At 39.8% G+C, this 132,791-nt stretch overlaps 6 protein-coding genes and 1 non-coding gene across 9 annotated transcripts; 5 read left to right on the top strand and 2 right to left on the bottom strand.

The window, feature by feature from the left end:
* The first annotated feature begins 29,274 nt into the window (after positions 1–29,274).
* Positions 29,275–29,347, top strand: trnav-uac (transfer RNA valine (anticodon UAC)). Its single transcript has one exon. It is a non-coding gene; the product is annotated as a tRNA-Val (tRNA).
* A 5,664-nt stretch (positions 29,348–35,011) lies between these two features.
* On the top strand, positions 35,012–44,562 carry creb1b (cAMP responsive element binding protein 1b). Of its 2 annotated transcripts, none has more exons than XM_015000049.2 (8): positions 35,012–35,235; positions 37,293–37,405; positions 37,577–37,723; positions 37,819–37,919; positions 38,155–38,309; positions 39,110–39,298; positions 39,458–39,611; positions 40,407–44,562. In XM_015000049.2, exons 2-8 carry the CDS (start codon positions 37,301–37,303, stop codon positions 40,549–40,551), a joined length of 996 nt encoding a protein of 331 aa, XP_014855535.1. In that variant the 5' UTR covers positions 35,012–35,235; positions 37,293–37,300; the 3' UTR covers positions 40,552–44,562. The 2 variants fall into 2 exon arrangements, with proteins under 2 accessions (XP_014855535.1, XP_087866839.1); XM_088010713.1 differs by lacking the exon at positions 35,012–35,235 and adding an exon at positions 35,254–36,073.
* A 1,132-nt stretch (positions 44,563–45,694) lies between these two features.
* Positions 45,695–57,449, top strand: ccnyl1 (cyclin Y-like 1). The gene is made up of 10 exons (XM_015000048.2): positions 45,695–46,669; positions 48,933–49,007; positions 49,353–49,396; positions 49,814–49,914; positions 50,202–50,237; positions 50,324–50,375; positions 51,793–51,912; positions 52,241–52,407; positions 54,261–54,423; positions 55,198–57,449. The coding sequence occupies exons 1-10, from the start codon at positions 46,510–46,512 to the stop codon at positions 55,312–55,314; spliced, it is 1,035 nt and encodes a 344-aa protein (XP_014855534.1). The 5' UTR covers positions 45,695–46,509; the 3' UTR covers positions 55,315–57,449.
* A 1,371-nt stretch (positions 57,450–58,820) lies between these two features.
* On the bottom strand, positions 58,821–62,186 carry fzd5 (frizzled class receptor 5). The gene has a single exon (XM_015000047.2). It carries the CDS (start codon positions 61,221–61,223, stop codon positions 59,496–59,498), a length of 1,728 nt encoding a protein of 575 aa, XP_014855533.2. The 5' UTR covers positions 61,224–62,186; the 3' UTR covers positions 58,821–59,495.
* A 7,177-nt stretch (positions 62,187–69,363) lies between these two features.
* On the bottom strand, positions 69,364–110,024 carry plekhm3 (pleckstrin homology domain containing M3). Its single transcript, XM_015000046.2, has 8 exons — positions 109,778–110,024; positions 105,726–106,633; positions 100,251–101,351; positions 90,891–91,036; positions 90,437–90,630; positions 85,212–85,275; positions 75,370–75,527; positions 69,364–73,870 (listed from the first exon to the last, which is right to left on the bottom strand). The coding sequence occupies exons 2-8, from the start codon at positions 106,354–106,356 to the stop codon at positions 73,708–73,710; spliced, it is 2,457 nt and encodes an 818-aa protein (XP_014855532.2). The 5' UTR covers positions 106,357–106,633; positions 109,778–110,024; the 3' UTR covers positions 69,364–73,707.
* Positions 110,025–118,972: 8,948 nt separating this feature from the next.
* On the top strand, positions 118,973–123,050 carry LOC106925604 (CD209 antigen-like protein C). The gene is made up of 6 exons (XM_088003876.1): positions 118,973–119,096; positions 119,174–119,275; positions 120,020–120,142; positions 120,819–120,958; positions 121,702–121,805; positions 122,416–123,050. Exons 1-6 carry the CDS (start codon positions 119,003–119,005, stop codon positions 122,570–122,572), a joined length of 720 nt encoding a protein of 239 aa, XP_087860002.1. The 5' UTR covers positions 118,973–119,002; the 3' UTR covers positions 122,573–123,050.
* An 893-nt stretch (positions 123,051–123,943) lies between these two features.
* LOC106925605 (C-type lectin domain family 10 member A-like) lies at positions 123,944–128,903 on the top strand. 2 transcript variants are annotated; one of them, XM_015000052.2, is made up of 6 exons: positions 123,944–124,250; positions 124,339–124,440; positions 124,953–125,111; positions 127,065–127,207; positions 128,174–128,277; positions 128,433–128,903. In XM_015000052.2, exons 1-6 carry the CDS (start codon positions 124,181–124,183, stop codon positions 128,593–128,595), a joined length of 741 nt encoding a protein of 246 aa, XP_014855538.2. In that variant the 5' UTR covers positions 123,944–124,180; the 3' UTR covers positions 128,596–128,903. The 2 variants fall into 2 exon arrangements, with proteins under 2 accessions (XP_014855538.2, XP_087866812.1); XM_088010686.1 differs by lacking the exon at positions 124,339–124,440 and having other exon boundaries at positions 123,947–124,250.
* The last annotated feature ends 3,888 nt before the right edge of the window (positions 128,904–132,791 follow it).

The following is a 132,791-nucleotide window of genomic DNA, read 5'->3' as shown; positions in this document are numbered from 1 at the left end:
TTGCTATTTAAATTTGCTTTATGGTCTGAAACACCCGAGTGTGAAAAAGAAGAAGAAATCTATTAGGAGGCAAAAACATTTTCACAGCTCTGGATGTGGAATTGGTTTTATTAACCTCAATGTAGCATCGCATTGGGACTCTTTTTTTCTTCTTTTTTTGCAACTTTTGCTTTTATTCACATTTGCATTTGGGTTGAGACATCTTTACTTTCATCATTAATCAGTGTTTGGTTAAATGTAGCCAGAAAAAAACACAACATTGTAAGGAAATGACGACTCGGTACTCCACAAAATAACCTTCTTGTTCATCACGCTTTCCTATAAATTTACCTGAACATCATGCTGCTGCAGTAGTTGAACAAGCAGCAATTAAAGTCTCTAAATAAATCAGACACGCACAATATCCTCGGGGATGGGATTCCTCTTTGTTCGTCTCAGTGTGCTTTCTAAACAGTCACAGTCTTAACAACTCCAAATTGGATTTAAACAAGGAAGGAAAACCCATTACTTTCCTAAAAATCCAATTAGACTTTTTTTGAGTGCACGTTTTGGATAATTTACCTCCACTTTAAAATATGGCTTTTGCTCTGCACAGTTTTAGATTTTCATCTTTTAAACGAAAAAAAAAAAAGTTCATGTCCTTGTGAGAGACGACAAAATCAGCCCATGGTTAAAAAAATAAAATCAAATCTTCTGGATCAGGACTGAAATCACCGTTGTGTGGTCAACCAGAGGTAATAATGAGTTGGACGGGGTTCTGATTGCTCCTCAGTTCCGGCCGTTTACGGCAGATGGATCCGTCCTGTCCGCCAGAAGGCGAAGAGCGCAGCCACGTACTGTGGGGAGAAGCCGCTTCACACGAGAGCAGGTCATATTCTCCACACTGGTGGTAAATTATGTCTTTATTACAAATTAATCCGGCCTCATGAATATATATGGCTCCCCCCTCCCTCGAAAATGGCTTCGCAGTCTTTAATTAGCGCTTACTTGTCATTCAGCGAGTTGACACACAAACCAGTGTCACGCAGACTAGATGAGACAATCAAATAACTGATGGCTAATTGGGGATCAATTAAGCAGATGATGGGAGCTCATATATAGTTTATGGTCTGTAAGTTTGTTCTCGTATGGGAGAAAAAAAAAAAAGCTAATTAATTAATTTAAAGAGGCAGAACTGTTTTTATCTGGAAGGACGGAACTGATAGCCTGATTTAGTAGGCCTGTGTGAAGCCTGTCTGTAAATTCTAACTTAGCATCTTTTTTTTTTTATATATACATTTGCTTATGTTTTCTTTGCTTACCAGGCATTTTAAGATGAAGACATCTCAGCAAAGCCAGCACAGAGGATTATTATCGTTTCCCCAGCAGCGGGTTGCATTGGCTCGACGACGACGGAAACCCACAAAGCTGGTTAGTGCAGCCTCGTGGAAGTTTGCACACTTATTCAGCGGCAGAAAGGCAGGCGAGTGAGCTCTTTATAATCTTATTCGGCAAGCATTAGTGTGTGGCGTTGTTGGCGAGTGTTTACGGGAAAGTGGCAGCCATCAGCTTTCTTTAACAGCACGACAAAACAGAAGCGCGGCGCATGTTCCCCCCCACCGACGCTTATCTCCGAGAAGGACCACATCAGCTAATTGTGAGATGTGGTCTGCATAATCGCATTGTGGCGCGAAAGGGAAAACTATCCCGACGACATCTGGTCAAAAAGCAGATGCAGCTCTAAAGTTGTTCCTGATGGCGGGGGGGAGGAGGAGAGGAAATCAGCACAGTGTAGCTAATTTAATGTAAATTAAAAGCTGCTGATGTTTTGCTTACTTTTGTCCTGAGAAGTACATTTAAAGCACGGGCTGTTTTTATCCTCAAACAGCACGGCCGTGGTCCTTTTGATGTAATTTTGCATACAAAGCTCATGTTGCAGCCATGGTTCACTGAGTTCATTTTTGATCCGAGTATCCAGATCAAAATGTTTTTTTTTTACGCTTTGAAAAGTAATTTCTCCCATCTATTGAAGCAGAAAATGAGAAAGCCTTAAGTTGTTAATTTTCAAGAGATCCCCAGACATTTAGTCTAGTTTCTTGTCATTTCCTGGAGAAATCTTTTCTTTTGTAAAGTCGCAAACCTACCAAGACGTGGTTGTCGACTGAAAATGACGAGTCGAGAAAGGAAAACGTTAATCAGAGACGCAGCCAGGGTACTCCATGATAATATTGCCAGTCTTCATGGAAGATTGACAATAATACTAATAAAAAAAAAAAAAAAGCATAAAAAAGTCTTATTTGAGGTTGCCAGAAGCCAGCAGTCGTGTGGAAGGAAGTATGTGTTCTGGTCAGGTGAGACAAAAATTTAAGTTTTTGGTCAACAATGAAAAATGTTATTTAAGTAGGACAAACAATACTTTAGTTTTCTCTTTCCCAATCACATCCTGTTTTGTGTTCATCTTCCACATACGACTGTAGTTTGTGGCGTAGTGTAACAAAATGAGAGTAAACTTAAAGGCAGTCAGTTTGATTTGATATTTTCATCTTTCATGCGATTGTCTAGCTCTCTATTAAAAGCAGAAACCTTTTTTTATTGTGATTTCAAAATATTTTAGAATTACCATGAGATGGCAAGTTTTTCAAAAATATTTAAACTAAGAAAATATTGTAAGAAAAGTGAGTTATTTCAAGATAAATAAGTGTTCATCTTGGGATAATGTCTTGGAAATACATTTTCCCCTAACTGGTTTGTTCAAATTGTTTATAAATGGGATTAAAGTGACTACTGATTGCCTGTTTTTGTTGCTACATGGAGTTGTTATGATCTAAAATAGACATTAAGTCGATCCTTAATGTGATCTGTAGGACTTTTGCGAAGTTCCTCATCAGTTTAAGTTCTGTAAATACGCCGAGCCGTCCTCTGGGACTCTTACCTACCACACTGATCTAAAAATAACAAACCTACAACTGTCTTCCTTTCGCTTTCTTCTGCCCTGATGTACTGCAGCAACAAGCACGTCCCAGGAGGCAGCGGTCATGTTTCTATTGCTCATTACCTGCTTGTCTTCCTAAATATCGCTCTAGCCGTGAACTTCATATCTTCTTTGTCTTACATATCCAATCACGACAAGAATCGGCCGGGCGTGAAATTTAACAGAGCGGACGTGTGGGTGGGTATGGTGGGAGGTAAGATGCGTCTTATCGGTTTTAATCTGCCTATTCAGGAGCCTATTTTTTCTTCCTCTCACTGGAAATCAATGGACTGTTTTACCATTTGTTATAAAAGAAAAGCAGCTGTAATTGTGGAAAGTAATCTTGGTGAGATGGTGTGAAGTCAAACTCATTTTGATTCCCTTGACTCAGAGGATAAGTTAGCCTAAAATAGCCTAAAATCAAGTTTTAAAGAAACTCAAAACCTCTTGGAAAAAACAAACCTTTTTACAGCCGTGATCATGGTGATGATGCAATAAAACGGGAAATGGCGTTAAACAAGGGAGTACAGTATGGAACACAATACAAATCGATGAAGACTACAGATGGCATAATCAGATATTTTGGAGTGAAAAAAAAATTAGGCATCGCTTCCCCACTTTTAAATATTAACAGTGTTTGGATTTCTAACCAATTAATGACGGTTGTTAAAAAAAACAACACAAGAAAAAGATTTTCCCTTTTGGTGTGTCACAAACAAGCTGAAAGATTGTGACACTGAAGCAGCGAGCAAAGAAAACAGATTTAAAGAATTATATAAAACAGGCTTTTATTACGTGAATCCATCATAACCCAAGGCACAAACTCAAGTGTTACTTCCTGTCTTACTTCAAAATAAGGCCTAGTTCATTAGGATTTTTTTTTTTTTTTTAAAATGGGAATGATTGAAAGTGATGTTTTAGGGGACCCTAAACTTTTTTCTTTTTTTCTCTCTTTTTATGAAACGGGTTCCTGAGTGTAAATCTTGTCCTTGCATATTCATGTGAACAGTAAAAGCGCTGACGTTTTATCCCGAATGCTAACCTGACCTATAGCCTCAAACGCATCATACTTAAAAACAATGGCAGACATAACTGGTGACGCCATCTTATAGTTTATTAATCTTAAAATCCAATGAGCAGAAGCTCGACTTTGTCGTCACTCCACTCAAAACACTCCAGTTGTGCTTTGTTGTTTGGCATTATTGTTGTGTTTACTGCTAAACATGAACCATACTTCATGTTTAGCACCACTTACAGGTCTGGAGGTGTAAAAACTTGTGTTTTAGGCTGTTCTCGGTGCTTCCACTTGGAGAAAAACATTTCTCAATGCAGTTATTTTTGAAAGCGACAAAAACCTTACATTGTGAGTCTCGACTTCTCAGCTCTTGTAAAGGACCGATAATATCCTTGGCATTATTCAGCCAAGGATGCTACAACGCTACTTATGAGGTGCCAACCCGAAAGGGGGCTCGTAATAGCTTAGACAGAAACTAGAACCCCTCTCTCTTGAGAAAAGCTTCACTTTGAGGAGAAAATAGTGGCATCTTCAGGTTTCGAGATCTCATGGAACACCTCAAGCATGCTTTAGCAGTTACACTCCAGGTGAAAATGCAATAAATAAACCACAAAGAACACACTGTCAACAGCAGCCGCAGCGCTCAAGATCCCCCTTAATAAGCTCAGAGTGAACAGACAACCCAGAGATCAATGAGGACAGTCTGAATGTGTTATTACATACCGTTTTTAATCCGTGTAAAGAAGCTCGTCTTTGTGTTCTTTTTTATTCTCATTATTACAGTGAAAAATCAGAGCCGCTTTGAAGCCTGCAGAGGAGTGTGAGGCCCTTATTTTTTTGATGTGTTTGCAGGATATAAATGAAGCAGGAGCTCCCGCCGAGTTGCTCTTGGGCAGTCGTGTTTCTCTACCACCGGCTTCCTGGTGCTCTGCTTCGTTTCAGGCTGCCAAACTCAATACAGCTCCTGCCAGCTGCTGAAGGTGGGAACCCTGATTAGCTGTGACTCTGTCTTCCTGAGTTTAAAACACGAGCTTCACCACAGTGTCAGTATTGACGCTTGGTATTGGCGTTTAACTGCTCGTCTGCTGACTTTATTCATTCAAAACTGGTCTCGGCAGCCGCGCGGTTGTTTAGCGTGCGCCGTACAGTACGAGTGGAGAGAAATTTAAAAGCCGGCCCCCGATAATTGCGTGGAGATTACTGGTCAAGAGTCCGCACTCCGATGGGGGGTGCGGGGGTCACCGGAGCAGAGAGAAGTGGTTTGTGTAAAGTCTATCTTTACATGTTCTGATAAATGAACTAATTACAGCGAGAGTCTGCAGAGGGCAACAGACAATCAAGTCTTTAGCTTATCTGCTGTTTACAGCCACTGAGGAGGTCAAACACATGTTAGCCTGCTATCAGAGTTAATCTCTGTTTCCCTGTCAGCCTCTCTTACCTCACGGACCTCATCTTAGCAGTTTTGGCTTGTACCTGCACAGAAAGCATATAGCTTTTATTTGTAAAAAATGAAACTAGTTAGCTTTTGGGTGTCTGTCTGTCCATTCATCTATCAATTATCTAAATCCTTTTGGTGTTGCCAGCAGCCTCTCAGACCAGTTTCAGGCATTTATTTTGGAGTTGATGTAATGTCCCTGTGTTTCCTCAAGTTACTGGTGACTGTCACAACACACACATGTCGCGGATGTTCTCTTCAGACCCTTTTCCTGACAAATAGCAGTGCACAATGGTAATCCTCCCGATGTTTTGCAACCGTCCTGAAAACTTGAGCTTAGCTGAATGATTCAAATGAGCAAATGCCTAGAAAATTCAGACAAGTGGACTATATTTCAGACGACTCGTCGTACTCACCCTAAAAAGTATGAAGCTAGAACAGAATGAAAAGGTGATTAACGGAGTATTATCACCTGTTCAGATGTTTGGTATTTGCGGTTTCGCCTATTTGCAGATATTTTGGCAGAAAGTGACTCCAAATTATTCAAGGGTAAACCGCCTGTTCACAGATTCTTTTGTAGAGGAGATCTACAATCAAGCTGATAGACTGGGGTTCTCACTTCTGTCAACCTGCTGTAAGGCAGCTGTGGCTACCATGTAGCGAACCATCGTCAGTATGGGAATGGGTGAATGACTGAATGTAGTGTAGAACACTTCGGAGTCCTTGGACTTGATAAAGTGCTATTACATTTACATTTTACCTAGTTGCAATTGTATTTGACATGCTATTGGCTGGTATTTGCAAAGTAGCCAATGTAGGAGCACAATTTATTTTCCTTGGAACTGATTGGTTGTATCCCCAAGAGCAGAAATACAGAAGACCGTAGATGTCAGTAGAACCGATATGGTGTCCACTTTGCATATAAATTGATATTCAGGTATGTTTTTTTGGTGTTTGAACTATTAAGATAGGTGACTGTTTGTTTTTAGAGGAGGGTTTCAAGTATTAACTATTAGCGGACGTTTGTGGTCACTAAATCCCTTGAATACCAAGGGTCCACTGTAAGAATCCCAGCCAGGCTGTCATTTTCTTTACTTTTATCAGACTTTTTTTGTTTTTATGCTAAATTATTATTCTTAACACATTAAGCATATCTTTTATTTTTCTTCTCAGATTGGGATTAGTGTACAAACCTTCAAATTATGACAAACGGTTGACAAGAAATGGCTACTACTATTTAACCTCGTACATCAAAATGCAAATGATGCTCAGAATGGTCTAGGAAGTATTACCGCAAAGTCGTCCATGAGAAACTAGGGGGGCATTCACAGCAACATCCTCTCTAAGACAATAGTAGATGTTGTGCAGGAAAATTGCCTTTTCTGGCAAACAAATCTTGTGAAAATCTCCCACTTTGGCAGAATATGAGCATAGTGTGTCCCTCTCATCACCGAGAGTCAAATATTGAATGAGGGTATTTCCATCCTCTCCTCCTGTCTCTGTTGGAGCTTCTGCTGTTTGCTTGACTTTATCACCGGCTGTACTGTACAACCCCTTAAATTATTTAGACCCTGCTCAGATTTAGAGAAAAACAGGACCAAGGGAGGGGAGAGATATTGTCTTAGACAGCAACCTCTATTTTCTCTACTTCTGTCTCGCTGCACATCAGTTCAGTGTTAACCAGAGCAAAGTCTGTCCTCCTTTCTCGCTGCGTTCTTGTAGAGACTTTGTCGCCAACAAACAGATAAATTGCTGCATGAAGGCTTTAGCTTTATTCAACAAAACCACAATTAACTCACTACAGGATCCGGAAGTTCACATGCTCACCTAAAATTAACACACACGACTTTCAGTTCACACACCGACTCAAACCTTTTCTTTCGAGTCAAGCTCTTGTGTTGTTGCTGCAGCGTTTGCTTCAATAGACCTGAAACAAGAAGTAACACAAGACTCAATATAATACAGAAATACAGCCATTTGTTTTGGCAGTCGCTGCCAAAGAGGAATGAGCATTGCACGGACAGACACATAATGCCAGTGGCCTTAAAGGCACATCAGGGGTAAAATATGAATGTAAAATCTTCAACAAGCAGAGAGTGGTCAAAATATGTTGGCCATGTTTGTGTCTCACATTCTACAAGCCAGAGGAACATCTGGTCAAATTCTTAAGAAAAAGTTAAGTCATCATCAGTTTCTATGAAACAAATCAGAAACCTTCGTATCATTTATGTTGTATGTGATTGAGGGTAAATTTCCCACTTTGCCAATTTGTTCCCCCCCATTTCTTGCCCTCTTCATACCATTTTACACCCCCGTATCTCAACTTTTGCATGTCATTGTACTTCTCTAGGTAGTCTTTTTATTAGTGTGATTATTCGCTTTCAGTTGAAGCCTGATGCACTTTGTGCAGCAGGACAGACAAAAATGGGAACATCCTTGTTGAAAGTCTGGACTTAAACTGATTGAAATGATGTGGCACGACCTTAAACAGAACCTGCATGCTTGAAAACCATCCAAAAGGCTTGAATTTTAAAAAAACTCTGCAAAGAAGAGGGGCAAAACTGGAAATGTCTGGCAGTTGTTGCCACTGCGACAGGCACAACCAGTTCATGGGTTTGGGAGGCAATTATATTTTCACATAATGTGACAGCATTATGTGACAGGTTTGGATGACGATTTCCCTTTGAAACTTTAAATCATCTTTTGAAAACAGATTTTTTTTTGAGGGGGTTCATTTGTGTTTTCTTCTGAAATAGGGTTTCGTGATCTAAAACCTTTACACGACTGAAGAAAGAAAAAACCTGTTGAACTACATAAAGAGGGAAATACTTTTCACAGCACTGTATGCGATCATATTTAGTGTTAGTCGACTTGGGTCGCAGGGCGAAGGTTAAGATGTTGAAGTGGCACATTGAATCTATAGGCTATACTTTACTAAAGCGAAGATTGTCGTGAGTGGAGCCATGCCTTTAACAGGAGCACATCAAGTTAGCACCAAGAATTTGACTCAAAAGACGAAACATTTATGCTTTTGACCTGGTAAGGCCTCAGAAGAAAGAATGCCAGTGGCTAAGCTTTGAAAGGGAAAACGGTTGAATAACATTTCATCTTAAAGGTCAGGATCCAGCGACATGAAAGACTCGAGACCGAGTCATGAACGTTTGAGATGCAACGTGAGTTGAATGGAAAAATCCTCGGTGGCAGACGAATCGCAACCCAGGGAGTTAATTCATCGATCGTCTCGAGATATCCGCCTAATGTGGTGTCAGCAATCAGGAACGAGACTCGGAGAAGTGCGGAAGAGGGACCGAGGTGGAGGGTGGGTGTCGGCCCGTCCGTGCCGTTGTCCAGCGGTGACAGCGGAAAGCTTTGGTCCTGTCACTGCTCATCGCTGCTCCGCATCCGCAGCGCTCACAACATGTCAGTGTTCCTGTTCCACATGGAGGGCATCGGGGCATCATTACCATCTGGCTATAAGGCTACACCGATGTCACAGACAGGCCACCGAACACACACAAACGCGCGCACGCACGTACAGACGCTTACACACTGATCATCCAGACTGTTTGTGCTTGGAGAGCAACAGGGGGAAGGAGGCGACACGGACATGAGTCTAGCTGCTGTGACAGTCCGTCCAAATTTACCGCCAGCACTCTGGTGGCAGTTGGCCTGGTTCCTCCTCGCCGCTCTGTTACATTCCCTCAGTCAGCTCTCGATAACACACACATGCTCTCTCCACACACACATAGACCAGTATCCTCCAGCGGCCCTCATTGTCTCACTAGACTATCCATATGAGTCGTTCCTTCCCTACAGTAAAACAAACACAGACAACCTAATGCAGCCTTTTCTTTCCAGCTATGGGTCAAATAAAGAGTTTTTTATCTTTTTTTTTTTTTGCCTTCATTCTCTTTGTACTGAATGAGTTTTGCTGCTGTGAACTTTTTCAGAATACTTTCTACACTCTGCTCTCATTTATTTTCTGTATTGCCCTGACCTCCACGGTTGCAAATGGATTCATTCACTTAAAGACAAATAAAGTGTTTCCCCCCTAATCTGAAAAGTTACACCTCATTTGTTACAGCAATTTAAACTTTGCCAGCCTGTCCTCTGGAATGGATGTCCCAGCTTCACAAGTAAAACTATGTTTTAAGTGAGTAAAGAGAGAAAAGTTATCCAACCCAACATGACCCTGTGTAAAAAAAAAAAAAATAGAAATCCCCCCTCGTCTTCTTAAATTTGGACTCGACTGTAATTAACCACGATTTTGTTGTTTTTGTTCACGATCCACAACCAGGTCTCAAAACGGTTTTATGCATAGAATCAAGAAGTCACCTAAACAGGACCTGACAACATGAAGTAAAGCTATAGATCTCAGAAAGCGACACATCGCGCCCCAATCTAGCAAAGTCATTGACCTCTTATCAGTCTGCAAAAGCTACAAATCCATTTTTAAGGTTTTGGGACTCCAGGGAACCATAGAGGGAGCCATTATCCTCTAATGGAGAAAACAGGGGGCAGAGGAGAACATTCCCAGGCAGGCAGCCTAACAACATTACAAGAGTTTTATCAGCAGTCAAACATGGTAGCTTTACTATGATGTGTCGGTCTGATTTGCTGATTCAGGAAATGGACAACTTGCTGTAATTGATGGAAACCATTGATTTTACTCACTAGCAGTTCTTCAACGTGTCGTTCATACTTGCATGCAGCAATTCAGCACAGAAGAGTTGGCCGAAGTTGTTCCTAAGCAGTATGAAAGACACTTTGGCAGTTATTGCAAATACTTTAATGTTGCCAATTTATCTTTGACTGATAATGAAATCTGTTTGGCAAAAAAGCAGACAATCGCTTCCTCACAGCACTGAGTAAGCAATGAAACTATGCTGTTGTAAAAGAATAAATTAGTAACCGAGTACACTATCGATTATTTTTACAGTTAATTGAGTAATTGGAAGATCTCTCTTCCTGTCTCTCGTATAAATACACCAGCAGCGCTCTTCACACCGTTTGCCTTGAAACGTTCACTGCACAGCTCCAGGACGACAAAGACTGTCGTACTCCAAGCTTCGCGCCACTCAGTTAAAGAACACTTATTGGCCCCCCAAAAAACAACAAAAACCTGGAAAGTTGTATGTTACGATGCTAGCATTTAGCAACAACTCATGGGGGGAAGTGAGAGCGCTGCCCAACACAAGTACCGATTAATTCACTCCGGTGTGACCTTATTCATATTTAAATTAAGACTTTCCTTAATTTGCTGTGCGGTTGGCTGGCCCCGTTTCCTTATATCGGGGTTTCTCATTTCTCACATCTGTACATAATGCCACGTCTGACTAGGCCACACTGCAACACACTGATTGGTCAGCCGCCGAATACCCTGAAGATAAAGCTGGGAGCCAAGATCAAGTCAGCCGTGCGTGACGTCTGCAGGAAAAGATTAATAAATTAACTTGTGTCACCAATCTTCATTCAGCGTGGCAAACTGCTGCCAATTATGTTTGTTTTTAACTTTTGATTTTTGACAAAATACGATTTAATAAATGTTGAATATGGAAATTGTTTTTGTATCAAAAAAAGAAGTCCTGCAGGAAATGATTGCTTAAACAATATGGGATTAATTGCAAATAAAATCACAGTAAAATATACAAATATTGTGTTTTACGATGACTTTATGTAACAGACCAATACAATATTGGCACATAATGTTGAAATGGAAGCAAAATCGTACATGGCCAGCAAGATTTTCACGAAAGAGCTTGAGCTGTTTTGTAAATAGGGAAAAATATCAGTCTATGAAAGTGTAAAGCTGATAAACAGTGAAAATGTGGCCAAAAGGTAGCTGTACGTCCAGATAAAGGTGATCTTTAATACATTAATTGTCACAAATGTGTGAAATATTACTAAAACCTTTTATGCTGTGATAATCTCTTAAAAAACATCAATCCATTTCTTTGTATTTCCAAATTGTGCACCATTTGTTGTTGCTCTGTCACTTAAAAAACAGACTTGAAACAATAATTTTAGAGGTTGAACAAGTAAAAAAATGACTAAATATGCACATTACAGTGTTTTACCTTGGCAGGTCACTGTATGAGGCATTCACAATGAAGTGGGCCAGCAAACTCAAAATATTTAATGTAGCACTTTGTTCATTGCATTTAAAGATGATTGACACGTTCCAGAGAAATCAGTCAAGAGCCTCACTTTTAGTTTGCATTAGCAGCATCTGACTTGCTAAAAGACTTTTCTTGAATACAAACAGAAACGGGTTTTGCTCACGGTTCATATATATATGAATCAAAGCTGCATGACTGTTGTTTTGAATGCTGATGAATCTACAACACTTCTCCCCGCTGAGTTTCACCTTGTCCGGTGCTCTTCTGAGAGCTTTTGGTCTCATTAATCTAATTTTCTCCCTCCTGCCTGCTTTCCTCTCCATTTTTTCCTCCCTCATCCTTCGTTTCTCCTCCCTCCTTTACAGACAGTGATCCAATTAGCTCCTAGCTGCCATGGCACCAGTTGCCTGCAGATGTCTGAGTGTGTACATGGAGGGTGTGTGTGTGTGTGTTTGTGTTAGTGTTATTACTGCACCGATACTGACTGCGTCTCAGTAACCTTGTGGTGTATTCTGACTCCCTGCCTTACTCTGACGGAGAGTTCTGCTGTTTAAAGGGTAAAACGGAGCCGTGTAATTCCCTGATCACTTTGATAAGTTATAGGGGAAAGTGGGGCGGCAGGCGTGTCGGATTGACATTCGAGACCGTTTGTCCCTTTCCTGCCGCTGTTGTTTTTGTCATCTCTGATCGGTTGGGTTCAGGCATTGCAGTCGCCGCCTTTCACCGTGGCACCGCAGCTGCTTGGTTAAGTTTAAAACTCCCGCGGGTGACGGAACAACGTCCTCCCAGTAATTCACTTGAAAAATAAAGTCCAGGAGCGCAACTTTCTCAAATAAATGCATGGAAAGCATGAAGCAAGGTAAACAACGAAGAGTAAATACTTTACAGCAAATTACAGCATGAACTGGCCCTGACACGACTTTTTTGTGATATTTTAGAAATATTTAGAAAACGTGTATTAACTAAAAGAACCTTTTCTGAAATGAGCCCAAATCGGTAACACTTTATTCAAAGGGGTGTGCATAAGACTGATATGACACTGTAATAAACATGATATAACACTGTCACAAACATGACAACGTGTTATGTCATGTTTGTGACAGTGTCATGTCAGTCTTATGCAGACCTCTTCAAATAAAGTGGGGCCATTATTTACCCATTTCCACTTTATCTTGTAGGGTTAAAGTAATTATTAGGGTAGAGACCTGAGCCAAAAGGTGGCCCTAGTACAGTGGGGCTGTCTTAAGATATTTCTTTTTTATTTATTTAACCAGGTAAATTGATTGAGAACTCAAATCATTGCTGGAGAGCACATAATTGTTTAATTTTATTTCTGCTGTGATTTTGGACTTTGAACATTCTGGACCAACACCATCGTGTTGCACAGCTCCTAAACTTCACACTGGATCTCAACTAACTTCCGTTCTGCGTTTCTCCTCTTTATCTTCAGACTCTTGAAATTTGATTCGAAAAAGATGTGCAACATTTACTTCCAGCTGAAAAGAGGGCATTGGACCACTGCTGAAGGTAAATCCGGTCCTTCCTTTTACAGACAGGATTGGCTTGACACCTGGGTGCCCAAATCCATAGCAATTTTTGAAACTATTTTTCAATCAAAATTATGTTAGTTTGTTGGTGTTGTTTAATATTGATTGTAATTTTCTAAGAAATCCATTAACTTTTGGGTTTTCATCACCTCTCGGTCATAATAAAGAAAAGTTTCTGAACTGAACCTCTGAGATTAAAATGTACTTTTGTTGGAAGAGCCTGTAAGTACATTATGCTTCTTATGCGGACAGAAATCCTGATAGTTTATTACAGACCGTTAAGGATTTTTATTTTTTTATTCAACAGCGATTGCTTTTAAGAGAACGCAACTCTCCCCCCTCTCCTTTTTCTTTTCTGCTCTTACCTTCCCACTCTGACAGCTTTGCCTTCGACAATTAATTCTTTTCTATGATTTCCAAAGAGGGACTCTAAAACGTGTTGCCCAGACTACGCTGAAAGGCAAGGCCAGCATTCTCCAGGTAATCAACGTGACGAGCACTTTTTTTTGAAAAGATGAGCGTGAAATCTTTCGGCTGAGGGTTCAAACAAGAGAGATAAGAATGCTTTAAAAGGATCCGTGTTGTTGCGCGCGCAAGGTCACGGTTTTATGTTTGCGTGGTTTGAAGGTAAACTGCTGACGTATTATCGGCGTCTTTTCTCCTCTCTCTTTTTCTCTCTCTTTCTGCTGTTTGTTCGGGAAGCTAGAAATTCAATTAGTGTGGGTGATGATGAATGAAAAGCCCCATGTTTTTATAAAATATGTCCGTAAATTTAAGACGTTTGACATCCTCCCTGCACAAAGCTCCACCTCAAAGGTTCAGGGTAATATAAAATGTGCTTCCTCCCTGCAGAAGATCCCTGAAGTGGAAATGTGCCTGGGGTCTCTGTTATCAGGCCTGAGTTTGACTTCTCGTATTTATTTATTTTTCTATCTCTTCATTGTCAATTTACCACTCAAATATCAAGAAATGAGCACAGGGAGATTTCATACGAGCTCAGTGAGAGAGTGTGTCTTGAATGTACCAGCAGAGAAATATTAGCATTGAACTATGAACCCAGATAGGGTCACGACATTTGGACTGGTAGAAAGTGTGCAGGTATTGGTTTTAGTATGAGGTAGCAGAAACTTCACTGGGATACAAAAATATTAGATCTAGGATGTTAACATGGAATAACTCGAATTAATACCACAATTTTTAAATAAGCATCTGCTCGTAAGTCGCGTTTATTTTTTCCTCCTCCTGTATGCAAATAACTGCATCTGCATGCACAGGTGCATTTTCTCATGTCCACTAACTGTGTGTGTGTGTGCGTGTGTGTGTGTGTGTGTGGATGAGTGTTAGTGGGCGGATGGTTACCCGGTGTGGATCATGAAAGATAAGGGAAAAAAACAGATGGCTAAAATCTCCAGAGTCTTTCACATGCACATGCATAAACAGTCACACGCAGAAGAAACACTGCAGTGGAAAATACTGGAAATCAAGGAATACTTTAACTTCTCTAGTGATTGTTGTTGCTGTTAAAGATAATGCAACATATTTTTATTCTGAATCCCTAGGAGATAGCAAAGGTCAAAAACCATTTATTACATCTGAACGCCCTGGAAAGTAATTTGTTACAGTTAGGGTAAGAGTTAAAACAGAAGGTTTTGCTCCACCGCACCAGAATGAACTGGTAACATGTTGAGGATGTAGTTAAACATTGTGACTCAGGTGTGTTGGAACTAAAATGCATCTAAATGTTACAGGACCATAGCTTTTATGAACTAGAGTTAGAGCTAAGAGAGCTTGACAAATGTGGGTACATTTCTAGTTTATTTTTCTAAAAATGATTGAAAAACTCCATTGCTTCTTTTACTGCCACCTAGCGAATCATTGCTATACTATGCTGACTTGTAAAAACATCTATAGTTTACTTTTGACATTTTTTTTTTATTAAAAAAGATTCTTCAGATCATCTCAAAGTAGTAGAAATAAAGATTTTGGGACTACAATCACATTAAAAATCCTTCAGATTGTTTTTTGTTTCATTTTTTCCCTACTAGTTGTCAGTATTCTTAGACAGAAAGACTAAGAAATGAAAAAACACTAGGTACGAAAAGCGATGTTTAATGTTTTGTGATAATTAATTGGCTTCTTTACCAGCTTGTGTTAAGCGACGGGTTTTGTAGCTGTGGATTTTGCTATAAACCTTGCATTTCTTCTGAGGTAAACCTTCTTTAACTCACTCATGAAACACCAAGATTCTTCCTTCAAACAAAATGATGTAAAATATATTTATAAATTCAAACGTATGCTGTTAAAATAGGAAGTATTTAAAAGAGAATTGATGTGCACTGTCCTGAATGTTCTATATTTTCCCCTCTGAATGTTTTGGTATGTTCTCCTGTACTCCTTTACTGTACACGTTAAGATAATTAGAAACTGTAAATTGTCCTTTCGTGTGAGTGTTTGCAGGCGCGGTCGTCTAGCTTCTATGCCACCATGTTGCCCTGTGATAGACTGACAAGCGGTCCGGGGTGTATCCTGCCTAATTCCCAAAATACCGCCGGAGAAAAAGACACAAGGCCCCATGCATGGATAAGATGTCCTTTCACTGCTTTGATCATTGAGATTCCTTCCAGTTCAATCTGACAATCAGCCCTTAGGAATGCCTGCGCTATCCGTCAAATGTCTTTCCTTTTTCCCTTAGTTTTTGGTACGCAGTTGGAAAATCCAATAAAAAATCTCAGGCATTCAACGTGAGGGATCTAGATTGGGTCAATCTGTCGGCCAGATTGACTTTTAAAGAAACAACAATGCAGCCAATAAATATTAACAAATGGTATTCTCTTAATTTCATGTGTACTATTGTTACAGAGAGATTGCAAATATCTAGCCAAATACAACAAACGGAGCAATACCACAGATAATCTTGTGCATAGAGCGTCGCAGTATTGTTTTTTTACAAACAGCGAAATGAACAAAGAAGACGACGACGACTTGATCAAAGTTTTACACCCATGTACTGTGATGCTTTTGGCTCTTGCGGTGTGTCTGATTATGTCATGTTCTATGAATGTACATCTTGGAAATTTCCTGACTTCTCTTTACGTTTCTCTAAATTCGGAAACTAACTCAGATCTGCTCTCTAGTGGCCACATTTCCTGATGACTTTGCCCTCTTAAAGATGCTGAAAGTGTCAATGGCATGGGTGTCCTAATTTAAGTGCATAAAAAAAACATAAGATGAAGAACAGCAACATAGTTTTTATAACTTAACACCTGAATAACCAAAATAGCAGAAACCAAACAAAATAAACCCAAAAGGAAAATAGCTATTGATTTGTTTTGTTGGTCCAAACCAGCAGCCTTTGTTGGAAGAAGTGAATTTGCTGCGTTTCCATTTCAAATGTGCTCAGAACTTCAGAAAAAACAAAACACAATTTTGTTTCCATTGAATAAGAAACACAATTAAAATCAGACGTTAATATGTTTTATTCACGCAATAAGTCATTAAAAAATATACTGTGGTACAGTCCTCTGACTACTTCATGTTGTCTTCTTTACGTTTGCACAAGTGGCAACATCTAAAAATTGTTTCCACTGTAATCTTTCAAAATAAACTAATTTCTATACGGCCGAAAAACCACCTCATACTAGCCCCAAAACTTTTAATCGTAATACCAGAGTTTTTTTTTTTATTTTTTTGCTTCTTTTTTTTAAAAATTGGCAATTTATTTTCCGAAAAGTCAAATTGCTCAATTATATGGTCAATGGAAACGCAGCTGCAGAACTCCAGAAATCCGATTGATCTATTAAGGACATTCAAAGGGCACCAACTCTACACAATAAAAAAAAAAACAAAGAAAAAAAATATTTTTTTGTTTCATTTTTTTAAGTGACGTATCACTGCCAGATTTTGCTCTCGACAGTCAGATGCAGTTGTGCAGGTGTAGCTCAAACTGACATTTGGCTGCAGCCCTTTTCCTGTAGATTTTTTCGTATTTCTCCAGACACGGCAGATGCGAGGCTCCGCAGCAGCGAGGCCGGTTGTCACTGCTCATTCTTAACGTTGCCTCGGCGTACGAGGGGCACAAAGTCTTTAATTAACATATCTGCGTGACAGTGCGTGTTGTGTGTTTGTGTGCTAGGTGCGCGTGCTGGCAGATGACTGTGAAATTGGCTAATTAACATGACCTCCCTTTGATCCGGGGAGAACACACATGCTACATCTGATTTCATGGGGGTGGGGGTAAGCCGGAGGAATGGGAGGATTCCTGGAAAATTATAGTCTCCGAGTGTCTGTACGTGTGTGTCTGCCTAAAAAAAAACAAAAAAACCGATACAATTCCAAAGCGGGAGGACGTGAAAATCGGTCCAGATGTTCCCAGATGTATCGGGACGTCAACGTCACCGCGATGATAAATCAAAACCCTCAAGCTCAGCATAAAGAAACGTGGTGCAAATGATTGCATATTTCAAATCTGTGTAAATATCAAGGAGCGAGGCTACATTAAGTAAAGTGGAGCGGTGAATTAGCTGTTCTGTAAGCACATAGCTACAACAGATGGAGTTAAACAGAAGACAGATGGACAATGAACTGCTTCATCGCACTAATATGTAAGAACCATATTTACTGCTGCAATGTTTTCCTTCCTGCAAAGATGTTGGGAGTACTGAGTGTGACAGCACTAATTTCCAGTAAAACGCTTAAAACTCATTATTAGTCATATTATTATTGTCTTGTTGCTGTTGGAGCTGGATGTGACATGTTACGGAGGAGAGATCCAAAGGTATTCTCCTGTTGTTTGTATTTAGTTTTTTAGTTCTGTTATTTTAACTCATTGCTGCTGCAAAAACAAACAAAAAAAACGTTTCAAACCCTGGGCTGAAGTTTCACCTTTCCAGTAGAACTACAATCATCCGATCTTTAAGGACTTGAGCTGTGAAGATTCTGCATGAAGATGTGTAAAGTTAGTAGACTCGTACAATTTCTCGTGTCTAAACGTTGGACTTTTTCAGGTTCCAGTTTTTAAGTTTTGCACATTTTTAAGTTTAGAGAAATTTGTTGCCACATACGGTGTGCGTCTTCGTCTCCCTCTTGATCTCTGTCTCTGATTGACCGTCTGCGACTTGTCTCCACGTCACAGCTACGTCATGAGAGCTTCGCAGCCTCTTAGCACCTCATTTTTAATGTTTCTTTTCTGTTTCTAACCCTTTCTTCCTTCCTTACGCCCCCTCCTCGCTCTTCATCCGTCTTCATCATCTTTCTCTCTGATTCGTTTTTTTTCCCCTTCATCACCTCCTGGGTAATGACGGGGGGACAGGTGGAGACCAGACCACTGCTACCACCAGTCTCTGTGTGTTCGCCTGAGTCACACACGCACGCGCGCACACACACACCCACACACACACACACAGATGGTGGACAGGGGTCCCTGCCGGCCAGCCTGTCTGTCTGGTGATGGGGTGTTGTTGTTTTTGAGTGCATTCAGCCACACATGATTAGCTAGACAAACACACACTCACACACGCATATGCGGACCCTTCTACGTGGCACATATGGGGCTCAGCACCAAAACAAGTCACCTGCTATTTCTGTTACACACACACACACACACACACACACACACGCACGCAGATGCACAAACCCAGGCCAGAACTACGATCAGAGGGGTTGTGAGACTGTCACTGCTGATTATACGTCTTTTTTTTTTTTCTTTAAAGGTTTTGGTTTGCCAGTGAAAGTAAATGTTGTTGCACATGGTTGTGGTTTTCTTCTATGGGAAACTTTGAAACAGAAATGGAAAAAGTATATCTCTGCTGATTTATATTTTAAAAACAAAACATGTCATTTAGCCTCTCCCAATACGCTAGTGTCTGAAATCAACTAATATAACTCAGTTTCACAGTCTCCGTTTGCATTCATTTAGTAAGCCAGGTCAAAGTCAGTCTTGTGTCGTTAATGTCAACAAAGTAAAAAAAACAGAACTTCAGTATTGGATGATCGACTCCACTGCGTCTTCCTAGACCGGTATCACCGTCACAGACGAGCAGCTGCAAAACAGCTGTTAGACGCTCAACTGTACGTGTCACCTTGACATCAAACTGTTGTCATTATTCACATTGTATACAGCTCCCAGTGGAGCCCTAAAGGTTGGAGAGCTGAAGGTGCCTTTAAGAAATAAAAATAAAATAAAAAAAAGCTCTCTTTTGTGACTTTTTTTTTTTTTCATCAAATTTTCATCCTTACTACAAACAAATGCTCCTCCCCCAAAAGAGGAAGTAATCCCAGGGGCGTCTGAGAGTGTCTGCCTGTCTACATGAATCTGTTTACTCACTTCCAGCTCCTTTCAGCTGAGCTGTAAACTTATACAGCTACAACTTTTTAAATTTAATCTCTTTTTTTTTTTTTTTTTTTAAATTGTGATTCTTTTTTGAGTACTTATTAGTCACCTGAGTCTTTTTTCTTTGTTTGCTTGCGTGGAAATGTTTGAGTTTAACATTAAAGCACAGTTTGAACCAATAGGCATCCGTCACATCTCCTGACGCAGGAACGGCTTTCTCCTCTGCCACCAGAGTCTGCTCACAAATCCATTTCAGGCACAAAACAATCTATCCTGTTATCGTCTGACAGAACATTAAGTAGGAACGGACAAGGGGGCGGCAGCAGGAAAAACCTGTGCTCTGAGTTGACTTTCCCTGGTGAACGGCTCTGTTGTCCAGTCGATTTGTTTCCGGTCGCTTCATTTAGTCCTGGTATGATAAACGATTGCAGACAGCAATCATTCTTGGCTCATTTGTAGCCAAGCGGACAGAGTTCAGGAGCGTGCTGCAGACGTCTCCAGGAGACTCCATGCTGCTTGTTTACGTTAGCAGGCGTCATTAAAAATGATAAATTAATATAATCATGAAGTATCAAAGCATAAAAATGCATAAAATGAATGTATCTGCGTATCACGTCTCTTATGAGAGCTAAAGTTACAACAAATGACACTAGCAAACTTTGCTGGACGATAAATTGTCCCAGAACGTGTTGCGATGAACAACAATATTGTTGTTTTGAGAACATTTTCAAGTAATACAATAGTAATAATGGCATAAAAGTGCAAGAACACGAACATTTAAACACTAAAACTGGAAGACATTTGGAATATCCAAAATAAATCAAGAAAACAATAATTAAAATAAATTATGAAGCCTCTGTAAACAAAATTCTTTCAAAACAATAAAAGGGATAGTTGAGACCAAAACACCAGACTGAAGACTTTTATCATTCAGTTTTTGGTAAAAAGAGAGAAAAACAATAAATAAAGCAAATGAAAATTATTGAGTTTCTTCTACTTTATCATTCGATTGGTTTATTGTTTATTGCGACAGGCCTAGGTGTCACAACATGTTAAAGAGCAGAGCGGGTGTCGGCTGCTCGGTCAGCTTAATGTTTCTAGTTTGTGGTTCATACATTTACCATTACATGCCCTCATCTGTCTGTATTCTCATCGTACGTCTTCTCCTGTTCTATCACATCAGGGTCTTAAGCTGCCATGTTTACAGCTGTATTGTCTTCAACTCGCTATGCTGCCCCCTGGCTGCGACCTCAGGTTAGTGTTTGGTTATTTCAAGATCCAGGACCTATTTTTGTTCTGTTTTTTCCCACAACCGGTTCTCTTAATATCAACAGTTTCTTTTCTTGGCTGAAACACAACAAACATTGCAGACAGGCACATGGCGACAGGATAAGGCCTTTAACTATACTGCACACATTGTGTCTCTTGTAAATCACATTGCTGTAATAAATAAACTAGATTGGACTGAATTTAGAGAAGTTGCATCTTACGCTGGTTACTTTACACTCCGAAGGCCGTTGCTTGCAACAGAGTCACGTCATCTGCTAAAAGACGATGTGATGAAACCAAACTCTCCTCTTTTCATGAATGCACTTTGAGATGATGTCCATGAACGCTATCTCAAAATCAGAGACAAGGAGCTGAAGAGCAGCTAGCAATGATAAAAGACCAGAAAGACTTTCAAAGTGCTAAATCAGGTTTGTTCAAGTGGAAAAACACCTTAAAAAAAAAAAAACCCACACCAACAACCTCTACTGGAAACTTCCTTCGTCAATTTATACGCGAATGCACTCTGGGTGTTGTTAAAACTGGACTCTAACTGCCTTTTTGTTTTGTTTTGTTTGTTTGTTTTTTACTGTTTTGTGGTGCAGAACCACTTAAGCGAGAAGCGAGTCTGGTCTGTTTCCATTTCACCGGCTTTATGCCATCAGATGGTCCGCTTCCACCATTACCTCCTTGTCCTGACCTCCATTTGCTCCGCAGCTCATTAGCTTACCACTTCTCCAGAAGAGTCCAGCTCAAGTGGCACTGCTGAATGACATTTCAGTGCAGTAGCCAAAATCTTCGAGTGGAAAATTAAAGGAGAAAAAAAAACAAACAATGCAAAAGGGAAACACAGTAAATTGTTGTACTTGAATAAGTACAGCTGTGCTGAACGGGAGCCGGCCCTCGTCGTTGTTGATGATTTATGGTCTTATCTCCTGTCCTGTGGGTCTGGACTGTTGCATGTGGAATACGACGCCATCAGTGCACCTGGCAGAGGGTAAGTGGGTGATTAATCTCCAACTTAATGAGGCAGTTCCTTAATTTTTATAAGTGGTGATAAACCAGGAAAATATGCATATATATTGTTTTTTCTTCTCATGCACTCTGTCAAATTTATCCTAACAGTCTTTCTCTGCATCTTGCCTAGTTACAATTTCTGGAGGTGATTATTATTATTATTTTTTTTTTTTTTTACGTGAAACTGTAGAATCGTGTCACTACGTCCCGCAAAGACATCTTCACTCTCCTCTCGCCTGCATTCGCGCCCCGGACATAAATCGGTAGAGCAGGAGAGACGAAGAGGTTGAGACTGAAGAGGAGACAGAGGGGAGATAAACAGAGGTAGAGGTATGTGATCTATCTGCGGCTGATGGGCTGCTGGACGGGCCGCTGCTGCTTCGACAACCCTAATCTGACGGGCCCGGCGCGATGCCGATCCGACAGCTGCTGCTAACGTATGGCTGAGGGATCAGATAGGAGCTGCGCTAACTCACGTATACCTTTGTTTCTTCCATTTCTGTTTCAGTCTCAGGTTCTGGATCGCTGGATTTTACTTTAGTGCGCTTCATTGGTGAACTAGTTGCTGCTGTGCAAATACAACAGTGTCTCTGAATTATTTGTCAGCAACTAATAATACTAATGGGTACAATTACAATTTCAGAATATTGAAATATTCTGAAATTCATTGAAATATTCTGATGTTCATTACTCAGAACATCAAAGTTCACCCTAAAGCGAAGAAAGTCTTAAAAGCCAAAGATACATTTAGTGTCTCTGGTAAAGAAGCGTAACAATCTCAACTTGAATTATTTATTGCAGTAGAATTAGATCTTTAATCTTTATTCAGTAGGAACAAAATCTCACATTAAGACACAATTTGCTGCTTGTCCCATTGACACAATTTAAGGGTGTGTTTATAATCCAGTTATGCATTTAATTCCACATTGCAACTTGTTGAACATATAACAGCGGGCTCATGTGTCGCCTGCATGATGGCTGTGCTGACATGTCAGGTAACCGAGGCAACATTTGCAGAATATGACGTTTGCCAGAGGGGAAACACGCACTGAAAACAATCCAACAAAAATCTTAAAGCAGGAATTTAAACACATTCACACTGGCTTAAATCCTGGAAACCATCTTCATCGCGTTACTTACGTGGCGTCCCGACTTAGCATGCATCATGACCTGTGGATTGTCTGAGTCATGCTGTGACTCAGACATATGAGTCTGAGCTGTGTGCAGCTGGGACGCTCCGTCTGCACAGCGTTCAAAACATCTGTCTTTCTGGACGGAAATGGCTTTTGTTGCATGTTGGAATCTACTCAAAGTTACTGCTCTGACGTAGCATTTACAAAAACAAACTGGAAACCCACTTTTTTTTGTGTGTGTGTGTGTGTGTGTGTGTGTGTGTGTGTGTGTGTGAGCTTTCATTTACTTTTATTTCCATTCATCCGGATGCAGAAAGACACTCTGTTGTTTATTTAGCTTTTTTTTTCTCTCTCTTTCCACATTTTTTTGTGAAAACCTACATCGAATATGTACATTTACAAATGAGAGAGTAGACGATACGGACTTCAAGTTTTTTCACATTTTGCGGTGACATTGTGATAAACATAAAAGTGATAGGAATGATTTACTTCATGTGTTTGTAACTATGTGGAAAAGAAGAAGTTTGATTTGTATTACTAAGTCACTGCATTTAATCACATATTCAAATTGACTGACGTTTATTGATAATGTCATTGAAGAAACAGTGGAGAAAATAGCAAAAACTAACAATTCTCAACAATATGGACAGTTTTTAAATATCATTAATGGGAAATTTATTGTGACGATAAATCAAAATTCTTATGACAAAACATTGATCACAATACAATATGATAAATGCTCAGCCTATATATATATATATATATATATATATATATATATATATATATATGTATGTATAAAGCTGTAAAAGGGTTTTCTTCAAAGTAAAGTTCCTGTATCTGATTAGTACAATGGGCTCCTTCATATAAAGTACAAACATGCATGTGGAGGCAGAGAAGCGTGTCCCAGTCGCCGTCCATCCTCCTCCACCAGGTCCATGAATAATGCAGAACTCCCATTTTCATGCCACTTCGCATCCCGTTTTCTCCTCCTCCCTCCCTCCTCCTCCTGTGCTGTCGTAAAAATAGAACCGTAGACCTGCAAGCTTTCACTCTGGTGTTTACACCATCATGACCCTCCCCGCTGCTTTTTCTCCTGACAGTGGGATTATTAGTCTCATTCATCTCAGCCTGCTCCCCTTCTCTATCCTCCACAGGACCCAGCGAGCAGAGACGAGGCAGACGGGTTTTTGCCGGGCCAGGCCGAGAGAGGAGGAGAGGAGGTCCTCAGGTAGCATATAGATGCTTCATCTCCATATCTTTATTGCCGCGTCTCACAAAAATAGCCCTGCGAAGGCCTCTTGTTCTCGCTTCCTCGAGCCTCCCACTCCTCCTCTGCATGCACTCAGGCTCAGCTCGGGGGGGGGGGGGTGATGAGGAGCTCTCCTTCAAGACGCTAAATGTACAAACGAGGACACAGGCAGTGAAATGAGATGCCTGCACCTTCCCTGCAGGTGCAAAGCAGCAACGATGTCCCGAATCGCAACATGAATGGGAAAACGATGGCAGATGGGAGATGTGATTCCAGTTGCATAAAGTTTTATTTAGTGAACAGAAGGTTTTTTTTTTTTGTTTTTTTACTTATTAATTTAGTATGTGTTTTAAACATCTACTGCCTGTATTTTTGAGCAGAAACATTAAAAGCCTAGACTGTACAGGTGACAGTAAAAGACCTGGGCCAGGCTTTAGAATGGTCTTAAAGGGGCAGTAACCCAGGGCCCCGAATTTTGGGGATGACGCAAAAAAATTGTTTTTATATGTAGTGTTTATGTTCTACAAACATTGCGCCTCATATTAGGGTCATATTGTTAGATTCTTATTAAAAGTAGTGCAGATAGGGCCATAGCCACAAGCCTTGTGCAGGTTCCCAGAAACAAATCTATTTTTTTTTTAAATAATCATATAGTGATCGACAACAAGGCTCAGCAGCTTCAAATGCAGAACAACCAGATTCCACAACAGCTGCATCCCTCATGGATGCTAAAGTCCCATTAGTTTAATCTTTTATTATGTATATTTACACTGATACTTTTATTACTTATGTATTTATTATTACTGGAGACTTGCAACGACATTTCTTTCAGTTCGTACCTTTTTTTAAATGTCCATTTGAATGACAATAAACTCTGTCTATGTTTGTTTCTCTGCAGCCCGTTGCTTAGTGATGCCTGTACCATTTCCGGCTCTCGGTCCAGTGGTTGGGGACCCGATGACCCCAGGTTCCTCAATGCTGATGTGTTCAGGTCACACATATTCTGTTGATCATGCATCGTTTATCTGCAAATTCATCTTCATCTGCATTCATCTTTTTTTTCACCTGCCGGTTTATTCAGGAAGGAGTCAGAACTGAAATGAAATGTGCACGCTTTAGTCTCTGGTCTCTTTTTTTCTTTTTCTTTTTTCAAAACAGACAGCACAAAGCAGGGAGAGCATGAGGAATGGACATATGGTGTTATTTGAAAGGATGACAGAACAAAATCAAACCGTGTGAGACGAAATTAGCTGAAACGTGCTGATACAAGTGTTGCAGGGGAATCAAAGCGCTGCTTTTTGAATATGAAGCATATCGCAGACGCTCTGCGCGACTGTTTTTTGTGACGCTTTCTTTTTTTTAACTAACCCTCCCTCCCTCCACCTCGCCCCTCCATCCCCCCTGAGTTCCCTGCTGTCTCTAAAGCTTTTCAAAAAGCTTTTAGTTTGGCATTTGATTCTCTGCTCTCCTTTTTTCTTTTTCCCCCCACCCTGAATGTGTCGGGCTGTTTTTTTTTTTTTATAATTTTTTTTTTCCCTTTTCTTCTCTTTCATGCAGAGCACCTTGGCCACTGAAAGGGAGTGTTGGAGGGGTCCGTGGTTATTGAATGTGAAGGCGGATGACATGGAGAAGAGAGGACATGCAATGAAAATGAAACAAGCAGACATGAGGAGACAGGGAAAGCAAAGGTAAGAGGCAGAAGATGGAAAGGGACAAAAAGAGAAGATGAAAGACACAGGGGAGAGAGAAAAACGGTGGAGATGAGAGGAGAAAGAAGAAGGTGAGAGAAAAAGAAAAGAGACAACAGAGAGAGGAAAAAAGAAGAGACATGATGAAATAAAAACACAGAAAAAAAAAAAAAACAAGACCAGAGGACAAAAGGACATTAGACAGGAAGTAGGAGAACGTGCGGCTTGGAAAAACGAACTGATAGGTACAAGGTGATGGGATAACAGGGAGACGAAAAAGATGAGTTCAAGGAGGAGAACATAAAAGGGGGAGGAGGAAAAAAAACAAAACCCAGAAACATGCCTGTGAAAAGTGAGAAGAGTGTATACCAGACCAGAATGGGGTGGTGGGTGGAGGGGGGAGGAAGCAATGGATGGGGTGGGGGAGAGGAGAAGAAGAAGAAGAAAAGAGAGAGGACAGGAGGAGGATGAGAAACCAGTCGTTCTTTACCCAGGGGGAGGCACAGCGGGGGATGGAGGGGGCGTGCGGGGGGAGATGGGCTCCTCATCCCTCTCTCCCCCAACGGAGCCTCCTTCTTCAAGGTCAGACACACACACACACACACAGAGGCAAGCAGTTCTGGCAGACATGGTACACACCAGTACACACACACACACACACACATAGTGGAGCTCAAGTAGAAAAGACGCCTTCTGCCTGCCTTTTTCTCTCTGACTCTGTGTACCAAGCAGCCAAGTCTCAGTCAACCATCTGGAGATAAAAAACATTCCTCCCATACACACACGCACGCACGCACACACACATATGAAGTGTGTGTTTATGATAATAGCCCAAATGCCTCTATTGATTCTTTCTCTTCCTGCGTCTCTCTGCATCTGTGTGTGCGCGTGAAATCAGTTCTTATCACTTCTACATGTAGAACACTTTTCCTTGCTAACCTTAAAGTATATATTTGCCACTAAGCTCCCAGTTGGAGCTATGAACAGTTTGACATCCCAAATATGCTGTGAAAATGTATCGCGGTTATCAATATTATCACGATCTTAATTATATTAATTGAAATTATGCCAAATGTTATCCATATCGTCACTGCAGTTGTGACTACTCTAAGGAGTAGTAATTGCAAGAGTAGTACTGATGTTATACAGTTATACTAGTAAAATATGTCACTTTAAAACGGCAATGTCACATAAGTATTCCTCCATCTTTTTTTCGTTTTGCTTTTTTTTATTTTTATTTTTTTCAAAGTTGGTTACTGACTGGTGAAACACTTTTATTCTGAACAGAAAAATGATTCAAACACATAGAAAACCTGGCCAGACAGGTAAAGTCGTTGCTTGTCCTTGTTTTCCTGTGAACGTGTCACCACACCTCATGTGTTGCCGAAACCGAGCAGCAGCTGGGGCTTTAAAAAGGAGTGAAAATTGAAACATGGCACAAAACAAACAAAAACAGAGACTGCTCCCAGAAAATGCCAAACGCGGACATGATGTAAGTATCAGGCTGGACGTTTTTTTCCCCTTCAACCCAAAAAAATCACTCACTCATTTCTCACTCACTTCAGTTTTTATCTCTATCTGACCTGAATGCCTTCTTGCACATGTTCCCTACAAGGTTTGTGCCAAACTTCTAATGGAAGTTTTTTTTTTTTTTTTTTTTTTTGTGGCTTTCTTTCTTTTCTTGACCTTCCCATCCCTGTTTTCCAAAAAGATCTGGGGTTTTTTTTGGACATCAAGATGTCCAAAAAAACCCCCATGAGTTTGGCCTTGAGTTTGACCCCCATGTGTCAAACTCAAGGCCCGCGGGCCATGTGTGGCCCGCCATGTCATTTTATGTGGCCCGCCCCAGCATTTTATAGGCCGATGATTGAGTTAAAATAGGTTTTGAGCACAAATTGACTACAAACTACATCTCCCATAATGCATTCCAATTACCAGCCAACATTACGGCTTCTCGCCACTAGAGAGCAGCAGAGTCACCTCAAGCTGCTTATTGATTTTCCCTGCGAATAAAACTGAGACATCGACAAGCTAACATCAAAACGTCCAAGAAAAGAAAAATCGATTTACAAGAAAGACTGTGAATGAAGATGTGTGTGAGTTGGTGTCAGGTCGCGCTAGACTTCTTTTGTTATCTGTTATTTAGCCAAGTCTCTGTAGAACCATTTGTCTCTGCTAATGACATCTTCAATACATTTTTTGATCCCAGGCTTAGTTTATGGACTGAACAGACAGAAACAGTTACCATTATACAGTTTGAATGGTTGATTTTATTTTTGAACCATTTTTAATTTTGAGATGTTGATTTTATTTTTGAACCCTTATTTATTTTGAAGTGTTGATTGTCTGAAAGACCTTACACACATGAATTGCCCTGTATGGGTTTGAACTGATGACCTCAGCATTACCAGCACAGTGCTCCAACCTGCTGAGCTAACCTGCCTTACAAACTGTTGAGTTTCCATAGATTTGAAAACTTACATAATCTTACCACAATGAAGATTTGATAAAAGTGCTTATATTCTAATGTTTTTCAAAACAACATACATAATATTTTATTTTGAAGTGTTGATTTTATTTTTGAACCCTTATTTATATGTAAAGTGTAGATTTTATTTTTGAAACCTTATTTATTGTAAAGTGTAGATTTTATATTTGAACCCTTATTTATATGTAAAGTGTAGATTTTATTTTTGAAACCTTATTTATTTTGAAGTGTTGATTTTATTTTTGAAACCTTATTTATTTTGAAGTGTTGATTTTATTTTTGAAACCCCTTATTTATTGTAAAGTGTAGATTTTATTTTTGAACCCTTATTTATATGTAAAGTGTAGATTTTATTTTTGAAACCTTATTTATTGTAAAGTGTTGATTGTCAGAAAGACCTTAGACATGAATTGCCTCATACGGGGATTGAACCAATGACCTCAGCATTACCAGCACCGTGCTCTAACCTGCTGAGCTAACCTACCTTACAAACTGTTGAGTTTCCATGGATTTAAGAAGAACTTACATGATCTTACCACAATGAAGATTTGATAAAAGTGCTTATATTCTAATGTTTTTCAAAACAACATACATAATATTTTATTTTCCAGAGATTTTGTATTTTTAAGTGTTGATTGTATTTTTGAACCATTATTTATTTTGAAGTGTTGATATTATTTTTGAACCATTTTTAATTTTCAAGTGTTGATTGTATTTCACAGATATTTTTTTATTTTAATGTGTTAATTGTATTTTTGAACCATTTTTTTTTTGTAAGTATTGATTTTATTTTATAGCCATTTAGTCTCTGTAGAACCATTTGTCTCTGCTAATGACATCTTCAATACAATTTTTTGATCCCAGGCTTAGTTTATGGACTGTAATGTGAAATTAGGCACAAGTCTGACAGTTTGTTCACCAAGTTACTGTGCTCTCTGAGAGGATCTGTAAGTATTTGACATTGTTCCATGCCCATTGTTGACGTTAGTCTCTAACAAAATGTGGATCATCTACCAGGAACACTGCAAAGAGCTGAGTTTCTGTAGTGTAGTGGTTATCATGTTTGCTTTACACGCAAAAGGTCTCTGGTTCGAAACCAGACAGAAACAGATTTTGCATGTTCTATTCATCACAGGTGTTTACTAAAGGTCAACAAGGGTTCTGTGGTGTCATGGTCTGTACTCAGAATCCAGGCATCTGAGTGCAAACCTCAGATGAAATTTTCATGTTGCATCTCACATCATCAACTTTGGAACCTCAAACTGAAACAAAGCAGAGAAGTTCAGTTCCTGTAGTGTAGTGGTTATCATGTTTGCTTTACATGCAAAAGGTCTTTGGTTCGAAACCAGACAGAAACTGTTTTTGTAGGTTATACATCTCTTGGGGTGCAGTGAGACAACAAGAGCCTTCCTCTTTTGTGATGGTTCATTTGCCAATCGACTTCAATGTAGGCTTCTTTGAAATCCAAGCTACTTTACTTCAATTACCAATTGGCAGTTCTATGGCGTAATGCACATGTGTCAAACTCAAGGCCCGCCGGCCACATGTGGCCCCCCAGCATTTTATAGGCCATGGAAACTCAAATGTAATATTTAAAACTTCAATACATAAAATCAGTTATTTAACAATATGAGGTGGTGTTTAATTTATTTATTTTTAACATTGTATTTTTATACATTTATGCTGGGGGTGCCCAAGTCTAGTTTTCCAGAGCTACCATCTGCAGCTTTAGATGCATTCCTTCTCTAACACACCTGGACCATTGACTCATTACAAACCTCTACAGAACTGAATGAGGGAAGTCAACCTTTTGTCTGGGGTGTGTTTTAGCAGGGATGCACTCCTAATTTATACCGTCAATGTGGCCCATTGAGGGTGGCCAATATGCTGAAGTGGCCCTGGGTGAAATTGAGTTTGACACCCCTGAGTTAGGGGTTGGTAACATATATCGGCGTTTTCACAAAAGAGACGTTCTTCACTGTCCATGTGAATACATTCACTCTGGAATGTTTTGGCTCCCCTAAAACGGCGCCTTCATGTGGATGTGGGGCAGAAACGGCTAAATGTTTTTGTTGTGTACTTATGCAGCATGTTATCTAATCCAGAGGACTCCAAAGCACTTTACGTCGTTCATCCATTTGTGGTAACCACTCAGATGAGCTGTGGCTCTCTGCAGTTCCTCCAAAGTTGCCCTGGGCCTCTCAGCTGTTTTTTTCAGAGTAAGGCTCTCCTAAATGTGAAAGCTGTGGCTAACTTTCCTTCCACTTCCTTCAGTGAGGTTTGTATGTTTTGACAAAACATGAAAAAACGTAACATAAAGTGCGTCCTGTTTCGTCTCACATGTCCTGCAGAAAGACGCGGTTCTACCTGAGAAGCCTCCCGGGTCGTAGTTCCTCTGGAGGCTAAAAGAGGGGAAGTGGAAGCTTGGACTCCAGCTCATTTGGCTTCATTAATCACTAACTGCATGGCGAGCAGCGCAGAGGGAAGACGAAGGCCCCGGAGCTACTGGATGCAACAGCAAACCGTGTGCAGCCATGTTCACCTTTGGAAGTCCACAGGCATGGCAACATGGATCAGGACACGCTGACAGTGATAGTGCTGCCAACGACCATCTTGTGTTAAAGACGCAGCGGACTTAAACGTGACCAAAGATTTAACTTTCTAACATAAACTCAAAACAGTTTTTACAGGCCAGTCAGATGCTAACACACTTCAAATACGACAATCAGACTGGCGTTTTGGTTGTTACTTTACCATCGGATCATGGTATTGTAACATGTATAAAATCCTGCAGAACTTTTTTTTTCTTTACTATCTCTCATGAAATCACATTAAACTTTTTCTGTTACACATAAGTTAGTACTCACCCCCCAAAAAATTATCTAATAACTTTATGGCTTTACGTGTCTGAAAGTTTAGTTCACAATATTTGAATTAAGTGGAGGCAGGCCTGCGGATGTATTTTATAAGTCAACACTTCAGGCATGCTGCTTCTCTGAATTACATCATGGAGAAATCAGCCTAGATATCAGGAGGAGATAGATGGACCTTCACATGTTTGGTTGATCCCTGGGAGCAATTTCCACCTACCTACCGCGTTCATCTAAAATACACCAGTTCTGTAGGAGGAATAGGCCAAAATTCCAACAAACTGTGTGGAAATCATTCAAGGCGTACAGCTTAAAAGGCAATCCTGCCAAATATTACAGAAATCTGACTTTGCAGGGACATTACGCAATTTATCTTTGAAAATCCTTTCTTATGGAATCTGGCATTTAGCAGCTAGAAATACTTCTTGTTATCTTTTACGGTCCTAAAACAGGAGAAGTTTAATCTGATAATGTGAGACGATGAGAATTTTTTTAATTTTTTTTGCATGCCTTAATATCTGATTTCAACTGTATTTCTAGACATGAGACGTTATGTTTTAGCATTAGAACATAGCTTTTACAAATACAGCTATTATATTAAGATATTGTCGAGCAGGAGGAAAAATTCCAAAGTGTTAAAAAGCTTTAATCCGAGAGCTTCCTCTAACACATCCAGCCTCTCCTCCTCAGACTAAAATTGTCTCCTGCACCCCCTCCACCCTCCTTTTACTCCATGTTTTTTTTTTTCCCGACCCCCACCCCCACCTCCTTCTTTTATAACTGACTACAAATTTACTGCTGGTCATTACAGAGGCAGGGTCAATTCCCCAAACAATGTGTTTGGTGCCACCATAAAAAGGGTGTTTTTTACGGCATGTAGCAGTAAAATGCTATTAAACAGATAAAACACCTGCAACGAGCATCAGGAGGATTATAAAAAGAATTGCCTTGATAAACTCCACGTATCTGCGAGATGGCACAGCAGCAGTTCTGGCCGGGGGATGGAGGGGGATTGCATGTGCTGCTGAACACATGGAAGAAGACGGGCCTGCATGACTCTGCAGCGCCACCATGTGAGCAGACGTGGAGGACCAGGCTGAGAAGGAATATATCGAAACGGGAGGCGAGATGTGTCAAAAAGGGGGCAATGTTAAAGATAAATCCAGTGGCATGTTCTTGAACACTAAATGTACACTGACAGAGAAAATATGGTGTAGTATTTAAATATGTCCAAAAGTGGACAATAAAAAAATATTGGCTAATAAGGTTAATGACGTCACAAGAGCTAAACCCCCCACATAGAAATCACTATATAGACATATCTATGTTAGATGTTACATACATGTCACATGTGAACACACAGGAAAGGACGGACCGAATATGTGTTAGACATATATACCACAAGTTATATGAAATCTATAAATCTTACAATAATGCAGGAAAACACAATGAAACGAAACAAATTTGATTTTGTAATGTTGCGTGCATCAATCTGTTGTCACTTCTGCTTCAGCTGTGGATTTTTAAAAAAATGCATGGTAAACATGAACACAGAACATATTCGTTACAGTGGAAGCAACTCGCATTTTTATATGAAGTGTCCAAACACTGGATGCCATCAGACGCAAAGCTGAGATCTTTGTTTTCTTTTTTTTTTTTTTGTCACTGAATAACCACAGACCGTCCAAACTCAGAACCTTCCCATTCCACTTTCGTGTGTCTTCATGTTTACAAAAACGTCTCAAAATCCACGGATAATTCTAATATTCTGCTCAAATTTATACAGCCGTACAACTGAACACCTTCGAGAAAGGACCTGGATTCAAACCTTTTAAGTAAAGAGGGAAATGATATATACAAACTTAAGTAATGATCTGTTGCCAAATGCATTTTATGATGTCACCATGTGTGAGAGGAAGCTTTTGGGGAGTTTTGATCTTGCTTAAATAGCAACTTGAAACAAAACCGAACCTGGCATGTCGACAAAATTATATAAGATGAGTTCTATTGATTTCCCGAAAAGGTTGGCGTGTGGCTTTAATAATGGCTGATTCTCTGGTGTCCACTAAAGGCGAAATAAAACGAACCATAAACATAGCTTCAGGCTAACTCGCTCAGTATTTCACAGAAGTATCGGCTGAAAAGTATCCCCATATCCTCTGCAGCACATTCATTCATCACTCGCTCATTTTGCATGAATTACTGCATCGTTGGAGAGCTGCGGCCCTGCTGAGTTGTTAAAGAAGCTTGGCCTGCCTTTAAGGGAGCCCTCAGGTTGTCTGCATCGGAGGCGCTGGTGTCTCTATAGGGATTACATCATGTGAGATTGCTAACCAATCAAATACGTTGATGCGATAGTCACTGAATCAGAGGTGCTAAGATATCCTTGAAAATGAAATTGACTCGACAAACCTTGTGAGCTGAGGGGAGTGCTCTATAAAATGTGCCACATCAGCCTTCTTAGCTTCTGTGTGTCTTCATTCTTCTCTCCCAAACTGCTTTGCCTCACCTTTCAATTCTGTGGTGAACCCTTTTGCTTTTGTACCTTTTTTATTTGCCAATTGACTTTCCCAGAATAAACTTTACTACAGCACTCGTTAGAGAACATTCTCCTTTCATGGCGTAGCATAGCATTTATGCATATTTTTTTGTGTTCTTCAGTTTCTGAAAAAACAACAACTGAATTTTGGATTTTCATTAGCCAAATAGATTTCAATGTAATCTATATCTGTCAAAATGAAGAGAAATAAACAATTAAAAGACATTGCAATGTGTGTATTTAGTCCATATAAAATATGACTCATTTTTTGAATTTATCTACTGAGACATATTAACTTTTTGATGACATTCTAACTTAAAAAAAAAAGTGAAGCAGGAAATCTATTCATATACATATGTTTGCAAGTTATTGAATTAATTCTGGCTGAAATTTTCAAAACTGATCCAGACTGATTCTGTTTTTCATAAAAACCTGCAACTTGTTGAAGTACGTTGGTCTTATGCTGCCACCTAGTGGAAACAGTTATGGTTGCACAAAGTGTTCCATTTCACAGAAATGAGGTTGATATCGTCACCTACCTAAAATAAAAGTCTGTCATTTTGTGCCAAAGGTGACTTTTGCAAAATAAATAGATAAGAACCCGCATTTCCAAAAGATTATTCAGGCAAATTAAAAAAAGAAAAAACATGAGCAGAATGTTGTTTTGTCTCAAAGCAGAATATATAATGTTTTTATCCTGATCTGCTGTTATAAATGTGATCTCTTGTGTGAATAAAACATGTCTACCACATTTTTGTATTAATCAGGGAGAACGTAAAAGATCTTTGAACATTTTAGGTGAATAGCTTCAAAAAATGGATTGCTTAGGATCACAACCATCAGCATGTGTGTTTAAGGAACACAAATAAACCCACAATTTCACAATTTTTAACTGGTTGTAATAATGATTATTTTGAATGTAATATCCATGATCTTCTTGGTAATATCAGAATTTTACTTTATGGCTTTTTTTCGATTGCATGTATTTTTTGATGACACAACTCTTGAAATGTTGCTAGCATGCCTAAAAATCACTGACAGCAGTAGTCTTCCTCGAACTCTAAAATAATAATAATAATATGAACTAATATTATTATTGTTATTATAATAATATTACGTTATTACAATTATTATTATTATTATTATTATTATTATTATTATTATTATTATTATTATTATTATTTATAATAATAATAATAATAATAATAATAATAATAATAATAATAACTTAACTTCACCGTGATTTATGTGTTTTTTTTTAGATACACATGTATATGATTTTGTGTGTGTGTGTGTGTGTGTGTGTTTTTCCTCCATGTTAAACTAAAATCAAAAATATTCCTGACGCGCCATCCAGGCGGCGAGTGTCGTCATGATCCGGATGTCCTCGGGATTTCCCGGGCTTCTTCGTCGATGCTTCGTTTGTTTCCGGTCAGCGTCGCCATCTGCTTTCTCGTCCTTCTCCAATCTCCGTGTTGTTGTTCCCGGTGACGCGGCGGAGGTGTAGCCTGACGCGGGCTCTTACGTGTCGGCCAGAATAAAAGTGGAGCTCCGGAGACCCGGGAGTGACGAAAGGGTGTCTGTATCGGTAAGGAGGAAGGGACGTCCGGGGTTCAGAGGGACGGGAGGTGGCCGCTGAAAGTGTCGGTTTGGTCGGGTTCGGTCCGAAGGAAACAAAGAGATCATGGCGCCGCGGTGTGTTTGTAGCAGGATGGAGGGAGGGGAGGCTGCGGCTGTTTGGGAGAATCTGAGGACCCGAGCCGCGTTGACAGTGAAGCAAGGCGGCCACTTTGTTTGTTAACACATTATAAACTGTTAATGCGTCATTATCGCGCTCAACTGCCAAAGGCTGCTACAGTGTAAACGCCGCTACATGCGCAAATTTTTGCGCCGTTTTCTAAAAAGGTGCAATGAAAATCACTCGATATACTCAGTTTGTTTCCTCCAACTTTTAACCGTTTATTTTATTGCCCTCTAAAACGTTTTCACCACGCCCCGTCTTCAAACAGCTCTGTTATTATTCTTTTTCCATCCATGAAGTTTTCTCCGTTAGAGCCCTCCTGTTTGGCCGACTCTAAAAACATGAAGATTTTTTTTCTTTTCTTTGTAGCGCTTAATCATTTTCTCTGTCGCACAGCGTTTTCATTTTGTTTTGGGGGGGAAAAAACATCTCCTGGGACGTAAACCTTTCGCCTTGGGTGGGGGGCGTTGCCCGGCCATGTGGCTGGGCTGTCACTCGCAGAGCGTCCAAGTGATTTTTGAAAAGCAGAGGGAGAAATGTGTAAAGCCAATCATGCGGCGGAGAGACGCTACGCACAGTGTGAGATCACCGAGAACAGGGAACAACACGTTCCAGATCAGCAGCGGCCTCAGCACACCTACTGATCACCGGAGTCAGATTTACATCGACAGGCTGCTTCTGATTGGTATTATTTCAAAACGCAGGCCTCGGATCTGGCTCAGCTTGTCAGAGCGTTCTTATATTTTACATTTCAGTTCCTAATTTACAAAAAATAAATAAATAAAAACAGAGTCCATATGTGGATAATTTAATTTCTGATGTGTAAATGTTTGTCATTTGTATGTCCTTTTATGTTACTTTACTAATAAAAAGACCTACTAGGCAGTCATATTCAATTCCAAAAATCTGAATTGCCTGTTTTTGTTTGTTTGTTTGTTTGTTTGTTTGTTTTTTAAACCATAATCCTGGATGACAGGGGTGTCACTAAGCCTATTTTAGGGGGGCTGAAGCCCTCCAAAATAGTGTGGTGTTTCTTTTTTTTTTCCCCCCTTCTAGTTTTTTCCCCCCATTATTTCACAAAGCTGTCAATACACTTTGAGACAACACAGTGCTCTGGTTATATGCTATGGTTGCTTAAAACATGTACATTGTAAAGTATCTCTGTTAAATCTTTCCTCAAAAGTGAAAAGCTGAGGGCTAAGCCCCCCTTGTCCTTAAAAGAGCAGTATTATGCATTTTCCAGACACATAGTGCCATTTCATTAGCACAATCAAGTAACTATTTTACCTTCAGTTGTTATAAAATTGTGACATAACAAAACAATATATATAAATATGATATAAAAGAGATTTTACTTCCTGAATTAATTAGTTGAAATTGCACCTCTGTCTCTTTAAAAACTCTTGCTCTTTCTGTAAAGCTCAACAAAGTAAATTTCACTTGATATTGCCTCTTTAAAGCCTAGTGACGCCCCTGATGAATGCGCTTAATTTTTTTATTTTTTTTTTCGATTAAAACCATCCCCAAAGGGTGAAGAAATGGAAAAGCACCTTAAAATAAATTAGTCTTTTGGCTCATTATGTGTCTGAAAAACCCAACGATGGGCCGATCTATGAATTATCCACGAAGGTAACAAGGTTGCATCACAGATCCTACACCATACTACACAAACTGGTGTAGTATTTAAAGGTCTCTTGACACTTTGATCATATTAAAGTGGATTTGCCTCACAAATACTTATTTGAAAGAATAGTGAAATTTTGGGAAAGGAAAAAAAAACCCAAAGTAATATTTCTTAACTTGAACATTTTTCCCCCAAGGATGCCAATAAATGTAGATAGACCAAGAGATTCTCCTCAAAAGCTCAGTTTTCACCCACTTCGGCTCTGATTTCCCGTCCTCAGCTTCGCCAATGAAGATGGAGCCAGCAGCCGAGACTCAGCAGGCGGCGGACACTGCTGTGACTGAGACAGAGAGCCAGCAGATCACCCCGGCACAGATCGCCACTTTAGCACAGGTAACACGAGACAGTCGGACGCTTTCTGCTGTTTGGAGCGCAGAGTCTGTGCTCCTTAAGGCTGGATTATGTATCGAGTGACAGGAGGTGTTGACTGACACTAATTTGGACTTCTGCAAATTTCACGCCGGCTCCCATCGAACAGAATGCTGTCACACCTCTGCGTTTAAGGTATCCATGACAGCAGGACACGCCTCGGCAACGGGTCCCACCGTAACGCTGGTGCAGCTTCCAAATGGACAGACGGTCCAGGTTCATGGAGTCATTCAGGCCGCACAGCCGTCCGTCATCCAGTCCCCCCAGGTCCAGGCTGTGCAGGTAAAACATGCTTTGAGTTGAAGTGGGGCAATAATGTCCAGGACGTTGAGTTTAATCCATGCACCATGTTTTGTTTATTTATTTGTTGAATTTAGATCTCCACTATAGCTGAAAGTGAAGACTCTCAGGAGTCAGTCGACAGCGTGACGGACTCCCAGAAGCGCAGAGAGATTCTATCGCGGCGTCCATCATACAGGTAACCCAGAATGGCCAGGAGGACTCAGAATAATGCCAGATGATGCTAATGTTTTTGCATAAATTCATGTTTTCCAGGACTGGCTCAGGTTTAGCTTTTTACTCCCTTTACTATTTAGCTTCGTGTATTGGTCAGTGAATTTGCTGCAATAACTCTAGCTTACCTCTTATTGTGTTTAATCTGTACCAAGAAACCTGCGGTTGTGAATTCTCACAACTGTTTCCTGTCTCAAAAGGAAAATCCTGAACGACCTTTCGTCCGACGCGCCAGCGGTCCCTCGAATCGAGGAGGAAAAGGCCGAGGAGGACTCGTCTGCTGCCGCAGCTACGCCCGCCATCACCACCGTTACCGTGCCGACACCCATCTACCAGACCAGCAGTGGACAGTACAGTAAGTGTCAGCTGGCTTGGTGTGTGTACAGTTTGTCTCTAAATAGGAAACGGGAAAGCAAATCGTCTTTTTTGCCAAAATAGACTGTCGCACGTAGGCGTGCACGATATATCGGCACTAATGTCGGTATCGGCCGATATTAGTAATTTTTTTAAATTATCGGGTTTGGCCTGATATTGACAACCAATATAAATTTTTTATCTTGTTTCCTTTTTTTTTCTGTAGGAGGACCTAGAGGGGTTGTGAAATGTACATAATATCTGCAAATATCGGTTATTGGCCATAGCAGCGATATTATCAGATATCAAAATCAGTCCACATTTTTTATATCGCTGCATCTAAAATCACGTCAAATGTTACTGCTGCATCCTTTCTTTGCCTTTTAAAGCCGTGAACTTCTGCAATCTCCATTACCTGATGTACTTTAGGTTTCATTTCTGTTAGAACAAAGATTATCATCTGCCTGGATAAAGAATACGCCATTAAGCATACACAAGAGAATTAAGTGGAAAAAAAAAATTACTTCCAGAAGGTGACTAAGGTAAAAAAAAAAAAAAAAAAGTTGTGAATGAAATGAAAGACTGACATTCTCTTTTACTTGCCAATATTATTTACAAAAAATAAAAGTAGAAATAAAAAATAAAGTAAAACTAGAGATAAACAGAAATAATAATAAAAATAAAATCAGAATCAAAATTACCAGACCACAGTACAGACTTGTACTGAGATAGAAATACCTGTTCTTGTTTCTCATTTGCTCTTTATGTTTTCTTATGTCATCTGTCCCTCCAACCGTACAGTTGCGATCACGCAGGGCGGAGCCATTCAGCTGGCCAATAACGGCACAGATGGAGTTCAGGGCCTTCAGACTCTGACCATGACCAACGCTGCTGCAGCGGCCGCCCAGCCGGGAACCACCATCCTGCAGTACGCACAGACCAGCGACGGCCAGCAGATACTGGTTCCCAGTAACCAGGTGGTGGTCCAAGGTGAGTGCTGGATCCTTTGTCTTATTATTATTATTTATTTTTTTATTAATTCCTGAGGAACCTTTGATATTTTCTGTTGTTAGATTCCAGTTATCCTTAAGCGGATTTATTACAAAATAAGGTTTAAAACGCTTTTTCTTTTTAACTCAACACATACAGCCACCTCAGGCGATGTTCAGGCCTATCAAATCCGAGCGGCTCCAGCCAACACCATCACCTCTGGCGTTGTCATGGCGTCCTCTCCCGCCCTCCCGACACAAGGAGCCACAGAAGAAGTCACCAGAAAACGGGAAGTCCGACTCATGAAGAACAGGTATGAGCAGCGGACGGACGGCCATCTTTGCGTTGGAGTAATGCCTTAAAGCAGGAGTATTATGTAGAATCGATTTTTTTGAGCTTTACATCATGTTATGATGTTATTCGCTCATCACATTCATACCTGGAGGGTGTCCTTGATTATTTCATGCATATTTGAGAAATCCTTTAATCTCCTGTGTCAATCGTTCAGCTGTACAAATCGCCTGGTTGCACGTAGCACCGTTTTTGAGACCCAGCTCCAAGCTTCCACCTCACAGAGCATTCAGCTCCTTCAGACTAGCCAGCAGCAATTAGCAAACACCTGGTGGACCTGTTCATCAGCCGGGCTCAGTATATGAGCCACGTCTCAATGCAACGCTGGTAAAAACGTTGCTAAATGGTTAATAGAGGACGGAGTTTTGGAAAGACCCAAAATTCTTAAAGCGACAGAGGCCCATTTTAAATTACAAAGTCAAATTTCTTCCAAGTCGTATTTGATATGTACAGAATTTTTTTTAAACAACTGAAGTTAACATAGCTACTTGATAGTGCCATGTTTTAGCACTATGTGCCTGGATAACACGTGATACTGCCCCTTTAAGAAAAAACCCAGAGTTGTTTTAACTGGAAAATGGGCCACAATAGTAAACAGGATGACTAGTGTGCTAGCTTTATAACAGGCTCTCGATTAAGATTCACTGCAGATTTAAAAATGGGTCCCGTCTTTATTGTTGCTGTCATCCCGTCAAGCCCTTTTCGCACAGACTAGCCAGTATGAAAAAAACAAACCTGTGTCTCGTCCTTCCTACAGAGAGGCAGCCCGGGAATGTCGCAGGAAGAAGAAGGAGTATGTTAAATGTCTGGAGAACAGAGTCGCCGTCCTGGAGAACCAAAACAAGACGCTAATCGAAGAACTGAAAGCACTTAAGGATCTTTACTGTCATAAATCCGAGTAGCTCGTGTCCTGAGCACAGAGCCGGGCCAAGTAGTTTTCTGGTTTCCTTCAAATGCTCTGACTGTTTGATTCTGGCCTTCCAATCTACTCATGGCTGGCCTGTTTTGTTTTTGCGTTTGTTTGTTTCTTTGTTGTTGTTTTTTACCCAATAAGGTCCACCCTTATGACCTTTTCTTCAACAGTACTATACATTTTGACAACATAAAGTAGTGTGCTGTCATTGGGATCACTAGGGAAAGCATGAGAGAAGTGCCATCTAAGACGTGGCACTCTAAACTAATAGCCAGAATCCTGTTGAACATTATTTAATTTGGTGCTGGATGCTGCTGAGATCAGCATGCCGTCGTGGTTTCAAGCCACCGCCCACATTCGTTTGTGCGTCGTTGCGTTTGTGCTCTTTGTTGTGATTCTTCTTCTGTCGTGTTGAAAAAAGGTGCCTGAGTCAAACGATGCCATGGAAATACAAGCTGTAGATTTTGTTTTCGACGTAGGCGCTTGATTTCTACGCTTTGCCGTAGCTCGGGGGGTTAGATCCTGGGACGGACCGCGCATTTCAGATCATGTCTTCTAAACGTTTCTGAGCTGTTCATCATCACTTGGCCTCACTGGACTCGAGGAAAGTTTGTGTTTACTGTGCAAGCAATAATGTCTTTTGAAGTTTATCGCTGTTTAGCCCAACATAGTTAGAAACGCCTCCAAGACGCCGCCTTTTTATTCAGCTGGAAAATATATTTATGATTTATATATTTTTTTTTCTTTATCAACATTTTATGACATATGAAACGGCCCCAATGTAAAATGTTTTACTGGTTGGGGTGTATCTAAGCTGGGACTCTAACCTTGACGAGAATTATGCCTTACAGATCAGTCTCCAACTAAATGGGGAAAACTAATTGAGATTTGCTACCAACACCCAATACTGTAGGACAGTTGTGGTGTAACAAAACAAGTGTCTGCTCTGTTGTGTATTGTATATATTTATTAACCTCCCTACCTGTAAGTACTAGGAATATGCCAGTGAAGGTTTTTTTTTTTGCCTGCAAAACTGATCTGAGTCATTTAAATACAGGCATTTGGCAATATTTACACACCATTCGAAACTTAACATGAATCAACGCCGTGTGCGGTAAAATAAAGCACTACATTTCATAAGAATTACATCGTCCACATCATTGCTTGAGCAGCATTCAACTGACAAACGATGCTCATGTTGACAGATTTTCTTTCTCTCTCTCTCTTTTTTTTTTTTTTTTTTTTTTTTGCCAACTGGAGAAACTAGCAAGCCTCAATATGCTCCTCCAACCAGTTAGCTAGGTTTGGAAAGCTAATGTAATGTTCTAAAACTGCACCACTGAAACATGCATAACTTTATCGTTTGTTTATAAACATATGTCTTCGTAAACAGCCTCATAAGCCCACACATTTCTTCTGCTGACAGTGTTTTCATGAGGTGCGGTTTGCTAATGGTGGCATTTTCTATGTGACTTGTTGAATCTGGTGGTGAACGATATCAGCGTGGTTCCAAATAATCAGGTGCGGACAAAATGTTGTGCATCATAACATTTAATGAGTAGTGTTTCAACTGCTCTCTCTCTCCCAGGACGGCTTTACTCCCTTTTTAGCTTTCGCCGTCGTTGTCGTACGCCGTGGTGGGAGTGCTGGCTAGAAGATTGAGGAAAAGGTACAGAAAACACAAGTATCCTGAGTTTAGTTGTGAGATAGAAGGTGTTAGATTAACAATCATTTGGGAAATAATATAAAAATAATATTTTTGTTCAATTTTTGCCTATTTTTCGCACGAAAAATAGAAAACTGAATAATAGTCCATTTGGACTGCTAGTTGGTAATCGGAACCCAAACAAAATTTCCGGGGATATTTTTTTGTGATCTTATGGTTGAAGTGGCTGTTTCTTCATGTTAACCTCTTATGTTACTTGTTACATCTCCAGATATATATATAAAAAAAAAAAAAAAGTGTGAAACGATGCCTTTTAAAGCAGAACAGCACAACCTAGAACAGTTTCAAAAAAATAGGTTTGAAATGTAAATTTGAAATCTATAACCTGTTGTTATTTCAGATAACTGTACAAAATTATTTTATAAATTCCTCTTTGTTTTTCTCACTTTTGTATTATTTTGACTTTTTTTTATTTCAGTCAAATAGTCATGTAAATGTAATAAATTGCTGTTATTTTATTTTGTAGCAAATTGAATCTAGAAATGCAATTTGTTACAATTTCTTGAAAATAACACAAGTTGTATATTACATCCTATTGGAATGAGAACCCTTGTGTGTGTGTGTGCGTGCGTGTGTGTGTGCGTGCGCGCGTGTGTGTGTGTGTGCGCGCGTTGAGAAGAAACTCGTATGTGATTGTCTATATTTTATATTACTGTACATAAACTCTACAGCATGTGTAGACCTCATATATTTCAGTTTATTTGACAAATGTTTTTATGACTTGTACGGAGAGACAAAAAAAAAGCAAAATAAGAGAAAACTTTGCATATTTGTAATATACATTAGTATATAATTCAAAGCAATGTATTATTGTATGTGTGCATTGACATGTCCCTCCTGGCCAACCAGCGTAATGGCAGCTAGTGAATGAGGAACGGCCTGTGTTGGAGGTGTTTGATTTTCTTTTTGGATCAGCTGTGTTTGTAGAAAAAGAGTAAATGTGTTTGAAAGACGTCTGGCCACAACACAGAAGTCAATCGGATCTACTCTTGTCAATCTGTGAATGTTTCTGTTTCGAGCTTTATATATAAATCTTTTACGTGTAAACTGCTCCAACGCCAAATCTTTTTATATATGGATTAGAAACTTATCAAATGAAAGCACAACGCTCCGCCCCAAACGCCAACCCCTTGAGTCTTTATTTTTTTCTTAATTCGATTTTATCTGCGTTTATTTCGGTTAATTTTGTCATTGGTTTTGTTTGCACTTGAATGGAAAATGACTGGAATATCACTCCATCCACAAACCAACTCGGTGAACGAGGTGAAAATAACAAAAAAACATTTAGATTTTTAGTTTGGTCTAAAAACATCACAGCATTATAAAGTTAAGTCTCAACCTTCTGTGTTGACCTAAAAAAAGTTTGACCATTTAAAATTATTTGTTTATAAAAATAACCTCAGTTTTGACAAACAGACATTGTGGTTTGATTTGAAATTACCCAACAATGGTACCTGAGTCCTGTGACAACGTAGAAATAAAATAATTCAGCCAAGTGACTTTTTTTTCTTTTTTTTTACCTATTACTTCTCAATGTTAAATCATCTTTCTTTACTGTAAATTTTTCTCAAATTAGTTTCAAGGCATTAAAAAAGGTTTTGGACAAGTGAAAGCACTAATAGTAACTTTAATCATCAGATTAGCATGTAATATAGCTTTTACATCCCGTTTTGCTTTACAGTGTGGCGTAATGGATCAATGTAAAGACGAGACATATTCATTAAGTTTACTGTCCTTTTTGGATCGATGGGAATGAGGTGAACTTTATATATACGAGTTTTGATAATTCACACAGAGTGTCAAAATCAGTATCACAATATGTACGTTGTGTTCAGGGCTTCTTTTCACTGAATGATATTTGAGTTACTCTAAAATGTGTACTTTTGAAGGAAAAATAAAAATAATTGCCACCCCCCTTTGTGATTCACACATCCAGTGCTGGTGCTAAATAAGACCTTGTGGCATGATTATGTGTTATTTTTACTTACAGACTTACATTGTGTGAAACTCGGTGCCAGACTTGTTTATACCTATTTGCCATATAAATATGAAATGCATCATTTTTATTGTGATCAATGTAATGATCTGAACATACATCTCATTTGTTGTACAGCCTCCGCTAAAGACAAGGTTACAAAATGTCACTTTTCATGTAGTTTGTTTTAACACAGACACGTTATAACATCGTACCTGCCCAAAATTTCAAAGTGCTGTTACTCTGATATACATCACTCTTTTGTAAACAACTGCGTCTTAATAAACTGCTCAAAAATAGTCCATTGTATTTTTTTTTATTTTTGTATTTATTCCATGGCAGTGAACAACTGCACATTACCACAGATATAATTATTTTTGATTAACTGGATTATGTTGCAATATTAGTCTACACTGAAAAAAAAACCATCTCCAACACTCACTGTTAAAACGACTTTACAACCTGATAAAGAAGGCTGGTTATGTTCTGGGTACGACTGGGGAATCTCTGGAGATTGTGGTGTGTAGAAAGATTCATCATGCACAACTCGAGAATCCTCTTCATAAGACTGTCAACAATGGAGTGTCTTCTTCAGAGCCAACTGATATAGTTGATATAGTATCTGCTCTGTTCCTCACTGGGTGGGACGTGAACAGCAGCAGCTATGGCAAACTCTCTACTGACCTGCAGTGAACAGTCGACCACAGCCTCAAGGCACATTCAACAATGAGAACCTTGACGTTCTGGTTCTGATAAACCCAAATATTTAATTTTGACTAACAGAAATTAAGTAATTTGACTCCACTGCGCCCCATCAGCTATATCTCCTCACTGCATCAGTCGATCTCCACCAGATTTTTGGTGCGTCGAACGCATCGGTACATATCGATGTACGCATATACATATCGATATGGTGGACGAGTGCTGGAACTGCGCAAGAACGTCAGCAATGGCTGGCGGGCGGCGACGCCGGAGCTCCCGTGGTCGCCAACGGGCCGGAACGGACAGGGCCGTTTGAGGCTGCTTGCAGCTTTAATTTTAAATACTTTAACATAAGCAGCACTAGTAAGAGGAATTTACTTTTCAAAAGTGTTGATAATTAGTTTTTTATTATTTTGTCGGCTCAGAAAGACGTGAGTTAAAAATATAAAATGCATTAATTACAAGAAATGTATCTATGTGAAGACTAATATTGATTTAAATTACAGAGGCGATTCCGGTTTCACTGTCGATAAAGGGTGAGGATCAGTGACGCTACAAAAATAGTAGCATCGTAAATGCAGTTCGGTGATTTAAACCACCTTTCAGTGACAGCTCGTTTGACCAATGAGTAGTTCCCAAAAGTCATTGTTTTGATTCATCACAGCCAATAGGAGTGAAGAGAATTCCAAGGTAGGCGGGACTACTAAATCCCGGTGCCAAGTAGTATCATTGTGAGCTTCAGCAACAGATGGCGACGGCAGGAGCGTTTAGCCGCGGTTCAAATCTGTCCGGGTGGAGGTTCTGATGGCAGAGTCCCGACCTACTTCCTGACTTTTGGTTTCTAATGTTGGATTTTGAAAATAACCAAGACATCCGATTTTTACATATTATTTCCTCTTTATAGTTGTTTTTTTAAATTTGGTTTGAGTTTAGATTTCTGCTGGAGGCCCCAATAGCCTCGGACTAGATTTGGCGATCCAAGGAGCCCGGCGTAAGGAGACGTCTGCCGTATTGCTCGCTCGCAAAGTTTCCTAAAATGTGTTTGACCATTTGTGTTGTTTTTAGGTATTACGGTTTCGCTTTATAAAGTTGATTGTGTTCGCGTCACAGCAAAAGGTGGAATTAATGCGGGGTAAATTTAAGTTAAGGAGACAAGCTAACTGCTTAGCTACATAGCAACGAACTGGATGAATGAATGAAGCAGCTCGCAACTGCCTGGATTTAAAAGGAGAAACTGAGTCCATTATCACTACAAGTTTATGTCACGTATTCCTACAAGGCGGCACTGATTTTCTCTACTCAGGAGAACATTTATGAGCAAGTGTTCCTCGACTGTTTCACCGGTTTTCCCACAAATGAACAGGAATGCTTTGCTTGGGAGTGGATGGGCAGCGGCAGTTTAGCACGCGAAGATAGCGCTGTGTCGGTGCTACGTCTCCTAATGTTTATTAGGAAGGGCGAGGTCAGCTTTAGCTAGCTACAGATATATATGCACTACTCGGACTCGTCAGCGATAAGTGTGAAGCTTACGCCCAGAGTTTGGAATGGGGAACACGGTGTCATGCTGCGTCTCTCCGGAGTCGAGTCCCAAACTCCCTTCGAGACAACCCGCGGAGCGGCTGGAGGAGTTCACCAGCACCGAAGTGAGCGACGACAACACCGGGCCCTATCTGCAGCACATAAGCGACAGGGAGGTCCCTGATGGTAGGTGCTTACCCCGATTATTACTCACAAACTTGTGACATCTTGTGATAATTTGTAATTCCCAGCGTTTTTTTTTTTCTTTTCTTACCCAACTAAGAAGTGACTTAAATGGAAGAAAAATATTCACCCCACATACGAACACCAAGATGTTCCACCATAATAGTGAAAGTATTCAGATAGAGATTACTGGCCAAGTTGCTCTAAGTGCTTTTTTGCCAACCCACTGGCAAGATGAAAGCATTCTTGGCATCGCTTAGATACCCACTGCATCATATTGATCCCACTGGCGTCAAATTATAGAGTTAAACATTAAAAACAAATTCTTAGATTTTATTAAAGAAAATACAATGCTTTGTAAAAACAAGAAAAAAAAGAAAAAGTATTTATATTCCTTACAGCTTTTCACATTTTGTCACATTACTACAACTATCAACTTTTATATGAAGGAGTTTTATATGATACACCAACAAAAAGTAGTGCATGATTGTGAATTGAAAGAAATTTGATATAGCATCATAACAAAAAAAAAAAAAACAACAACAACCAAGGAACAAATTGGACAGGTCAGCGATATGGTTGTGGAGAAGTTATAGAACAATATCCCAAGCTTTGAACATCACACACTTAAAAAATGAAAAAAGTGTGGCACAATTAGAAAACTTCCAGGACAGTTTGACACAAACCAAGAGACGTGGCAAGGAGGACGTTAATCAGAGAAGCGGTCGAACTTCCTGTGGTAGCTTCGGAGGAGCTGCAGAGATCTGAAGCTTAGGTAGGAGCGACGGCTCTGGACTTCATCAATCTTGCCAGAATGAAAGAGTATCAACAGGTCTGGGACAGGAAGCCATGAGAAATCCTGTTTGCTACAGGCCATGTGGACGAGGGTGCTCTGGTCAAAGGAGATTCAAATTCCCACATTTGCCCATCACTGAAAGACGGTTGTGTCGGCATCAAGCTTTTGGGGGTTTAACTATTTTCTGCAGTGAATGGAAAGTTTGTGAGAGTTGATAGGAGGATGAACGGATGGACCTACATCCAGGAGAATCCTAGAAGAAAACAAAAGACTTGAGACTGGGGCAGATGTCCACCGTCCAGCAGGACAGCTGTCCTAAGTATACAAGCAGAGCTGCAGTGGAATTGTTTAGATCAAAGCTGATTTGTGTTTTTAGGATGGCCTAGTCAAAGTTCAAACCTAAATTCCACTGAAAGTTTATCTCAGCAAATTCTCTCTGTCCAATCAGGCTGAGCTTTAGCTATTTTTGCAAAGATCTGGAAAAAACTGTAGTAGATAAATAAAACTAAAATCGTCACACGGTGATTCTGCAATGTATTCTCTGACTCACTGTACTAACTCACACTTTTTTATTTTTTTGTCTCTACAGTGTTGCACTACTTTACTGGTCCAACGTATAGAAAACACAATAAAATACATCGATGTTTGTAGTTTAACGTGACAAAATAGGAAGTTTAAGGTCTCGTAAGGCGCCATATAACTTGTGACATGTAACCTCCAGCTTCAACACATTAACATTTTATACTCCTGTTTACGTAAACTATTGCAAATAAGTCTTTCAGCATCTACATAAAAGAAAACATCTTAAATCTTGTATGTTTGTTGCTCTATATCTGCTGTTAGGAGTGTCGAAATTGCAAAAATCGATGTTCAAAAGTTCCAGCCGAAGTTTTTTTTTTTTTTTTTTTCCCCACCATTGTCCTGCAGACCCCTGACCAGTTAAGGCATCTCAAATATTTGTCTGTAGTTGCCGTCCGAGCTAACTTTCGCGGCATCAGCACTTGTCTCCCCTCTTCGCCCTGATTTCCAGACACGCAAAGTATCCGTGGCATTCGTGTTAACCGTGCGGACGGTCCGGAGACACCAGCTGTCGGTCAGACGAGGGTCAAAATCCGTCCAGCGGGCCTTCATGCATTCCTCCCAGTCCTCGCTTCACAAACACCCCCCCCCCCCCCATATCCTAATCCCCTCTCTTTTATGTAACGTGCCTTCTGCAGGGATTTGGAGAAAGAAGACCGTCCTGTCATCCTCGTAGAGGGATTTTTTAACATTTATTTATTTATTTATTTATGTTGTTATTTTGGGATTTAGCCACGATTCACAGAAGCAGATAGCTGAATCAGGAGGATATTGTTTTGCAGAGTGTCTGTTTATTCATGGCCCTAGTTGTGCGCGCTGCGCCGGGCTCATCTCTGCCCACAAACGAGAAGCAAACAGACACTCCCAGTGACACGCTTAATGTTTTCACAGAGCTGGCCTTGGAATCTAATCCATCGGACCACGCCCGAGCGAGCACCATCTTCCTCAGCAAGTCCCAGACAGACGGTCAGTGGTCCTGGCATATCACACTGATGCATATATACACACACACACACAGAAAAGCTGCATTAAATCTCATTTTATGTGAACAGTCAGCATGTCTGAAACAGTCTTCACTGGGATCTTTTTTTTTTTGTTTTGTTTTTAAATGTGTACTTGGAAGTCGCCCTGCTCTTCTGCGTCAGATTTAAGTTCTTTGAAATGAAGAGTGCATATATGTTTATGGATTAATAATGTAGCTTTTTTTGTTGTTTGTTTTTTTTCAAGTAAATGGTGCGAGTTTAACTGTTTGGTTGTGGGTTCCGTTTCCTGTTTTAAAAGTTTCTTTTTTAAAATTTTTTATCTTCGCAGTGCGCGACAAGAGAAAAAGCAACCACATAAACCATCTCAATCGTGTAAGTGTTTTATTTTCTGCTCCGGTTCTTAGAAAAGGTGCTCAAGTTTCCGAGTCTGCCTCGTCTACATGTAGTTTGGATCGAGTATGATTCTGACCCTCTTAGGTTACGGTTTGTAATTGAGTAATCATTTTGATCAGGCAATTTTTTTTATACTTTATAATAAGCCTAATGAATGACGCTGTAGACTGTGGTGGAATTAAAAATGCATTTAAAAGATGAAATCTACGAGGTCTATTCAGTCTGCACGGTACGCCATCGACTTATTTTGTAAAGAGAAGCGGGTCTGGATGTCAAATAAGATTGACCGTAAGCCAGACGACATCATTTTAACCTTTAATGAATAAATGAATGTTGTTTTATTCGGTTAAAGGCGTTTTATTTTGAGTTTGCGTGAACTTGGACTTCTGTCTCCAGGTTTCTCCTGGTCCGCCGTTGAAGAAGTACAGCTCCTGTTCTACCATCTTCATAGACGACAGCACCGTGAGCCAGCCAAACCTCAAAAGCACAATTAAATGGTGAGACTTCTCACACACACACACACACACACACACTCGTACTCATTGATGCGCTGCTGGGAAAACCCTTATTCCTCATGAGAACATCGTGTTACATCACGCTGCGGTAATCCTGGCAGATGTTTGACTCAAACAGATGTCATCTTGCCTCATTTCACCTCATGTTGATGTTGTGACATTGTTTCAGTGATGAGTTTAATCCTGTTGACTTAAACATTTTGTCACTCTAAGCTCAATAAATAGTACAATTAACAAAAAAATAAATACCTTTGTTGTCTTGTCCACAGTGTCACTTTAGCAATATACTACCACATCAAAAACAGGTCAGTTTGAAGCTCGACTTGTGTCATTATTTTACAGGTGAGTCGGTTGTGTCGCAGTGACGGATGTTCTGCTTGATTTTTTTCAGGGACTCTGACAGGTCACTGGACATCTTTGATGAGAAGTTGCACCCTTTATCAGTAAGTGTGTGTCTGGATATTCCTAAGCAACCGTTAACTTTCAGACGGGATCCAAATGCCAGTTCTCTCGTTTGTTTTGCTTTTGTCACCTTTAAACTTTTAGGGATTAGAAACGCCCGATGAAATGCTTTGGTTTTGCAATCCGAAACTCAGCTTTGTGTTGCAGCGGGTCCCACCCAGTCGCCTGGCTTTTTAGTTCAAATGCATGTGAAACGCAGTGAGAGGAAAGTCCTTCTGTTATGCAAATACCATATTACTTAAACGCCGTAAAGCAATTCTGCATAGTATTGCTTCTTAACTAAATGATTGGATGCATCTGCATTGCAGAGAGTTTGAAACTGGTTTTCATTGAAACTTGCAGGAAGGCCTGATTAGACAAAAAGATTTTTTCTTGGTATTTTTATCTTTTGGTGGTGGAACTAACCAACTCTGGTCTTTTTTTAAAAAAAAAAAGTGAAAATCAAACTTTGTTTCCATGTTGCACAACCAACAGTAAACAGATCAGCGTTTCCAGCTTGAAAGCACAGAGAGTTTCATTGACCAACATGGAGGAAGACGTGTATTTCCTCAGTGTTTCCTGATGTGAGAGAGGCGTCGCCTTAAATCAAGACGGGCCGGTCAGAGTTTCAGTATAATAGACCCACTGCAACTTAATATCACAGGAACCTGCTCCACTATGTCCTTCTGGTTGGCCAAAAAGAGGGGAGTGGGAATCTCAGAAAATCCACAAAGTGAACTGAAGCGGTTGAAATGCTGAGAAGTTGTCTACAGATCTTCAATAAAATAGAAAACTGATTTCTAGCAGCTAATACAACTCTAAATTTTGAGGTCTTTATGCATTTGTGGGGTTTTCTTTACACCAATTAACTTTATAATTTGTAAGAAGACCGTCTTACATTTTGTTTTACTGTTTTTAAAGAAAGGGGACTTCATTGTTTTGGGAAGGTTTAGTTTTTACTTGATTTGCTTGAGGAAAAAAAAAACACAATCAACCTCATAAAACATCCTAGACGTACTGAAAGTTGACCTTTTTTATCTGTCTGGTTGAGTTGGGCAGACGGGAAAAACTCTCACCACTATTATAAAGTTCGCCCTAAAACAGTTTGATGACTACTTATTTTGAAGGTTCTTCTTAAAGTTAACATAATGGCAAATAGCAAAGCATTACCTTAAATCTGTATCATTTATGTCGTGTCATGTACCTCACTGATAAAGGAACTGGGTTTTTCTTGGATTTTTCCTTTATTTCTGACCGGCGGCGTATTTGTGGTTTTAAACGGTGCTTCACGCTTCAAACAGAAATGCGTATGCTGCCGCCCTCCAGCTGTTTTCACCACCAACCTCTCTCCGGACCAGAACCACGTTCACATCCTGCTTCCTCCCTTCAGTCATGTGCGAACCTTTCCGTCCCACACAGAAAGAGCCGGTCCCAGACGACTACGCGTACGTCGACCCAGAACACAAACTCATCTATCGCTTTGTCAGGACGCTCTTCAGCGCCGCACAGCTCACCGCTGAATGTGCCATCGTCACACTCGTAAGTCGCTAGCGTGCACAGTAGCAAATTTGTGCTGCTTTATGTTTTTTGGGCACATTAGTTTTCAGCTGCAGCTCCTTATTTAGCCACCAGAGGGCAGTAAAGTCCAGCAACAAGACATACTTCACATCAAAAAGTGCAGGATGGACCTGCAATATGAAAAAGAAATGTAATGGCAGGAAAAAAATATTTTTTGGTTATTTTAAGTAATGATTTTTGCTAAATAAAGTATTGATTGTGTTCAGTGTATAATAAAAGACAGAAGGGGATGCTAAACTATTGTCAATTTTTCCAAATAATACTTCTTGATGTTGTTTTTTTCGTGCAGGTCTACTTGGAACGTTTGCTGACGTACGCGGAGCTGGACATTTGTCCGGCCAACTGGAAGCGGATTGTCCTGGGAGCCATCCTGCTGGCCTCCAAAGTCTGGGACGACCAGGCGGTGTGGAATGTCGACTACTGCCAGATTCTTAAAGACATCACCGTGGAGGACATGTAAGTGGCCTGCTGCAATGGATGCAGTTTTATCCCACATTCAGCCTGAACGGATGGGGAATTTAAGGAAAGGAAGCAACTCTTCCTGTTGGAAGAGGAGTTCCTGAATAACCCCAAATCGATCTGAACCTAAAGTGTGTTCTTGTTTCTAGAGTATTAGAGGATGTGGGGCTACTGCAAAATGAAACATGCTAGAGTTGTATATATCTGTTTTCTTGAGGTGGAAGAGCAAACCTAGACAAAATAGTTGTTTTCTTTTATTGATAAATTCTATAAAGTTTTCATACAAAGTCTTTAATTGTCTTGGTAACTCTGAGCTCCACTACAGACTGTTGGATCAGTTTCATGTCCGGAGGCTTTTTGTTCTCAATGCGGCCGCCTTGACTTGACTCCCAACACCAGGACCTTTACTGCAGTTTCTTACCAATTTGTGATGCATTTATTTATTTATTTATTTTAAACAGCCAAATCAAGACAAACGTACGAAGTTAATGACTCAAATGTGGATAAATGATTCTTGTCGAAATGTTTCTCTGGAAATTTTTTCTTTGGTTTTTTTATTCTGTCTCTCCATGTAAAACTGGGACTATCATAGATCTCATTCTTTCCTTCTTTTGTTTCCTTCTTTTTTCCAGTTTCCTCACTGCCTTCACTTTGCAAACATTTCGGCCACAGATTCATAGCAAACATTAGGATCTTAAATTGAAAGTGTAAGACATCAAGTTCATATCGCTGTGAACTTTTTTGTGACACACGTAGACAAAACGAGTCTTTTGTTCAAGGAAAAGGTAGAAGTGAGTCATCCTCATAATTGTGCTTTAAAAAAAAAAAAAAATCCAGCAGCTGAAAATAGAACAACCATCTGACAAAAACACAAACCGATTCAGTTTTTGACCCAAAACATTCAGTTAAATCGGCGTCGGGTTTCCGTTCAGTTTGTTCCTCAACGCCGCAGTTTTTTGTTTGTTTTTGCTTTCTCGGTGCCACATGAGTTAGATTCACACTGAAAGCCACAAACATGCTTGCCCCTCTAATAAAAGCAATCTAATAAGATGCACTTAAAGCTGGCAGGGAAAAAAAAAAAAAAAAGTGCTGGAATAAATGGAAGCTGCAGCATCTCTGCCGTCTGGCTGCGAGCCGCTGAGGAGGCCAGGGGGGCTGCACTCGGAGTGCCACGGCTTTATTTCCTGCAATTGCTTTTCCCCGTGTCTGTGTGTAAAAGAGGTTGAGAGTGCTGGCTTGTTTTTTATGATTTGGTCAGAAGCGCTCTCTCTCCGCCCGCATGTGTGTGTTTGCTGCCCGCGTCCCCTCCCGCTCCTCCTCCCCGTCCCCTCCTCTCTCCGTTCCCCCCTCGCGTCCGTCTGACCCACACGCTCTCTGCTCTGTTTTCATTGCTGCCACTGAAGTGTCTTTGTGAGCTGGTCGGAGTCTGGGCCGAGGGATGGGAAGAATAGGAGAGAGGGAAACAGAGAAAAATGGAAGGGAGGGTCTCAAGTGCTCTCACTGCTTCTACATAATGGCCCCGGCTCTCGTCCGCTCCATTAGTTGCCCCGGGAAACCAGACATCACACACACACACACACACACACACACACACACACACTCGTTCGTATGTACTCTCGCCACCTTTTGCTGACCAACAAAGCCTCCTGGATGTTGTCTCCTTGGAGACCACCTCCCTTAGGTTTACTCGTGACTGTGATGATGAGGAGCCATGTCTGTCTGGAAGTGAATGAAAACAAATATCAAATCTCTAACTTGACTCCCTCCACCAAAGTAGTTCTTGTGTTTTCCTGCAAATAATTAAACCATTCACCCTCTGGTTGACCCTCGGGCGTCTCCTTCCCCTCCAGGAACGAAATGGAGCGCCAGTTCCTGGAACTTCTCCAGTTTAACATCAACGTGCCAGCCAGTGTTTACGCCAAGTATTACTTTGACCTGCGGCAGCTGGCCGACGACAACAATCTCAACTTCCCGCTGGAGCCCCTCGACAACCAGCGCGCTCAGAAACTAGAGGTGGGTCGACCTCTAAACACCTTTTTAAAAAAGCGCATTTGTGTTGTTTGTTCATGTCTCATTAACGATGTAGTTGAGCTGCATCTTTAGAGAGTGTTAAAAAAAAACCCAAGAGTTGAGATGCTTTAATGTAAGAGAATCTTGCTCTTCACCAAGGCTGTCACACTTCCTGTTGAATAATCTGTGAAAACATTCACATCTGCAACAATTTTAATAATTTGAAGATTTATGTAGATTCTTAACATTAAAAATGTGTCTAATTACTTATATATATATATATACATGCACACACACATATATAGTTGCTGATTTTCTAAAGGGGATTTTTCTGCTTGAGATTTATGACAGTAGCTGTATTTCTATTAACTGTAGAATTGCACAAATTAAAATTACGTAAATAAATTTAGCCAATTTAAAAAAAAACTCAGTTTTTTGGTAAAAAGTCTGTGGTGGTCTCTCAGCCATGTCGTAACAGATGTATTTCGCAGAACTATGTGAACTACAACACTTTTTTCGTATCACACGGGTCTATACCTGGATGTTACTACTGGCAAAAACCACAAAGAAGACGACAGGAAGTGTTCTTCTCTGTGGTTTGTAGTTTGTTTTTTGTTTTTGGACAAGGTGCAGCTGGCTCCACCAGAGCTCTTGCAGCATCGCACAGTTCATAAAAAGTTATTCAAGCATGTCGACTCCACAGCCCTTCATGCACATCTGTAACAGGAACCTACAGTTGACCTTCTGTAACTCCTTTTTGTGCGATTGTTTGCTCAGGCCATTTCAAGACTGTGTGAAGACAAGTACAAGGATCTGAGTAAAGCAGCGATGAGACGCTCCATCAGCGTAGACAACCTGATAGGTGTGCGGCACTCAAACGCCGTACTCTCGTAGGCCCGCCCCCTCCAGACCCTCCAGCCGCAGCACAGCCGACGCCGGACAAACCCACAGAGTCTCCGCAGCCGCATCAGACGGGGTTCTGCCCGCAAACGCCTCAGCATGGTGGTGGTTCACAGCTGCGTTGCCGATGAAGCTGAAATTATGGCTCCAGAGTAAACCGTGAGCCGTCCTTTTCACAGATCTATTATTTATTTCTCAACAAAACTCAATTTTCCCCAGAAATGGTGTTTATATAAAAAAAAAAAAAACGGAAGGAGCACTAGATTTTTAATTTGTCTCAAAAACGGCATCGAGAGAAAACAAAAAATTTCAGTCTGTTCTGTCTCGACAGACGAGGTTTTTGGTTGCATTTTAGTATTTTGGTTTCTGTGAACAAAAGTCTAGAAGGTATTTGTACCTGCTTAGGTCAACTGATGAGGTCATTCAGCCTTCAGAAAACTTATATCCACAACAGTAAAGTCTGTACAACAAACCCTGTAATATCTCAACAGGAGACCAGGTGACTAAGAAAACCCCATCTCTTTATCTTTTATTTTATTTTACAGCCTACTTTTTTTCAGAATCACATCAAATTAGTGTTGGAAATGTTTTCTTTTTGGTTTGTTACTCCGTTTTTACAAACAGATTCTCCCTGTTTGGCACCACTTTGAAGGTAAAATTCATATCTTCATTGTATCCAAATATATTCACAGACTATTTATTGTATCGTTGATCCTCAGGTATGGGTATTGAGAATAGCTGCACAGCACTGAGAAATATCAAATCTGAATGTTTTTTGGAACAATTTGATGTTAGTTTTAACTTTTTCTGACAATGCTCATTTTATCACTTTAATTGGGATAGCTAAATATGTATTTTGTATTATACAGTACCTGTAAAAAAGTGTTGAATTATCCATAATTAATATTTTATGTATTTGTATCTTTTGGTGGTCGTGATCAAAAGTTCTCCTGGCTTTCTAAAGGCCTTGACATTTTCAGTCCTCTGTTAGAAGAGTAGCAGGATTTCATTTCTTAAGCCACTTAATAACCTTAAAGTAGAAAGAGCTTAAGGGAACTTGATAAGTTCTCCGAATAGTTTACTGGTCAGCTGGATGAGTTACTAGTATCAAGGTGTGTCTAGGTTTTCAAAAGGTAACGACTTCCAAATTACTGAAGTAGTCGGGTCATTCTTAGATACATCTCTTGTTCACAAGGTTTTTTTTTCTTTCAGTTTTTCACTTCTGAGCACATCTGCTTGGAAGTGTAATCGTAAACCTTTCAAAACATTCTTCTTTAAATGTATTTGACCACTTTTAGGGAACTGAAGAGGTTAGAAATCCATCCAGCTAGCTAGAATGTTAGCTAGACAGCTGAAGGCCTTAACTAGTTAACTTAAAATACTAAATAGCTAACACAAGATAAACTAGCCACCTAGCTAGAAAGATAACATGATAGCTAGCGTACTAGTTATCTTTCTAGCGAATTTCTAGTTAGAAAGATGCCAATTTCTTGGACTAAAGCAAAACGTCCGAAATACTGTAAGGCTTTCAGAAAGACCAATGAACTGTGATCAAGACCACTTTAAAATCATTCTCAAAGACAAATATAAAACACAGAGCTATTAGGGATAACTCAAGACTATTGCGCAGTGCGGTATATTTGAGCTGAAATTTTAAATGTTTTAGGTAATCTGAAGTGAGCGTGTCTTATGACAGGATCTTACTGGTAACAGTCCACTCCAGATGGTCGGAGTGATCAGAGCTCCAGTCAGCTGCTGTGCGTCAGAAATCAGGAGTGCCAATTGTGGGATTTGTTGTAATGCCATCTATACATGTGTACCTTTTTGGTTGATCAAATGCTACTGATTATAGATCAGTACTGCTACTGACTGGAGGGGGGTGGGGGATTTCCCCTTCCTCACCCCCAATCCAGCTTTTGTTTTAAAGCCCTCAGATCTCGCCATCGACAGAAACCTCCCAACCCTTTGTTCAAAAACACGACATAGATACAGAGGGAACAAAAGACTGATGGACAACCCTCTCCTTTTTGCTTACTATGTAGGCTACTAGCTGTGAAATTATTCTTTTTAATGGAAAGAAGAATTTGCAAATGGAGTATTTTAAATAAACACTAATCATGTGACAAATACATGCTGTGCTGGTTATTTTTACTCTAAGATGTCAAAAAAAAAAAAAGAAATGTAAAGTTTAACTGGTATAAAACCTCTGGTTCCAGTCACGACGACAGCAGAGCTGGTATGTTCTTTGCTCTTGCAAATGTAATAATCTCAGAAAAAAAATCACACAATGTGGCAAAACTCAAAGCCAACCGTTTTTAAATCCACAGATCTACAGTTAAGTTTATCATTTCCTTAGAAAATATCTGATATTTAAAGCGGAGGTACATTGAGCTAACTGAACCCAAACACCTGCTGCCCTCCATTCGCATCGCGCTCGTTCACACAGCAGACGTGTGAACAGCGGCGTCGCACAGCAGGCTGTGAAACGTAACAAGTCATAAAGACTTCAAAACAGCCAACAAAAAGACATTAAGCAATTTTATCCACACTAAATGTTTCTTTTTTCCTTTTAAATTCCTTTTAGTACTTCACTTCATGGACTTGGAGCACTCGAAAAAGATTTAGTGGTTCTTGATCAGTGTGAGTTTAACTGGTATAAAACATGTGATTGACGTGAGGAACATTTACAAACTGAAATTTATCAGCTGAGTAATATTACAGCATCAGCTCTGTTAATGGTGTGCAAGTATTTCATACATTTTTAAACTGGCTTCTCTCAAATCAATGAGATTTCCGTTAAACATATTGAGTGGTTTACAGTGCTTGAATTTTAGCAAATCCAGAACAAAATAGCAAAGATTTTGCCAATGTTAGGGGAGTGCAGTTGTCATTTTTCTATGCTTGCTGTCTTATTAAAAATAAATCGGTGTTAAAGAGGTTGTTGATTTGGCAGCAGGAAAAAAAAGTCCAAAAAATGTAAATATTCAGCTCAAGCCCAATTTATTCACACCCCTGATGGATTTTACCAACTTGTTGAACAATTGTAGGAACATTTTAATGCATTGTTTAAAAGTGTGAATATATATATATATATATATATATATATATATAAATTTTTTTTATATGAAATAAACCAGGGTTTTTTTTTTTTTAAAACTGATTTGTTTCATTATCTGAAACAAAATACTCAGTTGAATTAAAAGTACAATGTAAACACCACATCTACCACGTGTATGAATGCTTTTGAGCTTTATTGCAAATTGCAGACTTGTGTTTAAAATTTTAACACGTCTTGTTAACTCACTGCAAGCGTGACGGTGAAAGCGGCAGGTTGCGGAGGTTTGAAGTTCATCTGCCGAGTGTTCCTCCTAGAGAAAACACAAAGCGAGCAGCTCCATTGTGAACCAGTAGGGGGGGCTAAAGACTGAGTTCCTTTTTTTTTATCTCGTTGCCTTTGATCATTATTGTGCGTTTCTTCACACAACACAGACAGAACTGGCTCTCCTTTCACAAAGATACTTTAATGAGTTCACAGAACTAAAGAGGTCGTGTTAGAGCGCACTATACAGACGAAACAAAGGAAGTTCCTAGTCACAGTAATGAATTTCCAAGAGCACATTCAGTTTGGATTCACACAGAGCACCACCACTCAAACATCGAGCTACAACATCACATTTATGGACAATTACTTTGTTTCTGTGGTCTCTTATACATAGCTTGGCAGTATGTTTTTTTTTAAACAGAAACATTACGTTGTTTTTTTTCCCTTTACAACAAATATTTGCAGTATGTACAACAATAAATATATATTTTTATTTTTTTCCAGTGCTCAGGAATATCCGATTACCTCAGGGGAGGATTGCTTGTTTTAAGTGAGAGTCAGATTTGGTCAAGTGTCTCAGCTGCAGTGCAAAAAAAATAAAATAAAATCACTTATAGAGATTTTTGTCGAGATTCAGAGTCTCAAAAGTATGTTTTGCTTTTGTTTTAACTATTATTTCCCATACTGTACGCTTATATAGATATATACTTTTTACCTTTTTTTTACACTGAATCTTTTCATTCAGTATTTACTGTTTATAGTTTATATTTAGGGTAAAATGACACAAACTTATAGTTCTGGTTTCTTGTCCACAATCACAGGTTGTCTAAAATGTTTCGTGTTGCCACACAGTTCATATATGGGACGGAGGGGCTTTCTGATAGATCCCCGATGACAACCCAGTTCGAGTGTGCCCCGTCAAGGCTGTGCTCGCTTCGCTGTACATGGAAGGCGGTGTAGTGACCTTCTGTGGCCAGCAGGGGCAGCATCTGGCCACGAATCTCCTCCAGGACTCCAGAGTTTTTCCCGACCAAATCCAAACTCCGGATGTGATGCCCACCACCAAGCACATGAAGTACTTGAGCATGAAGATGGCGTAGTCCGGGCCCGAGCGCTGGCGCTCCGACGGGCAGGAGCAGGCCAGGGCTCGCTCCCAGCCGGGTCGGTGGTGCTGCTCGTAGACCAGGCATGCCACCACGATTGTGGCGGGGACTGTGTACAGCACTGTGAAAAGCCCAATTCGGATCATCAGCCGCTCCAGTTTGTCCGTCTTGGTGCCACCTTGTTTGATGATGCTCCTGATGCGGAACAAAGAGACAAACCCAGCCAGTAAGAACAGCGAGCCTGTGAAGAGGTAGACCACAAGAGGGGCCAGCACAAATCCCCTCAGATTCTCCAGGCTCTGGTTCCCGACGTAGCAGATTCCAGCCACGGGATCCCCGTCCACGGAACTGAGAGCGAGGACAACGATGGACTTGACACTCGGGATGAGCCACGCAGCCAGGTGAAAGTACTGCGAGTATCCAGCAATGGCCTCGCTGCCCCACTTCATTCCCGCCGCGAGAAACCACGTGAAGGACAACACCACCCACCAGATGGAGCTGGCCATCCCGAAGAAGTACACCAGCAGGAAGACGAGGGTGCAGAGAGCAGGGCCGGAAGCGTCATACAGGATGTGCAGTTGGCTTCCGCCGAGGCCGCTGTAGCCACAAGCCACTCGCTCGTGACCCGCAATCAGACGTATGATGTAGCCCAAGGAGACGAAGAGGTAGCAGGCAGCCAGGAAGATGATGGGCCTCTCTGGGTACTTGAACCGCTCCATGTCGATGAGGAAAGTGGCCACGGTGGTCAACGTGGAGATAAAGCACAACACGGACCAGAGTCCCACCCAGAAGCTGGTGAAGGCGCGTTCATCCGCCGAGAAGTAGGACAGGTGGCAGGGCTGGGCGCAGTTGGGCAAAGGGCCGGTCTGGACTCTGCCGTAGAGAGCGTGGGACTCCCGCTTGATGGGGATCAAGGGGTCTCTGCAACGGCACTCCCTGTCACACTGCGATGGGCTGGGAGGTCTGGTTCTGACTTTGGGGGTGGACTTTGGGAACGAGGGGGCCAGAGTGGTGGTCTCACTGCTCTTCTGGTCCATGCACAGGGTCTCGTCGCCGAGCTGGGGCAGCTGCTCGCAGCTCATCCTCTCAGGCCACTCAAAGCCATATTGGCTCATGAGGGGGGAGCAGCCTCGCTTGGCCCGCTCGCACACGGAGCGGCAGGGGGGCAGCGGCTTCCTGTAGTCCGGCAGACAGATCGGAGTGTACATGCTGCAGAGGAAGAACAGCAGGTCCGGGGAGCAGCGGATGCGGACCAGGGGCCAGAACTGGTGCACCTCTAGCCCCACTTCCTCCTGGGTGTCGTGATTGAATTGATTGGGCATGTATGTCAAGTTGTAACCAATGCCCTTACACATGGGCACCGTAATGGGCTCACAAACCAAGTCCTTGGAGGCTCCCGATGTGAAACCGAGAGACCAGAAGACGAAAAGCAGGTACAGCATCAGGCTGTACGGCATGAGTCTCACTGCTGATGCCATGGATGAAGTAAGTCTGTTATCCGGGTATGGCAGAGTCTTTACACCAACTGAAATAAAGAAGGGCTCATTTTCTAAAGTTCATGGCTGAAACTTTATGTTTTAGAAGAGTCAACAGAAGAAAGTTCTGTTCTGAGAGAAAAGACACAAATCAGCCTGTTGAAGGGTAAAATGGATATCTGGTGGGGGAACCAGTGGTGCCAGCACGCTGTCAATCATTCACCAGCGCTCCTGCAATCATTACGGAGAAAGTTCATATCCGGCAGTCACGTTCCAATAAATTTAACGACCCTGTAACATTTCAACCCTCTGCACGTCCTCCAAACATGTCCTGTATGCCGCAGAGAGTCGCATCATCAGTGCTGTAGTTAAAAAAAGAATAAGAAGAAAAGAAAAAGAAATAAAGAAAATGATGGTAAGACAGAACAGCTGGTAAATGTGAGCTATATAAATATCCAGAAGTCTCCTCTTTCTGTGCCGCGAGGAACCAGGTGAGTAAAATCCACTTGATGCGTTTCCCTCGATGGATTTAATCCGCCCGCGACTTGAACAACTTCCGAAAAGTGAACTTTCTGATTCTTCTGAGTGAAAACAGCCAGAGCAGAAACGAGCAGCAGCAGCAGAAGAAGAAGAGGAGTCTCTCCGGGCAAGAACTTATCCCGTGCCGTTGGGTTTGCGGCCACGCGCGGATTGCTGCGCTCCCTGCGCCCGAGGACGAAGTGAAGTCCGTCTGAAGCTGCGGCACCTTCTCATCAAACACAGGCTCTGCTGCGTTCACGGCTGTCGGAAATGTCAAAACTCAGCTGGGAGTGCTCTCCCGCTTCTGAGTGTCACTTGACGTTAGCTTAGGGTTTATGTGGCGTCAGTATCGATCGCTGTCTGTATGCCTGGTCCCTTTTTAACTTTTACACCGCACTCTGTGTAACTTTCAAATGCATGAACGACGTTCTGTAAATCTGACTGATATAAAATAACTTATTGACATTATGTCAGATAAGTAAAACACTATTCAGTCGACCTAATTGCTTCAAACTGAAATTAATCAGCAATTTTTACATATTAATATTCGAAACAGAGCAGATATATTTAATTGTTTTTGATGTGTAGCTATATCAATCAGTTCTGTAAGAATAAGGGGTGGCAGGTCTAATTTATTTGCAAAAAATCAAGTAAGTTTTGATTTTTCAGACAGTAAAACATTAATTTATTTGACTTGTTAATGACAGAATCAGCAGTTCAACAAAAAATATCTCTGGTAATATTTTTAGCGGAGTTTATATGTTGTGCTTTCAGCTTTTCCTTCCACAAAAATCCTTAATGTTCCTCTTTTTGTATTGTTAGAAACGGATGATGTCCGCAACCACTGGCTCTGAGGCTTAAATGAAATTTCAAACACCTAGCGGTCCGTGAACACATCAGAGAGCAATTTTATACACTGCTCAAAAAAATAAAGGGAACACTCAAATAACACATCCTAGATCTGAATGAATGAAATATTCTCATTGAATACTTTGTTCTGTACAAAGTTGAATGTGCTGACAACAAAATCACACAAAAATCATCAATGGAAATCAAATTTATTAACCAATGGAGGCCTGGATTTGGAGCCACACACAAAATTAAAGTGAAATGTTCCCTTTATTTTTTTGAGCAGTATATTATAGGACTTCCTGCTTGAGGAGGTGGGATTTCCCAGAGGAGCCTAAAGGTACCTGACGAGGGTGTCTGACACCTTCACAAGTATAGACGGAAAAGGACGCTATTATTTGTAGTTTGGTCCTGCATATTTTTTTTCCTGACAGAAGAAAGTGGCATTGTTTTTTAAATTTATTCTAATGGAGATTTTGCCAAAGTATTTGTTCTGAAACATGAGCTTCCTGTACCTGGAAAATGGTCTTAGTTGTAGCACATAGTTGGTCGTCACACTTTGAAGAAATATGTTACTAGCCACTTCACCCCTGTCAATCATTGCTTTGCTAGCTGCGTTAGCATGGTGCTTTGAAGTCAGTAAATAGATGCAATATGTTATTGAGAAACTCCTGCTGCCTAATATACAATTAGGCCCCAAAGTTCCTCATAGACCAGGACGATAACACGGGACGATGTTGTTATATCTATAACATAATATATGTTTAATACACAGTCCTGATTGTCTTATAACATTCTTCTTTAAGCTACTCAAAGGTCTTTTAATGTTTTTTTTTCTTTGTATTTTCCCATCAGAAAAGCAAAACCAACTGCAACACACAAACTTTGTGTTGCAATCGTATTTAGAACCATTACAGTACCATAAACTTGGCATCATTTTTCATCTTTTAAAAGAACAAAAACTACTTTTGAAACTCTACAAAACATAACTAATATCTACAGTTCTTCACTCAGGTTAAACCAGTTTTTTTTTTTAAATAGATGAAGCAGTTGCTTGTGACTTTACTGGTCCTTGAAGAATATCTTGGTGTTTTTATTAGATGTTGCAAAGTTGCATTTATTTAAGGTAAGACATGAAACCCAGATTATTTCCCAGTCAATCATGTTTTATATGAAAAGAAAAGAAAAATAAATGAAGCATTCGCTGTCAGGGATCCAGCCTCATTATAGAGATAATGTACAATCGCAGAAAAATGTACAAAATTCAGGGAAAAGACAAAACAATCTTCTATTTTTTTTAAAGAAACATGTTTGAAATATTGTCCTATTTCATCTCCATTTGGTCTAAATAAACCGACAGAAAACAAATGTGTCTGTTATCAAAAAATCCTCAGTAATCTAACAGATTACAGAGGATTTATCTGTGATTCAAACCAAAAGAAAACTAAATCTGGGGTGCTCAGTAACCCAACCTCTGCTCTTTGCGTCTCGCCTCCGCATGAGACAAAGGTCACAACGCTCTCTTGGGGACAAAGGTCTCCAAAGGTGTGTTTGTGTTTGTGTGTGTACGTGTGTGTTTGAGCAGTGACAGTGTGTGTGCTCAGCGTATCAGCAAGGAGGAGATCAGACCTGATGTACATTCGCTCGGGTCCGTCTGACAGATGAACGTAAACAGTGGAGAGTTTTGAGTTTAAACCCTGAAAGGAATCTCAAACACACACACGCACAAGTACAGACGTGGGTGTGTGTGAACATACGTGTGATTGTATGTAGGGATTCTCTCAAGTGCCAGGTTTGTTTGACTAAAACAGGAGAGGGAACAGCAGTTATCGATTAATCTATCAATTATTCAGACAGTTAATTGATTAATCGGATAAAAAAAAAAACTGGCATGTTCTGCAGATTTTTTATTTAAGATCTCAATAGATCTGAACATTTTATTGCCTAAAACGCAACAGCATGGCATTCCTGTAGCGAACAGTTAATCATTTGTAGCAAAGGACGCATCTGCAGCTAAAACAACACTTCTAACATCAACAGGTGAGAAGCTCAGGCATTTCTGCTCGACGTAGCATCAGCACATCATACGACTGATCTAATGGTTCCTTTTTAGGATTAAGTGATTTGTAATTTGATAGCAAAATGTGCTTAATATGAGATTTTCTTACAGAATTTAACAAGATGGAGATAAAACTACAGTGTATGCCACTTGAGTTCTGAGTAGAACAGATTTACAGACAATGTTCTTTTTTTAATCTTAAGTGCAAAGTGTATTTATTTTTTGTACAGCTGTGGCTTAATTACTGCTCTGACTGTGTTGTTCTTTCAGGAAATTGCCTTTTTCTTTAGAGTCTGCATCCCATAGTCAACGATTAATCAATCAAATTAGCCAACCATCATTTCATCATGCCCTATTGTACACGCACGTTTCCACTTGCTATATCTGAGATGAATCCTATTTTAATCCGTCACATTTAATTTTAAACATTTAAGCCAAGAGAATCGATCGTCTTGCTTTTTTCAGTCTTGAACATTTTTAACGTGTCCATATATTAGGTGCTAATAATGGTCACTTAGAAGGCTTTAAAATATTTAAGAAATAAAAATATGAAAAGTAGATTCCATCTGTGTGCAATTTAATCTCAGGATGAGTCCATTTTTTTCTGTGAATCCCTTTGAGGATTATTAGAGAATAAACACATCATGAAGACCAAAGAGAAAACACCAGACCGGTCAGTTTCAAGCCAAAATATCTAAAACAATATCCTAAACTTTGAATGACTCAAACTCTTTGATTCGTCATCTGAAAATGGAAAAGATATAGTAAAGCTACAGGGGAATCTGTCATGCATGACAACAGTCACTTTACAAATCTGGTCCTAATGGAAAGAGTGTCAAGAATTAAACATTTGCTGAAAAATAAACGCATGAAAAGTCACATTCAAGGCCATGAGTCCAACACTTCACAGGCTTGTGGACGTTGTTCTTCAACGGAGGCAGAAAAGTTGCAGAAAACTTGGAAGAGAGTCTGGAGAAGAGAGGATGACAACCCTAAATATACAGCCAGAGCTACATTAAAACCAGTGTGTTAGAATCAGATCTAAATCCCACGGATCCCACCGGTTTATCAAAGAACACTGCAAAAACACAAAATCTTACCAAGTGAATTTGGTCAAGTTTCTAGTGCAAATATCAGCACACTTGACATGAGATAAACAAACTTAAAAGTATAGCTTTTCAGCAAGAAACAGGTGTTTGTTTTAAATAAATAATTCCTTAATATTGATGAAAAAGGACTTCCCCATGTTAACTTATAACATGGAAATATTTCTTGGTACAAGTGAAATAATCTGCCAATGGAACAAATGATTTTTTAATCAATATTAAGGAATTATTTACATAAAACAAGCCTCTATATCTTGCTATAAAGTTACTTTTAAGTTACATTTGTCTTATTTGAAGTATACTAAGGTATTTGTAGATACTAGACCAAAAATACTTGATAAGATTTTGTGTTTTTGCAGTGAACAGTGAGTCAGAAAAAAAATTTAAAAAATAAATAAATCTGTATTACGTATGGTTAGCCTGGCAGCGGCGAACCCCAAAGCTTGTAGCAGCTGTAGTCAACAAAGTCACGGACTTTATTTCAGACAAAGCCTCAAAGACTCAGCTGAATACAGATATAAGCCCCACGTTGTGGATTTCGGTTCACACCGTGTGTGACCTGAACACACCTTCAGGCTGTTTCTCTACCATCAGTCTGAACATCAGAGCTGGGCTCCGACGTGCCGAGTGGGTTTTGTCTCGCCCTCCCTCACTCACGTCGGCGACATGCAGAGACCTGGAACTTGTTTGAGTGAAGCAAACAAAACAAACGTCGAGTCTTTGGTGACGGCCCTTCATAGCAAAGATTGGGTTTTTCAAAGTAAAAGCGGTTGAAATAGTGGATTTGTACTTTTTTTTTTTAAATTGTAGCAAAGGTTGAAACCAGTCCGCTCTGCCGCAACCTGCTGAAAGCTTCAATGTGGCCGATGAAGCTCCAGAATAACCAGGTCACTGGGGACACTGGGGCCCTGCCAGCTTTTGTGCAGAAGCTCACTAAAATGTCGTGAGGGGGTAAAATGTGTGTTTGTGTGTGTGTGTGTGTGTGTGTGTGTTGGCCCCGTTCTTCCCTCCTCTGTAACCGCTGTCCACATCCAACCCCCAGCTCCCAAAGCCTTCGTTTTCCTCCCTTCATCCCCCTTAAACTGTCTTTTGTTTTCATTTAGGGTGGCATTTCTGCTCCGCCGTCGACCGGGCCCCTCAAATGAGTCTTGACTGGCTCGCAGGCCACTGGAGAAGCACAAAGGACTTCGCTCTGCTCGCTACAGTTGATCCATTGTGGCCGTCCCACAATGCACTAATTGGCGATGACAATTAAGCGCGGTCGACACTCAGCTTCAATTTGCGGCTGCTGCTCGACGTACATAAAAGGCAAACGGTTCGGCCTCCCGAGCCCGCCGCTCTCTCAGAAAATGTCCAGACTCCCTTGGGTACACACACACACACACACATATAGATACAGATGTATGTTTTCCCCTCTCAGTTGAGCCAGATGAGCTCATAAGACGGCAGGCGAACCTGCGCTAATGTGAGCAAACAGTGAGGCCGCGTCCTGACTTTGCATGACCTCGGAGTCTGAGCTTCACAGATTTAAATCGCAGCCTGTCTTTTAATATACACATGTTGGACGTTTTCCATGTAAAGAACTAATGATGCTTACGTTTCTACATCTACAAAAGTGCGTACCACCATGCTCACATGTCTAATAGTGTGCTGGTGCCTCTTTTGCTGCCAAAACAGTCTTGACCCATCAAAGCATGGACTCCTTCAGGGTCTGTCAGGAGGGATGTAGTGGCTAGCACCAACACGCTAGCAGCAGATCCTTAAAGACCTGGAAGTACCGATGCAAGGTCTCAATGGTTTGGACATGTTTGTCCAACACATTCCACAGAGGGTTGATTGGATTAAGGTCAGGGACATTTGGAGGGAACGTCACCAACTTAAACTTTTGCTCCACATCATTGTTGCTCTGGTGGCAGGGCGTCTTATTCTGCTGTAATGAGCCACCGCCATCAGGGAAGGGGTTTTTTCCCGTGACAGCGTATCTGTGATCTGACAAAACACTTCAGTTGCACAGACAGTCACACTGCTTCTCCCCACAGCGGTACCTCGTGTTCCTGAGGGAAATGACACACAAACACAACCAACTGTAATCGTTTTTTGGTGTTTCTGGCAGTGGACAGACTCACCATGGATGTCCTTAATGTTTCTCAGCTCCAAATGCAACCAATAGCAAAGTGTTTTCTTTCTATCAGAACTGGGAATGAGCCTTGGCCGCCAATGAACATTTCCTTCCTTGGACCAGACCCACTGCATGCTGGGAACGCCCCTAATGACCTTCAGCTCTGGCTTAACCTCTGACCCAGCTATCAAACATCACAGTCTGGCTCCAGTCTCTATAAATGTCCATTGTTTTCCTGCTTCTGACATATCGCTTTTGAGGTAAAATGGTCTCTTGCTGTCTAATATAGGCCCAATACGATCAAAATCAACATTAAAGACCAGTCAGAGTGACTTCAGAGTGTGTGTTATGACTTGAATCCTCGTTCAGCCGGGTTTGCCGCAGTCACTGTTTTGAATTCAGCAACAAGGCCTTTTAAAGGGCTTCACATCACACAAATGAACAGCGGTAAGCATTACATTTTGTCAAGAAGTGCCATAATCAAAAATCATCAATACGCACCAAATATGTCGATCGGTGATCCATTCACTGCTAATCAAAGGCGACTCCGTCCCTAAATGTCGCTTTGAACAGCTGCTGGGGTAAATGGACACGTGTCTATCATCTTTATTCCAAAGGAAAAAACACATTCTGGGTTAACAATTAATAGTTTATGCGCATTTTGATTATTAAAAAAAAAGAAACCAAACAAAGAAACAAAGTTTAAATTAAACAAGAAACAAAGCTGAGTTGCATTTTTCCTGAGGCATGGCTGAGTTTTGTTTTTTACTATTATTTCTTAATGTTGATATTTTTCATTGAGTTTAATCAACAGCTACAATAGAGGGATTTTAACTATCTCATTGAAACTTAGTTGTTGCTGTATTAACTCACACTGTCCTATTTTCATCGTAATGAATGGTAGAAGAAAAAACGGACCGTTTAGAGTCACTGACGGCGTTTGAATTGACCTCTGAACGCCAGCCCCTAGTGGCCGTAAGGGGTATTACCATTTCGTGTTTTCTGACTACAACTGTGTGCATCAACCCGACTGTCCGTGAAACACAGAGAAACCACTGAATCAATATTCATTACACATTTGTTTGTTGCGTTATGCATACACAAATTATTTAAGGTAAATCTTGGCCTGAAAATTGTTGACATCAGAGGGAAAACATGGTGATTTTAGCTGCATCATCATAGAAAGATTGCACACGTTTGACACAAATAAGCAAATAAAGAAAAATAAAACTTAACCTTTCTCAGTTGTTAGTCAGAGACGGACATTTTTATTCTAAAATAAGTCATTTTACTTGCTTTCAGCTGCACCTCTGAAAATGTGACCATTTTATTTGCAAATCTAAAATCTTTGAGGCAATTTGCTTAAATACAGTCAGATTATCTAAATAGCAATGCTGTTACTCACTTATTATTATTAAAAATAAACCAACAATGTACTGAAATCCCAGAAGCCAAAGCGACAAATCAGGATTAAAACGCAGAAAAATTGGCTGCTATTAATAAGTTTGTTTTTATTGGCATCAGTGGGTCAATTCATACAGAACCAGACATGAGGACGAGCTGCTTTGATCGAAAAACAACTCCTTGTGCTTGCATAAGAGTTTGGCTGCAGAAACAAAACAAAAACAATAATCACCTAAAAAAAAAAGGTTCAGAGGTTCAGTCCGTCTACTGTCCTTAAATACCGTATCATATCTTTTGTAACAATGAAACATGAAGAGCATCTTCAGCTGCAAACTGAAAACAATCTAGTATTTAGCCGTAACAACTGAAATCAAATACATTTTCCAGTTGGACAGACTATCAAGCAAACGCAGGTTTGAGAAAAACACAAAAAACGTGCCAACAAATACAAATGAAATAACTTATAAAGTGATCTGATGCACAACTTTAGCTGCACAGAGGCAAAGAGTGGAGGCCTACAGGTCCTTCTGCTCCACCGTCCTGGGAAAGACACAGGATTAGCTTGCAACATTGTGTTTTTTCACAGTGCTACAAATTAACTCCGTCCATCTGAGGTTCCACTGAGATCTAAAAAAAAACCTGGAAAAAAATCAAAGAACATCCTGATCATTTAAAGAAAGCCCGTTTGTTCTGGATAAAACTGATTTAAATGCAACATGAACGTCCTCTGAACTCATTTCGCTGGAATACTGACGATGTCCATGATGTTGTGAACAATGAGCAGAAGTAAGACTGGAGTTTGGTGCCGATGGCTTCGTTTTGATGCTGCGTTCAATCGGTGTAAATACACAGACACACAATCAGCTTCCCTGAAACCCGTCAGGCAGCCAAGCACTAATAATTAACACAACTTAAAGGAACAATGCAGTCAAAACAAACAAAACTAAACAATATTTTTACTTTTGTAGCATGAACATTCAGCGAGGAACAATGAAACACTTTATTTTCAAAATCAAAACAACAAATAAACCAAAGAATAAAAAAATAAAATGCATCAAACTTAAGGAAAAATAAGCATGTCGGCCATTTTGTAGTTATTCTTTGTCATTTTGTCCCTAGCTTCTTCCATTTTGCACCTGGCAACCCACAACTTCAAGTCTACGTCCTAAACCTTCAGGGCAGCAGTTTATTAATCATTGCAGGGATTTCCTGTCATGGACGACAGTGATCATTTATCAATAAAGCCATAATTTAACCATTTCTAGCTTTTATAAAATCTTGTACTCCCCACTACTCCCTCAGTTTCCCCCATTTGGGCCAAATGACTAATAAAATATGGCTGATTATGAATTCCTGATCAAACCAAACTAACAAAGTGAATTTTTTCAGGTAATTATTTTTCACCGGAATCATGAAAAAGATCCTAATATTGGTTGCCGGAGTCGGAACAAAGCAAGTCGGGTTGGAAGTGACAAAAAAACTTCAAAGATACGAAACGCGCAGCGTCCCCTCAAAAAATAAAAAATAGGATTTTCACATTAGCGAGCTTCGAGCCGACAAGTTTCTATGGCTCAAATGAAACAAGACGAAACAACGGCAGAGAGATCAACACTAAAGTCTCAGCGAAGCAGCAGCTACGTTTTTATTTGTTTCAGTCTGAGAGCAGCAGAAGTCCAGCCATCTCTTCCTACAAGTTGTGGATTCACAGGAATTTTTACTGCAGTAAAAATCCGAAGTCGTTTCCTGCCTTTCTGAACGGAGCTGGGCCGTTAAAATAATGTTTTTCCATCGTCAGGGAATTAATCAACCAAAATAAATGCAGTGTTAAAATTGCTCAAGTTTTCACCAAAATCTGGGTCGAAAACCGGATGAGTCACAGCTGCTGGGTTATGTGGAAAAAGGAGAAGGTGGGCAATAAAAGGCCGTCCAGGTTGCATCGAGATGCTAAATGCTAACGCTGCTGTCAGGTCTGAGAGGCTACGCATGAGCAAAGCACAACAGGAAGTAGAATCACAGAGGAGGAAGAGGGAAGGCGGAGGCAGCTGGGAGAGGAGTGCCAGTAAATTATTGACACTTTTATCTTCCAGCCGGGCGAAACGCACAGTCAGTGGATTTTATAATCAAGTCATCGTGCTTTTACATTTACATGAGGAAATGGAGAGAACAAAAAATTTAGTTAAAAATCTAAGCAATAAATCAGGAAGATTCAAGAAAGGTCCAAATCTGGTTACAGTCACCTGCACGTGTGACAATTATTAATCATTTAATTTATATAAACATTATGGTTGATTTCTCCCAGCTACTCCTTAAGAAATGAAAATAAAAGTTCCTTAATTTGTTTTTAAATACGTACCCCTCTCCCTGACTAATGAATCGTTTTAATGATTTAAGGTTACAGATTCATCAAATTTTGTTGCCAAAAAAAAAAAAGTTTTTCAAATGAGATTTAGTCAAAACGATTTAAGTCCGTAAGTAAAGGTCTTTAACAAAGACATTTTAGAAATTGATTTAAGTTGCTTTGCAGGTTTAAGACACATTTTTAGAAGTTGATTATTTGAATTAGAAAATAATTAAATTCTGTTTTCCAGTCATTTTTAACGAAGTTTCAGTTCAACCAGAAATCATCGGGATATTTTCTGGACATCGTTTTATGAACACAGTGTTTTGTTTTTAAACTTTGACTTATTAAAAAAATAAGCGTAGACGTGGATTGACAAATCAACCGGAGATCGGACTCAAACAATTTTCAGATCAATCAGCCTTCGACGACGACTCAAAAATATCAAAAATTTATTAATTTTTTTCCCCAAATCAGTGAGTCCAGGTTGCTAACTTGAGCTGTTGAAAAGCAAACTGCACTTTTCAAAAACAAGTCGACACACATCTGCTTTCAATTCAGGCTGCGAGAGAGAGCGATACTTTCAGCAGATAACAGGAAGGGTGAATATGTTATGGCAAAATTTCTCTACTTGTTGTGGAGTTAGAAATGTTGGCGGCATTTTGGCTCAGAGCGAAGGAAGGACCAGCATTTACTACCATCTGCAGACAGAAACTCGTGTTTTATGGTGAAGCTAGCTCAGCTAACCAGGCTAATAAAGGGCTGGAAGAAACATTTAGAATGAAAACTAAAGTTAAGGAATCAGCCACAACATTCTAGTCAATGAATGTCTAAGTTGAAATGTAATATTAGAAACAAACCGTCTAAGATGAAACGTAGGCTGTGCTTTTTTTTGTCTGCCATAAGTGTAAAATGTTTTTTTAGTGAAAACAAGATTTCTAGAGCAATTCTGTTCTTGGCCAAACATCTCCTTATTTTTCCTGCAGCTTCTATGACATTCTGGAGATTTGTGCACAAATTTCTTGTAGAAATTAAAAAAACAAAGAGGTTTTAGTGATTGTTGTGGTTTCTAAACCGTACCCAGTTAAAGGTCCATAGGACCAGTTTTGAACCTTGACTGAGCCGTCTGGTGGCTGTAAGAACAAATTCTGCATTTCTGAATGAGTTTACTTTCATCTGTGGGATCCTGTTGGTAATTCACAAAGGAATATTTAAAATAGAATAAATTCAAAATTTGACAAAAACACAAGTTTATCAAAAGATAAACTCTATCTAGAAATGAATGTAAAAAAAAAAAAAATAAAGACTTTTTCCACACCGTATTTCATACTTTTTCAGGACAGCTAATGACCCGTTTAACGGTGGGAACGAGGAGGAGGAAGATTACTGCCGGTCAACCTTCATGGTACCTAAAAGCACCGGAGTATTGCTTCAAGACAGACACAACTCCCCCACTATGATTTCTAATGGCTAATTCTCTGCGTAATTTAGAGGCTACAGAGTGCAACAATATTCTCGGAAGGCTTATAGCACTTAAGAGCAGATATATTTTGTTTCTCTTTTTAATCCATGATAGATGAATCCATTTTCCTCTGCTATTTTTTAATCTAGGATGAAAAAAAAATAATCAAAAAGCATCAGCAGGCTCCTCATGTCGGGAAAAGACAAGCAGCGGATTTTGTGCTTTGCTTCGTTGTCCTGTGTGCTGACTAACGGTTTCGTTTCTAAGAGGTTACGACAAGCGGCCAGGCTTCTGCGCTTCCTGGTGTCATCGGCTGCGATTTGTTGTGTTTAACCTGGAGCGGGAGGTAAGTGAAGATGGGGAGCAGAGGATGTGAGTAGAGAGCAACGAGAACTCGGGCCTGCAGAGTCTTACGCAGCATTCAGTTCTTTTCTCCTTCCGTACAGAACGACGCAGGAAGCTCCGCAGCTGCATCCGTACTGCGGTCAAAAAGCTGCAGCGAGCTCCAACCTGCAGATGCAGGAATAAAAAACCCCAAAACAAAACAAAACAAAACACAGGCCCTTTGTCCCGTGTGGCGGCTGCATGTCGGCCCGTTTGCTCCTGGCCCCTGTGCTCGCGGCGGCCGACCTCAGGTGTCTTGGTACGGCAGGTGAAAGCAGCCGGGGCTGTCGTCGTCGGGCGACCAGAAGGACGACGGCCGCTTGTGGTGGAGCTCTCTGCGGACGCAGCGGGGACACGGCTGGGCTTTCTGACGACACTCCGCGTGGAAAACGGCGCCGCAGCCGTCACACCTGTCAGCCGGGAAACACTGAGGTCAATCAGGACTGAAATGAATAATCCGATTAATCACGATTAATTCGATTAATCATGATTATATTTGTATATATGTTTTTTTATCGTTTCAGGCTAATTACTGCTCTGATTGTGCTGTTGTAGCAAATTGCATGTCTTAGTCAGGATCCGCTACTTAATGACTGTTCGATTACTAAATTAGTAATCCAATAATAAGAATAATTAGAAATTGATTATTTCAACAATAGATTCATCATGATTAATCCAATTAATCACAATTGATCCGATTAATCACGATTAATAACAATTACTCGGATTAATCCAATTAATCAAATTAATAGCAATTAATCATGATGAATTCAACAATTGATTCATCACAAATAATCAGATTTTAAATTCTTTAATAAGAAACTCAAGCATTAGTTGAAAGCAAACCAGTTATGTACCCATTTACAATGAATGGAAGAGACACATATTTTTGTACAATAATCTTAACATGTTCAAAAAGGAGTAGGAAGAAGTAAGAAACTTATGAAACTTATAAATTCATACCATATTTTCAGTTGGACCCTCATTATTAAATAAAAAAATAATAAACAAACATAGGTTAATTAATTTTCCATTTACATATGTCTAAATATATACATCCATGCCCACACACAATCCATTTTGTGCTTCCTAGTCTTAGGTCAAAGACTGAAATTTAAATATATACTGCTATGTATTGTATTAATGTTGATAATTTCCACTGTCCTCGTCAAAGCAATTTAAGTTAAAAACTTTTACGCCATTTCTGGAAATTTTTTAACAAAATGAAAATCAGTATGAATGACTCCAAGGTTTGTATTTAGGTTTTGTTGCAGTCTTTTTTGGACGTCTTTTTACGGCACGATCAAAACTACAAATATGGCTTCCTATTTAAACACAACCAAAGTAAATAGATTAAGTTGGAGCACCTGGGTCTAGTTGTTGCTCCGTTCACTGCTGTCAGAATCTTACTGGCCAGCAGATCCAGCTGTTATCAGTTCACACTTTAACACTCAGCTCAACAGCTGGGTGTGAATGTGTGTGTGTGCGCGCCACGCCACGGCTCAGCGTCTTTCAGGAATCGCTCCTACTCAGCTCTTATCTCTCTGCTGTCTGTCTCTCTCTGAGTCTCGGTGATGAAGACGAGGCTCTGGACTGTGTCGAGGAAAATCCCCTCTCCCTCTGACTCAGCCGGTGTTATGAACAAAACGCAGAGCGAAAGCTTAGAGCGACACGTCCACGCAGATTATCACACCTTACTGGCCAGGGGGAAAAGTCCTGTTTGTTTGTTTTCAATATAAAACAGTGAAACAGGAGCTTTATGATGATAAATAATCAGTCAGTTCTTATTTTAGCTCACAGAAATGATGAAACTGTTTATGTGGGATCTATCAACACCTCTTATATCAAGTCTAAACCGTGATTAAACACGACCTCTCCGGGTTAGCTGAGGGCTCTGGATGATGCGTACCTTCGTGTGACATTCTCCTGAAAGGGGTAGATGACCTGTCCGTTCTGGCACAGCTCGCAGATGAAGCCCTTCTCTCGACACAGGCTGCAGCTGAACACGTGGGAGCTGGCGAATTTGATCACCTTGGACAGGAAGGGGGCCAGTTTCCCGTCGATCACCTGGAGGAGGAGGGATAATGGAGGAGAGGGGTGAGTGATATGTAAAGCCGATAAATGTTAAAAGCCTCCTAATCATCCATCGGCTCTCTATATCATCATGACAACAGATCTGGGCTTGAAGTCAACAAGCTCGGTTGGGGAATATGCTTTGAAGAACAACAGCAGGGAGAATAATGCCGTGATCTTCTGCTTTCTTTAGAAAAAAAAATCTTTGATTGCTGTTGTGCAATGAGGCAGACTAAACATTGAGATAAGAAGCAAACCGTATCACTCATCAGACCAAAAAAGATCTGCGGCCTCCATAAATCATCCTTTGTATGCCCAGCCAGAGAGTAAAGTTGGATTCTGCATCAGTTTTCTGCTGAAAACCTGACTTGATGACCTACATGTCATCAAAAGTCACCGACTAGTGGGATGTCTCTACCACAACTCACAAACTCATCAGTGAAAACACCTTAAACAGTCTCTGCAGGAAATTGTAATCACACCTGTTAATGCAAACTCATTCACAATTTGCACATTTTTGGGTGGTCATCGCAGCTTTTCCGCAATTCTGACCAATCACCTGAACGCTTTCTGGATTTCCTTCTGTGACATTCAGAAAAGCAGCTGAAGTTTGACCAATCCCGTTAGCTACCTTCTAACTTAACTTCCTGCTTGATGACGTCTTACAACATTCAAGATTACATTAGCTTTTTACAACCAATGCCAGCTAATCAACTAATGCTAGCTAAACAGCTAAATGTTGGCTAACGTTAGCTAAATAACAAAAAATTAGCTATAGCATATATACAGAGCGCTTTTACTGCACTAGAGAGGCTCATTACTCTCTTCACTTGTTCAAAATATTCAACAGATTAATAATGTGATCAAGGGTGATTTTTAAACTGCTAAACTCGAGTTTTAGCTTTAACTTTTAGCTTTTAAGCATAAATGTTTTGTTGTTGAAGACGACTGTTTCTTAATTCGTTCTCCAGCTTCTGCTTGTTACATTTCAGCAACTATTTGTAGTTCTGTTAACTACAAATAGTTCTGCGGTTTTCAGCAGTTAGCGTTAGCTTACAGCGTTCACACTTCCATTTTTTCATGGAAATGCTATTTTCTAGTTTTATTTGTATAAAGGATGCAATTTCAAGAGGATACTTGAACACTTTAAATATTAACTATACTAAAGTCCTGTCGTTTTTTTTTTTTGCTTTTTTTTTTTGCCATGACGATGTTATAGCAAATATGGCAAATTTTGACTCCAACTTTAAAGAAAAAAACCCCCTGTAATTTTACGTTGCAACAGTCAAAAAATAAGTCAGGTGGAACTGTTTAAATTAAACAAAAAGGTGACAGAAGAATAGTGCTAAAGAGGCGTATGACACACAAAAAAGAGATTAAACTTAATTTAAAGCAATTTACACTAAGACTGTTGTTGGTTTATGGAGAAGAAAAAAGAAGAGGAGAGGAAGCAGAAGGAAGAGAGGACGGCAGGTAACAGAACGGCCATCTTGTTTTTTGAGATTGTCTTTTAACGATTGGCGAGTTCCTAAAAGGAGCGGCGGTGGGGTCGGATGGTGGACGGCTGAAGGGGGAAGGAGGAGCTGTATTGTTGCGTTTCTTCTGTGTACGAGTGAGCAGAGAACATAAAAACTCAACATGTTTCCAAAGCTACCGGTTCATGCTTCGCTACCATGAGCCGGTAGCGAAGCATGAACCGGTTCATGAGCGTATAAAGACTGGCGTACGTCTGACAGAGACGGGGAAAAAGTAGCAGAAAAAAAACAGAGGAAGTAGGAGAGAGTGGCAGAGGTATAATAAACATGAGATCTTGAGAGAGAAGCGAGAGCCTGCATTCAGATACGAGTGGTTCCACCTGGCAGAGCTCTGGACCTCCCAATTATAACCTCCTTCACGCTGTTTTTCAGACGACGAGAGGACAAGAGGAGGACTTGAGGTAGAGAGTGGAGGAAGAAACCACACACGCACACAGATGAAACATAAAACACTAAGATGTACTCATCCTGTTTGCCCCGAATCAGACAGAGCCGAGTAAAGAGCTGCGACATTTCAAACTGAAATGAAATGGTCTTCAGCAGGCAGCAGCCCAAACGCAGCGCAAGCAGCTCATAGCAGGACACTGACAAATATGGCCTAAATAACAGGTAGAAAAACAACGTAGGACCAATTAAAATGTATCGTTTTGATTGGTCCTACTCAATAATTTCTGTAAAAATAAATGTAAATAAAGCGCTTTTTCAGAATTTATGCTTTTATTTGTCAGGTTGTCAAAGTGTATAGGAACTTTAAATGAGTAAATAATGTGCCTGGGGTATAATTATGATGCGACACAAAGGTAGTGTTTTTCTTTAATGGTCTTTAATGGCAGGAGTCTCAGGTATTTCCTGAGACTTCTGCATACTCAGGAAATACCTAAAGGCGTCTACATCTACAGTTCGAGCAACGTGTAAAAAGCTCAAATGAACCAAAACTGTGACTGAAGCGAGGAATAAACAAAAAAGACTTGCTTAAGTTCACTGTTCATCTTGGATTCCCCAAATCTCCATGACGACCATTAGATGCCATCTACTGGACCACAGTTTGTTTTCTCATTGATGCCCGAAGAAAAATGTATTTTCTGGCCTAGCATTACAACAATAAACTTGTGGAGTCTAATGGGACTTTAACTGGACCTGTGTGATTCAGTACTATTGTGATAATGACAAGAAAAGACAATAAATAGTACTTATTCCTTTTTTTTTTAGGTCTGTATGGCTGTGACTACATGACACAGCAGTCAACTCCACATGTAGCTTTAAATACCGCTCTTGATAGACATTTCCATTAGCAACATGCTTCGTTAGGACACCAGTCACATAAACAAGTGTGATTTGTATAACTAAACTGCACATAGTAACTGTAATTAATCATATTTTCAAAAGGATTGACATTTATTGATATTCTCATTAAACAAACTATGGAGGAAATAGTAAAACTTAACAATCCAAACAATACCTTTTGGGGTTTTTTAAAAACATAAATTGGAATTCATTGTGACAATAATGAATCTGAATTTGTATCAAAACGATACGATAAATGCCCACCTCCACACACCTATTAAATATCAGGTCCATATTAAAATGCATGCACTTGTATCTGAACGTTTCTGTCTGACTGGACTGATTTGATTCCTGTACTTGAATTGGATGGTTTACTTGGAAAGCACCTTGAGATGAGCTGAACTGACTTCGTTTCCACGGGTAGGAAATGCTTTTACACCCAAACAGAAATGTTTAGAAACGTTCTCACAAGTGTTGCGTACTTAAAATAAAGGAACGTGCTCAGTCCAGTCCAGATAATCAAGTTCTAACGGCAGCCAGACGGATTGGACCGGTCCCGAGGGAAGCAGAGAGACGTGCGTGTCCCCCTCCACCCGCACCGAGCCAAACCAAACCCAAAGTATAGCAGGCCTGCTCAGCCCGGTCCAGCCCAGTTCCACATGACGAATGGATCTGCTGATGGAGGCTGACAGGCTCGGTAATTAAGGCCCCCTATAATTGGACTGGGCAGAGTCAAGCGAAAGGCGGGAGAGCTCTGGTGACTGACTGGCTCTCCGAAGGGAACGGCGGGGAAAAGAGCAGGAAGGTGGCCGGTCTGATGGAGAGGCATGGGAGTAACTCTGTGAAAGAGCAAAATCTTGACAAACAGAAAACAAGTAAATCAAATCCTCTGTGTGGATAAAGCCTGGGTGCTTTTCATTAAAACATCCAATTCCAGAGGCTGGTACCAGCTTGTTTTGATCAAAACTAGTTGGCTAATGTCAAAATTGGCTTTTATTTTTCCTTAAATGCCCATACGTCAGCTGTTACTGCCGCAGTAAATAACCTCTGACCGTTTTACTAGCTCCATCAAAGTGCCACTGGCTGGTTGTATCACACCGGGACGATAATTCAGACTGTGAGATTTAATATGAACATATATAAGAAAGTTGTAGTTGTCCTTAGAGACGACAGTAAATCAGCTGCAGTTCAGAGTCGATGAGTTCAGACCTCTGCAGGTTTCAGAACCGCCGGACATGCATTGTGATTTAAGATCATTTAGAGGTGCTGCGATCAGAATTTAGTTACCAATATCTGGTCTCCAAATCTCGTAAAGCTTTAATTTGCACACGCAGATTCTTTGTCTGCAAGAACAATGACAAAAAGCTAAAAGAAGAGCATTTTAGAGATGAAACGATTAATCGGGTTAATTGTGATAAATCCATTATTGAAAAAAAATCGTCAACTAATTTAGTAATTGACTCATTGATAACTGGATTCAAAAAAAGCCATTTTCTGTATAAAGCAACACACTGAGGAGAAATCAAGTGAAAACTGCACAAAAATACCATATATACTTTTTGCATTTAAGATTTAACCCCCCCCCCCAATAAAAACCCCAATTTGTCTGTAAATATATTCTAACCAGAACTCAAGAGGCAGTTTCAGCTTCACCTGGTTCAAATTTGATAGAAAAACAAATCTCCTATTAAATACCTATCTAATCTAAAAAATAGTCACCAAGTCAAGCAGAAAGGCCTGGGCTCTTCACACATTGATGTTAGAAGGATTTTTTTTTAGCTGCAAAAGATCAAGCAGGCACTAAATTACCGCTGTTATTGCATTTTAGACAACAAGATGTTCATTTTCTTCTTTAAAAAAATAACTGAACTGTTTATTCGGATCTTTTAATGCATTTCTAATATAAAAAAGGCATAATATACAGTATCTGCAAAATGTGGCATTTCTTTTATCTCTTTGTATACCTTTGTATACCTTTGTAGCTTCGGTTGTTTCGTCTCCTAACATTTTGGTTAAAATTAAAGTTAAAGCTATTTTAAAAATTAAAGCTATGTTAAGACATTAGAGATTTTTTTTAAAGTATGAGGTCTAAGATTCATCAGCGTCAACTCTGACTTCTGATCAAAAAGAATAAGTGGAAGTATCATGTAGTCTAAAGTCTTTGGAGAATAATGACTTGTGCAAAGGGCTTTCTGATGACAAAAGGCTAAACTGTAATGCGGTTGAATCTTGAAGAGGATGAACCTTAGATTATTTTTATCACACACACCCACACACAGGTGTTTGGACTCAAGTGTTTACAGATACACTCCATGTTGGGCTGCGGTTGCCACTAAGTATATCTTGAATTAATTATTACCATGTGAAAATGCTTGTTGTTGTGGTTTCTCGGTTCTGTTTTTTTCTCTCTTTCTGCAGGTGTAGAAGCAGACTTCTAAGGTGTTCTCTTTTATTCTTTTCTTACTTTTTTTCTCTCCTCTATTCTTATTTCCTTTAAATTTTAAATTTTGCCCCACCTCTCCACATTTTTTGCTTTTTTTTCTTGTTCCTTTTCTAAATTTTGAGTCCTACAATGCTGGAAAAGACATGCAACATTTAAGACCCCGATTAGCACTGAACTTATTTATATGCATGTAAATAATACTTAGTGTTGCTTGAAGTGAAGGAGGTTAGCGAAAGAGTTCTGATTTAATTAAGCTTTTGAAAAGAGTTTGCTCCAAAACCTTGAATTATACTTTTGCTTTCAGTCAGTGGAAAATCTTATTTGTTTAAAAACTGTTTTTGAAAAAGTAATAGAGTCTATTTTTTCCTAAAATCTGCTGCTTTCTTTAGTTGCTTCTGTCTGAGTTATGCTAAATAAGAAGAGAACCAGAAAGTGATGGGCTTACACAGACTAAGAGAGAGACACAGAACCAGAACCACGGAGAGATGTTGGCTCAGTGATTGTTTTTGATCACTAATACTTGAAGTTTCAGCTGTCATTAAGACGGAACTCCAAATTATGGAAAACATTTGCTTTTATATTTCAGAAATACGTTGGACTAAGTCAGACCCTAAGTCAGATGATAATACTCTGACATGTAATCAATACAATCATTCAATTTTAGATGAAGTATGAATTTTGTTTTGCTTACCCAAGACATATTTCATAATATATAAAAGTAATTTGACACCTGTAATTTAATGACTTGCTGACTAGGCAAAATAATGTTGAATCAGATAAATTATTCATTGAGGCCGATTAAAAAAAAAACAATTATATGTCTTAATAATGAGACTGGAAATATTCTTAAAACATAAATATAATTAAGTGGTTTTAATATTATATACAGATAATATGAGCAATATTTATGAAAATCCTTAATTGCAAAGAAAAATAAACGAATGCTTTACGTACAAAATGCTTTGCTAATGGATACAAAATGGGATTAAATGTCACCATGAGGCGTAATTCATGTGCTTTGAACTAATTCATTGAAATGAATGAAAAGCTATGTCCATATTTTTGGTAATTGCCAGAGTACAGCAAAAGTCCATACCATCCAATAATACTGTTTAGACAGAACCTAAACTATCAACCGAATTATTGATTTTATGTGGAAAAATCTCTGCACCTGGATTATCTTTGACCTTTTCCCCTTCTAAAAAAAGCTCCCACAAAAACCCCCAATAACAAAAACCCACTTTTCAGCTTTTCTCTCTCCGCCCCTCCTCCTCCAGTTCAAACTCTTTCTCTGCTGCACGCAGAGTCTTTGTGCTCCAAAACCTCCTAATCCCCTAAAACTGCTGTTTAACAGCCGTTAGCGTGCCCTCCTCGTTCCCTCACACACACACACGCACGCACGCACTGAAGTTCCATTGAGAAACTGGACAACCAGCTGGGATAACGAGGCTGGGAAGAACGGGGTGAACTCTGTTTGGATAACGCGCTCTCCTCCATTAAAGGGAAAATACACAAAACTTGATGGATGCTGTTGTGCATCAAGTGGAAACTGTCCCTTTGTGGATTCCAGGAGTTGCTAAAATTTGGTCTTCAGTAAAACTATGTCTTCACAGCATCACACCATTTTTTTATTAACATTTTTGCTCTGATTTTAAACAGAAAACTGATATAATATTGCCATCCGTGACATCTAATTCAAATGAACTTAACCAAAAAGATAGAATAAATAAGCAGATCCACAGTTTTTAAAAGCGTTTGTTAAGCTGAATATTTTCTATTCTGCTCTTTATGGAGTAATTGAAATACAACAATGTGAAAAAGTTAATATTGACAGACTATTACTTAGTAAGACTAAATATTGATTTTGAATCAGGAGTTGCTCTAAGAATTTCTATGTTTAAAGGTGTACAGCTTATGAAATCAAGCTACTGTTGCCTTTTTGTCATATTTTCACCAACTCTCAACTCTGTGTCACATATGTCACAGTAAAGGTGGGAAACACATCACTTCTTTCCAAGACCGAATTGGACTTGAAGACAGAGAAAAACTGCTAAGATGTCTTTATGCCATCAATGTCCAGGTTCTTGGAACATTATTGAGCCACTGACCTGTTTGGTGATTTATGAACAACCCCCGCTGCACCACTGCGACATTTTAGCTAATTATCTTAATCATTTTTCACAGTAACATGAAAAAAACAAAACAAAAAACAAAACAAAAAACAAACAAAAAAACAACAACTTCGTTTCGCTGCATGCTGTTACTTGGACAATAAAATGACAACTTTGAAATCTCACATGACCATAAAGTTGGGGACACCTGATACTTTCCCCCATCTATGTTTGCTCCTCCTGCAGCTGAACCCACAAGGAGAAGGTGGAAATCTTCCTGAGAACACCTAGCGTTTACTTAAGAGGCCTCTGTGTGTCTGGTCAAGTGTGAGTGGAGAGGCATGCCAGGCATACAGGGAATGCCAGGGTGTCACTGTGGGAAGCGGGCTGCATGCATACACACAAACATTTTCTTCCTGCTACTTTAGTCTTCGCACAAAACCACAGAAACCGCCCCTAAAGCCGGCCGAGGAACTGCGATGAGTGTCCCTAGACAAACACATATGGCTTCTAGAAAACCGACTGGCTCCTTATTGAGGGGGTGGGGGGGTTCAGGGTGGAGGCTGTTTGTCAGGAGGTGAAAAGACTAATGTGGTCCAAGCTTTAGCCAGAGAAGCTCAGCCTTCGCTGACCTCTGAGCTGGAACAAAAAAAGCCACGTTCATCAAGTGCGTCATTTTATTCAGGAGGAGAATCAAAAGAAACAAGCTTGTTAATATGGAAAACCAATTAAGAGGCAGAGTGCTCGAGAATCTCCGACAGAGAGGGAGAGAGAGAGAAGTGGTGGGGGGGAGGAAAAGAGGAGAGGGCAGACTCTATCAAAGACTCTTGTTGGAATTAGTAGCAAATGTCTGCTTTGGGGGGTTTTCTGAGCGACTCGTCGGGCTTTAGCAGGGGAGCGCACATGTGCGGCGAGCGTGTGCGTGAGGCTGAGGGGATGTTGGGAAGAATGGAGGGATGTCACGCTTTGTTTTTCTGCCTGTTGATTCTGAATGTGACCAATTAGTGAAGCAGAGAGAGACAGAGTGTGGGAGTGGAGGAGGAGGGGGTCCAATCTCTTTCACCGTGAGAGTCTGAGGCCGATCTCTGAGTCAGAGCGGGATGAAAGCAGAGGGGAAGAGAAGAAGAAGGGAAAAAAAGAGAAAAAAACAGGGGCAAGCTACTACATAATGAACATAATGACAAACAAAAGGACTTTTCAGTCATTTCTGCTCGCTTTTCCTCAGACCCCCAACTCAGTTTGACGGCTCGGCGATGAACTGCGGGGAGGCCGGGGCGCGTTTTCTTTTCTTTCTTTCTTTTTTTTTTTGCTACAAAAATGTGAGTCTTTCATGTGAAACTGAAAACAATGACATCTTTTAAAACAAACTGGAGACAAAGGTGAGCAAAATCAGAGGACAGTCAGCCAGGAAAACAATCATTAGGCAAATAATCCTCTGATCTGCCAATTTCAATTTTAAATATGTAAATTTTTTCTAAATATAGTGACAAAGTTGCTAGATTAGCAATATTGGGGTAGCTAGTGGTAAAGATATCGACTAATCGCAAATCTACCAAAATTAAGAAACTCAGTGCGATTAATCGGTGAACCGCGATATATGTATATAATAAATATCTTTTTAGATTAATTTCTTAATCATCAAACAATGTCCCCAAAACTCTCCACATACGTTAGTATCTCAGCCATTAGAAACATAAATCCGGTGTGGGCATAAAAAAAGAGTCCATTCAACTGGCCATATGTTGCCAAAATAAATTGAGCCAATTGAAACTTAGCGTCATATTAAATATTGTGCCAAGGCAGTATTTTGCAAGGCATTACATTTTTTTTGTGTCAGAGAAACCCATCTGTTAAATATGGAGATCCATCTTAAAACTGAATCTCATCCATTGTTTAAACATTTGGTTAGACCAAATAAAAAAAAAGATGGTATAGTGAAATTATCCAGACGATGGTTATCAATGAACTTACCAAACAGAGAACTTGAATTAAATTTGTCTCCAATTATCTCAAATGTTGTGAAATCAGAAGGCTACAAACTCCTTAAAGGCATGTTCATCTCAATCGATGTAAATTTCAGATTTTGAAGAAAGAAATTGTATGTAGAATATTCTCTCTCTTAAGATTATGAAACTAACTAAGAAATATAACTTTGGTGAAGCTAGTAGACATTAAGCAGGAAGGTTTACCTTGACAAACAGAGTAAGAAAAACAGCTTATGTGTCTTTAGTCGGTGACTAAAATACATCATTTCTGTTGTATACGACTACAACTCCCATGTATGTTTGTGTGTGTAAATGTGTACCTGCTGCAGGTCGGCCAGAGAGTACAGGTGGATGTGCTGTAGAAGGTATTCCCTGGGAAAAATCCTGTTAGAGACACAAAAACATTTACTGCATCATTTTCCCCAAAGCAGGTCAACTGGTTAACATGAAGTAATTTTACGCTGATGAAAACATCTAAATCTTTCTTACCCATCAGATAAAAAGGAGATTGACCCCAGTGTAGTTTATTATGTGACACAAAGAGGCACATGATTGTTAGCATTGTTGTTATTTTAGCATGCAAACATCTGACACCCTGCTACCTCTAAATAAAACCTCAGGATTCCTTCATATGTAACCTAGTTAGTAACCTGGCCATCGCCTTGCTACGCCATTACGCTCAATTCTCATCTCCCTTCAGTGCTCCGTCTGGGCTTTCTCCCATTGAAGTGGATTCCTACAGTAGAATTTCAACTGGGCCAATCAGCAAAGAGGAGGAGATGTTGTGAATGATGACGACAATTTTCTGCGTTGCTTTAGATTTGCAGTCTGCCTGCAGTTTTAGCAATGGCAGGGGAGGAAGTGAAGGAAGTCGTTCAGTCCGTGCTGGCCACGCTTCCAAATACTGAATTAACATCAACAGCCAGCACTGCTATCTTCTCATCAGAGCATGATTATTTATAGTGCAAGCAATATCTAGTAAGCTTCATAGGGCCAAACAGCCCAAACATTAGCGATTGGATCAAAATTAAAACTTTGAGGGTGCAGGCCTTCTGCACGAAGCAAAGATTAGAACAAGGGGCTCGGTTTTACCAGGCTATCTAATTAGTAAAATGTCCATTTGTGTGTATAAAGCCGTCAATCACTATAAATTGACGGCCCTGTGGAAACCTGAGAGGTTTAAGCGAGCATCAAGAAGACCAAGAAACACAGCCAAGGATTAAGGGTCAGGGTTTAAACCATCATTCCAACCTTTGAACATCCCATGGAGCAATGTTCAATCTGGAAATGGAAAGAGAATGGGATAACTTCAAATCCACAGAGTCATGACTGTTCCCTTAACTGACCGACAAGGCAAGAGAGCAGCAACCAGAGAAACAACCTGGAGACCCATGAAAGCTTGGCTGGGAGAATCTGCAGAGTGGCAAGAAGAAAAGCCATTGTTGAAAGAATCCATTAGGAGTCTTGTTTAAAATTTACCACAAGTCACTTGATGTTGGTCTGTCACATAAAATCCCACTGAAGTTTGTTGTTGCAACATAAAATGTGAAAAAAAGTGAAAGGAATATAAATAATTCAGCATGTTCCTGCAGCAGTAATACTTCAAGGTTAGAGATAGTCAATAATAGAAGATTGTCTTCAGTGTGTGAAGACGGAGGCCTCCTCTCAGACAACCAAGATAGACGGCACCGCGTTAAATCCCGTCTGAAGCTGTGATGAGTGTCGCTGTGGTACGCGGACGCGTGTGATCCAAACACGCCACGGAGATAGACGCCACCGATAATCTGATGTTTGGCAGGTTACCAACGGTTACCACATCAGCATTCACGACAACAAACACGCGCAGACACAAAAACTGAGATTGTGCCGCGCGTGCTGATCTTGATTAGAAACACTGAGAGCTAACACATTAGAAGATTAGATTAGAAAGGCCTCACACAGAATAGCAACTACTTAAATATTTGTGTTTGCAAGAACTAATATCCCTCAAGTCTACATTTTACAGCAGTATATCCTGAAGGATTTTTCCACTGCACGGGACACGCCTTTTATTAAAACTGTTATCACTCTGGGATTATGACGGTTTGCCAAAGGAAGGTCTGACTTCGCTAAGTGTGTGCAGAATGAAGTAAGTGTTAAGGTGTGTGCACGAAGGTGGCAAATCAAGGCTTTCCATCACCAAGTTATCTCACCCTAGTTGAACTTTCAACAATTATGTTGCTGTGAAGTGTCAGAAAAGCTGCCAGGATGCAAAGTTGCTGATGAAAAGTTTTACTCCAATAAACCTATAAAAAAAATTTCTGTAACCCGGAGAGTTCAGGAATCATCCTTATTAGTAAACAGAGAAAACACACCAGAAAAGCTGGGTTACTAAACATCAACCCAAACTTTGCACATTTCACTACACACTGCTTCCACCTCAAGGTTACGCACTACTGTGACTTATTCTGTCCCATAAAATCACACTAAAACACAGTTATCTAAGGTTGTAATGTGATAAAATGTGACAAAGTTCAGCTACAGGAATGTACATTCATTTTACACACAAGTAGGCATCCTCTGGTTTGATTCAGATGGTAAAACTATATCAGTTCATAATCAAGTGGACAACAGCAGAAAGAGTTAGTAACTCTTACTGTGCACCATTATGTACTTTCAAAAAAGACTGCACCAGAATCCCTCCAAAAAAAGATCGGCTCGTCTACTTGTCTGCATTTTTTGTGAACTGATTGCAGGACATGGAGTCAACTTGACCACACAACATTATTTATCCCAGTATCCCTGGAAACTGAGGCCCTATCATTCCAACCATAGTTTACAAACAGCTTTAAACAACCAGCTGTGCTTGTGACAGTTTACAGTTTTAATCCGCTCATTTTTTTATTTATTTATTTATCCGCATCGGCAGCAAAACAGGAGTAAACAGCTTTTAGAAGAAAATTTATTAAGCTCCAGTCTTATGACAAGTCGCTCACGACGTTCTGATTGGCTGCTGTTCCCCAGGAGCCCGCCCCCTGCACCTGACGAAAGCGGTTCTTTCCTCTGGTCCAGCAGGAAGCCGGTGCCGGCGTAGCTGGTGTGTTTTGTGGAAACAGAAAGAACTGGAGCGTAGTTAGCACTAGCACCGCTTCAACAGTTTGGTGTAAAAGTTAAACTGTGTCTGTGTGCGTGTGTGTGTCCACAGATTTCTCTTTTCATACCCCCGTCCCCCATGTAGACGGATGACATCAGGAAGGTTTTAGCGCCACAGACCTCATCAATCCTGGAGTGTTTGGAAGTGGTGGGCCGCTGGCCGCCATCGGCTAATGGGACAGAAGTAAACACAGAGGGCCGCAACGCTTCTCCGAGCAGCAACTCGCTTTATTTAGCTGATCTCGGTCGAGCAAAGTAACATGAAAATACTTGAAACTTACTGATGAGAATGTAAAAGTAATGTTTCAGGATTTTCACCGCAGCCGTCATTCGAAAGGAGACGAAACGTCACAAACCAGAGGGGAGGGGTAGGTTTACACTACTGCATGCTCAAATTACGGCCAAACTAGTGAGAAGTTATATAAACAAATAAATAAATAAACGTATGCCTCTGTATACGTCTCGGTTCATTCAGCGAATCATTAACGTCAAAGTTTTACATAAAGCAAATATGTAAGGTTCAGCCTAATGCCGAAACGCCTTCAATATACCAATCACTAATGGTAAAAATAAGGTTTTTGGTATTCTGTGCAAATACACCATTGGAGTAAGACTGTAAAATATTGTGATGACAGTTATGTTGACTCTTTCCTCTATTTTTCCTCCATAATCAAAATGCCCCCACCTCTTCCTGTGAGAGTAAGGATCCCAGATGCCATTAAGGCATCAAAGGAAATCCATCCCTCCAGTCGAATACATGACATGCATAGAGGTCACGAAAACCTGGCCTATTAGAGTTTGCATCCAAGCAGTCCTTTACAATCTTATTATTGCAAATATTAATATTTTTTGTGTATTTACTAGTGCCATCAATTGATTAAAAAAAAATGTGAGCATATTAATCACACTCAGATCATCCGAGGAGATGTTAGAGGTTTGCATCATCAAAAATATTTAAATATATGAAACACAGCTTGTGAATTTCACCACATACTATTAGTGGAGGCAATGGAGTTGTTTTAACTTTTCTTCAGTATAAAAAAACAAAACAGGGGGCCAGTTCAACTGACCTATAAAAGCATCATGTTTTCATTGATTTCTTTACTTGTTCTCCTTCCTTCTTCATCAGTTTCAAGTGTTTCTCCAAATGGCCTTAAGAAGAAATGAAGTAATCTGACTTAGACAGTGAATGTGTAACCAAGAAAACCGAATAGCTTGTGAACCACATTTGACCATATTTAGCTGTTTAATTGTCTAATAAACAAAAGGATGTCTGCCTCACACACAAATCACACAAACCTCCACTTTGTATTTTGTTAAAACGCAAAGTTAGACCTAAAAGCTGCAGTCGTACTGTGCATGGTGTCTTGTTGTCAAAAGCTGTAGAAGAGCTGCAGTAATTGGTGTAATTTCATCTTCAGGGTTTCTTTTCATTAAAATGATAGTTTTATTTTAGTTTCCAACCTGCTGTAACATGAAATTGTTCCTAGGGGTAACAAAGCCAATTTGCCGTCCTTGATTTGCTCCACCAGGTTTACAGTCCGACCTTTCACCTTAAAACAGAAGTTTTTTTAAGGGGTTTTCATAAGGCAGCTGTCTAGTTCAAACACATTGAACTAGACAGCTGCCATGTGACACAACTCAAGTTATATTTGTTCAGATGCCATCAGAACTGATTTTGTTTTGTCAGTGTATTTTAACTGTTCATATTTACAGGCTTATGAAGAGTAAACTCAGAAAGCACAGGTGTGAGAAAACAAGCCAGTAAACTCGTTTCTGTAAATGACTTTTTACATGAGCTCCTGCTCAGTAAGTACACACCACTCGCAATTACACATTATTGCCAAGCTTGTTCATTTCAGAAAATATTCTTTTTAACGTTTAAAATGCATGAACTGAAGCTTATGTGCTGTAGTCGGAGCCTCACTACAGAAAGTTTTCATCTTTTAGGTGTTCATGTTGCTCATGGGAGCAACTTGCAGTGCTCACAATGAAAATGCTCAACAAATTGGGACCGAACTTCATATGAGATGAGAACTAGATTAAGTAAACTCAACCATCTTCTCTTTTTTTTCCCCCCTTCATGAAGGATCTAATTTGTGTTGCTTTGATGGTTCTGAGTTGTATCGTTTCCAGAGCCTCAGGATGTTTACTTCAGGTTGTTTAAGGAAAGAGCAGCTGCTCACTGCATCATTCAGGATTAACTAACCTTTTACCGGCTGACACATATTCATCATTGCAAAACTTTTCCACCCGGTGCCTCTCACCTGGTTATTTACTTAAAATTCAGGTGCCGACTCTGCGTTTTAGGGCACAGAAGAGTTCGTTTTCACTCTCAATTTTCTTTTGAAATGAGAGAGCGGCGTGATCGACGAGGGCTCAAAAAGCAGAAGTGAGGTTTCAGGCGACCTACCGTCGCCTCAGGTCTTCGGCAACCGTCGCCCTGCAGCTGAACAGGTAGGCCCTGAGCGACTGGAGCTGCTGACGGAGGCGCAGCACCGAGCTCAACGCTTCACAGTGTTCGTACAGGCAGGGGTTGAGCTGCTGGATGTCCAGCAGCGGCTCCTCGTACACAAACTCCAGGAACTCCTTGGCCTGTTTGGACACCTGCAGGAGCACGTTAAGAGTTTATTCTTGGGTTGTGTGCACCGAGCACCGCCAATACATTACACATAATCCCAAGCAAGCTGTACTTTCCATGCATGTTTTGGATGAAGCAGGCTTAAAGTACAGCCCGACATAAAGGCTGCGGTTTGCGCAGATTAAAAAGGCGGGATGCGACTCGCTCGTCTGTGAGCTTTAGACATGCCTGGTGATTTTCTTTACATGGTGAGACAAGGCCAGGCTGGCTGTGTGTGCTTCCCCACCTTGTGTTTACTGGTGTCCCAGTTGTGCAGCAGCCGCGCGGGGATGAGGAAGGAGTTGTCCTGATGGCAGCTCTGGCAGTAGTACCAGCCGCTGTAGTAGCAAACTTTGGCCTTTCCTTTGGACAGGCCGACCGGACGCTGACAGCCTGAGGACAGAGAGAGAGAGAGGAGGGGTCAGTAAGCATGGGGGCAGTCGCTGCTTATGAACAAGGTTTTCTTATATTGTTAAATAAAAATGTTTGGATTTTCCAGATTTACATTTTCAGACCTTTCAGACGTCATTGTAGCCATTTTTTGAAGCAAAAATACAAAGCCTCTCAGTAAATCTTTGGGTAGTCAGACTTTATTTATGGAAAGTGCAAAACCTAAAAACTGTAAAGAAAGAGGGGCAAGACCATGATGCTAATGGAGAACGTTATGATGCTTAAAAAGAAAGAAGTATGGATGCAACTAGTGATTATTTTAGTAATCGATCAAACAATTATTCGATTAATCGGATAGAAAAAAATGGCACATTCTGCAGATCTTTTTATGTAACCACTTAAAACATTTTTTTTATTAAATATTAGGAATAGATGCCAATACCAAGGTATTCATGCATTCATGCACCCTTCAACGAAAAAAAAATACCCAAACTAAAGAAAGACTATTTAAAAGTTGATGTTTTGAGCTTCAAAAACAATCTTCCTGTCCATTTCATCAGAAGGAATCCTTTTTTTGTAACTCCATCACAAGAACCCTAACTAAGCAAGATCTCTGAACACCAGCAACTCCTACAGACCTTTTTTTTTTCTTTTTACTATTCAGCCTGATATCTTCCCTGGCCTGCTTTGTCTTCTCAACCCTTTAAAGTTTGTGCTTCACCCAAACACCCGGGTCCGCTCTGTGATCAGGAACACCCAAACATCGGAGTGCTGAAGGGCTACAACAGGTGTCCCTTATCCACACCATCTTAGAGGATATAAAGCCTGGAGGGAAATAGAAAGATCCGGAAGAAAAGAAATGGGAGATGGTTATCGGTTATTTCTAAACAAAAGCAGAACCTTACCTAAAAAAACAACAGAAAAAAAAAAAGAAAGACGGAAGTAGCTGAACATGTGTCGGCATGTCCACGGTGCTCCAACACGAGACGGAAGAAAGAGAAGGAACAGACTATTGAGAGATGAGAGGAAAGAACGAAGGAGAGACAACAACACGGACAGATTAAGACAGATGGAGGGAGCCAACGCGGCTCAGGTGGCTCGGCTAGCTTCCTGTTATCTCTGTGTCATCTGATCAGCACAAACAATGCTGCAATCAACATTTAAAGCTATATTCATCCTTTATCTGATAAAAGACAAAAAAAAGATACCCATGCTGGAACTTAGAGACGCACTGAAGCTGTAAATGTTAGTTCTTTATTGGAGAAGTTATTTTCTTTCCAGTTTTTTTTCTAAATCAGTTGCGTCACTGGATCCCATATAAACACACCAATAAGCCAAACCGTTAAAATTATAGCATAACGTAATATGCATGCTAACGTCAGAGCAAATATTAGACTTCTGGGTGTCTTCTGGGTGTTTGACAACCAGCATGTCATCTGTTGGTTCATGTTTAATGCTTTAGCCTAAAACAGAGCAGATTGCTCCTGTGTATCCTGCCAAACTATTCCTATTTTTGAGAAAGGTCCTATGGAGTCATTATCAGTTTTAGTTCCTTACGTTTAATAACAGACTGTCATATTGCTGTGAGTTTAGAGAAAAGTTGTAAATCGTCAGAGACGTTAAAGGCTAACAGCCCGTCTCTTGTTTTAGCTGATTTTAACTGTTTAAAACAACTCAAATTCAAGCTGTTTATATCGGGGGGCACAATTACGTTAATGTCAAAGATCTAAACTTTACCTAATCCCACCCAAACTTGTATGTTATAACACATAAGTTGTGTTTTCAAAAACTTCACCCGGGATTTATTTGGCCAAGAAAACAGTGACAGACATCACACCTACGGCTCTGTATTTTAAGGAAATACTATTTTTCTTTAGCTTTGGTTCTTTTAAATTGCTAAAATGGAAGATCATCTCACTTACCTTCCACCACTAAACCATGGGCATCGCAGTAACTATGAGTTAAGGGGTCGTGTTTACTGTGCTTTGAAGATAAAAAGTTTAAAACTTCTTCTATTGGTGTTTCATGTTTTCTAACTATTACGTAGTGAAATTCACTCAATTTAAACAAGAAATAAAATATCAAAGCTTTAATTCTATGTATTTCTTAGAGATTTAAAATCAAAATCAAAATATATATATATTTTCTGTGGTAATGGAAACCACAAAAATGAACAGTTATGACTTAAAACTACGTCTAAAAACTGACACAAGCCTAATAAAATTAAAGATTAACCAACCACATAGTGACATTCATGATTTATAGACTGTAGAAACGGTGAAGCACTGTTGGCTTTATTGTTGTATTTTTACAAAGTGGTGTTTTAGGTGAGCAAAGCAAAAATGTGTAACAAAAGTTACTTTAACATGATTCCTCATTAAATGGTTAATTTCTTAAAATACAAGTAAGAAATAGAAGGGAAATCAAGCACGTGTGTATAAAATTTTATCTTTCAGAGAGTTTGCTAGCGTTAAAAAGATAGAGCTTGGATGGATTTTAAAACACATCGATAATCTGGTAAAAGAAACTGGGTGCAAAGACACACCTTTGTACTGTGATTTTCTTGTACAAGAAGAAAACGGTCAAGTTTGAACTAAGCTGCGTAATAAACTCAAATTTGTTTTAAAATAAATTTCTTATACAACAGCTGCCTGTCTCAAAGGGTCTACACAAAGTTTATTCGCCGTAAGAGAAACCTATTCTGCAGCTGTAAAATCCGTTTCGCGTTGACACGAGAGCAAAGGTCTGAGCACTTCCAGCTACGATCCCGACACACAGCCCCGGCCGTTTGGTCTCGTAAAGCTTTGGTACGGATGATTCACATATGTGACTGTAAGTGTAACTCGGCAACACATCAGTCACACCGTGTTGGCTGGCTTGCCATTGATCCCTTCAGTCGCTACGAAACCTGTACTGGTTTAATAAAGAAAGAAGCCTGCTAACATGAGAACCAGTAAGTATTAAACATGATTTTTTCTTGTTTGTCTGATGTGGCATTGAAATTAACCGAGGAACTGTAATTTGTAAATCAAAATTGACAGAAATGAAAGCTGGAAAACCACCAACCAGTGTGAAATGAATTCATGAGTTTCACTTTTTGACTTGAATTAGCGAGACAAAAAAAACAAAAAAACACTTCAATGACATTCTAATGTACCGAGACTCACCTGCATACATTTTCTTGCAGATACCATTTAAACCCCCCGCTCCCAAAAAACCAACATCCATAGTGCATATTTTTAGCTTCGATAAAGTTGGGCTAATTATAGAGGTGAGCTCATGCTGGTGTTTGGGGTGGATGCTCTAGCAGTAAACCACAGTCCACCGGTGGCGAGCCAGCACGCCGGGGCCATGGTTAGCAGTCAGGGAAACACTGTGTCACTTCGAGGAAGCAGCAAACCGCCAGAGCAGTTCGCCGGCCATATGTGGCCTCGGATTTAGTCTGCCTCTGCCGGGACCGCGGGAACAAAGAGGCTCACGTAAAAAAGCCCAGAGACGTTCGCGAAACCAGAAAGCCTTTACCTCAAATTCTATATCATGAGTACAAGAGGTCGAACACACCCACACAAACAAACACACGGAGCCAAGAGTTTGTCCATCTGCGCGCTATAGCATCTCTACAGAGGAGGACGAGTTTGACAGAAAACATCAGCTGCACGGTGGAAGACTGACAAGAAGCAAATAGCTGTAAAATCTTGAATCACTGAGCTGTTATTATGAAATAAGGAGTGTTTATATTATATGCATATAAAATCTAACTTGAGGACTTTGTGAGTCAGACTGACATAGTTTGGTCTCTGCTTACTAATAGTGAATTAACCAGAGAAAATTAAGGGACTACTTAAACTAAACATGTTTTTTTTTTTTTTTGACTGACGCAGCCTCTTTTTGCACTAAAAAAACAACTAATTCAATTAAATTGATCACACAGCTATAATTAGCCCATTTAAATTTGCTCCAGTACTATAAACAACGGCTTGATGAGCTGAAAAAGATGACATACTTGCGTTTACCAAAATAAAACACAGCACAGTCCCTGATTTAACAAGTTTTCATCTGTCCACTCCTGCTTAATTCAGAAGAGATTCAAGCACAATTTTTCCAGGCTGGCCTTAAAATCCTCCCTGACCGATCTCGATCTTGGTATCCTGCCACATATAAACACAAATAAAATACTTTGCTCACATTTGCTTCAGTTCCTTTAAGAGTTTTGCAGCCTAATAACTCCATAAAAACCAGAGGAGTTTATAAGCTCTAGATGAGTCTAACAGAAAGCGATTTAAAAAAGAAAAAGGCATAAATGCTCTTGATTTGAAAGATGTGTGATTTTAACACTCAAAACGTCACCACAGATGTTGTCCAATGCAGTCTCATAATTCACCTTGACGACCTTCCATCGGTGTGTCCCAGGACAGATTGTATTCAAACTGCTAAACTAACACAGATAAAGTAACTCTGTCAATTTATCTGCATGAAATGTTCCCTTCAAATAGCTTGAACACCTTAGAAAAGAATTACTCAGTACTGGGGATTTATGAACGCCATGATTTCTGGGTGTTATGAAGGGTCTCTTCTGATTTTGGGGTATTTAATTGACAAAGACGTGTACATTATTGTCAACGGCATTACAAGAGTTTTGGTTTGTTGTTCAGATGGAGACAGTCATCAAGAGGAGCCATCATGGCCTTCAAGTTTTCAAAACACAAAAACTTCAACTTCAGTTCTGATTTTTTAAGATCATACAAAGCCCTCTTTTTTTTTTTACCTTACGTTATTTTATTTTATTTTATTTTATTTTATTTTTTCTTCTTGAATGTTCGAGTAACAAATAACAGTTCAACCAGCAGAGCAACAACTGAATTTTCTGCTGGTCTCTGATCTTTTATGCGTCTTTCTGGGATGAAGAGGAAGAGGGACAGAGGGAAAGATGAATGGGAATTCAAACGTGGCTCAAAGGTCCACCGATTGTACTGCGGCTCTCTGTAGTGAGAGAGGGTCACTTTGACCTGTTCACACCGGGAGAGAGCGCGAGAGAGAGGGATACGGAGAGAGAGAGAGAGAGATGACATCAGGGCAAGAAGAGGACTCCTGCTTTCATCTGCCCGCCGCTGGTTCAAACCACCACACCTCTGACAGGACACTGCTGTGTGTGTGTTTGGTCTGTACATGTGTGAATTAAAACTGAAAAGACGAGAAGCGTGAGCTTTGATGTTCCTCATTCATAGCGACCAAACACTCAAATGAAAATGTGAACAAATGGAGAGTCTAAGATTGTGTGTGTGTGTGTGTGTGTGTGTGTGTGTGTGTGTGTGTGTGTGTGTGTGTGTGTGTGCGTGTCTGAGACTGTCAATCTTTTGAAGTGAACCTCCAACTTCCGCAGTTCCCTTGAATTTACCGATTCCCACTTCACTCGAAACACCCCGCCACACCCGCCTTTCGAAGCTAATGGACTGACATGGTAAATCAGGGGCCTGAGAACGGGATCTAGTGCAACAACAGGGCCACCAAAATCAGGAGGCCATGTGTGTGTGTGTGTGTGTGTGTGTGTGTGCGTGTGTGTGTGTGTGTGTGTGTGTGTGTGTGTGTTAAGGGAGCAACAGGGAGTCAGTCTTCAAACGTAAAGCATTTCCTATAAAAGGAATGTAAAAAGTAGCTAGCTTTATGTACAGTAGCTAGCTGAATACATTTTGATGCTAAGCAACTAGTTATTTGCTACATATGTGGATGGAAGCAGCAAATGCTGGAAAATCAGATTAAGAGAGATTAAGAAAATGAGAGTGGAAACTGAAGATGGGTGTAGCAGCTAATGACCCGTTTGTTTTAGCAGCTTGTTGCTTGTAGCCTTAACCACCGTCAAGTCAGTGAATATGTCTGCACACAACGCAATCTTTTGCCTGACAGAAAAAACCTGAGAGAAGAAAACATCATAGATTCATATGAGATTAAATATTTAAGATCTGTGACACATTTAAGGCCGGCTTACATTTCATTTAAAGAATTTAAGACATTTTATTATAGTACCTCCGCTAACTGTCGCAGCTAACCTGAGACAAATATCAGATTGTCTCCGATCTGATTCTCATTGAAATGTTTCATCCTAAAAAAATGATAAACAGCAGAACACCAAGGTTCTAAAAATGGAAAACTAATTATTCCTCTTTTCTACTGGAATATTTCTATAAGTGCTTTAAGGTATGTAGCCTTTAAAGTAGGTGAACCTGCATCTAGAATACACTTTTCCATTCAAGGAGCCACTTTTGCAATCAGTACCACAAAATAAAACTCGTATATTGAGCCACAAAAAGTGATTTTATAAATACATCCGAAATAAAATGTTTCACTATGAAAGCAAAGGAAATGAAACTAGAATGTATTTGTTTTCTATAAAATGGAAAATGAGTAAAGATAGGTGGCACAGTTTGTAGTTGGTTACTTTTAAAAGCTTGTTGTAGATGTTGCATGCATAAGAACTTACAGGAAAACTATTTTGTTCAACAGCAAAACCATTTTTCTTCTTTTTTTAAGAGCCACAGTGGCGGACCCAAAGAGCCAAATGGGACCCCAGAGCCGCAGGTTTAAGACGTCGGGGTCAAGAAACGTCATGTCCCCTTAACCTCTAGTACTGAAGCAGCTCATGCTGGATGAGTGAAAAAGGAGGAAAAGCAGTAAAAGAAAAAATAAAACTGCCTGTAAAAATCTAAAATTACATTTTTTTAATCTAAATTTTTAAACAGAGTTGCAGGTTTCTGCTAATTAACACAGCAGGAGAGTAAGAAGGGATACTGTCCCTTTTGAACGGGTGGACAGCGGGAGAAACGGAGACAAAAACAGGACATGGCTATGAGCATGAATGAACTGGTGAAAGCAAACAGAATGAAAAGGTAGAAGAGGAGAGCAATAAACGGGCTGAAGGAGCCGAGGTGCGCGCTCTATAGAAAACAGACGTATCCAGCTGTCCCGTCCATCCAGCTCTGACCTGAAACCCCTCCAACAAACCCCTCCGCTCACAGCTGTCCACTGTAGCGTCTCCCGGGCAGCTTTCATTTGCTCTCATTCACCCACAGGTTCATTCATTCATCCATTTTTCCTCTCCACCAACGCTTTAAGCCCGCCAATTATCATCAGTTGGCCCCGGACGGCCCCCCATCCTTGTTCCCGTTTCAGCTGTCCTTTCAGACAGAACCCGCATTAATAAAGCCAGTGGTTACAAATAAAAAGGGAGGTGAGCGGCGATTATTCAAAGCCCTCCAAAAGAGAGAGGGAGAGGAAGCCCACGTTTCACACCCAAAGGGAGTAAAAGCGCCGCCTGCCATTCGCAGGGTTGTCCAAGGGTCTGGTATGAGGACTAACTGGAATATTAATGGAGAAGGCAGGGATTTAATAGTCCTAATCTGAAGAAGGGATTTAAGAGTACATTAAGAAGAAGAAAAGAAAATCTAATAAAAGTGAAGTTAACCGAGGTCATGCAGTGGTTTGGGAGTCTTGATGAAAGACCTCCATGTTTTACTCAAAGTCCACATTATTAATGTACAAGTTAAAAGTAAATATGTAATAATAATGTTATAAAAAAGAAAATATGATGTTGAGTAAAGACATTTAAAGATAAAAGTTAAAGCAGCAAGGCATGACGTAATCCAATTGCTTTTATTCCTGCCACTACTGGAACCACTGTGGGGTTAAAACAATTAACCGGATTAATAGAGATTAATCGATTGTTCAAATAATCGCCACCTAATTTGGTAATCGATTAATCGTAAACTGAAAGAAGGCCATTTGCTGAAGGAACGACAACTTCAGAACAGTAAAACTGCAAAATAAATAAACATTTACATTTAAAATGAAAAAAAAAAACTTTGTTTATATGGTTGGTATATAATCATCCTACACTGTATTGATATTAAGTCAATGTTATTCTTTTAGCTACATCCTTTGTTACAAATGATCAAGTAAAGAAAGGCTGCATTACTGCATTTTAAGCAATAAAATGCTTATTTTCCTACTTACAAAAGGAACTGAATTGTTTGCTTATTGGCATCTTTTAATGCATTTCTAAGACTGTATAAGAAAACCTTAAATTAAAAATCTACAGAATGTGCCAGGTTTGGTTTACCCGATTAACTGATTAATCATTTGAATAATCGACAGATTAATCGATAAATAAAGTAATTATTAGTTGTAGCTCTGAATTACTGTTAAAAAAATGTGAAGTATACCTTCTGTTCAAGATGAATTTATTATGAACTAATCATTTGCTACATTTAAGAGTAGCTACATTTCTTACTCCACACAGCATCACTGCTCAAGTTGGTGGGTAATTAGGCGAGCTATCTGCTCAGGTAGCCAAACCGACTCTTTAACAAACATACTGCTTTTTTCATTCCAACAGCAGCTTCAAAATGACGTTAACATGAACAGCAGCCACGGATGGAGCTGCTTTAGTTTTCACACAGTAACAGTCTTTTTTCAAGATGAGCTATTTTCAAAGAAAAAGCATTGGGGACATTATTTTCCAAGTAGGTGATCAGCAGAGCACAGCAACAGGTGGGTTAGAAAGAGCACCGCTCCCCACAGCTCATCTCGTTAAAAGGGCTTTTAGACCGAGGGAACATCATGAAGGAATCTCCTACCAGTTTTGATCTAACTGCTAGGTAGAGATAAAAGGCTACACACCTCCTTGTTAGGCCTTATAAATACGATATTTAATTTGGGTCTAGAGTAGCTTCTCTTAGAACTGGATGAGGAAGTCTCATGTTGACGGTAAGCGGCTACACAAGCAGAAGGTAAGCCAGGGGAATGCTAAAAATGTTTCACATTAGGAGGCTCAAAATATCACACGTCCAATGAAGCTGTTTTTAACTGCAAGTTCAGGTCGACCAGTCCTCGTTTTTAGGGCTGTAAACGTGACTCTTTTAGACCGTGGGTCCTGTGGACATTTAAACTAACCAAAGACATTTAAAGGCAGACTTGGTTAGCCCATTTCAATGTCAGTAAACATCTTTACGAGGACGGCTTCACACTTTTGGGCCACAGTTTGTTGCAGCTGAGGCAATGCTGTAGTCATGATTGTGCTTGACATGATGCAGCACTGAAGTATTGGTAATACATATAGAGATATGATGCTCGTCTGTCGTTTTAAGAAGCAGAACGTATGTTGTTGTACTTTCTGCTGTGAAATGATCTCACTAGGAATCTGGTGGTGTCTGTAAATGTCACTTACCTGCACACCTGAAGCTCTGAGCGGTGAGCCCCTTCTCCACAGCCAGGCAGGTGAGAATACTGAGGAAACTGGTGGTGACGGACTGCCGCTTGGCTCTCTGGGCCTCCTTCTGCCTCCTGTCCTTTGATGGTTTGGACCTCAACAAAACTCCTTGGAGACCGGGAGGTCCGTCTGATTCTCTCTTGTCCTCTTGCGTGGGCTTCTGTGCGGCCACCGCCTGCCGCAGTGCCTCCACCCATTCCTGGGCTTTCAGGTGATCATCCGCCTTGAGCTTGAGGATCTGTTTGGGGAAAGCGGCCTGGAAACACTGCCATTTATCCGCCCATGACTCTCCAGCCTCTGGTACGAGATCCTGTTGTACTGACGAGCAGGAAGCTAAGGAGAACTGGAGGACCGGTTGGGACACGGACCCCCTGCCTTCAGTCGGAAAAGCTTGGAGAGCAGATCTCGTCAAGACAAAGGTGAAGGGCCGCCAGTTGTTCTGATCCATCAGCAGGTGGAGAAGTCCAGCTTTCAGCACATCCTGGAAGCGCTGGTTAAACAGAGGGAGGGTGGTTGGCCGACTCAACACTCCAGAGTTCACAGAAAGCGACGCCTCGGATGAAGTTGGGGTGTCGCTATCCCCGTCGGGTCGGGTGTCGAGCCCAGAGGGAGAGGGCGACGAGGACGGAGACATTGGTACGGGAAACATCTGCTGAATCTCCACGCTGTTCTTATGCTTGCGATTGTCCTGCCGCGCTGGCCTCGCTGCCTGAACCTTCTCCCACATCAGCCGCCGCCACTCCATCGCCTCCCACTGGTTGGCCGCCCTCAGCTGGAGACGTGTGCTGTTGAAGAACAAGGCCTGGAGTGTGCGCTTGTCGCCAGGCTGGCTCATCTGACTGGACTGGCTGCAGGGTGCCGGGGCGATGACGCTCTGGCAGTGCGACAGAGAGTAGGCAGTGCCCAGTTGGCGATTGGCACTGCTGTCCAGAGTATAGAGCCGCAGCTCACAGGGAGTCAGCTCAACGTAGCAGGATGCCCAACGGCCCCGTGGGCCTTCGCGCTGCTCCATCTCGCCTTGCTTCACCACGCTGCTGCTGCTGCTGCTGCTCTTGTCAACTGGAAGCAGAAAAGGAGAAATGAGATAAATGACTCATATTTGCATGTTTGGAATCAGTTCATTCAAGGTATAGAAAAACAACCCTCTGATCATCCAGCTGGTACTTCTGTGCACCCAAACAAGGAGTTACAAGAGCTGGTTTTCAGAATTTCCAAAAGTGATTAAAAAAAAGTTTTTTCTTTGTTTTGTTCAGATAATGCTTCTCATCATCAGTCCTACAGGCACTTTGTCTGCCTACAGGGCTATCCATCAGGTTTTCCTTAAATTTGACTTGGAATCATTTTCACAGTGTTGTTAGACAAAAGACTGAGGTCTGTCGGTCACCATGTGTTCACACTACTGCTGTTGGAGAGACTGTAAGAGAGTATAAAGGTAAAGACAAGATCAGACTTTTGTGTCTCGTCTTATGTGCCTTGTCTGTTTGACTATTAATCTGCGTTCTGTGCAATGACAGTAAATCTAACTAAACAATCAATATAACGCCGTCAAATGCCCTATGAAATACTGAATAATGTTTTTAATGCAATGAAAATACTGAAACCAATAAAAAGAGGAACAAATTAGCAACCTGAAGAACAAACTCAGAAATGTGTTTCAGCTTTCACACAAATAGCAAAAGTATGAAACGGAACTAAAGAAAAATGGAACAACATACACCAGAACTTAAAATAGGGAAGAAAGCAAAGCAGGATTCATAATGTCTAAAACAGAAACATGGTGCACCCTGATCACTAAAGTCCGGATCCCTGTTTCTAAGAAAACACAGCGAGCAGAGAAAGACACGAGCTCACTGAAGACTGTAAAGACTGTACGCATCGAGCCAAAAACAAATGAATAAGCACCGCAGGTTTGAGGTGATGTGCTGTCAGAGAATTATAGTTACTTTCTTATTCTTAATAATAAATTCCAAGTGTTATGAACTTACATTTTTTATGCAAACGTAATATTGAGTCAATGAACTGATGCTCCCACATGACACTAATGACAAAGTTAGGGGTGCACCAATTTGCAATTTTCTGGCTGATCTGATCTTTAGAAAAATCTGACCTGCCGATTTAGTTTTTTTTCTTCTTGTGGGGTGACTACTGTTCACCACAGATGTGAAGACGTGGCATTTTGAACGGGTCCATCAATCAGTGCTCTCTCACAGCAGATAGAAATGGGACAGTGGCTGATTTTCAGACTTTTGTGGCGATAGATAAGATTGATTTCTCATATAAGTATAGATCGCAGATCTCCCAAAATTAATTTAATTAAAATGAAGCCCTGGTTTATAACTGCAACAAATGACAAAAAGAGAAAAGAAATGGACATATATGGCAAGTGATATTGTCATCACAATGTATATATAACCTTTATCACCGCTGCAAGGTTTCTTTATATTGTGTAGCCCTAATCCTTTACCTTTAATCAAAATAAAACATGATTGTTTAAGCTTTAAAACTGGTTTAACCTGAAAAGTTGTTCTTACTGGGTTAAGAGATTTAATTAAAATAGCAGCAATCACAATCAGTTTCAAAACCAGCTTCGCAATCTCATTTAGTTGTAAAGCACAATACATAGACGAAACGGGGCAAAAATGCATTCTGTTTCTTTAATGCACCGGATCACTCATCTAGAAAGCCGTAAGGGGGAAATAAATCACGGCTCTGGTTAGCCTCGGGGTGGCGAGTGCAGGCTGTCATCAATCTTATCAAACCGGCGGCAGACATGGAGTCACTCAGGATCACGGACCTTGCATGTTAACAAAGATTTTGCTAAAGGGACAAAATAAATATGCAAATAGGATTAACCGGAATCAGGTCTAACTGATTGGCAGACTTTACGCTTGGGGAGAGTCGAGATGAGAATTAGGAAAAGCGGAGAGGAAAACTGCTTTATTTAATTAGCCTTCATGGCTACCTGCTGGGTTTTTACACCACACTCTAATAATAGTCCAACATCCACACGCACAGGCTTTCAGTCATAGCTAATACTTCACACTCAACACCGCTAAATAACTCTCCAGTGTTTCACTCAATCATGCTGCAGACCTCTGATATATAAAACAAACTAATTTCCAGTTTGACGGTTTTACCTGCTGTTATAAATTAATATAACTATTCTCTAAATCAAAGTCCTTTCTTGTCACTCAAGTCATCGCACATTTTTGGTGCGCAACGCCTGTGTGCAATGGTAAGAAAAAAAGACTAAGACCTAAGCTGTAGTTTTGGTGGTTAACGCTCACCGCAGTTGGGAGACTGTTTAAGGGTAAAGGAGGAAAAGAGTAAGAAAAAAAATAGTAATTTTATTGCCATTGAAAATGTCACTGGAATTTTCAGCAGCAATATTTCAATAACATCCCTTATTTTGACATGTCATGAAATGAAAAGCAACATGCTGATGAATATTAATTTTCTTAAATGGCTAAATGAACTCGCAGTTTTTCTAAGACGAGTGAGGCTTCTGTGTATGATCTGTCTCAATGACGTGACGTGCCACAAATGATCTTACTTCACAAACTAAGTATCAACTGGTTAGTTTTTAAAATATATTCAGGAAAAAAAAACAAAAACGGCACAATTCTGAGAAGCAAGAAATATCTTCTCTAATCACGACCAAAATGAATCTTAAAGAAATCTCACATGGTCTAAATGCACATACAGTATGCATATTGTTTACATAAATCTGTGCTACTCGTTTCTTTTTACCATCTAAACATCCCCAGCTGTCACTAATGGAAAGGCAAACAGGCCCCCTTTTTGTTATTTATGTGAATAAAGAGGCACGGCGAGGCCCAGTAAATCACTTTGGCTTCTGCTTATTACCGTCTTTTTCCTACTTCTCGACTTTCAATGCACATCTCGCCAGTCTAAACAGCCTGATACCTTTTCACACATATGCTAATACTAAATAATCCTGCCAGTATCAGCGGCTGGGTAATTGGGTTGCCTCCTCTCTCGCCTCATTTGAGTCCATTTGCTGACAGGATTACAGGCTATTATCCCTCAGGATCCCTTCGGATCTCCTCAGGTCTTCGGATAGCCAAAACACACAAACAAATAAGCTCTCCGCGAGTGTGTGTGTGTGTGTGTGTGTGTGTAGCGCTCTCAGTCTGAATATGGACGGTCAAGCCACAGCTGTGTCATTTTAAGTTATCATCATCTTCTATCATTATTGCTTTCTCTGGGGATGCTTCAACCTAAGTACAGCACACGCCCCGATCTGCAGTACAAATAGTCGGGGACTTCTGTCCTCCATAAGCCTCTCAAAAGCTGAGAAAGCTTTTCATTGAATGGACTGCCGATCAGAACGGGGAAGGGGAGGGAAGGCTCGCTCAGGTAAGGGCCAGCCTTCTGGTGAGAATCAAGAATACTTCAGGTTCAACGATTTTGGTCAACAGAGGGCATGACATCATCTTCAAAGAGCGAAAGCAACAATTTGCAGCATCAATGTCCAATTAGACAAATGCTATGTCATTAAAGGGTCAGTTCACCTAAATAAGAGAAATTACACCAGGGGGCAAAACTGTAAAAGCACACGCACACGGATGAAGTTAACAATGGCCACCTCATAAACGCTGCCAGGTTATTAGTGCATGTGCTGGGTGAAGAATATATTAATTGCAAGAGTTTACTGCAGCTTAATTGGGAAAGCAAGGAAGCAATAACAGACAGAGACAAAAATAAAGGCTTTTGCAGGGTCGCTTCTCGAACACCAATATTCATCAACAATAACGGCATGTTGCAAAACTGAAGATTTTTCTTGAAGTTGTTGTGAAACCAAGAGTAGGAAACAACAGAATTTCCAATTATGCAACAAAGGAACCACAATATGCTTATAACAGGCTGAAAGTTTTCAGAACATGGCTCTCATCACCACCTGACACACATTCAGCTTTTAGGAGACATCTCTTTAAAACGTTTGCCTCCACTTGTGAATACACTTTTTATGAACATGCAGCTCTATGAATGACAATTTAAACAGAAAACAATAATACCAGACACAGACAAACGCTTCAGCATGAAAATAAAGGACGGTGTTCCTTTGGTAATACATTTTTTTAACAACTACTCTGGTTTAAGAACTGCTGCTAAGTGTACATGAGCGGTGAAAGTGTGTGTTGCAGTTCTGGTTGATTCCAAGCAGCCTGGTTCAAATGCAGTCAAAATATCAACAAGCAGACATGGGGCCACAGACCAGGGGTCAGAGACAAAAGTGGGTAAAAAAACTACAAACTGGAAACTAAAATCTTAGTATACTGTACCTGAACATGACTTTTCATGCTACAAACTGCATAACATCTAAAATAGGAATCACTTTCAATCCGTTTTGTCATCATTTCTTTCTAAGCTTCATCATCAAATGAAGGAGGATCTTGTCCGTGCACTCACCGTCCTGCTGCTGGTTGAGGATCATGTTCTTCAGCGTGTCGCAGTCCACCGCGGGCAGCCCGTTGTCCGTGTACGCAGACGGACGGTAGTTGACGTCCGACCTGGACCGATTGTGTCCTTTCTTAAACACCGACTTCGACGAGGCGTTTCCTGCGTTGTTGGCGCACTCCTGCATGTGGGCCACCAGGTCGTTGGTGGAGCGCGCCCGGCTCCTCTTCCCGTGCCTCAAGCCCATCCCCAGGCCCAGAACGCTGAAATTGTCGGCCCAGGCCAGGCCGAGAGGCCCCACCTCCGGCTGCTCTCCGGCCAGCAGGTTCCACACGCCGCTGGAGCTCAGCTTGCCTAGAGCGGCGCCGGACACGTCCTGTAGCTGCTTGGGCGCCCTCGCAGGCTGGCGGTTGCTCGATTGAGCGAGGCTCGGGCCTTGACCCTGGATCCCAGCCATGGAGTGGATGAAGTCCTCGGTTGCTTCCAGAGCTGGGCTGATGTCACCCACCACATCAAGCTGCTCAAGGCCCTCCATGGCTGTGAACGGACGGCACTTCCCCTGAGTAACTAATCTTGTAGCAAGAGAGTTTTCCAGAACAGGAGCAAAAGCCCTGCAATCATGACCACTAAGCAAAACTAGCATTTACAAGGACATAGCAGAGTCTTCTGGACATTAGAGTCAGGTATGAATAGAAGAACCATCTTCAGGATGTCTGAGAATTTCTCAAATAGTTGCTAGAAGTCCAACTGAAGATGTATTCCGCTTTTCCTTTTCCAGTTCTGAAAGTTTGCTTCTTTCTTCCGTGAACACACAAAGATGCCTGATTAGAAATTCGCTATGCTGACACTGAAATCAGTGCTCTGTTTTCAGTTGTCAGGTGGTTATGAGGTCAGATGGCGGACAGCGTCTGGGCCATTCTCTGTAACAAAAGAGAAGAGAGAAAGAGGAAGTGAAGACAAGATGTGCAAAACCAATACCAAGAACAGATGCGCAGCTGACAGGAAGAAAGCTGTCTCGGGTTTTTTTTTTCTTTTTTTTTTTTTCAAAGAAGCAACAAAACTACTTCATGTCACAGTTGATTTTGTTCATTTAAAACAAGTGTTTGTTGAAGCAAGCAGATAAGTAATAAAGATTCGACTTCAAACATACCAACGGTATCTCGATTAGCTGAATAGAGTTGGTCATCCCGCCATTTACGTCCCAGTGAAATAATGATGGACTTCCTCCTCTGCTGCTTATCGGCAGACTGAGCAGCAGAGGAATCAGGCCAGGGTGGGGTTACCATCCATCTGCCTGACATGCCCATCCGTCCTCATCCTCCTCCCTCTATATACTGTTTGTATACGCTGGGTCATTTGTGCTCCTATTGATTTTTTTCTTCCTCCCCCGTTCATATATTAATTATTTAATGGACATTACATCACCAGAATGCAATGTCTGCTGGGTTCAAATATGTACAAATCATTCAAGACTACAAAAGGGAACTTTCAAAGAGGGTTTGGTGGCAGCAGAAATATTCTTGATTTTCTTTTTTAGCTATTAAAAATCTTTAAGATTTAGATCTGTTTTTTTTTTTTTTTTCACTTTAAGCCATTTCCCCCAAAAAAGACAGGAAAAGACTTGATACCTACGAGCATAAGATGACATGTCACAAATGTCATAGATCCATTTTATTTTTCCATTGTCTAAATTCAAAAGATTTGTAGCTTCATCACTTTGGAGCAAATTCTTAGCATTGTCCAGTTTGTAATAATTAACATTTTACCACGCACACCCACCACATTTAGAATGACATCATGTGCCTGCAGACTCAGCTTTGAGTTCATCGTCATAGTTACTCATCAAACTTCCTCCTGATCTCCACATGAATCACGAAAAACCAGACCGGCTGCCAAATCCATCTTCTACCAACCAACTAACAGGGATGCTGGAAAATATTACTTCTATAAATATTACACGTGAATCACAATCTAAATGCACCAATTGTTTCCAGGTACTGCTCTGCTGTTTTTACCACTCTGGTAACTTTTTGTGTTTTTCCATGCTTTATTTCTGAAGGAGTACTTTTTGATGACAAACGCAGTGCTGGCCGCGTAATCACCATCTTCAACTGACCAGATATGATTAACAGATGCCCACAAGTGGGATAACATTTGTCACCAATGGTTTGAGTAATATGAGGAAATGCTACAATAGGTTATTCACCTGAAATACTGGATTTGTCCTCTGTTCTTGTGTCAAAGCTTTGGCTTGTCTGTCCAAATGACTTTATTCCATGAGTTCAGATATTTGTCTATGTTCTCTCTGACAGACTGTGTGGAATCCCTCTTTTCTTTTCTTTAAGAGATCAAATGTTTTCTCCCTGCACAACTCCCATGAAAGTTAAATATCTTCCGTCAACTTTTGATTGTAGCGGTATATACTTTCATATCTTCTGCTGCTAGAACCTGCTATAGAGACAGTTTTTTTTGGTTTTGCTTCTTTTAGCATCATGCGGTCTGCTTTCCGGGTGAACCATCTTGTACGACCATGTTGGCATGTTTTGTTTTGAATATCCTTCTCAGTGGAAAGAAGCACCTCTTTAAATCACCCAACACTTTCACGCTACTCCAGCCCTTGAAGTCCCAGAAGGCCTGATTCGATACACCTGTGTACAATTTTAGCCATTATAAATGGAAAAAGATGGCATTTTTTAATATTTCAATTTCATAAACTTGAAAAGTATGTTCTTGTTTAAATTATCTGCTGTCTCCGTATTGTCCCAAAATGTTAAACATAATCTGTGAAGGGTTCTATAATTCTTTCACATTACACTAAAATGTAATGTGATGTCTTTTTTTTATCAGGTCCATAGAGTGCACCAAAAACAATAGAACTAAAACTATGCAATAGTAGACATTAATGAGATTGCAATATTATTTCATTTATGTTGTGGTGATATCTGATGAATCAAGATGCTTCTAGAATGGTCTCTAATCATCTACTGCAGCCAGGCTCCATCCAACAGGCCAAATACATTATTGATATGCAGAGCTTAAATTCATGACACAGCAAATATTGCATTCTTGTAATATTAATTTGAAGACTATTACATGTCTTCAATACAACATTACACTTAAGTTTACCAGTTTTACCAGGACAATTTCATTAATATTTCTGTAAAAACTCAGAAATGTTCATGTATAAAACTAAAAGGCAAATATACACGCCATAATGATGTTGTTTATCAAATTCTTGACAAAATGTTTACTTATTTTAAGCAAAATAAAATACATATGAGGAGTGGTTTCTTTAAAATGTCTGATCAGGTGGATGTTGCGTTTTAATACAAAATTTTAATAGAAAAATGTTCTCAGGCTGGAAGTTACAGGGGTGACGCGTACTTCATGTACTCTGAGAAAAGCAAAGCAAATTGTGTTTTCTTCTCTTAATTATTTTTTTCTCCAGTAAAAAAATCGTCTTTGTTCATATTTAACTCAATAAATTCGTGATAAACCTGAACCTAATGAGATTAAAATCATCTGAGAGGGACATCAAATTGTCATTCAACACATTCTCCGCTAATTAACGAGTTTCGTTGAAAAAAAAATCTCTACAGGAAGATTTCACCTCAGAGTAAAGATGCTAGTCGCTGTCAGAAATCAATAATCAGCAGCTTTCACCATCCAGTCCTACTCAAGTGTTTGCTTCCGAGTCCATTAAGACTCAGCATCTTTGTAGAGACCGAATTGAAGCCACAGTCAGCTTTCTGTGTAGTTTTAGTAATTGATAATGTACCGCACACTCTTCTCTTTAAAATTACCGCTTGCAAACTACACAACTAATTTCATTAATCTCATATTTGACCGGCAAATCTGCTTGAGTTAGGCCTATTTATGCTTTGCTAATGTGAGCTAACAGCTAACGGTAGCCGCTCTCCATCATGGATGAATGTGACTTTAACATCAACGATAATGTCTCACTGACTCTGAATACATCCACCATGTTTTACTGGACCGATGCTGTATTGTCTGGCGGTAAAACTGCCGTCACGCCCCAACCGGCAAAGGTAAATAAGACTCACCTTACTCTGTTTACCATTATGTCATTCCAGTCCGTCAGCGCGGAAGTCCTCGGCGTGAAACTCAGACTGGAGAATATGGTTCCACAAAACGTTCTCATGGAAATTAAAAAAGGGCTGATGCCCAGAAAAACATTGACCAAAATCCGACGCATTGTATAAAAATAATAAAAATAATAAAATAAACAGACGTGTAATATTTATTTAAAATAATAATAAAAAAGGAAATGGCTTGTTTACAGCTCTGTCTTTACGCAAGAAAATAATGTCACAATACATTAATTCCTATTACACTATTGATAGATTAGGGGAAAACATCTCAATTCAATATGTTAAAAAAGCATATCTACTTAGTTTGTTAATATGTCTGTTATTTAAAAAGTGATCAAATATTTTATTAAATAGACATGGTACACCATTGGGATGAAAAAGGCCCAGTAAGATGTTTAAAGCATGGGAAGAGGGGAAGCTTGTTTTATAACCTGATCCTGCTTTAAATTTCATGATGTTCGTTCACTAATGTCCTCTAACAAACATTTCACAGAACAGATTAACTGGGATTCATTAAATTACAAACAGATGAACTCTATTTTCTAATTATGTGACCTATGAGGACAATTGTTTGCAGTGTATTGTATTTAGGGGTATCAGAGTAAAGATGTGATAAGGTTTTGAAATGTTTTCCGTCCTCCTCAAAATTAGCTGTACTGTGGGTTTGTCTGTCAGTTATCATAATAAATGCTCTGAACACTTTGGTTGTGATGTGACAAAATGTAAAAATGTTCTTCTAATGTAAATAGTGTTGCAGAACAATCTGTATGCATTCAAAGTAAATATAGTCATTTTTTCTTTCTCAAGAAATGAGAAGTTTGTAAGACACAATTTACATAGCTGAATTTTTCAATATTGTTTTATTCAGGTAGACATGTTCAGCAGTTTCCCAATTAGTCATTTTATTAACAAAGGTCAAACATTTTTGTGAAAAACATAAACATTTTATTCATTTATTTATTACCCACACAACTTCATAGATCTCCATAAGCTCATAAAGTAAGCTATGAGAATCAACTAATTATATCAGAATACACAATAATACTATCTGTCAGACTGAGGAACAGAACATCTTATTTGATTTATTGTACAATAACCCCCGACCCCCAAAAAACACTTCTTACAATGTAATAAATAAAGCAGATATCATCATCATTATTGCTGTTATTTTTGCTAAATTGTTCACAGTATAGTTTTACACCTATATTGATTGTAATTGATTTTGCTGTAACTCTTTGCCGGCATTTTTCATGTCAAAATAGGACACGTTGGAGAAACATCACACTTTTTTTCTCCTGTTTCCATTCTTCATTTTAGAAACGAGGATCAAAGTTATTTTCCGAAATCTTATAAAACCTTTCAGATTTTTCAAGAACCGTGTTCTGATGTGTTTTGCATCAAACCAATTCTGAAACACATAGTGCATTTCCATTATTATCATTACCATAAAATGGGATGAAAATCTCTAAAAAGCATGATCAATACCAAGGATGGCAGGCAGGATGTAGTACATTTACTTAGTCTCACAAAGAAAGGTCATGAAATACGTCTGCTCTGACAAATTCAGACCAAAATGAAAAAGGGCCAGAAGAAAGGAGGACACAGCCGAGGTGGAGAATGGGCTTCTGCTAATGGGCTCCTTGAAGCTGACCTGCCACCCAAAGTATCCGTCTAACGTGGTAAAACACATAATTCCCCTCCAAACAGAGTTCTCACGAGGGCTGAAACGATGTGAGGTGCCCATGGAGTACTTCTCATTGTTAAAACTATTTGGAGAACCAGTTTCCTTTATCCCAACAAGCACTGCTCTGGTTTCCTTTGTGATGGTTATTGTCGTTATTTTAGTGCATTTTGTACCCATTCTTATGTTTTACTGACGTGGAAAGATGAATGCAAATAGCCATATCTTATACAAAAATATAAGTGCACAGAAAATATTGACAGACTTCTGTGTAATTTAAAAACAAAATCAATGTCTAGATGCACTATAGTCATTTGCTTCCAGCGTCTATTGAATTCCATACCTGCGCACATCATTTCATTTCATGAGGAACAGATTAGGTGATCACCTGATCCCGGCAGCAAGACATATGAAAGCTGTGATTAAAAAAATATAAATCAGTATTATTCCAACATAGATTTATGTTAGGATAATAGAAGTTAAAGTTTAGTATAAGTAAGGTAAAAAATAAGTGTCGTGTCATTTAAAACCTGATTTCTTTGTGCTACCTGAGATCAGAAAGCCCTGCATGTAATACTGGTTATTTTGGCCTTTTCTCATTTTCTGCAAATAAATTGTCCGGTTTAACATTTTTATTTGAAATTTGTTCTGAGGTAAAAGATCTGAATAATCTCTGCATTGTTTTCCGATCTAAAAACAAGTTAAGAGCAAATGAAAAACAAAGAAAGTTGCTGCTATCAGTCACTTCTAATTAAATTAATTAAATCTAATTAAAGTGGCATGTTTATGTAAAATCGACTTTTTTGAGCTTCATATCATATTACAATAGTATTCCCTCATCAAAAACATACCTGGAGAGTTGCTTTGATTCTTTACAGCATGTTGGAGAAATCCTGGAATCTCCCATGGCAACCATTCAGCTGTCCAAAACACCTTGGTGGACTTGGCTTCGCCTTCGAGGATGCTCCTTCAGACTAGCCAGCAGCAATTAGCAAACACCTGGTGGAGCTGAGCATCTGCTGAGCTCATTAGATGCGAGTGACTTCTCACTGCAACGCTGGTGGATGAGCACTGTTGTGATGACTTCCTGAAGGCAGAAAGTTGGAAAGAACAGGACTTTCTTAAAAAGACAGAGGTTAAATTTCAAGGCATTAATTTATGAAGTCAAATTCCTTTGAAGTCATATTTGATGTATGCAGTATTTTTTTATAACAACTGCAGATAACATGTTCTACAAAATGATTCTAGGTGATTGTAAAACACATAAGATCAGTGTTCGTGCTTCAACAGTAAGAGACACGTCCATCCATCCGTCCATCCAGGCAACGGTTTCATTTTTGGGGTTCCTTTACAGATCGCAAAGTCCCCTTTTAGTCTGTGTAAAGCATCTGATTTGATGTAAAACCATATTAAAACCTTGTTTGTAACATGTCTTTGACAGCCTCATCATTACCTGCCTTCAGAGAACCGGCTTTATAAATTGTTGGAAACTTTATCACCGTTCCATCCTTCTCGGTTTGCGGTTTCTGTCCGGCTTTTGTCATGTCATTTGTCATAATTTGACATCGTCTGAATGAAGGTCCAGACATCCGCGGAGCATTGCTCCGTCTGAAATCCTTTTAGGGTAAGTGCCCGCGCCTGGAAATCAAGACTGATGCAAGAAATAAGCATCAGCTTTAGGAATCAGGCCGTCTCTGATCTATCATTTCCCATTTCAGAGCGGTCTCACATCCTCCCCCCTCCCCACCGGCCCCTCATCCCTTGACTAGTGCACTCGGGTCCCTCTCTGTCCTCAGTCTTGCCTCTTTCCCTCTTTATTTTGATCAGACCATCTTCTGCTGCTGAGGACTAAATTATGATTAGATTTAAGGATATGCAGTGCTTTCATCTGTCTACTGTGTTGTTCAATGCCGCTCCCCTCTAACCCTCCTCAAGCCAGCTCCCTGACCCCCCAAACACACACAGCACAATAGATGTCTACATCAACTCACTCACAGGCAATTGAACAGCAGAGTGGCCGCTTGGTCCCCATGGAAACGTGTATATGTGTGTGTGTGTTTGGTGAATGTTTCCCCTTCGCTGACACAAAACAGAACAAGTCTACGTGAGACACATAGACCAATGCTTTACATGTAAATGATCTGCTTACCTGTGACGCAACCAGTCTGCAGCTACATTATCAAAGTAGGGCGTAATCGTGAAGTGAAAGAAGAGTCACTTATTGTTTTAAAAGAAGTCTGAAGTGACTTTGCGTTCATCAGCCTTTACTTCCGTACCCGTAGATAAGATTCTGTGTGAACGATCCACCCGAGAAGTCTTCTTATTGCTAAATAAAGACCTCTGTTTGTATTTTAACCTCAACATAAATACAGCTGTTCTGAGAAGGCCTAAGATGTTTGTTAAGAACATTAGAAAAAAAATCAACATCATGAAGGTCAAGGAGCACAGCAGACAGGACAGGGAAAAGGATATGGAGGAGTTCTGGCAAGATCAGCTTTATTTAGAAAACCTGCTTCAAGTTTTTTGATCAGAAGACAAACCAAAAAACATGGCAACCTTTGAAGAAAACATGTTAAAGGCTTCAAAAGGACTGGTTTAGAGATCTGGGCTGCCAAAGTCCAATCCTGCAACTTTTTGATGAGTCTTTTGTCCAACACGCCTGAATGAGATTCAGGTGTGTTTGAGAATGGATGCATTCGCTCAGCGAAATAAATCATTCGTTTAATGATATAGTCATAAGTCGTTGGAGCAGAGATTAATCTAAAAGTTGCAGGATGGTAGCACTTGAGGACTGGTCTCTGGAGGTCCTCTACGTATTAGAATGACCTAGTCAAAGTTCAGACATAAATCTAGTGCAGGAACAAAAGTGAGACTTGAACAATGAGCTTCACAAATGCTTTTGAAAATTATGTATCTGCCATACTATTCTCCTTTACCGTCTGTAATCAAACACTTCTGCATTGTTAATTTTTATGACCTTTGTTTATAGTTTATTTGAGGTAACAATACATTTCCTACACACAGTTCCCCCCCCACCCCCCCCAAGACCTGACCAGAGGGTCCGTGGCGATACCACTGGAAAATTGTTGGCCACTCCCTTTAAATCATTTCAGTTCAAAGAAACCATTAATCACCTTCTTCAGTTAAGACATAAATATAAAACCCAATAAATAAATACATAAGTAATGAATTTTAAAAAGCAGGTTACTCAGGCTGACTTCTACCTGAGTAACCAAAACGGGGGACCAGCTTGGTGAGCCACATAAACACTGACCCCTTCTGGCCAAACTTATGAACATATTCTAAATATATCTTCGTTTGTCAAGTCACTTTACATTGTTACCAAAAATAAAATAAAAATAAAAATACTCCTGTGGATAAAACATGGATTTTAGATATTTTTTTTGTTTGTGTCATCCTCTTGAAGTGCTTCCCCGAACTTCTCTTTGCTGTCTCCTTACTGTAAAGTAGTTTGTCTTTCTTCCTGCAGATACAGTAAAGAGTGAAAAGTAGATAGCAAGAGAGAGAGAGAGAGAGAGAGAGAGAGAGAGAGAGAGAGAGAGAGAGAGAGAGAGAGAACACATTTTGTTAACTAAAAAGTTTACAGACAACCCCAGAAAATTATTTAGGATATTTATTTATTTATTTATTTTTACTTTTTTTGCAGTTACAGAGACTTTGAAATGTGATCCCACTTAAAAAATATATAATTTTTATTTGTAATACGTTCTATTAATAGATTGTCTGAAAGGTCACATTTATATATTCAATTGAAAATGCCCTTTTATATACCATCTTCTGCCTTGTCAGAATTCATTCTTCACTCAAGAGCGCCCCCTGCTGGGCGACAGACCTAAGAGATCGCTCTGTTCAAACGCAGTTAATTTTTATGCATAAATATTACTATTTCCCTTCTGTTATTTTAGTAACATGTTTGTAAGGTTAAATTTATCTGCTTGTTCAACTGACACTTTTGCTTGTAAGGATGTTTGGTCACTAAATGTTTTATTTCTGCTCAACTGCTTGTACAGAAATGGATTTCTGTACAGTACACAATACACAGTACACAGTACACAGTACACAAAGAATACAGTACATAATTCATGAAGCTCGTTGAAAAGAAATGTAATAAAAATGCAACCTTAATATGACTGAGTATGCTGAAATATGAAAGGTACAGTGCAAAACAAACACTAAGTTAATGAGTCTTTCTTTGCGGAAAGAATAATTAACTTCTGAATCTTAAGTTCAGAAGTTAATTATTAAAGTTGCACCTCATAAACAATAGGTCAGAAAGTAACAAAATATAAAGAAAGCACTCTTCATTTAGATAGTTTTTACAAAGCATAATTAGAAAGAGGAAAAGAAAAGAGGAATATAGTTGTAGCGGCTAAAATCCTATATTTTAGGCTACTGGTTGTTGTTGAAAGGCATTGGTTTTACGTGCGCTCAATTAAGATTCAGCATGCCGATCTTCCGTTTGATATAAAGTAAAGTCATTTATTTACAGTACAATGTCCATTGTCTTACTGTTTTCCTTAAGATCCACATAAATTCGACATACATCCAAAACCAAGCACAGTAGAAAACTGTTTGCCTCTACCTATTAACAACACCTGAACAGAATCATGATTGACCTTAAATAACCCATCCCCCATCAGACACTCAGAACTCAAAATAAAATACGCCCCCTGGTGACGATAAACACCAGAAAGGATAAATGGCTACTACAATGGTAAAGAAAAGCGATAATTTTAGAGGGGCATTCACTTCAATAGCAGAAGGAAATGAAATTAGTAAAATATATTTTTTTCAGTTTATTAAAAATACGAAAGCATCTGCTTTCTTTCATAAGAAGTGTGTATATGAGGGGGATGGGTGGTTAGCTTTTAACATAACAATAATACATAACACTGTAAAGAGAGGGTCAAATTATAAAGAATCATTTCCAGCTATGATTAGTCATTTTACTGCAATTATCTAACAGGGGACATTGCTGATTTCTGTAAGTATATGATTATAACTGTTGCACTTTGTGCTATTGTTATGAATCAAGCGGCCAAAGCTTTCTGCTTTTCACCACTTTAAATGATTCCTGAAATTAAATAGACTATAAGCTTTTTCTAAAAAACCCTAAATCTATCTGGAACTTTCTTTTAATGTATGTATTTGCTCTTTTTGTAGCTGACTTTTTTTTTTTTTAATTGTAATTATGATGCCAATAAAATTCTTTTAAAACCTTTATCTTTCCACGAGAATGTCCTTTTAGCATGGTTATTGGTTTATAAGCATAACTTCTCACCACATAACCATCATTTAGAACATAGATATACAATTAAAAAAATACAGCACTTTTTGTGACAAATGTTTTAATGATCATGTCCTACTAGTGGGTCAGTTGGTGAACAGATAGGTACAAAAACTGCCATTAGTCCCATTACCCATTAGTCCCATTACCCATTAGTCCCATTACCCATTAGTCCCATTCCTTCAGGGACTTTCCCATCTACCTCCATCGCTCTCCCTGATCCAACTCACTCAACAGTGGAGAAAATCCTTTTCTTCTGATCCAGAAGATCAGAAGAAAAGGAATAAGAAAATGAACTCTGAGGCTCCTCAGAGTTCATTTACAATTATATTCAAATACTTTTAAAACTTTGTAAGAATTATCTGATTATTGGGGTGAGCTGTGGTGGCGCAGGGGTTAAGCACACCCCACATATGGAGGCCTTAGTCCTTGACGCAGCTGTCGCAGGCTTGATTCCTGGTCTTGGCGACCTTTGCTGCATTTCTTCCCCCTTCTTTCATTAACCACTTTCCTGTCAATTAACTATCAAATAAAGGCCACTAGAGCCAAAAAAAAAAAAAAAGAATTATCTGATCATTTTTTCAAAATACGCTGAAACCCAAGACGTGTTTCTCTTTTTTTAAAAAACCCCACAAACATAAGTCTGTGATGCATTTTACTGTCATCACCCTTTTATCACACAGCACACAGTCTTAAGTAATCTCCGCATCATCAACATACACACATCCGTTGTAGTGGTAATTGCGTAACAGCAGCTCCACAAGCTGGCAGGGCAGAGAAACGTTCAAGAGTATCAGGACCATGTACCTAAAAACATGCAAACATAAAAACCCCAAGTAGAGCATTCAGTACGATACAATGTTGTGTTTTCTGGCTTGATGTTTCTTTTTTTTTTTTTGCAATTATTGATAAGTGAACTCTCATCAATTGATAAAAGGGTTTTGAATGCTTTACTACCAAAAGAAAAAAAAAACTGTTCAGATGATTTTGGGAAAGGTCATATTGTTATTTGTGAAGCAAAAACTAATAAAAACAATTGTTTGTCTGTAAAGTTTCTATTTTGACAATTTGTATTGAAAATGCTCACTTAGATGACACATATTTCAACATGTTAATATTTTAAAAGTTATAGTGACCATGACTGAGAAAACTTTTGAACATTTCTTGTGGTATTCTCTGAATACCAATAGAAAAGAAGCAGCAATGACCAAATGTACCTGCAACAAAAAGAGTCTGGTAAAGGCAACCAGATTGTCACATTGGAATAGAAAATAATCCAGCTAAATAATGAAGCTGACACAAATTATACATTAAATTAAATCCAATGGAAGAATATACAATGTGTAAGAAAGTTTTTTTTATATATATAAAAAGTATTTTGAAACTATAACTGGTTGAAAAAGAAGCAAAGCATGAATGCCAAAAGTAGTTGTAACATTTGAAAATGTGCATATCACTTTCCCACAATCTGCGGCTGTGGGGCCCAAAATAAAGCAGAAGAAGAAGCACACATACATTTTCCGGAATAAAAATAAAAAATCATCAAATTCTGAGGGGAATTGAGAGTGCAGGAATTGAAAGTTAATCCGCATCGTTAGCGGATTAATTAGTGGCAGTGATGCACTTCCTCTGTCATCAAACGCAGTGAGAGTGCCAGAAATAAGCAAACACACAGAAGCAGCAAACCTTTGTGCAAAAGTTATCAAGTGTGAGTTTTTCAGGCAGATCATTTTTATCAATGTGCTCAACAGCTGGAGATTGGTACTATAAATGTACTGAAGATGCAAAAATAAATTTCTCAGCAAAGTGTTTAGGTTAGATTTTTTGTTCACATATTTGCTGCATTTTTTCAAGACAGATGGAAGACATTTATAAAAATATTTAGACTCAACTAGATTTAAAAAATTAATTGAAATATTATAGATGTGTAGATATTCCTGTTTATAATTTTATCTCACCATTTCAACTGACCTCTACGGTAAAAACAATATGCATTTTTAAGTGATACGTTTCCTTTAAGGAAACACAATAGCTGTTTATGCATTGTGAAACTTTACCAGAGAAAAGACATGGTCACCTCTGACGTCTGACTTCCTCAAATGATAAGAGGTATCACTGGATGCCTTTTTCCTGAATGCTATTTCTGCAGATCTGACAGTCAAGCACAGGAGCAACATCCATCCAGACAATGGAGAACATCTACGCCAATGAATCCATTGAAGTTTTCCCTAAAGGTACACCAATGACCCTAGGAGAAAATAATGATTGGAGAAAAGAGCAAGGTGGATATATGGTTTTGTTTTTTTCAGCCAATGTTAAATGTCAAATTGTGTTTGATTCCCATTTCTTTTTTGTTAAGGTTTAGAAAACTCTAAAAAGAGAGTTTATGTCGGTGTTATCATCATACTGGGGCTCCTCACTACTTTCCTGCTGGCTGGACTGATCTACGTTCTTATCCGCAGTGAGTCTGGTTCTCCAAAATCAATGCCTTCATTCTTAACTGTCTTCATATAAACAGAATAAAGTCTGTACTGCTTCCCTTTCATATCAAACTCGTCTTCCTCAAACATAACAATGTAAACTTATTTTTAAAGCAGAAAACGTGATGTGCAGATTCCAGGCTGCAGACCTCACCAACAGGGATAGCCTACAGTCAGCATAGACCAGTATGAGATTCTCATAATGACGCTGAGGTGTATTGAAAGTTTTATAACTTGCCTCAAGCTAAGTGAAGAAGTGAAGACACAGACTTAGATGATCCTAGGCAATCAAAGCCAATAGAAAAGTTTCCCCCACAAAAGTACAGTCATTGTCACACAAACATATTTCCATTTTTGGCACCATTATGCATAGCCATATGTGTTCTCATCTTAATTTGTCTTTGAGTTGTTTGGTGCTATGTGTTCATGTTTTCTGATTTGTTTTGAAAGCTGCAATTTCTGTATCCTTGTTCTGTTTACTATTATGTATGTGCATGTTGTACTCCAGTTATCCACTGGGGGCACTGAGAGCGAGTTCTTTTGTGTAGGCAGCACTGTGCTGAAGAAGAAGCGGCACCTGTAAATTAGCAATAAAGTGAACACAGCTATTCGACGAAAAGAAGTGTGTTTCATTGTGAACATGAGTACTGAACAAGAAAACACAGCACCATATCACTTACGTGTGTTGAAACTTTGAGTTCATTATGAATGTTTGTTCATCTTAGGTCATCAAACTGGCAATTTGGAGGCGGATTTCTCCATCAAGCTTTCTTCGATGACTCAAGAGAAAGACCGACTGAATGCCAACCTCACTGACATGAATGAAGAGCTGAGCAGGCTTAGACAAAGTAAGTCCTCTGCTGCTTGTGGGAATGCCTGTTTAGGGCTCTTTGCACGTCAGTTTCCGGTTCGAGGAAAAGCGGCTCGGTCGTTTCCGGTGTATAGAAAATGGCATTTTACTCTAGGTGCTTGCGAAACTTACCCAAGGTAACAATGGGGTATATGCCACGGACTTCCGTTTTAGCACTTCCGCATTTTTTTTCCACATAGCCTGCTTCCGGTGCACAGGTCACTCTGTGTTAGAGATGGAGTTTTTCACTTGGTCCTTGCTGGATTTGCCCACAGTAACCGTTAACCATTTTAAAAACAGAAAGCAGCAGGAGGATGTAACTTCATAACCTCATTTTCTAAGCAGAATCTCAGAGGGAAAAAAAGTCTGAAACCCAGCAATTGATCTTTTTTTTTTACTTAATGTGAAATTTGTCACTAAAACCATGTAATAAAAGTTTGAGAAAATGTCTTTATTGATGTAATGCTGCATCTAAAAAATATTACCAGAGCTTCACCTTTTTGACGTTTTGTTATGTTACAGCCTCATTGCTAATTAACTAATTACTCACACACAAATACCTCATTATAAAAATGTGGAAAAACATTTTAGAGGGTTTTACATACTTACTATTGTCAGCATTTGATATTGGTCAGAAATGGAGAGAAATGACTAATTTTGGATGTTTCTTTTAGAGGAGGGATGTCCTGCAGGATGGACGAGGTTCTACGGTTCTTGTTATCTTGTGTATGGATACGGTTCCTGGGATACAGCCAGAGAATACTGTGTGAAGAAGAACGCCCATCTGGTGGTGATAAACAGCGCAGAAGAACAGGTACTGGGTTCTGTTACTGGGAAACTTTTTTTTTTCTTATGACACTTTGTGTTGTTCCGTGGTCTTCCACGTTTTGATGTTGTGAAGAGCTACAGAAAAAAAATGTTTAGTGATTATTCGATTGTTTCTGGAGCTGCACAGTTAAATGCTTAGTTGCCATCACAATATCAGTGTTTGCAATATTGTAATGGATGCTTGGAAGCAATTCTTGCAAGTACTTCATATTTCAAGTGGTATGCATTCAAACTTTGCATGCCCGTAATGTATTTGGCCAGTTGAATGAATTTTGGCTCTAGCTCAGAAAAATGTTTCCTGTTTTAGTTGTTGAGGAATCGTCTCTTCCTGTGATTCACAGTTTTTAAGGAATTTTTATCAACTGCAGATAAAAATCTAAAATATGTAGCCTAATCTAAGGTGGACATGATTAATCCACCCTGATCTAAGATTTGTTGAAACACATTTAGAGATGAATGAAACCTACATTTTATATGTAAAACCCCTGCACCCCCAAAAAACAAAAAAACATTTTCAATATCTTTGCTTAGTTTTAGAAGCAGATAAGATTGAGTGAGGTAAAAAATAAAAGAAAATACAAATGCCTACTTTGCATAAGTAGTATAGTTCGTAATATTTATAAACGAAAGGATGGGAAAAGGTACCATTTATGCATTTAAACGCTCACCACTAAACTGCATGTAATGTAATGTAGTTCAAACTAAATGTATTTGTTGTACATTTGGCAGAACTTTGTGGCTTCGTACACTGAGGATTCAGTTTGGATTGGTTTGAATGACAAACAAACTGAGGGTACCTGGCAGTGGGTTGATGGATCTTCTCCGTCTCTGACGTAAGTTTTATTCCTTTATTTCTTTTGTGGTTCAGTGTTGAACGTTAAAAAATATGGATTTTTCTTAGTTTACACTTTGGCTTCTGTTTTGAGGAATATTTGACGCACGAAGACAATAAAAAATGTGTAAATTTTTATTAATATTTATTTTCGGATTATTACCCTCTTTATTTTTCTTAGTCCATAAGAATAGACTGGACAGAGATAGAAATATGCTTCAAATCAAGCATGTTGTTTAAGACTGAGAGCTTTAAATCTTACTCCTGAGCAAAGTTTTAACAAAGCCAAGAATTAACCCCAGTAATTAGTTCAACAATCAACACGAATGAGCTAAAGTAGTATACTTTAGATGTGTGGGGACAAACATCTATGCAAAAAGACGATGTTGATTAGCTTCAGATTAGCTCAGAAGCATGTAGCTTCATGAAATGGTTCTCTGTGGTCGAGCAACCGCATCCAAGACTTAGAGTCTGTCCACACTGAGACGATTTTAGGTGGAGACACAAAGGTATTTTGTTATTTATGCTGCGTGTCCCTAAAGTAATTCCTTTGTTTTTATTCCTTCATAACATAAGGTGATTACGGTGATTCTCTTTTCTTTAATGTTCAGGTTCTGGGGGAAGAATCAGCCTGATAACGGCGGTACAGGCTCTGGAGCTGTAGAGGAAGACTGTGCACACATCAGAACTGATGACTTGTGGAACGACCTTCAATGTTCTCAGTCTCTGCACTGGATCTGTGAAAAAGAAATGACACAGATCATCTAAACAAGCATTTTAACTGCTTTATAACACAGACCAATATGGCATTATGATCTGTTATTAAATAGACGCAGCTTGAAGTGGCTTTTTCAAGCATATTGTTTAATTTTGTATGTACATGTATATGTTAATAATCAGAAACATTCCTTACGAAACTTGACCCATTTAAAAAACTAAACATCACTGGTAGAAAAATCAGCAATTGGTGGAAATGTTTAAGTAAAAATATTTGAACTATTAATCTATTAATATGATTAGTTTTTAAAAATCATTTCCAACAATCTAACATTCATTATGCAATCAGTTATGATGTCTCCTATGCTCTGATCCGTCTGTTTAGTGGCATTAAACGGATGCATGTTGTAGCAATATCAATATCTGCTGGTGTTATTTTTGAATTTTGAATGCAACTCTTGCATTTATATAATAATGCTTTTTCAGGATTGTTCAATAAAAATATGTATTTCTATGTCATATGCAATAATGCTTCTGTCTGATGCATTTTCTTCCATTTCCAATAATCAACAAAATCAGTGTTTTGAATGTTACCCATTCACACTGCTTTAAAAAACCCATCTGTACCTTTATCTTCAATAACTTTACAAACATGTTTAGCTTACAGGAATACTTTCTCCAACACTGGCCTCCAAAATGTTTGAAAAAGTTGGACATTTTCAATTCATTTGTTTTCTCTCTCTTTTTTTAACATTTCTAGGTGTTTGTCTGGAGGACTGTCTGTGCCCCTCAATGATATTTAACAAACAAAAACAGTTTGGCTAAATAAGCTGCTCTGGCTAAAATAATTATTTTTATTAACCGATTCTCATCCTCTCCTTGCCTCTGCCTCCATGTCCTTATGGTGGCATTTCATCTCTTTGCTCTCAAAACTTCTGCTCTCTTTCAAAGTCTCTGTGCTCTCTCAAATCTTTACCACATATGTCCTTAGTTGTACCGGACCCATTGTGGGTGGAGAGACGGGTGTGAAACTGGGCCTTCCTCCTATCAATTGATTGGGCATAAATATTTTTTTCAACATAGACCCATTTGTTAAATGAAATGCAGGTCCAACATGTAGTGAAAAGATCGACACTGGGCCATTCAGACTGAGTTTTTTTTTTTGCACTTTGGCAAAAAAAAAAGGGTTGGGTCGCATTTTTCTTCTTCGGTGACGGTGCCATCCTCTGTCTGCACAAACTCTACCAGATAAACACACTTATTTTCAAGTAATTTGCTTTCATGTAAATCCTTTTTTAGTAGTTCACCACATCTTCGTCTCAGTTCACGACTTGTGTGAATTAAATGTGAACAGCCCAGAGTTCACACATCTCAAAACCAGACACACACACTCTTTGTGCTGATGCACTTCGGTCTTGTCAGTAAAATTTTTTTTGTCTTTTTCACACCTACTGCGTTTGTTGGTGAACAGCTTAGAGCCGCTTAAAATAGGTGGTAAAGTTTTAGTGCAGACTTTTACTCTGTGCGACTTACTTCCTCAAACTTTGATTCTAACACCGTGTTGTCCCACGGTGCTCCAATCACACTCTCATTGTATTCAGTTTGGCTGCTGGTTGCAGATCTGGCTGGAAATAAAATATTCAGTTCCCTTTTCAAGCAATGGAGAATATATATGTTAATGTTCAACGTGTCAAACCTGTTCCCCAAATTCCTGCACCAAATTACCCAGGTAAGTATGACATAATCCACAGAAACAAATGTGTTTAGTCATTATTTTTCAGTAGAATCATGTGTATTTTTTTTTTATCTTTGCTAAGGTTCAAGCAGCTCTGAGAAGAGGCTCTATTTAGGTATTATTATTGCTTTTGGGCTCCTTAATGTTTCCCTCCTGGCTGGACTGGTCGTCCTTGGTGTTTACTGTGAGTCTGACTGCCTTTGGTTTATCCTCCGACTGTCTTTATCCTAGTTATGAACCTTTTGCTGCTGTCTTTTGGATTTCTTCAGCCTCTTTTGATTAAATCTAGTCAAAATAACTACTTCTTGAAATGGCATATTTCACCAATTCAGTAGTAAAAACTATTTAAGATGTGAAAGTTTACAACGGAAGAACAGCTTGTTTCCAGTTTGAACATTTCTGATAAGTGAGAGCTGAAAGGACACGCTGCAAAACTTTCTTGGAAAAAGTCAGAAAGCATCGCGTCAGTAGCAGAAGCTTCTTTTTTTGTTTTTGTTTTGAAAGAGGTTAATGTCATACCAAAGTCAGTCCCTGGCCTGCAGCATGTCTTTCTTTGTACTGGTTGTGTGCTAATTTCCTTAAACTGTCTTCCAGAATGACATAATGTGGGACTTTAGCTTAAATATTATGTGTGCTCAAATTTACTACATGTATGTTTTTTGTTTTTTTTAAAGCAACATATTCTGCTGTCTGTAGATCATAACACAGGTGATATGGCAGCAGGTCTCAGCGCCAGCGGCAATCAGACCGAGTGTCAGCAGGACGACAATAACAGGTTGTCATCTCTGACTGAGGAGAGAGACCAGCTGAATGCCAACCTCACTGCAATTACTCAAGAGCTGATGAAGCTTCGAGGTTCGTCCAGACAGCTTCACTTCTTTCATGATCGTGTTCTGGTACTGGACGCCGAGGCTGATTGGTGATGGGAACAATTTTCCGAAGAGGAATTGTCGATTAATGATTTATAAGATCTAATTGAGTTCCAATCGACGTCTGCTTAGGCCTGGTTTTAGTGTTGTAGTCTCACAGCAGATATATTACCTTGACATTAACAAAGACACATGGGGACAGGTCATCTGGAAAATGATGGACAGGGAGAGCCTGACTAAAACTACCTGGTTGCCAGACAAATTTTGGGATTTGTTTTGTCATTGTTTACATTTATGTCGCAGCGATCAGCTGATGCTGTCACATAGAAATGGCGATCACTCCCCTAAGACGCGTAGAGGAAATAAAATAAAATTCCAAAAGAAATTAGCAACGCGCGGTGATTTGGGTAAGAAACTTTAATCTGATTACTAGATTTGAATTAGCAATGCGTTAGATTACTCGTTCCTGAAAAAGTGGTCTGATGTCAGTGTGACTCGTCACAAAGTAACAAAAGTAACACTGACATCGCCGATAGTCTGGTCACTGAAGTAGAGTCAGATCATTCAATCAATCAATCAAATTTTATTTGTATAGCACATTTCGCTTTACATAATTAAAAAACAAAATAAAAACAGCATGTGACATTGAATAAACAGTAAGAAAGAGAAAGAGAAAATATTTTTTTAAAAAGAAAAGATAAAAACGTACTTTTGTTACGGAATTTAAGCGCCTGTCGTCGCCGGACTCCGCCGTCCGTTTAACACGGGTATTATCCAGGCCCCGTTGCCTAACAGGACAAGGTCTCCTTGCAGCACCAGGCTCCGTCCACCTGTCACGCAAATTTTTGCGCTAGGACTTTGCTGTCCTACTCGGATTTTTGGGCACTATTTTTACCTGTTAGAGTCTAGAATTTACAGGCTTTTACTGAGCGCGCAATGACAATCACTCGCCACTTTTACATAAATAGATAAAAAGTAAAGATAAAAACATTAAAAACATCAAAGACATCAAAACCCACACTCTAACCCTAATTTAGCCATAAGCAACTCTAAACAGGTTTTAAGTTGAGATTTAAAGGCACCCAGTGTTTCAGCTGTATTACAGTTTTCTGGAAGTTTATTCCAAATTTGTGGTGCATAGAAACTGAATGCTGCTTCTCCTCGTTTGGTTCTGGGGATGCAGAGCAGAACCAGAACCAGAAGATCTGACGGGTCTAGACGGTTGGTACAGCAATAACAGATCTTTAATGAATTGTGGTGCTAAACCGTTCAGTGATTTATAAACTAACAACAGTATTTTAAAGTCTATTCTCTGAGCTACAGGGAGCCAGTGTAGGGACTTTAAACTGGTGTTATGTGCTCTATCTTCCTGGTTTTGGTGAGAACGCGAGCAGCAGCGTTCTGGATCAGCTGCAGCTGTTTGATTGATTTATTAGTCAGACCTGTGAAGACGCTGTTGCAGTAATCAATGCGGCTAAAGATAAACGCATGGATGAGTTTCTCTAGATCAGGTGACGCAGGAATGAAGATGGTGGAGTCAAACCAGAACGGGAAAGAAAAACGGTCCAAACAAAGTCCGGTGTGGGATGCAAAATGCATTTTATCCGATTCTGTTTTGAAATATAAACACCTGACAAACTCCTTAAGAATCACCTTCATTCAGCCGAGCTGCATGACGGAGAAGAGTCGGCTCTATTAAAAACATCTATGAATTAACAACTTTCTATTTCTATTCAGTGCCCTAATAGCTCCCTGTGTTGCAGTTTAGAAAGGTGACAAAACCACATTTTCTGTTTATTTGGTCAGTATTAAATAGAACGGACACGAAATACAGATTTTTTTTTTTAGCATATTATGAAATTTTAGCCATTCGTGTTATTGAAAGACTGTCAGGCCTCTCGATACAATAGAAAACTCTGTTTGTTTTTTATTCTTTTAGAGTCAACATGTCCCGCAGGATGGATAATGCCCGGCGTTTCCTGTTACTATTTCTCTAACGAAGCCGGTTCCTGGGATGAAGGCAGGAGGGACTGCATTCGCAGAGGAGCAGATCTGCTAGTGATGAACAACGCAGAAGAGAAGGTGCTGCGTTCTCTTTATTAGTCAGATACATTTTATTTGTGTGCAAAATAAGTCCTTAAGTTTCTTAAATCTTTAATGTTACGTCATATGCTCTTCTATTAGGGGAAAAAAAAGTAATGCAAGCATTCACACCTCTTGAATGTTCAATTTTTTTGTCCTGTTAGAGCATAAATGTCAGGGTGTAATTCTGGGTGTTGGTGTCATTGACACAAAGTAGCACATGACTATGAAGTGTTAGTGAAGTGATGCATGGTTTGCTCATTTCTTTGCAACTGAAATCTGAAAGTGCACCGTAGCTATGTTTGTATTCTGAGTCGATACTTTTTAGAGCCAGTCATTTGGTCCAATTACAGTAAAAATAAATAAATTAAAAGGGGGGAAAATGTGGGGAAAAAAATGCATTTTTTTTGTTGAAATAATTGATTTTTTGCTCATATGGTCCACATAGACTTATTTGTAGACAGTATTTCAATCTGGAGAAACTCACATGGAGAAAAAACATCAGTTAAAAGGATTTATTAGACTGCGTTCTTTTTTCGGCTCTCGGGCCCGGCTGAAGACGTTCGTGCTGAGCATCATCAAGCGATTTGGTGATCGGCTAGGGCCGGAGCTCAGGGTAGTCTTATCCCCTGGGCCCGGACACTGGTGGTGGAGAAAAGTCTAGGAAGGAGGGAACACGGAGGTGCTCATCTGGACGAAGGTGGAGATGGGGAGGAGGTGGGTCAAAGCGCGGCTGAAAGCTGAAGAGCCCGGCTTTGTTGGTGCTTTTGAAGGAACTCTTGCGAGGAGATTGGCTGGAGTGGCTGAGCGCCAGTGCTTGTTGATTGAAGCGTGGGCGTGGTAATGGAAGAGGCCGGCGAGTTGATTTGAGTCTTCCCAGCTTGAATTTACACTTTTAAGGTTCCATTTGGCATAAATTCCTAAAGGTTTCAAACACGTTACATAGTTTTGTGCCTTATTTGACAGACATTCCTTGCTGCACTCATCAAGCAGGAAGCTTGGATTGGTTTAAATGATAAAGAAACTGAGGGCTCCTGGAAATGGGTTGATGGAGCCTCCCCAGAGTTCAAGTAAGTGATTAATTATTTGATTCAGTGCTGATAGGGACAAACACAGACATGTAGTTTTATTTCTGTGCTTTAAAGCACAATCTCAGCTGTATGTTTGTGTCTGTTGTCGCGACGTATGAAACGAGGTCTAATTCTGTTTGTCACAATTTTAACAGGAACTGGCTGGGCTCTCAGCCTGATAATGGAGGAGCAAGTGGAAGATGGGGTGAGGAGGACTGTGTACATGTCAATAAGGACGGCAAAGCGTCTTGGAACGATTTTTCATGTGATGCTGCTAAACACTGGATCTGTGAAAAAGTGCTGAAACTGGCTGTTTGAAAAAAAGGTCTGCATGTATAATGTTTTTGATTTTATTCTTGAGTTTTAAGTATTCCCTATCTAAAGATAAAGCTTTTATAAAGTGCTTTAATAGTCCTGCTTCTAGTTACAATGAATTTAAATTTTACAATAAATTCTATTTTCTGCCTGTTCACTGTTTATTACAATTTCCAATGTCAAAAATAAAGAGGCGATTTGTGCACAGTAACCCACCTGCAGTATTAACAGGTGTCTGTCTGTGTGATTTAATGCTTCAGGTACTCAGCTTTATGTGAAATAAAGAGAGTGTAATTTGCAAGGAAAAGCAACATGACAGAGGAAGTATTCAAATTATTTCAGTTTGACAGAGATCAGAGAGCGCCATCTGCTGGAGTATGTAGTGATATGAAAACTGATGCATGTCAGATGATACTGAATGGGGCATTTCATATTCCAGTGAACAAGTAAAGCAAAAGAAAATCACCACTTCATGCAGAAAAATGCATGCAGACTGTGTCAGTTGGGGGTTTAGTAGTTGTAATATTAACGAATTTATTCATATTTGAGGATTACCTCACTGATTTCAGAGAACCATGTCTAGTATTTCTGTTAAGGAAGTAGAACATAGAAATATGTTTATGTGCAGATAATGTTCTTATTCTGTCTAACCCAGACTGCAGTTTGTCTTTACATGCCCTGTATCTAGGATTAACTCAGTACATAGCATTTTGAATAAAAATCTGGAGGTTTAGAGTCCTTGTCAAACGGTGTTTTGACTAAAAGTCTAAGGACTCTAACCCTCTGGGAAAGAAGCCCAGAGGGTTAGAGTCCCAGTTGACGGCGTTTCAACTAAAAACCTAGAGGTTGGAGTCCTTGTCAAATGGCGTTTTTGACTAAAGTCCCAGAAGGTTAGAATCACAGTTAAACGACATTTAACTGAAGTCCTAAAAGGGGTGCAGGTTTTAATGTTTTTTAAAGGTTGTCACTTTTATTGCATTTCTCTCTGAAAATCTGAGTAAAATGTCTCATTTCATGTATTTAGCAGAAGAACAGAGGACTTTAACATTTGATTGTAGAGGGATAAATGCAGAAAGAAGTGAAGGAGAAACTGACTACAGTTTTGAGCGAGTGTGTGTGAGATTTAAACTCATGCATCAAAAACTATTTGTTTTCATAGATATATGCGCTAACATCAGTCTCACTGCACATTCAGATTGGTGGCTCAAAAATAATGCCATAATTATCAGCAGTGTGAGACAGAAACTGCAGCATATGGTAAAAGTGTGACCGTTAAAACACAAGTGTGATAACCAGGGAGGTTGATGATTCTCCGTCAGAGCATTGCTAGTGATTTTTTTTAAATCCTCCTCATCCGCGCTGCATCCACTCTGTTTATCTGACCAGCCTAGCCTTCAGCACACAGCATAGACACACATACATAAGCAGCTGGACCACAGTCAGTCAGAGGAGTGAAAAAACAACGATACAGACGTGAAGCAGTTCTAAAAATTATTGGTTACTCAACAAAACTCTTTCAGTGATTAACAATCTTCACCAGCTTCAGGATTTAAAGTGTGTGCAGAAAATTGTAGACCCAGCCTAATGCTTTTCCTTATTTTCAGGTAATCAATGAAAAATGTTATACATTTTGCTATAGACTGAAGTGTTACCAGTGAATTTGTATGTATGAAAATGAAGGCATTGTTGACATATTGACCTTTACTCGCTTTTTCTTTTAATAACACGCTGCAGTTACTTTGAACGCCGCTCTCAAAAGTAGAGAAACTGTATTTAAAATATAGGAAGTTAATGGTAAATGTCAAAAACCATTTCTTTCTCTTCTAGGATCCAAAACCAAATGCATCCATTTCTACTGTGGGACATCAGAAGTTAAAGATTAAAACTTTGCATTATTTCATTATGATGTTAACAAAATTATCCTCTTGTTTCCAGACTTGCCAAATTCTGGTGGTCCGGACAGCCTGATAATGGTGGCGGAGACCCACAGTGGGGAGAAGAGGACTGTGCATACATGATGGGGATCTTGGAACGATCGTAGATGCAATGATTCATTTTATTGGGCCTGTGAAAAGGATACAGTTTAATGTTTGGAAAATACAAGCATCTGCTTTAACATTGAGGCCTTTTTGTCCTCCACTGCAGTCACCTGATAAAATCTTTTAGTGTTATGATAAAACGATGTGTTTAGTTACGATGCATCAACGTCTTTCATACAGTCTTTTTCATGCGTTATTCTCCATTTGCAGATCAGGATTGACTTGTACTGCAACCCTTGTCTTACATATAGGCTACTTCTTAAGTATGTAGGTTCGCCACTCCACTCAAACTCGCATCACTGGATTATAAGGCCAGACGTCTACCCAGCACATCATAGAAGACATGGCAAATCATTTAAGGACCCTTCATTTTGAAATGTAAAAGATTTAAAGAAACGCATGAACTAACTGGCCATGTGCTTGTTTCACATTGTCACCCAGGAGATGGTAGTTTTGGAGAAAATGTGTTGGAATATTTGCTAATATATGGCATTTTCACTCCAACTTAGTATATTTTGGCTGTCTCTATTTTTTCAGCATTTTTTTGTGTAATTTCTAACTTAGACCTGACCATTAAAAGAGCTGTCTGTGTCTCTACTGTCATTTTTAAGAATAATCTCAAGAATCTGGTGTGTGTGTAAGCAGGAACTACAATGACGACCCGTCAAGTTGGGATTTTATTTATTTAGCAAGTCTTTAGGTGAACTGTTCAAACTGTACATGTACTTTTGCTGCGAATGAGGAGTGTTGTGGATCTGCTCCTGTTTGTGGAGCTGCAGATTCACCACTAGAGGGCGCCATCAATCCTGTAGCTGCTGCTATTCACCAATCACTACTTCAGACCCACTGTGTTTAACCCTTGAGTTTTAATTTAATGCATCATATTCAAAATATTTGAGTTTGAATTCATTTTGTTAAATGTTTCTTAAAGGATGCTGAGCAGGAGGTTTTTAAAGTCTGAATGAGGTCCAGTGATCATCTTTGGGTGTCACACTAAAGAAAAATAAAGTGAACACAAACACAACTGAGACTGACAATCATAAACACATGAAACATAAATAATTATGAAGTTATAGTTTATTTCTTAATGTGTTACTCATTTAAAAAAATATGAGTAATGATTAATCTGAGATGGTCTAGTATATTTTATTGAGCAGAGTGATTCTCCAAACCTCGTGGTGGAAAATGTTTTGCATATACAGGTGCTGGTCATAAAATTAGAATATTGTGATAAAGTTCATTATTTTCCATAATGTCATGATAAAAATTAAATTGTCATATATTTTAGATTCATTGCACACCAACTGAAATATTTCAGGTCTTTTATTGTTTTAATTTTGATGATTTTGGCAAACAGCTCATGAAAACCCAAAATCCCTGTCTCAAAAAATTAGAATATTATGAAAAGGTTCTCTGAACGAGCAATAAAAATAATCATCTGAATCAACAAAGTAACTCTAAACACCTGAAAAAGATTCCTGAGGCCTTTAAAAACTCCCAGCCTGGTTCGTTACTCAAAACCGCAATCATGGGTCAGACTGCTGACCTGACTGCTGTCCAGAAGGCCATCACTGACATCCTCAAGCAAGAGGGTGAGAAACAGAAAGAAATTTCTGAACGAATCGGCTGTTTGCAGAGTGTTATATCAAGGCACCTCAGTGGGAAGTCAGTAGGAAGGAAAAAGTGTGGCAGAAAACGCTGCACAACGAGAAGAGGTGACCGGACCCTGAGGAAGATTGTGGAGAAGGGCCGATTCCAGACCAAATTAAATTTTCATCTCCATAAAACTTTTCAGCAGATGGAAGCATGAAGTGCTCCAAAATCTTCTGATAGCTGCTGCATTGATCCTGCCCTTGATAAAACCCAGTGGACCAACACCAGCAGCTGACATGGCACCCAGACCATCACTGACTGTGGGTACTTGACACTGGACTTCTGGCATTTTGGCATTTCCTTCTCCCCAGTCTTCCTCCAGAGTCTGGCACTTTGATTTCCGAATGACATGCAAAGTTTGCTTTCATCTGAAAAAAGTACTTTGGACCACTGAACAACAGTGGTCCAAAGTGCTGCTTCTCTGTAGCCCAGGTCAGGCGCTTCTGCCGCTGTTTCTGGTTGAAAAGTGGCTTGACCTTTGACCTGGGGAATGCGGCACCGGTAGCC

Source organism: Poecilia mexicana, unplaced genomic scaffold, assembly GCF_051168715.1.
Source record: "Poecilia mexicana isolate PSO_F unplaced genomic scaffold, ASM5116871v1 scaffold_2, whole genome shotgun sequence".
NCBI lineage: Eukaryota > Metazoa > Chordata > Actinopteri > Cyprinodontiformes > Poeciliidae > Poecilia > Poecilia mexicana.
This window is presented reverse-complemented; position numbering and strand designations above follow the sequence as displayed.

Coding starts and splice junctions, on each gene's coding strand:
- ccnyl1 (XM_015000048.2), top strand. CDS start 46,510: ATGGGGAACACGGTGTCATGCTGCGTCTCTCCGGAGTCGAGTCCCAAA. Junction 49,397..49,813: donor ACATAAACCATCTCAATCGT/GTAAGTGTTTTA, acceptor TTCTGTCTCCAG/GTTTCTCCTGGTCCGCCGTT. Junction 51,913..52,240: donor AATGTGCCATCGTCACACTC/GTAAGTCGCTAG, acceptor TTTTTCGTGCAG/GTCTACTTGGAACGTTTGCT.
- fzd5 (XM_015000047.2), bottom strand. CDS start 61,223: ATGGCATCAGCAGTGAGACTCATGCCGTACAGCCTGATGCTGTACCTG.
- LOC106925604 (XM_088003876.1), top strand. CDS start 119,003: ATGGAGAACATCTACGCCAATGAATCCATTGAAGTTTTCCCTAAAGGT. Junction 119,097..119,173: donor TGATTGGAGAAAAGAGCAAG/GTGGATATATGG, acceptor TTTTTTGTTAAG/GTTTAGAAAACTCTAAAAAG. Junction 119,276..120,019: donor GATCTACGTTCTTATCCGCA/GTGAGTCTGGTT, acceptor TGTTCATCTTAG/GTCATCAAACTGGCAATTTG.
- plekhm3 (XM_015000046.2), bottom strand. CDS start 106,356: ATGCTAGTTTTGCTTAGTGGTCATGATTGCAGGGCTTTTGCTCCTGTT. Junction 101,352..105,725: donor CCTCAACCAGCAGCAGGACG/GTGAGTGCACGG, acceptor TTCTGCTTCCAG/TTGACAAGAGCAGCAGCAGC. Junction 85,276..90,436: donor GCCGAAGACCTGAGGCGACG/GTAGGTCGCCTG, acceptor TGTCTCTAACAG/GATTTTTCCCAGGGAATACC.
- LOC106925605 (XM_015000052.2), top strand. CDS start 124,181: ATGGAGAATATATATGTTAATGTTCAACGTGTCAAACCTGTTCCCCAA. Junction 124,251..124,338: donor TCCTGCACCAAATTACCCAG/GTAAGTATGACA, acceptor ATCTTTGCTAAG/GTTCAAGCAGCTCTGAGAAG. Junction 124,441..124,952: donor GGTCGTCCTTGGTGTTTACT/GTGAGTCTGACT, acceptor TGCTGTCTGTAG/ATCATAACACAGGTGATATG.
- creb1b (XM_088010713.1), top strand. CDS start 35,866: ATGTGGCTGGGCTGTCACTCGCAGAGCGTCCAAGTGATTTTTGAAAAG. Junction 37,920..38,154: donor TCGCGGCGTCCATCATACAG/GTAACCCAGAAT, acceptor CTGTCTCAAAAG/GAAAATCCTGAACGACCTTT. Junction 38,310..39,109: donor GACCAGCAGTGGACAGTACA/GTAAGTGTCAGC, acceptor CCAACCGTACAG/TTGCGATCACGCAGGGCGGA.